The sequence below is a fragment of the Triticum aestivum genome, chromosome 1B, assembly GCF_018294505.1.
Source record: "Triticum aestivum cultivar Chinese Spring chromosome 1B, IWGSC CS RefSeq v2.1, whole genome shotgun sequence".
NCBI classification, from domain to species: domain Eukaryota; kingdom Viridiplantae; phylum Streptophyta; class Magnoliopsida; order Poales; family Poaceae; genus Triticum; species Triticum aestivum.
In genome coordinates, this window is record NC_057795.1 from 618,033,800 (window position 1) to 618,177,978 (window position 144,179).

General features: G+C 44.8%; 2 protein-coding genes and 2 pseudogenes across 2 annotated transcripts; 2 read left to right on the forward strand and 2 right to left on the reverse strand.

Annotated features, from left to right (window-relative positions):
- Positions 1-43,349: 43,349 nt before the first annotated feature.
- On the forward strand, positions 43,350-43,945 carry LOC123142780 (histone H3.2). Its single transcript, XM_044561538.1, has one exon. The coding sequence runs from the start codon at positions 43,413-43,415 to the stop codon at positions 43,821-43,823; it is 411 nt and encodes a 136-aa protein (XP_044417473.1). The 5' UTR covers positions 43,350-43,412; the 3' UTR covers positions 43,824-43,945.
- A 3,729-nt stretch (positions 43,946-47,674) lies between these two features.
- Positions 47,675-49,672, reverse strand: LOC123080646 (probable serine/threonine-protein kinase PBL7; annotated as a pseudogene).
- LOC123142790 (uncharacterized) lies at positions 49,497-52,716 on the forward strand. Its single transcript, XM_044561543.1, has 4 exons — positions 49,497-49,912; positions 51,788-51,796; positions 51,917-51,978; positions 52,114-52,716. The coding sequence occupies exons 1-4, from the start codon at positions 49,675-49,677 to the stop codon at positions 52,135-52,137; spliced, it is 333 nt and encodes a 110-aa protein (XP_044417478.1). The 5' UTR covers positions 49,497-49,674; the 3' UTR covers positions 52,138-52,716.
- A 9,346-nt stretch (positions 52,717-62,062) lies between these two features.
- Positions 62,063-88,027, reverse strand: LOC123080654 (probable serine/threonine-protein kinase PBL7; annotated as a pseudogene).
- Between the last annotated feature and the right edge of the window lie 56,152 nt (positions 88,028-144,179).

A 144,179-nucleotide genomic window follows, 5' to 3' on the forward strand; every position in this document is an offset into this window, starting at 1 on the left:
GAGATGCATAACTGTGTTCAGTTACAGCAAATTGGTGAGACCGGAAAGTTCAAATCGGTTGCACCGAGATTGAAAACTCATATCAACTTGATGATCTCGATAGGACCGAAATGGAAGAATCGGTCAGACCGAGAATCACAAAGAGGTTTTGGAAGTTTAAGTCTATGACGAATCGGGGACTTCGAGTGCTCCTCACACAGAGTGGTTCGAATCTGACTTGATCAAATTTTGTGATGTGGCATGAATAGAGTTTAAGACGAGAAAAGCATAGATAGCTAAAGAAGGTTCTTAGGCATTCTTGTCCATCCACTTGGCACTAAGAAAAGAATCCAAAGAAACAAAACAACAAGTGGATGTCCTTGAATGAGTAAAATATGCACCAACATGCTCACACAATAAAATGGCAAATGAAATATGTGGCAAAGCATGCACAACCAATTCTAGCATCTATCAAACAATTGGCGATGACTAGGTCATCTATATATGAGTATATTGACTTAGGAGTCAAATGAGAACATTTGATCATAGGTCATACTCATCGTTTAAGCTCAAGTGGGGTTACCACTTTTACATAATGCATTAATGTGTTCACACCATTAGAGTTGCTTTGACTCAATTCTTTGAGTTAAGCTCCCCCTAGATGTGAGATCCCCCCTTAGAGGGATGAACTAACCTTGGGTTTTGTCGATGATGACTTCATGTAGGTGTTGAAGATGTAGATGCTCAATGTTGATGTAGATCATTTGGAGCAATCCTTTGGAGTGAGTTGCACTTTCAACTTGCCTACATGGGTTAGTCCCACAAGGAACAAACAAGAATATCCATAGACATAGAGTGATGCACACACAAGATGATGTCCATGAAAACATTAGGTTACCTTGTCCCTTGCCTTACCAACAAGAGGGTTTGTGACTCCTTGAACTAGTGCAAGATGTGAAAGTTGATTGCACTTGTTCTTGCCAAAATGATATGAGTGAAGAATGTTGGCAGAGTCACCCTCAAGAACTCTCTAGTTCTTCTTCTTCGGGATCGACATCATCTTGATGGGAATCCTTGGAGTTGTAGTTGTACTTGACGAAGTAGAACTTGACGTAGTCTTGGGGACCCAACTGAACGAGGCTTTAGGTGCTTCTTCAAATGCATCAATCTCTTCTTGAAGCTTGTCCTTGCCATTGTTCTTGTGGTCTTGTGGTGGAAGATAATCTTGAGCTTGTGTCCCCTTGAAGGAAGTAGGATCATACTTCTCTTGTTGAGGAACAAACTTTGTCTTGGGGTATTGATCTTCTTCCCACTCAACTCCATTGGCGTTGAACTTTCGTTCAAAACCAACACCTTGATTCTTCTGGTGCCTTCCTTGCTTGCATACAATTTCCTCGAATTGCTTACTCCCGGCAAGGCTCTTGTAAACACCTTTCTCTATAATTCCCTTCAATAAACTATTTTCTTGCTCAAGTGTAACTTGGCTCAGAGAATCATTAGTGGAATCAAGAGAACTACTAGAAGCAACAACATTGGATTTAACATTATTATTGTTACTACTAGAGGAAGTATCTTCCTTGTACTTGTTACTAGACTTGACTTGAGGCATGTAAGTAGATAAGAGTAAACGCTTGGCAATGTAAGAAGAACTTTTCTTGCGGAGATCATCATTGATTGCCTTTAAGAACTCATGCTCTTGCTCAAGATTGAGCTTTTCAAAGCATAACTTCTCATGAGCCCTTATAAGTTCTCGATGATCTTCGAAGATAGTTTCATGAGCCAACTTAAGAGTGTTTAGTTCTTTAGTTAGAAGCTAAATTTTCTCCTTATCATTGTCATTCGTTTGATTAGCATGATTAATTGAAGTTTCATCATAGTATTCATCACTAGAGTTGTCAACAAGTAAATCATCATCCACAAGCAAGTCATCTTCATCACTATTAAAATCATCATACTCAGGATGTGTTACCTTTGGACCTTTGGCCATGAAGCATCTTCCAATTACTTCATTTGGTGAGTCAAATATGTCGTAGGAGTTGGTTGACACAAGTGCTAGACCGGCAACACCTTCATCTTGAGTATATTCGGAGTCGGAGTGATAGCTTCTCTCGGAGTGATGGTCGGAGTCGGAACCGGATACCCATTCACCAACATGAGCTTGATGTCTTCGTTTTGTGTAGCTCCTTGATGAATTGTCCTTCCTTTCCTAATCCTTGCTTCTCCGTGAGGGTCTTCGTTCATAACGATCATCTCTACTCCTCCTCTCTCTTCATGGTGATTCTTCTCTTTTGCTTCTTCTTTTTGGAGAATCTTCTCTTCTTTTGTAGGGTGCCGTACACTCATTGGAGTAGTGTCCGGGCTTCCCACAATTCTAGCAATTGCGCTCTCGACTAGAAGATCTCTTGTCATGATACGACCTTGACTTGGAGCTTCTTTCTTTGCTTCTACTCTTGTAGAATTTGTTGAAGTTCTTCACCATTAAGCTCAATTCTTCATTGAAGGTTTGTTTCTCACTTAATGATGTGCGGGCTTAACTTGAGGCTTTGTAAGCACCACTTGACTTGTTGTGAAGTTCCTCCTTATCCTTGAGTGACATCTCATGAGCAACAATCCTTCCAATGACTTCCGTTGGCTTGAGATTTTTGTAGTTTGGCATCATTTGGATCAATGTGCACACGGTATCATACTTTCCATCCAATGCTCTTAGGATCTTTTTGATGATGAATCTGTCGATCATCTCTTCACTCCCTAAGCCGGCAATCTCATTTGTGATAAGTGCAAGCCTAGAGTACATTTCAGCGACACCTTCACCATCCTTCATTTTGAACTTGTCAAGCTGACTTTGGAGCACATCCAACTTGGATTCCTTGACGGACTTGGTACCTTCGTGCATATCAATCAAAGTATCCCAAATTTCCTTTGCATTCTCAAGATGGCTGATTTTATTGAACTCTTCGGGGCACGATCCGTTGAAGATGATATCACAAGCTTGAGCGTTGTATTGCAGCATCTTCAATTCTTCCGCATTTGCTTCACGGTTTGGTTCTCTCCCATCAAAGAATTCACCTTGTAAGCCAATACAAATAATTGCCCAAACGTCGGGGTTATGTCCGAGAATATGCATTTTCATCTTATGCTTCCAACTAGCAAAATTAGTACCATCAAAGTAAGGACCTCTACGGTGATAATTTCCCTCGCTAGACGCCATACTCTCCTAGGTTGTGAAACCAAGGCTATGACCACCAAAAGCTATGGAAATCAAAGCAAATGGAGACCAAAGCTCTGATACCACTTGTAGGACCTTGAAGTAAGTCTAGAGGGGGGGTGATTAGACTACTTGACCAATTAAAAACTTAATCTTTTCCCAATTTTAGAGTTTGGCAGATTTTAGCTATCTTAGGACAAGTCAAGCAATCATCACACAATTCAAGCAAGCATGCAAAGAGTATATAGGCAGCGGAAATTAAAGCATGCAACTTGCAAGAAAGTAAAGGGAAGGGTTTGGAGGATTCAAACGCAATTGGAGACACGGATGTTTTTGGCGTGGTTTCGATAGGTGGTGCTATCGTACATCCACGCTGATGGAGACTTCAACCCACGAAGGGTAACGGCTGCGTGAGTCCATGGAGGGCTCCACCCACGAAGGGTCCACGAAGTAGCAACCTTGTCTATCCCACCATGGCCGTCGCCCACGAAGGACTTGCCTCACTAGTGGTAGATCTTCACGAAGTAGGCGATCTCCTTGCCCTTACAAACTCCTTGGTTCAACTCCACAATCTTGTCGGAGGCTCCCAAGTGTCACCTAGCCAATCTAGGAGACACCACTCTCCAAGAAGTAACAAATGGTGCATTGATGATGAACTCCTTGCTCTTGTGCTTCAAATGATAGTCTCCCCAACACTCAACTCTCTCTCATAGGATTTGGATCTGGTGGAAAGATGATTTGAGTGGAAAGCAACTTGGGGAAGGCTAGAGATCAAGATTCATATGGTAGGAATGGAATATCTTGGCCTCAACACATGAGTAGGTGGTTCTCTCTCAGAAATGGTAATTGGAAGTGTAGGTTTAGTCTGATGGCTCTCTCCACGAATGAAGAGGAGGTGGAGAGGTATATATAGCCTCCACACAAAATCTAACCATTACACACAATTTACCAAACTCGGTGGGACCGAATAGTTAAACTCGCTCGGACCGATTTAGTAAACCTAGTGACCGTTAGTGATTTTCGGTGGGACTGACATGCATCTCGGTGAGATCGATTCGGTTAGGGTTAGGGCATAACGTAATCTCGGTAAGACCGATTACACAAACTCGGTGAGACCGATTTTGGTAATTAGCTAACCAGAGAGTTGGTCAGGTAAACTCGGTGGGACCGATTTGCTCTTTTCGGTGAAACCAAAATGTTACAAAAAGGAAACAGAGAGTTTACATTGCAATCTCGGTGGGACCGATCGCTCACTTCGGTTAGACCAAAATGTTACGAAGCGAAACAAAGAGATTGCAACCCCATCTCGGTGAGACCGAGATCCCTATCGGTAAGACCGATTTGCTTAGGGTTTGTGGTAGTGGCTATGACTTTGGAATCGGTGGCGCCGGATAGAAAGAATCGGTGTGACAGATTTTGGCTTTAGGTTTATGTCATTTGTGGATGTGGGAAAGTAGTTGAGGGTTTTGGAGCATATCACTAAGCACATGAAGCAAGAGGCACATTAGGCAACACCTCATCCCTCCTTGATAGTATTGGCTTTTCCTATAGACTCAATGTGATCTTGGATCACTAAAATGTAAAATGAAGAGTCTTGAGCTTTTGAGCTTGAGCCAATCCTTTGTCCTTAGTATTTTGAGGGATCCACTTTCATCATCCATGCCATGCCATTCATTGAGCTTTCCTGAAACAATAGTCTTGGAATAGCATTAGCTCAATGAGCTATATGTTGTTATGAATTACCAAAACCACCTAGGGATAGTTGCACTTTCAAAGTGGAGCTCAGTCCGGCGGACCGCATGGTTCGCACTGATATGGTGGTGAACCCAGTGCCTCCTCTCCAGCATGATTTCTTGGCGTTCGCAGAGGCGAACAGATTCGTTCCACACCATTACAAGGCATAGCTGCTTCACATTATGGAAGGTTTGCTCCATGAGTCTCATTTCTTTCCTACTAAAGTTGATGACCATCCACTTGGAATAGGCATATTTGGCTTTGTGGATTCATTTGCTAGAGATACTGTTGTTGGCACCACCTTTGAGTTAGATGAGGACAAAGTTGAAGAGCACACCATAATCTCGTTTGTACCTCATGATGCTGCTCTCAACATGAGACAAACCTCTTTTGGGCCTGAGATCTGGATTTTGTATGTTGATTTCCCTATGACTATCAGACGCAACACTACATACATAAATATTTTGATAGTTTTGGCAATTTAGTTGATTGGAATAATCCCAAAGGTGGACGCAAGTTTGTTTTGATCAAAGTTAGAGTCATCAGCTTACTCCTGGTTCCTAAGAGCATTGTGATGAGGCATCTGGGTGGCCCTCGACACTGTTGGACTGTGGCTGTTATGATGCTTTGAAGTAGTGACTGGAACGCACATCTCACGTAAGTTTCACCAGCTGGGGAAGATCCACCACCTGCAGACGGCATTCCTCACCCGCTCCATGGCCCAGGTCTGAATGCAAAGCAGATTTATCAGCAGCAGCTGCATAACTGGATGGCTCAAAATGTTGCAGCTAATGCGACCAACCATGCCAATGACGATGTTGTAGTTGATCAGGAGGTGGGAATTCAGTTTCAACCTGTTTGGGGTGAGTGGCCTCCATCTCCACCCCATACCCCCATGCTATGTACAACTTTCAAGAATGGCTGGCTTCTAAGGGCTTACAGGTGCATCATGGTATTCTCCCCCCTAATAATCTGCTTGACAGCCCAGGAATGGCCTGGAACGACTCAATTTCTGCTCAAGATAGCTCACCTTTGAGCGATACTATCTCTGACACCTATGTTCTGGTCCCAGTGAACATCCTCAATCAATTGTGGCAGGCTGGTAACATTGTTTCTGCTGCACCGCCAGTTACTCCGGTCAATGCTGTGGACATCTCAATTGTGATTTCAAGCAGTGGGATGCACTTGGAAGTTTCCTCTCAAGGTAACATGATCCCCACTCTGCTTCTGAATCAGTGCATTCCAATGCTCAGGTTGAATACTTTCCTCAAGGCTGCTATCATGCCAATTGTAGCCTCCTATGGGCCCTGGAGCTCGGGTTATGGATCAGAAACCACTTGGTTCAGTTTCAGATCACACTTTCAGAAAGAGATGGAGTTTTCACAGTTGACTCTGCTACCCAAACTATCACTCAAAGCACTGATTCAGTCTCTTTGAGCATTATGTCTCATTTCCTACCGTTTAACATTACTGATATTGGCACTGCTCCGCTACCGATTGCTTGTCATAATAGTCAGTCTGGCGATCAACTTGTTCAGGGACCTCCTTTGCCTTCTAGTGCTCCTTTGAACACTTTGGACTAGATTTTATTGATGGACCCAGCCCCAGGCAATGTAAACAGGGATCTGGCTTCCAACTCTCGCCGTAAGGGTAAAGCTGTTGTCCATGGATCCTCTCTGCGGCTGCGCAGGAGCTCACGGAAATAAGTATGATGGCTTTCGTGTTCCACCAGTGTCTGACAGCAAGCCAAAACTGTCTAAAGTCAAGCCCAGAAAGGTGCCTTTTGCTCAATCTTCGATCTCGATTACTGAACTTGCTGATGATCATGCAGAGACACAAGATGAGATTCCTCCTCCAACTCCGATCCCGGTGATTCAGATGATTGGCACCAATATTGTGGGATCCCAGCTGCTGAGCTCTCTGAAGATGCACTGATGGCTGGCTCAACTGAGACTGCTTCTCTGGAGCAGTAATTACTTTCTCTACTTCTTTTGCAATGCCTCTTTTGGTTAATTGGAACGTTCTCTGTTGGAATGTCCGCGGCCTAAATTCGAATGATAAACAATTAGCGCTCTCTAATGCGATCACCTCTAGCGGGTGTGCGGTTATCTGTTTGCAAGAAACAAAAAAACCCTCCTTCGACCTATCGTTTATTAAATCTTGTTATCCTCGTAACTTTGATCAATTCGCATATATTCCGTCTAGAGGGGCTTAGGGAGGAATCATTACAATCTGGAACAGCTCCCTGTTCACGGCTAATGTTATTGCTACTGAGGAATTTGCACTAGTGACACGATTCAAATCAACTCAGTCCGTGCAATTTTGGGCGCTAGTTAACGTGTATGGGCCTTGCCAAGGTGAACAACGCACTAATTTTGTTAACTAGTTTTTTCCCTTGGTATCCCACCTAATGAAGATTGGTTATTTGTTGGGGACTTTAACTTCATCAGAGGACCGGAAAACAGAAATAAACCTGGTGGAAATTTTTCTGATATGAACATTTTCAATGATTTCATTCGGTCCCAAAGTTTGATTGAACTACCTATCAAAGGTTGCACATATACTTGGAGCAACATGTAGTTGGATCCACTTCTTGAACAAATTGATTGGTTTTTTACCACCAATAACTGGACCTCATCATACCCTAACACCACGATAAAACCTCTGGCAAAACCGGTTTCAAACCATACTCCGTGCATTGTGAATATTGAAACGGCAATCCCCAGGTCAAAACTGTTCAGATTTGAATCTGACCCATCACCCTGGTTTCTTTGATTTGGTGCAAAACTCTTGTGCAAAACCAGTCAATACTAGAAACTGTGCAACGACCCTAGCCAGGAAATTCAAAACCCTTCGCCATGAACTCAAACGTTGGAGCAAGAATATTTCCAAACTTGCGGTTGCCATTGAAAATTCAAACAGAGCCCTTAATGAGTTGGACGGCCTTGAGAACAAAAGATCTCTTTCAACACCTGAGAGGAACTTTCGAGCTATCCTCAAAACCCATTTAATACGGCTATTATATTACCAAAAACTATACTGGAAGAAGAGATGCACAATTCGATGGATTAAATTTGGGGATGAGAACTCTAAGTTTTTTTCAAGCCATGGCTTCTTAAAGATATAGAAGGAACAATATAGCTTCTCTTGCCACTACAGATGGAACTATTGTGGAGGATCACACTAGAAAAGAGTCCATTATATTTCAAGCATTTAGGGACAGGCTTGGTACCTCTACACATCATGATATGAAATTTGACTTGTCAAGGATTATTAAGAGATGTGCTGGGTCCCCTTCTCAAGAGAAGAAATTGATGGGGTGATCAACTCCATGCCTGCGGATAGAGCACCTGGTCCCGATGGATTTACTGGAGTTTTCCTTAAAACTTGTTGGCCCATCATTAAGGAGGATTTCTACAAACTTTGTGACCAATTCTTTGAAGGCAATCTTAACCTGGAAAGCATAAATGAAGGGTATATCACGTTGATCCCAAAAATAAACTCCCCAACCACAGTGAATGACTTCAGACCGATCACGTTGCTCAACTGTTGTCTCAAGGTAATCACCAAAATCCTTGCCAACCGTCTCCAAAAAATCATCTTGAAGGTAGTTCATCGAAATCAATACGGATTCATCAAGGGGAGATCGATTCAAGATTGTCTCGTGTGGGCATTTGAATATATTTACCAGTGCCAGGCATCCAAAAAAGAAATAATTCTTCTAAAATTAGACTTCGCTAAAGCCTTTGACACCATAGATCATGAAGCGATGTTGGCAATCATGGAAAGTATGGGATTCAATACCAAATGGCTAAACTGGGTAAAATGCATTTTTTTCCTCGAGCAAATCATCTGTCCTTCTCAATGGGACCCTAGGGAGACAATTTCATTGCAAGCAAGGGGTACGATAAGGGGACCTGCTCTCCCCTCTCATCTTCATTCTCGCAGCAGACTTACTTCAAGCAGCCATAAATGATGCTTTTAGGCAAGGACACATTCAACTCCCATTCCCATGTCTGACACAAAAGGACTACCCAGTCATTCAGTATGCTGACAACACAATCCTCGTACTCCCGGCATGCCCACTCCAAGCAACACGTGTCAAAAACATTCTAGCTGACTATGCTTCCTCCATTGGTCTAAAAATCAACTTTCATAAGTCCACGGTGGTTCCTATAAATTGTGAGATGACCAAATGCCAAGAACTGGCCAATATCTTTGGATGTACCATTGGAAAAATGTCCTTCACCTACTTGGACCTCCCCCTCGGAACCACCAGGCCAACTGTGCAAGATTTAATGCCCCTGGTTTGCGGGGTTGAAAGAAGATTATCGGCCACCCTCAACATGATATCTTATGGTGGCAAGTTGTCCCTCCTAAACTCGGTGATCACCTCTTTAATAATCTTTGCTCTATGCACCCTGAGACTCCCCGTGAAAATCATTGAGTTGCTCGACAAAATCAGACGTAAAGCCCTATGGACAAAGAAAACTGAACAAGGCGACAAGTGCAACTCTCTTGCTGCTTGGAGCATGGTTTGTAGACCCAAAGACAATGGTGGCCTAGGGGTTCTCAATCTCAAAATTCAAGGGGAAGTTCTTTTGTTGAAATATTTGCACAAATTCTACAACCATTAGGACCTGCCCTGGGTTGAACTCATTTGGAACATATACTACCAAGAGAAAATTCCACATGTGTCTGATCCGTGTGGATCCTTCTAGTGGAGAGATGTCACTAAGCTAATGCCGATCTATAGAGGGATTTCACAGGTCAATGTATCGCATGGGGGAAATGTGTTGTTCTGGAAAGATCTTTGGACGGATTCTATTCTGGCCGATTCCTTCCCAAGAGCTTTCTCTTTTGGGATAGATGAAGATATTTCTGCTCGGGATTTTTTTTGACTATATACTGCAAGGCAACAGCCTCACAGTCCTTTATTAAAGCAAAGGAACAAATATTTACAAAGTGACAAGATGAAAGCAAGGAAAGGGAGGGGAGACTACTTACAAAGAGAGTTTAAGGTAAGGCAACTATCCAAGAAGTTAGCCTATTCCTATATTTACATTTGATTCTATGAGCTAAAAGAGAAATGTCATGAAGAAAATTTCTCCTACAGGATCTGAAAGAAGGCAGCTCATTTCTGAAAATCTTCCCATTTCTTTGTGTCCAAATATTCCAAGTAGCAGTGAAGACCACCTCTGGAAAAAATGGGTAACCAAAGTCCTTCCTAGCAGCTGAAGCCATCTCATAAGTAGTCTGGTTAGGTTGAACAAACCATGAAATGCCCAGGTAACTCCAGACATGTTGACTAAATTTGCAAGCGAAGAAAAGATGAGCTCTTTCCTCATGAGAGGCAGAGAGACACAAAACACACATGTCATCCTGGATTATCCAATGCCGCCGCTGCATCATGTCCCTAGTGTTGAGACGATCCATCAAGAGGAGCCAACCAGACACCTTAAACTTGAGAGTGCAAGAACATCAGATCCACCTGGATATGGGATCAACCACAATGTCCGAAAAGCAAGGCAAGTAATAAATCCTTGAATGATAATCTCCAAATTTTGATGGCCATTTCCAGACATCCTTTTCCCCCTCCTGAAGATTAACCAATGGCAGCAAAGCCTGAAGCTGATTAAATTCCTCGAAGGCCTCAACATACAATGGCAGATGAAAATTGTCGGTTGGGTCTGGTAGTTCCATCATATCCTTGATGGTAAGCGTGTCATCAATGACAAAAGAGTGAAGCCTCGGAAATCATTGCTGCATGAGAACCACATTGCTACCAAGCTGCCATAGATCCAGCCAGAAAGTCACCGTATCCCCCGTCCGCACTTGTGGGACCGCCAACTTGCAAAACTTATCATACAACTTCAGCACATCTCTCCACCAGAAAGAACCGCAGCTTTGAGTGACTTGGGGTGGCGCTGTGGCATAATATGTGTCCCAAATGAGAGATACCCATGGCACATCCATATTATTGAAGAATTTGAAGAGATGCTTGATCAACAAGGCATCATTTTGTATACTCAGATCAAGAACGCTAAGGCTTCCCATATTCTTAGGCGACAGACCAAATCCCAAGCCGCCAATGATTGTTGTGGTGTATTAGTGTTCCCTCTCCACAAACATTGCCGCATGATACGTTCAATGTGCTTCAAAATGCCCTGTGGCAACGAGAGAGTGCACAAGAAGTATATTGGCATAGAACAAAGAATAGACTTTAAAAGTTGTAGCCAGCTCCCTTGATTCAACAGGCAAGAAGACACAGATAGTCATCGCTCAATACGATCCACCAAAGGCAACAAATCATAAATTGTTGGCCGAGAGGTACCCATGGGTAATCCAAGGTAAGTGAATGGCATGGAACCAACATCACACCCAAGCAGAGCAGCAACACGTTTTTCCTCATCATCGGTCATATTGATTGGTATCAAAGAGGACTTACTGAAGTTGACCCTCAGTGCAGTTGATTGAGCAAATACCTCAAGCATGTCCTTGAAAGCAATGAGTTGGTTGTCAATAGCAGGAAGAACAATCAGGGTATCGTCCGCGTACTGAACAATCAAATAATCCATCGAAGATGTTGGTATAGGTAATGTGAGAATATTCCTTGAGCACATTTCATTTACAACTGATTGAAGTAAATCAAAAACAATCACAAATAACAAAGGAGATAGTGGGTCTCCTTGACAAACACCCGAACGACAGACAAAATGATTACCAGGCACTCCATTTAATAGAACCGAAGAAGACCCCGTGGACAAAATGCTCTCAATCCAACTTGTCCAACGATTGTCAAAACCCTTACATTTCAAGATCCTGAGAATCAGTTCATGCTCGATGGTATCAAATGCCTTTGTAAAATCAAGTTTAAGAAGGATGATGGGCCTTTTGGAAGCTTTGCATTGGTGAATGTATTCAAAACACCACGCCAGGTAGTCTTGTATGGATCGACATTGAAGAAAGCCATATTGGTTGCGGTGAATACATTTCAAGATCACACCCTGTAGACGATTAGCCAAAAGTTTAGTTAAAAACTTTAAGCAAGTATTTGTCAATGATATGGGCCGGAAATCACCGACATATTCAGGGCTCAACTTCTTGGGAATGAGTGTGATAAGAGATGTATTCAGACATTCCAAATTGCATTTCCCATCATAAAATTCTTGGACAAGCTTCATAAAATCCTCCTTCAAAATAGACCAACATTTCTTTAAAAAAAGACCAGTAAACCCGTCCGGTCCCGGGGCACGATCAGTAGGCATGTTCTTAATTACCGCATCCACCTCAGAGTTTGTGAATGGTAAAGATAACTCCTCTAGACCATCAACCCGAGAAATTAATGTGTCTAGATCAAAACCCATTTGTATGACTTTTGATTGGCCCATTCTTTGATTGAAGTCAGTCCAAAACATCCCAGCCAACTGCTGGTGGTCGGTGATCACATCACCGCCCCCTTTCACCTACCCCTATCTGTTCAGGACCATGTAGAGGTTCGTCAGATGCAAGCCCAGCTTTCCCACATCACCCTTGATGCAATCGACACGATGACTGATAAATGGACCTATGTTTGGGGAACAACTGAATACAAATCTCACAACTTTCGGGATTCCAATGTGCACCAGAGCTTCAAATGGTTGTGGAAATCCAAGTCAACGATGAAGATTAAAGTCTCCGGTTAGCTGCTGCTTTCAGATAGATTAAACACAAGGAACATGCTGAAACGACGCCACTATAATATTGGAGACAACCATAACTGCATTCTTTGTGGTCTCCCCATTGAGGAAAAACTTGAGAACCTCTTCTTTGATTGCTCCTTCAGCTCATCATGTTAGCCGACCCTGCGTATCACCTAGAATCCAAATGAGTCTAGATTGCAAAAAATCTCCTCGGCCAGAACCAGTTGGAGCCAACCATTGTTCATGGAAATTTTCTTGTTGGCAGCTTGGAGCATCTGGAAGGAAAGAAACAATAAACACTTCAGAGGAATTGCTCCTTCAAGGCAAGCTTGGCTTGATAGGTTTAGGGAGGACTTTGGTCTCCTCACTCATAGAGTGAAGGACAAACATAAACCTTTTATTTCCTTCTTGTTAAGCTCTATCTAAAAGGCTCTCTTCCTACCCACCCACAAAATGTGAGGTGGTTGTAAAAACTCATGTACAGTATGTTTATTCTTTATTTATTCTAATGCAGTAGGAGGTACTCCTACTGTTGATAGTTCAAAAAAACATTGTCAGGACCCCGACTCGATGTCACATTGATCTAGCTTGTAACACCTCATATCACTTTGCGGCCTCACGCATGGTATACCCACGGGTGTCGCCTTACCTTTGCCCGGGACCGTTTGCGCCTTTTGGCTCACGTATATGATAGTGTCGCTAGCATCCATATGATAAGGAGCCCGGGCTGACATGACTAGTCGTAAACCCAAAGTGGCACAGACCTACAGGGACAGGCATCCATGACCCAGCTTCGAACGTGTCGGTCATCAGCAAGTGGGTCCGGGCTGTAGCACTGGGCTAGCAGGACTCCGGTAAACCGGGCTGTAGCGGGCTAACAGGACTCCGGTACTCAATGCGTGACATTTCCCCGAAGGGACAGACACAGGAACGAAGAAGGACACATGCCGGCCAGCCTAAGTGTTCCAGAGCAGTAGCAAGCTACCATGGCTCAGCGGTAACACTAGGAGGCATTTCCCGGTAAGAGAGGCTACTAAAGATAAACAACTAGATAGTCAGATCCCACACATACCAAGCATTTCAATAACATACACACAATATGCTCGATATGTGCAAATACAACATGGCATCACAACATGACTCTACGACACAAGTACTTTATTTAAGGCTCAGAGAGCCATACATAGCATACACATAGATACGGGTCACACGACCCAGCATTCAAGTCATACAGTCATACAAACCAGCAGCGGAAGTAGTTTGTCTGGGTACAGACAACTAGTAAAATAAAAGAGGCTTGGAAAGCCTAGCTATACTACATGGTCCTTCACAAGCTCAGGATCACCACCTGGGCCTTAGCCTACTCATTGATGTCAACGTCTACGAAGAACCCATCAGAAGGGGTTGCAGCGTCTTCTGTAAAAATGCAAATTATAGCAACATGAGTACAAAGGTACTCAGCAAGACTTACATCAGATCCTACATACATGCACATTATCAAGAAGGGTTGGTGGAGTTATGCAGCAAGCCAGCTTTGACTCTTGGCTAGACTATTCTACAAGACTCCAACTTGAAATGGTTTTGCGTAGACGAGTCCACTACTCACCACTTCAATACACTACCGAGGATCCACCTCCGTCTTCCTACGGAAGAGCCATCCTCGGCACTCACACTTATCTTGAGGCTTTTAGTAGTTTCCATTTACTTGTCTATGAACTGTATAGGCAACCAAGTAGTCCTTTACCGCGGACGCGGCTATTCGAATAGATCATGATAACCCTGCAGGGGTGTACTTCTTCATACACGCTCTAACCACTTACCGTCGTTTACACGACATGTACTCGACAACCTTCAAGCGGAAGCCCAACATGGGTGTCGGCCACGACCTACCTAATCACCTAAGTTTCCAATCCAGGTTTATCGCCTATCCAGGTTCCATCCGCAGGGAGTCCGGCCGAGGTTTCCCATACGGCCCCGAACGATGTGTACAGGGGTCCGTGACACCTAACGGGTGCTCGGTATCCCCGGCCACGTACCTACCGCATCACAGCCCACCCCTACGGTCAGCGCTGTCCACGGCCTCCAGTAGGCTACAAACACCAGAAACTACTTGCAACTCCTGGACGGAGAACTAGGGTGAATAAGAAGCCGAGAGGGTCCATTGGTTTCGGGCCCAATGCATGGTAGTAGCTGATTCTTAAATCACACATACAGATCTCAGTGCTTAAGGTCGGCTTCAATGAAACAACCCACCATGTACTCCTACATGGCCTCTCATCGATACCTTTACCAAATCGTGTTCACCACACCACTCTCATTACCGACATAATCATTTCACTCTAGCCCATCACCCAGATGAACCAGACCTGACACGACTCTAAGCATAGCAGGCATAGCAAGGTAGGAACAACACATACATATGGCTCAATCAATTCCTACACATGCTAGTGGGTTTCATCTAGTTACTGTGGCAATGACAGGTCATGCAGAGGAAGTGGGTTCAACTACCGTGGCACACAGCAGTTTGAAACGCGTTGTCTTAATGCAGTAAAAGAGAGTAGGAGCGAGAACATGGGATTGTATCGATATGATCAAATGGTTGGTTGCTTGCCTGATGGTTCGATGCACTGATACGGTTCTTCGTTAGGGTAATCACGGTACTCCTCGGAGACAGAACCTGCCGTAAAGAACACCGATACAACCATCACCAAACAATGTGCAACAATATGATGCATGCATGAAACATGGCAGTATGAGTATGTTGGGCTAATGCAACTAAGACCAGAAGGGTTTGAACCAATTTGAATCAAAGATTCAAATTTCAAACTCAAACATGGCCCTTTAAAGTGTTTTTCCTTGTTCTGCATTAAACATCAAGTTAACTTGTTTAATCATGCATGAAAACAGTACAGATGGATAGATTGAATTTTTCTGATCATTTTTCATATATAATTTGTCTGATTTGGAGTTACAGAATAAAAGTTATGAATTTTTTAAGTTTAAACTATATTCTGGAATTTCCTATATTAGATTAAATCCAGAAAATCAATTACTGCGTCAGCCTAACGTCAGTGTGACGTCAGCAGGTCAACGGGACACGTCCGGGTCAAACCTGACAGTGGGTCCCGCGTGTCAGTGTGATTAATTAAACTAAAATTGATTTAAACTAATCCTAATTAGTTAACAGGGCTGGGCCCCACCTGTCATTGACTCAGGAGAGTCAACCAGGGCCCACCCGTGGTCAAACCCGGGTCGACTGCACCGGCGTTTAGCCGCCGGCGAGCCCGACGTGGCGGCGGAAGTGGTTTTGGCCGTTTCGGCCACCAAATGGGTCGCGGAGACCACCGGAGTGGAGCTGAGGACGAGCCGCAGCTCTTGGTGGAGTCCGTTGGGGTCGGGGTGGCCGGAGTTGGCGCCGACGACGACTTTGGCGGCCATCGGAGTTCGGCCAAAGTCGAACTTGTCGCTAGGGGGGTCGGTGAGGTGCGGGGAGTAGCTAGTTAGGTGCTACGTGACGCGGGGAGCATGATGGACACCATGGAGTGGCCGGAGGGTGACCAGGAGCACGTCGGCGACGAGCTCCACGGTGGTGGGTGCGGTTGAGCTCCGGGAGGTCACTACACGGCTCGGGAGCAAGAAAAGGAGGGAGGGGAAGATGGCTAAGCTCACGGGGAGTTCGACGAAGCCCTTGGTGCAGCCGGGGACGGACCGGAGCGACGACGTCGTTGAAGGGGATCTCCCGCGACGGCGGTTCGGGCGAGGTCGTTGCGGTGGACTCGGGCGTTGCGAGCGCTCGGGGCTCGGCTTGCTCGATGAAGTGGACAGCGGCGGAGCTCCTGGACACGACGAGAGGACGCACGGGCGGCGGGGAGCGCGGCTACGACGTAGGCACGGCGGCGGTGGCGTCGGCCATGGCTCGGGGGCGCGAGGGGGAGGAGGTCGAGAGGAGAGGGGGTGTCTGGGGGGTTCGGGGGAGAGAGGGGGAGCGATCCACGACGTCACCGGGCGAGGGGAGCGGCGAGGCGGCGAGCAGGTGCGTGGCACGCGCTGCGGTCGCCGTCGGGCACCTGCCTGCCTGCCTGGCCGGCAAGCAGCTCGCTGGAGCGGCGCTGGGCTGGGCCGGCAGGTGGGCCGGGTGCTGGCGCCAGGTAAGTTTTTCCCATTTTTCTCTGTTTTCTGTATTTTTAATACTTCTGCAACTTTGTTGAATTATTAAAAATACTTAGGCAACTCCTAAAATCACCAAACTACTCATGGTCCATAGTTGGATTATTTCCAACATGAAACATTTTAGTTTGGAGATATTTGAGCATTTAAATATTTTATATAATTATAAATGCCCAAATTCAAATATTTATGATTTAATTCACAAACCCTAAGATGGCCTAGGAAAATGTGCATCACTTTTGGCAGAGGTTCTGAACCAAGACAAAAATGATGGGCATTTTAGAAGGGCATTTCAGGTTCATTGAAAAAGTTTTTAGTAAACCCTAGTTGGTTTCAGAGGGGGCTGGGGGTTCTGTCATCCCCATTTCAGGTTTCTAATGAAAGAGTAAATATGATGCAACACTCTAATGCATGAACTAGCTAGGGTGTGACAACTCACCCCCACTCAAAAGAATCTCGTCCCGGGATTTGGGTTCTTCCGGAAAGAGGGCGGGATACTCGAGTCGAAGACGATCCTCCCTTTCCCAAGTTGCTTCATCCTCAGAATGGTGCGACCATTGAACTTTGAGAAACTTGATATTATGATGTCGAGTGGTACGCTCGGCCTGATCGAGAATACGAATGGGGTACTCTTGATATGTGAGATTATCTTGGAGATCAAGCGTTTCGTGGTCCACTCCACGGATAAGATCCGAGAAGCAACGCCTGAGTTGAGAAACGTGGAAGACATCGTGGACTCTGGAGAGATGCGGAGGTAGTTCCGACTGGTAGGCAACTTCTCCTCGTTTAGCGAGAATGCGAAAAGGTCCAATGTAACGAGGAGCCAATTTGCCTTTGATACCGAAACGATGGGTTCCCTTCAGAGGAGTAACCCGAAGGTAAGCCTTCTCGTCAACCTCGAAAGTCATAGCCTTATGTTTTCGGTCATATTGACTCTTTTGACGAGATTGGGCTGTTTTCAACTTTTCGCGAACGATGCGAACTTGCTCTTCTGCTTCCTGAATCAGATCCGGGCCAAAGAATTGTCTTTCCCCGGTTTCTGACCAGTTAAGGGGTGTTCGACAACGTCGTCCATAGAGAACTTCGAAAGGGGCTTTACCCAAGCTAGATTGATAGCTGTTGTTATAAGAAAATTCGGCAAATGGAAGGCATTTCTCCCATTCCATTCCGAATGAGATAACAGAGGCTCGAAGCATGTCTTCTAGGATCTGGTTGACGCGTTCTACCTGACCACTCAATTGAGGGTGAAAAGCGGTGCTAAAAGAGAGACGGGTTCCCATAGCATTTTGGAAACTTTCCCAAAATCGAGAGGTGAACAGACTTCCTCGATCCGAGTTAATTTCCAAAGGAACACCATGGAGAGACACTATTCGGGAGATGTATAAGTCTGCTAACTGACTAGCAGTTATACTCTCACGAACAGGTAAGAAATGGGCCACTTTGGAAAGACGATCGACAACGACGAAGATAGCATTATTCCCTCTCTTGGTCCTGGGAAAACCGGTAATGAAATCCATACCAATTTTATCCCATTTCCATTCAGGAATAGCTAAGGGTTGAAGGGTGCCAGCAGGCCGTTGATGCTCTGCTTTTACACGACGGCAGACGTCGCAATTAGCAATGTACTGAGCAATTTCTCTTTTCATCCTAGTCCACCAGAACCTCTGGCGTAGGTCCTGATACATCTTAGTACTACCGGGATGAATAGTGAGAGGAGATTCATGAGCTTCCTTAAGGATCAATCGTCTCAGGTTTCGCACCTTGGGAACCACTAGTCGATTCCCGAAGTATACGACCCCTTGATCATCAATGGAGAAACAATTTGCAACTCCTTTCTTGATGTTTCTCTTGATGCGGGAAATTCCCGGATCTACCTTCTGTGCTTTGATGATCTGATCCGTAAGGGTAGGTTTTGCCACCAAGGTGGAAAGAAAACCTTGAGGAACAATGTGAAGGTTAAGCTTCCGAAATTCCTCATGGAGAAGCGGTTGACTTTGTTGTAACATCAGGTTGTTACAATAAGATTTACGACTTAGCGCATCAGCCATGACGTTGGCTTTCCCTGGGGTGTAAGTTATTCCTAAGTCGAAATATGTGATCAACTTGACCCAACGTCGTTGCCTGAGATTCAAATCCGGTTGGGTGAAGATGTATTTCAGACTTTGGTGATCAGTGAATATTTCGCGACGATTACCGAGGAGGTAATGTCGCCAGGTCTTAAGTGCATAGACTACGGCTGCAAGCTCTAGATCATGAGTAGGATAATTCTCCTCATGTGGGTGCAATTGCCGTGAGGCGTAAGCAATTACGTGTCGATCTTGCATGAGAATGCAACCTAGTCCTTGTCGCGAGGCGTCGCAGTAAATAACAAAGTCCTTAGAGAAATCTGGCGGTACCAGTACAGGAGCAGAAGTCAGGCGTCTTTTCAGTTCCTGAAAGCTGTGCTCACATTGTGGAGTCCATTCGAACTTCTTATCTTTCTTGAGGAGTTCGGTTAGAGGTTTAGCAACTTTAGAGAAATTTTCAACAAAGCGACGGCAATAGCTCGCTAAGCCCAGAAAACTCCGAACTTGCTTGACCGATTCAGGTGGAGTCCAATCAAGGACGGCTTGAACTCGCTCAGGGTTAACAGCAATACCTTTACCAGATATTACATGACCCGGATAGGTCACTTCTGACAACCAAAATTCACATTTAGAAAACTTGGCATAAAGGCAATGCTCTCGAAGTTTCTTCAACACTAGCCTTAGATGTTCGGCATGTTCTTCCTCGTTCTTGGAGTAGATGAGTATATCATCGAGGTAAACAACGATGAATTTATCCAAATACTCCATGAAGATTGAATTCATTAACCGAGAAAAGGTGGCTGGAGCGTTGGTTAAACCGAAGGACATGACGGTGTACTCGTATTGGCCATAACGAGTAACAAAGGCCGTTTTAGGGATGTCCCCATTTCTGATTTTGATTTGATGGTAGCCCAACCTCAAATCCATTTTGGAGAAGATTGAGGATCCAGCAAGCTGATCATACAGGTCGTTGATCCTGGGGAGCGGATATTTGTTCTTGATTGTGACCAAATTGACAGGTCGATAATCTACAACCATCCGGTCCGTACCATCCTTCTTCTTGACGAAGAGGACGGGGCAAGCCCACGAAGATGAACTAGGTCGGATGAAACCCTTTTTCAAGGACTCATCGAGTTGTTTCTTAAGCTCGGCTAGTTCTAGTGGTGCCATCTTATAGGGTCTTCTAGCAATCGGGACGGTTCCTGGAATGAGGTCTATTACGAACTCAACATCCCTGTCAGGTGGAACACCTGGCAATTCCTCTGGGAAGACATCCGGGAAGTCACGGACTACCGAAACGTCCTCAAGGTCTGGCAAAGGGCTGGCGTTAAGAGAATATAACTGTCGCTTGGCTATTCGGGTCAAGACATTGACTATCTTCCCCGAAGGATGGGTGAGTTGAACAGTCCTAGAGAAGCAATCAATTTTGGCATGATGAGCTGACATCCAGTCCATACCCAAAATGATATTAATATCTGAAAATTTGAGAGCTATAAAAGATGCAAGGAAAACAAGTCTGTCGACTTGGATTTCATTTCCATAACTTACCCTGGAGGTTTGCCATCTAGAACCGGGAGTAGAAATTTCCATAGTGGATGGCATGTCACAGAATGCGGTGTTATGCAAACGAGCATAGTTCTCGGATATAAATGAATGAGAGGCTCCTGTATCGAAAAGAACAGATGCCGGGTGGCAATTAACAAGGAGCGTACCGAGAACAACGTTGGGGTCCTCTTGAGCTTCTTCGGCAGAGATACAGTTGACGTGGCCACGTGTAGCGGTGGCCGGCTTGGCGTGGAACACTTTCCCTGTCGGCTTGCCACGGCCAACAGCTTTAGCAGGTTGGTTTGGGTTGGTCTGGGGACACTCACGCTTATAGTGGCCAGATTCCCCACACTTGAAACAAGTCACGGAACTGGTACGTGGAGGAGCACTGTTGGTTGGACCACCATAGGGCTTGGCTGGTGCAGACTGTTGAACGGGGCGAGGCGCCTGGAAGGATGGCCTCGGTGTGAACCTGGGTGGCAGGGCAGTGTTGGGCACCCACACGCGGCGCTTCTGAGGACCAGCATCGGATGAGGAACCCACGTCACGGCCATGCTTGCGTGTTACGTCATAATCGGTCTGACCAGTCTCAGCACTGATGGCCTTGTTAACAAGCTTCTGAAAAGATGTGCACTCATGCAGACGGAGGTCGCGGCGAAGCTCAGGACTAAGTCCCTTACGGAACCTTGCTTGCTTCTTAGCATCAGTAGAAACTTCCTCAGTTGCATATCGTGCGAGGTTACCAAACTCCCTGCTGTAAGCATCCACAGAGAGTCGGCCTTGGGTGAAATTGCAAAATTCCTCACGTTTACGGTCCATGGACCCTCCGGAATGTGATGTTCACGGAAAGCCTCACTGAATTCAGCCCAAGTAGTGACATGGCTCGCTGGGCGCATAGCTCCATAATTCTCCCACCATATACTGGCGGGGCCTTCAAGATGATATGCAGCAAAGGTGACCTTGTCAGCCTCAGCTACTAACGCGGAACGCAGTTTATGAGAGATACTGCGAAGCCAGTCATCAGCGTCGAGAGGCTCGACGGAGTGGTGGAACATGGGTGGATGTAACTTGATGAAATCACTGAGTGACACCACGTTAGTCCTCTGATGGTGTGCTGTGTTCTGTTCAATACGCTCCAACAAACGGTTGGTCTCCCGCTTGTTTCTCTCAGCTTCCATCATAACCTCGGCTAGGGAAGGAGGATGAGGCAGATTTGCATTCCTGACTTCACTGCCTTCGGCCTGCTCTTGGGGAGCAGGGTTAGTGCGCGTGTTGACCATCCTAGGTAAACAAGACAATGATTTAGTTAGAATGATAAAATTCCGACATAGGATACATAATGTAAGGAATAACTCGGAATGCAAGATGATCATCCGTATGACATGGTAGATACAGAAACTGCTTCTTTATTCCATCGTCATACACACCATACAGGGTTTAGTACAAGACCAAACAAAGTACTATTACGGTGATAAGAGGATTACATCTCATCGGAGGCATCCCAAGCTCCTATACATTATTTTTCTACACCTCCGGAAGTGGTACAAACTAGGTCATATCCCACGAGTCACGCAGGACGATAAACGACACAGCTAGTACGTTCTAGTGATACTACCACTAACTCAGACCGATCCGTAGTAGTCCTCGTAGAAGTCACCTCCATAGCCTGGAAGCTCAACATGATCATCCGGAAACAGACGATCTCGCGGAGCTTGTGGACCATAGGGGCTAGGATGAGGTCTTGGACCAACAGACGGTGGCCTGCGGGGACCGCGAGGTGGGGTGATGCCTCCTACATCACGCCTACCCATCACGTCTGGCAGAGCAGATCTCACAGGATAGAGATCGCGCATATCCGAATATCCAGCTTGCACCGTCGGTGCAAACCGAGTCAACGTGGCCCAATGGTCAGCACGGGTATTGAAAAGCTCTAGCCTCAAGGCCCGATTTTCACGGTCCTTATCCTCGAGCATCTCAGCAGTGGTGCGAGTCCGTGAATCCTCCTGAGTGGGGTCAGCATAGATAGCCTGGAGATACCCTTGTGCTCCCGGAAGTGATCCTAGCATATACCGGAAATCAGAGTCCCGAAATAGGCCAGACCTGACTCGCATGATGGTCATCATAGAGTAGGCGGCGTCTTGCATAGCCATCTCAATAGTAACCCCGAGTCCATAGGAGCAGTGAAGGGGCTCGGTGGATCCAGGATAAGATGGAAATATCCTGACAGTGCAGAGATACTGACTTTGATTAAAGTCTCGAAATTGCTCTTCGACCGTGTACTCAGGATACCAACGGTATCCAGCCTCAGTCATTACCCTGACCAACATGGCGGTATGACCGGGTACATCTAGGCATCGAGTCAGGCGAACCACTTGATTGAGTTCGCGAGTGGCCATCTGAAAGCACAATCATAATGCAAAGGCATTAGAATTCCTAGCAAAATTTCGGCAGCATAACAGCTGTAAATGCTCAAGAAGGATTTTGAGACATTTGACAAAGGATTTCATACACACTCAACATCATCATATCAAAGTTCTGAGTCCATCCTAACAACATAATGTGGTAGTAGAACTGAACTAGGCTTGTATCCATCAAACCTATAAGGTACTACTGATTAGTAACACGTGATCCTGATAGAGAGTATAGATCCTAATTCCTTAACCCCCGGTGGAAGAATAGACTGACTCAGATCAGAATGTCATAAGATAAAGAAGTAAAAAGAGCCTTACGTTCCAACCCACAAACAATTCCCCTACATATAACTAAAGAATTTCTAGACTCAACATCGACCAGTTTGGCTTGGAGAACCTACAGGCAGTCCGGCTCTGATGCCAACGCTGTCAGGACCCCGACTCGATGTCACATCGATCTAGCTTGTAACACCTCATATCACTTTGCGGCCTCACGCACGGTATACCCACGGGTGTCGCCTTACCTTTGCCCGGGACCGTTTGCGCCTTTTGGCTCACGTATATGATAGTGTCGCTAGCATCCATATGATAAGGAGCCCGGGCTGACATGACTAGTCGTAAACCCAAAGTGGCACAGACCTATAGGGACAGGCATCCATGACCCAGCTTCGAACGTGTCGGTCATCAGCAAGTGGGTCCGGGCTGTAGCACTGGGCTAGCAGGACTCCGGTAAACCGGGCTGTAGCGGGCTAACAGGACTCCGGTACTCAATGCGTGACATTTCCCCGAAGGGACAGACACAGGAACGAAGAAGGACACATGCCGGCCAGCCTAAGTGTTCCAGAGCAGTAGCAAGCTACCATGGCTCAGCGGTAACACTAGGAGGCATTTCCCGGTAAGAGAGGCTACTAAAGATAAACAACTAGATAGTCAGATCCCACACATACCAAGCATTTCAATAACATACACACAATATGCTCGATATGTGCAAATACAACATGGCATCACAACATGACTCTACGACACAAGTACTTTATTTAAGGCTCAGAGAGCCATACATAGCATACACATAGATACGGGTCACACGACCCAGCATTCAAGTCATACAGTCATACAAACCAGCAGCGGAAGTAGTTTGTCTGGGTACAGACAACTAGTAAAATAAAAGAGGCTTGGAAAGCCTAGCTATATTACGTGGTCCTTCACAAGCTCAGGATCACCACCTGGGCCTTAGCCTACTCACTGATGTCAACGTCTACGAAGAACCCATCAGAAGGGGTTGCAGCGTCTTCTGTCAAAATGCAAATTATAGCAACATGAGTACAAAGGTACTCAGCAAGACTTACATCAGATCCTACATACATGCACATTATCAAGAAGGGTTGGTGGAGTTATTGCAGCAAGCCAGCTTTGACTCTTGGCTAGACTATTCTACGAGACTCCAACTTGAAATGGTTTTGCATAGACGAGTCCACTACTCACCACTTCAATACACTACCGAGGATCCACCTCTGTCTTCCTACGGAAGAGCCATCCTCGGCACTCACACTTATCTTGAGGCTTTTAGTAGTTTCCATTTACTTGTCTATGAACTGTATAGGCAACCAAGTAGTCCTTTACCGCGGACGCGGCTATTCGAATAGATCATGATAACCCTGCAGGGGTGTACTTCTTCATACACGCTCTCACCACTTACCGTCGTTTACACGACATGTACTCGGCAACCTTCAAGCGGAAGCCCAACATGGGTGTCGGCCACGACCTACCTAATCACCTAAGTTTCCAATCCAGGTTTATCGCCTATCCAGGTTCCATCCGCAGGGAGTCCGGCCGAGGTTTCCCATACGGCCCCGAACGATGTGTACAGGGGTCCGTGACACCTAACGGGTGCTCGGTATCCCCGGCCATGTACCTACCGCATCACAGCCCACCCCTACGGTCAGCGCTGTCCACGGCCTCCAGTAGGCTACAAACACCAGAAACTACTTGCAACTCCTGGACGGAGAACTAGGGTGAATAAGAAGCCGAGAGGGTCCATTGGTTTCGGGCCCAATGCATGGTAGTAGCTGATTCTTAAATCACACATACAGATCTCAGTGCTTAAGGTCGGCTTCAATGAAACAACCCACCATGTACTCCTACATGGCCTCTCATCGATACCTTTACCAAATCGTGTTCACCACACCACTCTCATTACCGACATAATCATTTCACTCTAGCCCATCACCCAGATGAACCAGACCTGACACGACTCTAAGCATAGCAGGCATAGCAAGGTAGGAACAACACATACATATGGCTCAATCAATTCCTACACATGCTAGTGGGTTTCATCTAGTTACTGTGGCAATGACAGGTCATGCAGAGGAAGTGGGTTCAACTACCGTGGCACACAGCAGTTTGAAACGCGTTGTCTTAATGCAGTAAAAGAGAGCAGGAGCGAGAACATGGGATTGTATCGATATGATCAAATGGTTGGTTGCTTGCCTGATGGTTCGATGCACTGATACGGTTCTTCGTTAGGGTAATCACGGTACTCCTCGGAGATAGAACCTGCCGTAAAGAACACCGATACACAACCATCACCAAACAATGTGCAACAATATGATGCATGCAAGAAACATGGCAGTATGAGTGTGTTGGGCTAATGCAACTAAGACCAGAAGGGTTTGAACCAATTTGAATCAAAGATTCAAATTTCAAACTCAAACATGGCCCTTTAAAGTGTTTTTCTTGTTCTGCATTAAACATCAAGTTAACTTGTTTAATCATGCATGAAAACAGTACAGATGGATAGATTGAATTTTTCTGATCATTTTTCATATATAATTTGTCTGATTTGGAGTTACAGAATAAAAGTTATGAATTTTTTAAGTTTAAACTATATTCTGGAATTTCCTATGTTAGATTAAATCCAGAAAATCAATTACTGCGTCAGCCTGACGTCAGTGTGATGTCAGCAGGTCAACGGGACACGTCCGGGTCAAACCTGACAGTGGGTCCCGCGTGTCAGTGTGATTAATTAAACTAAAATTGATTTAAACTAATCCTAATTAGTTAACAGGGCTGGGCCCCACTTGTCATTGACTCAGGAGAGTCAACCAGGGCCCACCCGTGGTCAAACCCAGGTCGGCTGCACCGGCGTTTAGCCGCCGGCGAGCCCGACGCGGCGGCAGAAGTGGCTTTGGCCGTTTCGGCCACCAAATGGGTCGCGGAGACCACCGGAGTGGAGCTGAGGACGAGCCGCAGCTCTTGGTGGAGTCCGTTGGGGTCGGGGTGGCCGGAGTTGGCGCCGACGACGACTTTGGCGGCCACCGGAGTTCGGCCAAAGTCGAACTTGTCGCTAGGGGGGTCGGTGAGGTGCGGGGAGTAGATAGTTAGGTGCTACGTGACGCGGGGAGCATGATGGACACCGTGGAGTGGCCGGAGGGTGACCGGGAGCACGTCGGCGACGAGCTCCACGGTGGTGGGTGCGGTTGAGCTTCGGGAGGTCGCTACACGGCTCGGGAGCAAGAAAAGGAGGGAGGGGAAGATGGCTAAGCTCACGGGGAGTTCGACGAAGCCCTTGGTGCGGCCGGGGACGGACCGGAGCGACGACGGTGTTGAAGGGGATCTCCGGCGACGGCGGTTCGGGCGAGGTCGTTGCGGTGGACTCGGGTGTTGCGAGCGCTCGGGGCTCGGCTTGCTCGATGAAGTGGACAGCGGCGGAGCTCCTGGACACGACGAGAGGACGCACGGGCGGCGGGGAGCGCGGCTACGACGTAGGCACGGCGGCGGTGGCGGCGGCCATGGCTGGGGGGCGCGAGGGGGAGGAGCTGGAGAGGAGAGGGGGTGTCTGGGGGGTTCGGGGGAGAGAGGGGGAGCGATCCACGACGTCACCGGGCGAGGGGAGCGGCGAGGCGGCGAGCAGGTGTGTGGCGCGCGCTGCGGTCGCCGTCGGGCACCTGCCTGCCTGCCTGGCCGGCAAGCAGCTCGCTGGAGCGGCGCTGGGCTGGGCCGGCAGGTGGGCCGGGTGCTGGCGCCAGGTAAGTTTTTCCCATTTTTCTCTGTTTTCTGTATTTTTAATACTTCTGCAACTTTGTTGAATTATTAAAAATACTTAGGCAACTCCTAAAATCACCAAACTACTCCTGGTCCATAGTTGGATTATTTCCAACATGAAACATTTTAGTTTGGAGATATTTGAGCATTTAAATATTTTATATAATTTTAAATGCCCAAATTCAAATATTTATGATTTAATTCACAAACCCTAAGATGGCCTAGGAAAATGTGCATCACTTTTGGCAGAGGTTCTGAACCAAGACAAAAATGATGGGCATTTTAGAAGGGCATTTCAGGTTCATTGAAAAAGTTTTTAGTAAACCCTAGTTGGTTTCAGAGGGGGCTGGGGGTTCTGTCATCCCCATTTCAGGTTTCTGATGAAAGAGTAAATATGATGCAACACTCTAATGCATGAACTAGCTAGGGTGTGACAAACATGGGTAAGGAAGTGTTTTTAACAAACAACGTTTATTGACAAACTAAGTTTTTAACACAAATATAATGTTTGGTCGAATCGAACAAGATTTTTTTTAAACTGAGCATGGAAGCGACTTAGCTGGTTAATGTGTTCGGTGTCGATGCGCGACCTAAGCTTACGGCCGGACAAGGTCCCGGCCCCCAAGACGGTCATGAGGTGGCGGAGCGAAGAGCTCGACACTTCGAAGTGGCGAAATAGCACGGCCAATGTGTCGAGATGGAACCCCCAACCGACCGAAGCGATGGAGCAGGCCGACAGTATGACACCAAAGTCCTCGGCGTGGGTTAATGAAGTGATGACGAAGCCCCTAGTCCAGCCGAGGTGACGTGGTACGTCGGTACGCCAAGGTGACAGTGCTGCCCAACCTGGATAATTTACCTGTGCACAGAAAATAGTGCAAGCCGGAGATAATAGTAATAATAATAAATTTTAAAAAAGATCATAACATAATAAATAATTTATGCAAAGTGAGCAATAAAATAAATATTGCGCGTGTGCCGAACACTTGATGAGGTAGAGCTCTCTCAGTGATGCCGAAGTCCCCGAGGCAACCGAACATGTCGGTATGGCAATTCGACCAACAAGGTGATCACGCGAGCCGATTTACGCCGATTAGGATGATGATATCGGCTTGCCGAAGTGACCGCATGACGCAGTCGAAGTTGATTACCTACATATGTAAAATAGTGCAGTCCAAAAGATAATATATATATATATATACTCCTCGCATAATTTAATTTACGCAAAGTAATTTTTTAAAAGAGATGTGGCATGGCGTTGAAGCCAATGTCGGTGCGGGGCACCGACGTTACAAAGCCTGTATTCACAGGGCAGTCGGAGTCCCTGATGAGGCGTTCGTCAAACTGCGGCCGGGAAACTGACCGAACCATCACACAACCATCATTAATGCGGTCATTATTTGACAGACCTGTGTACAGATGATGGAACCAACCAGAGTAATAATTCCTCGGGAAAAATAAACCCAAGCAAGAAAAAAATACTAGGATTAATAGCACCTGGTTTATCTGTTGTAGTAATCTCAAGAAAGGTTACTCCCAAAATTGGGACTCGATCTGCACACCCGTTACCTGATGGATGATGAAGCAATGGCATGGCAATGCTGGCAAAGGTTGGTTTGTCGAGGCAAATCCCCCGGTCCAGTTAACGTGACGAAGCTGATCGGCTGGTGACGCCGAAGTCTCCGGAGTAGGTTGATGAAGAGATGGCGAAGCCCCCGGTCCAGACGAGGTGATGGAGCAGGTCAGTAAGGTGACATTGCAGCCGCCGTGCTAGCCTAGGTGTTGAAGCAGTTCGGCGTGGCAGGCATTAGTTTGAAGAAGCTACTGCTCAGCCATGGCGATGCTAGTCATAACTTATGACGTGGTCAATGCCGGATTGATGAAGTGACCGAGTGGCGATGTCGGTGCGCCTGACCCGTGCAATCCATAGGCGATGGTGCTGGAGATAATTTAGCCTTGGTGATGCTGAACTCTTGTTTGGCTTGCTGAGCTGATGATCCGATAAGGTTGGGCTCGATTCGATGAAGCGATGATCTATCTAGCGTAGGTCGGCAGACATGGAGCAAGGGCTGGTTTGACACCGACACGACGGTGAAGATTACCTCCGAAAAGGAGCAAAATTTGTGAGCATGTGTTCGGAAATAAAACACAATACCCTAGAAAGAGATTTTTTCCAAAAAGGTTATCCAATATCCCATTCACGAAGAATGATGAACTCAGGTCGGATTTCTATTCATGTAGAAAATAGATCTGAAAAGTGATGCACTAATCGGGAGACGACGTGGTGAGTACCCCTTAGTCCAGGACACCATCACTCTCCTTTGCTGCTTCTACAAAAAAGAGAAAATGATTATAAGAGGAAGAGATGGATAGAGAGGAGTAGGAGCAGCAACTTACCGGTGGCCGTCGGAGTTGGAGCCGACGCCTGAAACCCTAGACGACGCCTAGTGACCTGCTACTACTTTTCCTAGGACCTCATGTCCTCACGAGGCCCTGTCCCGATGAGGAAGTGCAAGTGGTCATGTCCAAGGTAGATCCGGCCATCGCCATGGACGACGCTCTGCTGGATCTCCTTCTCCTTCCAGCAGTGGAGAAGAAGGAGGAAGGAGGGGCGGGAGAGGGGGCTGAGGAGGTCACCAGATTTGGGGGAGACATCGAGATGCAAGGCCGACAATGGCGGTGGGTGAGGAAGGGCATCCCAGGTGGGAGGGAGAAGGGGAATTGAGAGAGTGTGGGTCTGGGTTTGGGCCTCCGCGTGCTATGTGTATACATGTGTTGGTGGGTCGATAGTAGTAGCGTTGGGTTTATACCCCACACTACTACCATGGGTTGTCCCGGGGGCACGGTGGAGACTGATACGTCTCCAACGTATCTATAATTTTTGATTGCTCCATGCTACTTTATCTATTGTTTTGGACTATAATGGGCTTTATTTTCCACTTTTATATTATTTTTGGGACTAACCTATTAACCGGAAGCCCAGCCCAGAATTGCTGTTTTTTTGCCTATTTCAGTGTTTCGAAGAAACGGAATATCAAACGGAGTCCAAACAGAATGAAACCTTCGGAAATGTGATCTTCTCACCGAACCTAATCCAGGAGACTTGGACCCTACTCCAAGAAGTGCCAGAGGCAGTCACGAGGGTGGGGGGCATGCCCTCCCCCTGGGCGCGCCCCCTGCCTCGTGGGCCCCCTGACGCTCCACCGATGTACTCCTTCCTCCTATATATACCTACGTACCCCCAACAGATCGGGGACGGAGCCAAAAACCTAATTCCACCGCCGCAACTTTCTGTATCCGCGAGATCCCATCTTGGGGCCTGTTCCAGAGCTCCGCCGGAGGGGGCATCTACCACGGAGGGCTTCTACATCATCACCATAGCCCCTCCGATGAAGTGTGAGTAGTTTACTTCAGACCTTCGGGTCCATAGTTAGTAGCTAGATGGCTTCTTCTCTCTTTTTGGATCTCAATACAATGTTCTCCCACTCTCTCGTGGAGATCTATTCGATGTAATCTTCTTTTTGCGGTGTGTTTGTTGAGACCGATGAATTGTGGGTTTATGATCCAGCTTATCTATGGAAAATATTTGATTCTTCTCTTAATTCTTTTATGTATGATTGAGTTATCTTTGCAAGTCTCTTCGAATTATCCGTTTGGTTTGGCCAACTAGATTGGTAGTTCTTGCAATGGGAGAAGTGCTTAGCTTTGGGTTCAATCTTGCTGTGACCTTACCCAGTGACAGAAAGGGTTGCAAGGCACGTATTGTATTGTTGCCATCGAGGATAACAAGATGGGGTATTTATCATATTGCATGAATTTATTCCTCTACATCATGTCATCTTACTTAAGGCGTTACTCTGTTTTTAACTTAATACTCTAGATGCATGCTGGATAGCGGTCGATGAGTGGAGTAATAGTAGTAGATGCAGAATCGTTTCGGTCTACTTGTCACGGACGTGATGCCTATATACATGATCATTGCCTGGATAACCTCATAACTATGCTCAATTCTGTCAATTGCTCAACAGTAATTTGTTCACCCACCCTAGAATACTTATGCTCTTGAGAGAAGCCACTAGTGAAACCTATGGCCCCCGGGTCTATTTCATCATATCAATCTCCATCACTTTATTTACTTGCTTTTGCTTTTACTTTTTACTTTGCATCTTTATACCAAAAATACCAAAAATATTATCTCTATCAGATCTCAACCTTGTAAGTGACCGTGAAGGGATTGACAACCCCTAAGCGTTGGTTGTGAGTAGCTATCGTTTTGTGCAGGTACGAGGGACTTGCGCGTGGTCTCCTACTGGATTGATACCTTGGTTCTCAAAAACTGAGGGAAATACTTACGCTACTGTGCTGCATCATCCTCTCCTCTTCGGGGAAATCCAACGCAAGCTCGAGACGTAGCAGAGACCACTTAGTAGTAGCGTGGGGTTTATACTCCCCGCTATTACTATCAACTTATTAGTAGCGTGGCTTTATAACCCGCGCTACTACTACAGCTTTTCCTGGGGGGCACGGTGGAGACCTCTTAGTAGTAGCGTGGGATTTATACCCCGTGCTACTACTATCAACTTAGTAGTAGCATGGGTTTATAACCCACGCTACTACTATTATTAGTAGTGCGGGGTTTATACCCCTCACTACTACTAAGCATCTATCTGAAGGAAATATGCCCTAGAGGCAATAATAAAGTTATTATTTATTTCCTTATTTCATGATAAATGTTTATTATTCATGCTAGAATTGTATTAACCAGAAACATAATACATGTGTGAATATATAGACAAACATAGTGTCACTAGTATGCCTCTACTTGACTAGCTCGTTGATCAAAGATGGTTGTGTTTCCCAACCATAGACATGAGTTGTCATTTGATTAACGGGATCACATCATTAGGAGAATGATGTGATTGACTTGACCCATTCCGTTAGCTTAGCACTTAATCGTTTGGTTTGTTGCTATTGCTTTCTTCATGACTTATACGTTTTCCTTCAACTATGAGATTATGCAACTCCCGTTTACCGGAGGAACACTTTGTGTGCTACCAAACTTCACAACGTAACTGGGTGATTATAAAGGAGCTCTACAGGTGTCTCCAAAGGTACATGTTGAGTTGGCGTATTTCGAGATTAGGTTTTGTCACTCCGATTGTCGGAGAGGTATCTCTGGGCCCTCTCGGTAATGCACATCACTATAAGCCTTGCAAGCAATGTATCTAAAGAGTTAGTTACGAAATGATGCATTACGTAATGAGTAAAGAGACTTGCCGGTAACGAGATTGAACTAGGTATTGAGATACCGACGATCGAATCTCGGGCAAGTAACATACCGATGACAAAGGGAACAACGTATGTTGTTATGCGGTTTGACCGATAAAGATCTTCGTAGAATATGTGGGAGCCAATATGGGCATCCAGGTCCCGCTATTGGTTATTGACCGGAAACGTGTCTCAGTCATGTCTACATAGTTCTCGAACCCGTAGGGTCCGCATGCTTAACGTTTCGTTGAAGATATAGTATTATATGAGTTATGTATGTTGGTAACCGAATGTTGTTCGGAGTCCCGGATGAGATCATGGACATGACGAGGAACTCCGGAATGGTCCGGAGATAAAGTTTGATATATGGGATAATAGTGTTTGATCTCCGGAAGGGTTCCGGAATTCACCAGAAGGGGTTCCGGATGTTTCCCGAAATGTTTGGGTACAAGAACACGTTATTTGAGCCAAAGGGGAAAGCCCACAAGGTTTTTGGAAAGCGCAAAAGGAAGTTTTGCAGAGTCCAGGGGCCAGACGCCAGGGTCCCTGGCGTCTGGGTCCAGACGCCGGGAACCCTGCGTCTGGCCCTGGAGTCCGAGAAGGACTCTTGCCTTTCGGGTGAAACCGACTTTGTGGAGGCTTTTACTCCAAGTTTCGACCCCAAGGCTCAACATATAAATAGAGGGGCAGGGCTAGCACCAAAGAGACATCAAGAAACACCAAGCCATGTGCCGGCAACCCCGTCCCCTCTAGTTTATCCTCCATCATAGTTTCCGTAGTGCTTAGGCGAAGCCCTACGGAGATTGTTCTTCACCAACACCGTCACCACGACGTCGTGCTGCCGGAACTCATCTACTACTTCGCCCGTCTTGCTGGATCGAGAAGGCAAGGACGTCATCGAGCTGAACGTGTGCAGAACTCGGAGGTGTCGTGCGTTCGGTACTTGTATCGGTCGGATCATGAAGACGTATGACTACATCAACCACGTTGATAAATGCTTCCGCTTAGCGATCTTCAAGGGTATGAAGATACACTCCCCCTCTCATTGCTATGCATCACCATGATCTTGCGTGTGCGTAGGATTTTTTTTTGAAATTACTACGTTCCCCAACAGTGGCATCCGAGCCAGGTTTTATGCGTAGATGTTATATGCACGAGTAGAACACAAGTGAGTTGTGGGCGATGCAAGTCATACTGCTTACCAGCATGTCATACTTTGGTTCGGCGGTATTGTTGGATGAAGCAGCCCGGACCGACATTACGCGTACGCTTACGCAAGACTGGTTCTACCGACGTGCTTGTCTGTTTCTCCAACTTTAGTTGAACCGAGTGTGGCTACGCCCGGTCCTTGCAAAGGTTAAAACAACACTAACTTGACGAACTATCGTTGTGGTTTTGATGCGTAGGTAAGAACGGTTCTTGCTCAGCCCGTAGCAGCCACGTAAAATTTGCAACAACAAAGTAGAGGACGTCTAACTTGTTTTTGCAGGGCATGTTGTGATGTGATATGGTCAAGATGTGATGCTATATTTTATTGTATGAGATGATCATGTTTTGTAACCGAGTTATGGACAACGGGAAGAAGCCATATAGTTGTCGCTTTATTGTATGAAATGCAAACGCCATGTAATTGCTTTACTTTATCACTAAGCGGTAGCGATAGTCGTAGAAGCAATAGATGGCGTAATGATAACGATGCTACGATGGAGATCAAGGTGTCGCGCCGGTGACGATGGTGATCACGATGATGCTTCGGAGATGGAGATCACAAGCACAAGATGATGATGGCCATATCATATCACTTATATTGATTGCATGTGATGTTTATCCTTTATGCATCTTATTTTGCTTTGATTGACGGTAGCATTATAAGATGATCTCTCACTAATTATCAAGAAGTGTTCTCCCTGAGTATGCACCGTTGCGAAAGTTCTTCCTGCTGAGACACCACGTGATGATCGGGTGTGATAGGCTCTACGTTCAAATACAACGGGTGCAAAACAGTTGCACACGCGGAATACTCAGGTTAAACTTGACGAGCCTAGCATATACAGATATGGCCTCGGAACACGGAGACCGAAAGGTCGAGCGTGAATCATATAGTAGATGTGATCAACATAGTGATGTTCACCATTGAAAACTACCCCATCTCACGTGACGATCGGACATGGTTTAGTTGATTTGGATCACGTGATCACTTAGATGACTAGAGAGATGTCTGTCTAAGTGGGAGTTCTTAAGTAATATGATTAATTGAACTTAAATTTATCATGAACTTAGTCCTGGTAGTATTTTGCAAATTATGTTGTAGATCAATAGCTTGCGTTGTTGCTTTCATATGTTTATATTGATATGTTCCTAGAGAAAATTGTGTTGAAAGATGTTAGTAGCAATGATGCGGATTGGATCCATGATCTGAGGTTTATCCTCATTGCTTCATAGAAGAATTATGTCCTTAATGCACCGCTAGGTGACAGACCTATTGCAGGAGCAGATGCAGACATTATGAACGTTTGGCTAGCTCAATATGATGGCTACTTGATAGTTTAGTGCACCATGCTTAACGGCTTAGAATCGGGACTTCAAAGACGTTTTGAATGTCATGGACCATATGAGATGTTCCAGGAGTTGAAGTTAATATTTCAAGCAAATACCCGAGTTGAGAGATATGAAGTCTCCAACTAGTTCTATGGATAAAAGATGGAGGAGAATCGCTCAACTAGTGAGCATGTGCTCAGATTGTCTGGGTACTACAATCGCTTAAACCAAGTGGGAGTTAATCTTCCAAATAAGATAGTGATTGACAGAGTTCTCTAAGTCACCATCACCAAGTTAGTAGAACTTTGTGATGAACTATAGTATGCAAGGGAAGACGAAAACGATTCCCGAGCTCTTCGTGATGTTGAAATCAACGAAGGTAGAAATCAAGAAAGAGCATCAAGTGTTGATGGTTGACAAGATCACTAGTTTTAAGAAAAGGGCAAAGGGAAAGAGGGAACTTCAAGTAGAATGACAAGCAAGTTGTCACTCCCACGAAGAAGCCCAAAGCTGAACCAAAGCCTGAAACTGAGTGCTTACACTGCAAAGGAAATGGTCACTGGAAACGGAAATACCCTGAATATTTGGTGGATAAGAAGGATGGCAGAGTGAACAAGGGTATATTTGATATACAGGTTATTGATGTGTACCTTACTAGTGTTTATAGTAGCCCCTGAGTATTTGATACTTGTTCGATTGCTAAAAAATTAGTGACTCGAAATAGGAGTTACAGAATAAACAGAGACTAGTTGAGGGTGAAGTGACGATGTGTATTGGAAGTGGTTCCAAGATTGATATGATCATCATCGCACACTCCCTATACTTTTGGGATTAGTGTAAAACCTAAATAAATGTTATTTGGCATTTGCGTTGAGCATGAATATGATTTGATCATGTTTATTACGATACGGTTATTCATTTAAAGTCAAAGAATAATTGTTGTTCTGTTTACATGAATAAAACCTTCGATGGTCATACACCCAATGAAAATAGTTTGTTGGATCTCGATCGTAGTAATACACATATTCATAATATTGATGCCAAAAGATAAAAAGTTGATAATGATAGTGCAACTTATTTGTGGCACTGCCGTTTGGGTCATATCAGTGTAAAGCGCATGAAGAAACTCCATAAAGATGGACTTTTGGAATCACTTGGTTATGAATCATTTGATGCTTGTGAACCGTGCCTTTTGGGCAAGATGACTAAAACTCCGTTCTCCGGAACAATGGAACGAGCTACTGACTTGTTGGAAATAATACATAGCAATGTATGCGATCCAATGAGTGTTGATGCTCGTGACAAGTATCATTATTTTTTGACCTTCACAGATGATTTGAGCAGATATGTGTATATCTACTTGATGAATGAAAGAGTTGAAAAGTTCAAAGAATTTCAAAGTGAAGTGGAAAAATCATCGTAACAAGAAAATAAAGTTTCTATGATCTGATCGTAGAGATAAATATTTGAGCTACGAGTTTGGCCTTCATTTTAAACAATGTGGAATAGTTTCACAGCTTACGCCACATGGAACACCACAGCGTAATGGTGTGTCCGAACGTCATAACCGCACTTTATTGGATATGGTGCGATCTATGATGTATCTTACCGATTTACCATTATCGTTTTGGGGTTATGCATTAGAGACAGCAGCATTCACTTTAAATAGGGCACCATCAAAATACGTTGAGACGACGCCTTATGAACTGTGGTTTAGCAAGAAATCAAAGTTGTCGTTTCTTAAAGTTTGGGGTTGCGATGCTTATGTGAAAAAGTTTCAACCTGATAAGCTCGAACCCAAATTGGACAAGTGTGTCGTCATAGAATACCCAAAGGAAACTGTTGGGTACACCTTCTATCACAGATCCGAAGACAAAATATTCGTTGCTAAGATGGATCCTTTCTAGAGAAGGAGTTTCTCTCGAAAGAAGTGAGTGGGAGAAAAGTAGAACTTGATAAGGTAATAGTACCTTCTCCTGAATTGGAAAATAGTTCATCACTGAAATCAGTTCCAGTGATTCCTACACCAATTAGTAGGAAGCTAATGATGATGATCATGAAACTTCAGATCAAGTTACTACAGAACCTCGTAGGTCTTCCACAGTACGGTCCGCACCAGAGTGGTACGGTAATCCTGTTCTGGAAGTCATGTTACTAAACCATGATGAACTTACGAACTATGAGGAAGCGATGATGAGCCCAGATTCCGCGAAATGGCTTGATGGCCATGAAATCTGAGATAGGATCCATGTATGAGAACAAAGTGTGGACTTTGGTGGACTTACCCGATGATCGGCAAGCCATAGAAAATAAATAGATCTTCAAGAGGAAGACAAACGCTGATAGTAGTGTTACTATCTACAAAGCTCAACTTGTCGCAAAAAGGTTTTTTGACAAGTTCAAGGTGTTGAATACGAATGAGATTTTCTCACTCATATCGATGCTTAAGTCTGTCCGAATCATGTTAGCAATTGCCACATTTTATGAAATCTGGCAAATGGATGTCAAAACTGAATTCCTTAATGGATTCATGAAAGAAGAGTTGTATATGATACAACCAGAAGGTTTTGTCAATCCTAAAGGTGCTAACAAAGTGTGCAAGCTCCAGCAATCCATCAATGGACTGGTGCAAGCATCTCGGAGTTGGAATATATGCTTTGATGAGTTGATCAAAGCATATGGTTTTATGCAGACTTTTGGGAAGGCCTGTATTTACAAGAAAGTGAGTGGGAGCACTACAGCCTTTCTGATAAGTATATGTGAATGACATATTTTTGATCGGAAATAATGTAGAATTTTCTAGAAAGCATAAAGGAGTGTTTGAAAGGAGTTTTTCAAAGAAAGACCTCAGTAAAGCTACTTACATATTGAGCATCAAGATCTATTGAGATAGATCAAGACGCTTGATAAGATTTTCAATGAGTACATACCTTGACAAGATTTTGAAGTAGTTCAAAATGGAACAGTCAAAGAAAGAGTTCTTGTCTGTGTTGCAAAGGTATGAAATTGAGTAAGACTCAAATCCCGACCACGGCAGAAAATAGAAAGAGAATGAAAGTCATTCCCTATGCATCAGTCATAGGTTCTATAAAAGTATGCCATGCTATGGACCAGACCTATTGTATACTCTGCCCTGGTTTGGCAAGGAAGTAACAATAGTGATCTAGGATTAGATCACTGGACATTGGTCAGAATTATCCTTAGTGGAATAAGGATATGTTTCTCGATTATGGAGGTGACAAAAGGTTCATCGTAAAGGGTTACGTCGATACAAGTTTTGGCACTGATCTAGATGACTCTAAGTCTTAATCTGCATACATATTGAAAGTGGGAGCAATTAGCTAGAGTAGATCTGTGCAGAGCATTATAGACATAGAATATTTGCAAAATGCATACAGCTCTGAATGTGACAGACCCGTTGACTAAACTTCTCTCACGAGCAAAACATGATCATACCTTAGTACTCTTTGGGTGTTAATCACATAGCAATGTGAACTAGATTATTGACTCTATTAAACCCTTTGGGTGTTGATCACATGACGATGTGAACTATGGGTATTAATCACATATAGATGTGAATATTGGTGTTGAATCACATGGCAATGTGAACTAGATTACTGACTCTAGTGCAAGTTGGAGACTGAAGGAAATATGCCCTAGAGGCAACAATAAAGTTATTATTTATTTCCTTATTTCATGATAAATGTTTATTATTCATGCTATAATTGTATTAACCGGAAACATAATACATGTGTGAATATATAGACAAACATAGTGTCACTAGTATGCCTCTACTTGACTAGCTCGTTGATCAAAGATGGTTGTGTTTCCCAACCATAGACATGAGTTGTCATTTGATTAATGGGATCACATCATTAGGAGAATGATGTGATTGACTTGACCCATTCCGTTAGCTTAGCACTTGATCGTTTGGTTTGTTGCTATTGCTTTCTTCATGACTTATACATGTTCCTTCAACTATGAGATTATGCAACTCCCGTTTACCGGAGGAACACTTTGTGTGCTACTAAACGTCACAACGTAACTGGGTGATTATAAAGGAGCTCTATAGGTGTCTCCAAAGGTACATGTTGAGTTGGCGTATTTCGAGATTAGGTTTTGTCACTGCTATTGTCGGAGAGGTATCTCTGGGCCCTCTCGGTAATGCACATCACTATAAGCCTTGCAAGCAATGTAGCTAAAGAGTTAGTTACGGAATGATGCATTGCGTAATGAGTAAAGAGACTTGCTGGTAACGAGATTGAACTAGGTATTGAGATACCGACGATCGAATCTCGGGCAAGTTACATACCGATGACAAAGGGAACAACGTATGTTGTTATGCGGTTTGACTGATAAAGATCTTCGTAGAATATGTGGGAGCCAATATGGGCATCCAGGTCCCGCTATTGGTTATTGACCGAAAATGTGTCTCGGTCATGTCTACATAGTTCTCGAACCTGTAGGGTCCGCACGCTTAACGTTTTGTTGACGATATAGTATTATATGAGTTATGTATGTTGGTAACCGAATGTTGTTCGGAGTCCCGAATGAGATCATGGACATGACGAGGAACTCCGGAATGGTCCGGAGATAAAGTTTGATATATGGGATAATAGTGTTTGATCTCCGGAAGGGTTCCGGAATTCACCTGAAGGGGTTCCGGATGTTTCCCGAAATGTTTGGGTACGAGAACACGTTATTTGGGCCAAAGGGGAAAGCCCACAAGGTTTTTGGAAAGCGCAAAGGAAGTTTTGCAGAGTCCAGGGGCCAGACACCAGGGTCCCTGGCGTCTGGGTCCAGACGCCGGGAACCCTGGTGTCTGGCCCTGGAGTCCGAGAAGGACTCTTGCCTTTCAGGTGAAACCGACTTTGTGGAGGCTTTTACTCCAAGTTTCGACCCCAAGGGTCAACATATAAATAGAGGGGCAGGGCTAGCACCAAAGAGACATCAAGAAACACCAAGCCATGTGCCGGCAACCCCGTCCCCTCTAGTTTATCCTCCGTCATAGTTTCCGTAGTGCTTAGGCGAAGCCCTGCGGAGATTGTTCTTCACCAACACCGTCACCACACCGTCGTACTGCCGGAACTCACCTACTACTTCGCCCGTCTTGCTGGATCGAGAAGGCAAGGACGTCATCGAGCTGAACATGTGCAGAACTCGGAGGTGTTGTGTGTTCGGTACTTGGATCGGTCGGATCCTGAAGACGTACGACTACATCAACCGCGTTGATAAACGCTTCTACTTAGCGATCTTCAAGGGTATGAAGATACACTCCCCCTCTTGTTGCTATGCATCACCATGATCTTGCGTGTGCGTAGGATTTTTTTTGAAATTACTATGTTCCCAACACTATCTATAAGGTATTTCCTAGTAGTGTCCAAGATCCATCAATTTTGATGAATCAAAGTCCCTATGATAAAACTCAGCTAGCTTCAACAAACTCTCCAAGTTAAAAATAGCAAAAGAGGTTTTTGGGTTGAAAGAAGCCATGTGAATAAGCATTGCAAAATTTACTTCATTGAATCTGTCATCAAAATCTCAAAGTTGCCAATCAATAATAGTGTTAAGACACTCTATTTGATAATGATGTAGGTTTGTTATATTGGTTCTTTTTCGTGTATTATGTCGATTGACATATTCATGATGCATGTTAGTTCTGGAATGTCATGTTCTGCACAAAATAAATATACCTTCTCCAAAAGTGATTCCCACCCATTATCTCTTAGTTGTTGTAGATCATTCCTTGTTGACTTCACACATGACATTGCATTCAAGATATCTTGATGCTTTTGTAGCAATGCATGTGACAGGGTGTTGGCACTCCCTAATATATGGACCATTGATGTCTACTATGCAACTTTATTCTTGTAAACTCGTGTTGGGCCTCCAAGCGCAAAGTTTTGTAGGACAGTAGCAAATTTCCGTCAAGTGGATGACCTAAGGTTTATCAATCCGTGGGATGCGTAGGATGAGGATGGTCTCTCTAAAACAACCCTGCAACCAAATAACAAAAATTCTTTTGTGTCCCCAACACACCAAATTCAATGGTAAATTATATAGGTGCACTAGTTCGGCGAAGTGATGGTGATACAAGTATAGTAATGATAGTACATATTGATATTTTTAATACGAACAATACAAAAATAACAAGGTAGCAAGTAACGAAAGTGAGCACAGACAGTATTGCAATGCTTGAAAATAAGACCTAGGGTTCATACTTCTGCTAGTGCAATCTCTCAACAATACTAACATAGTTCTGCTTTTTTATTGAGATGAACAACTTCTGCTTTTCTTGATGCATGGCTAATTAGTCAGTAGTTTGTTACTTGAGATGATCAAGTGGATTATTAGTCACAAACTCATCGATGAGCATGAGGACGATAGTCACAAACTCCATTGCTTGGGAGGATCGCGCACCAACGACAAGTTCATAAATGGACTTGATCTACGTCCGGCAGTGTCAAGCTCAACAAGAACACCTCGTTTCACATTGATGGAGGTAACGGTGCCTATGGGCTATTCATCATGACTCATTTGGGGGCTTAGTTGTTGCTTCATGCATGTACAAATAGTCAAGGTTGGACATTCCATCGATGGATACTGATGGGCCTGCAGTTAGCAAAAAATTGGGCATCTACTCCCTTGCGGTGGAGAGACTCATTGAAAATTATTTAAGCCGTGAAGATGGAGTACCACACTTCAAAGGCGGTTGTCACTTATGATTGCCGGAATTTGATGACAAGCTTTGGAAGGGCGAGGATTATGCAATGGGAGCGAGAAGCAAATGTAGATTCACATGAACTTGCTTGATTTTGTTTTATTGAGAGGGCCCGAGAGGTCTAGGGGAATCACCCCCTTATTTCCCGGTTCCAGTTCTTGTAAAGGATATGATAATTATTTAAACAAAGTTGTCAAACTTTTAAAAACAATAAGAATCTTCAACTGCTGAAAAACTGTGAGGATTTGCACATTTTTGCTTGATCATGAAGTGAAATGGACCACAAAGGGACATTTTAACTTGTTCTATTGAGAGGGGCTGAGATGTCTGGAGGGATCATCTTCCTTGGCCCATGATAATACAAAAGGTGTATTTATATATATGTTTGTTTTACAGAGTATGAGAGAGATGGAGATGAGTTATGTCGATGTCCAAAACAAATAGTTTAAAGGACCTTGTTTTTTTATGGCAGCGCACGGGCAACTTCAAAAGACAAGGTCCTTCACGCGATGTCTTATGGCAATGCACGTGCACCTAACATACTAAATTCAGCTTTGACCTTGCACACATCCTTAAATATTTGTTTGATTCATTTATATGCACGCATTGTAGCAAACGCACAGGCGTTCTACTAGTTTACATTGGATTTGACTCGAGGCGGACATGAGACGGACAAGTTATGGTCTTGCTCTCACACATTAGGCCGTAGCATGGGACGGAAATGAGGTAGTTGGTCTAAGGAGTACATTTTTGACTTCGGATGTTAGCGAGCAAATCCTATTTGGCGCTGATGCGCCGGTTCGCCAATTGGCGCCTGCAGGCGCTTCTAACTTGGCCGGCCCGTTTCGTTCTTTTTTCCTGGTTTTCAAACACAAAAGTGTGAGGCGATGGAGAGTCGAACCCGCGATCTCTTAGTCTAAAGCGCACGGCTGTAGCCACCAGGGCATCCGCCCGGAATGGACTAGTTAGTTCTTTCTTCTCTTTTTACTCGTTCTTCAGTTCGGTTTCTTTTTTATTCTTTTATTCTTTTTTTCTCATCTTTCTTTGTTCTCTTCAATGCGTGCTTTTTTAATTTGTGAACCTATTTTTCAAATTCGATGAACTTTTTTAAAAATTTGATGAATTTTTTTCAAATTTGATGAATTTTTTTCAAATTCGATGAACTTTGTCAAATCCGGTGAACTTTTTTTTCAAATTTGTGAACATTTTTTCAATTTTGTGAACCTTTTTTAAATGCGCAACTTTTTTTCAAAAACGGGATGAACACTTTTCAAAATTGATGAACTTTTTTTCAAGTTTGTGGACCTTTTTTCAAATGCCATGATTTAAAAAAAACAGGATGAACTCTTTTCAAATCAATGAACCTTTTCCAAATTCGATGAACTTTTTTTAAAATCTATGAACTTTTTTCAAATTTGATGAACTTATTTTCAAATTTAATGAACTTTTGTTCAAGATATAAACTAAAACGTACAATATTTAAAAAATTCGCAAATCCAAGTTATAAAGTAAACCGTATTTTTCTGTGCAATAAATAGCGCGGCTCTTATGGTTCTTATGGTTAGCTCAAAAATTCCGCTGTGTAGCGTCGTGTGTTCTAGTCCTCGTTCTACCAGATTTCCGCGAGACAGTTTACTGCTCGCTCCGTCTGTGGGCCGGCCCACTTGGCGTTGCGAATATCCATCTCGGGCCAACAGCCCAACACCACATGCAGATCAGCAGCACCAGTCCCCTAATAATTTTTTTTATCAGCAGCACCAGCACTCCAGCAGGAACGCACGCCTCCACGATCCGCGCCACTCGTAGCGAACCAATCACAGCACGCGAACCACCATCCCACGGATCGCTACCTCGATACCAGATCTGGACCGTCCACGCACCAAAAATCCAACGGTCCACTCCCACCTTCCCTTCCCTCCCAAAAAGCAAAGCTCACGAAAATACCCCGCCCACTCGGCGCGCGCCGCCTATTTAGCACAGCTCCCTCCCCTCCGTCCTCCTCACCCCAATCCCTCCTCCTCAAGCACCAGAACCTCCTCCCCCCGGCGCATCGCCATGGCCCGCACCAAGCAGACGGCGAGGAAGTCCACCGGCGGCAAGGCGCCGAGGAAGCAGCTGGCGACCAAGGCCGCCCGCAAGTCCGCCCCGGCCACCGGCGGCGTCAAGAAGCCCCACCGCTTCCGCCCCGGCACCGTCGCGCTCCGCGAGATCCGCAAGTACCAGAAGAGCACCGAGCTGCTCATCCGCAAGCTCCCCTTCCAGCGCCTCGTCCGCGAGATCGCCCAGGACTTCAAGACCGACCTCCGCTTCCAGTCCTCCGCCGTCTCCGCCCTGCAGGAGGCCGCCGAGGCGTACCTGGTGGGGCTCTTCGAGGACACCAACCTCTGCGCCATCCACGCCAAGCGCGTCACCATCATGCCCAAGGACATCCAGCTCGCACGCCGCATCCGTGGCGAGAGGGCCTAAGCTCTGTTCGTCGTCGTCTTAGCCAGATGTGTTCATCGGTGGAAATGTAGTGTGCCTGATCTGATGTCACCATCTTGCTGTCATCAGTAATTTAAATGAAAAATGTTGGCTATCTGTTCTAAGATCTGTGCCTTTTGATGCCTGTTTTTGCTTGTATGTGAGCCTGTCAGTGATCGTGAGTGACCAAATCGTGCATTCTATTATCCCAACTCGTGAAATTTTCTGCCGGTTTATGCTACTGTGTCATAAATTGCTTCAAGTTTTTAGCTTAAACGGTGCCTCTGGCTGCATTAAGTTTTGTAATCACCAGTAATTTTGTTGATTGCCTCTGAACCTGAATGAACAACCTTGGCTCATTCAGTTTTGTGTGTCCATCTGCTTTATGTTGTTTTAGCCTGGCTGTTTTATTCTGTATTTCCTTTTGATCCCCGTGACTGCTGCAATCAACTCACCTGTACCATGATGCTAACAACTGGTAAATTAGGATCTAGACAAGAGATGTTTCTATTTTGCACTGCTCATACTGTACATACTGTCTTCAATAAAACTATCAAATTTTGTGTCGCATGCCATGATCCATCTTGATGGATTTCTTGCACCTGCAAATCACAGCTTCATGGTGTTGTCAACAGCGTAGTTGAGGCAGAAGGTGTAACCAAAGATGATGCAGGCGAAGCTGCTGCATATCAGAAAGGTGAACACATGTTCGCCTGTGTTAAGATCTTAATGCTTCCCTGCAGAGCAAAAAGGTTCGACAACCATGAGATCCTAGCTGAGGAGGTGTGATACTGCATGTTTTTGTAACAGAAGGTCCTCTGAACTTTAGAACGTGTTTTTAGCTCTAACATGTCTTAAGATCCATTTGCACATATTTCTGTTGGCATCTAGTAGTTTACAATTTACATGCATCCAGATCCGATAGTGATGATGAAGCTCTAAAGAATGGATTGCTTACAAAAAAGTATCACATGATCGATGAAGATGAACCAGTACTAGAGAAAGCCATTAGGTAATTTATCATTTGAACTCACATGCTCTATTTGTATTATTTTTCCCACTATTTTTTCTGTTTTGGCGGTTTTCCAGTACTGAAATTATCCTTGGAAGCGCTTGGCACAGAAGGTGCTAAAATAGAAGCCAAAGAAGGGGTCAAAGAATGATATACCTATAACAAGTAAATAAACAGCTCAACTGCATTGTATCAGTGAGGAGTGAACGTACGGGAAGTAACAGTCTGATCTTAAAAATCAATGCCTGTCTCGGTGTCTCCTGATTTCAGCAAACGTTTTGGTTTATCCATATCCCACTGGAAGATTTCTTGCTGAAAATGTTTTCAAAATTTTTGGGTTTCAAAATATCCTGCGGATAAACACGTTCTTTTGAAGGGAAGGTTTAAACATATCCATCCATCAATGCATGTTTGGGTTAGACAGGTCCAAAGAGATCTTTAGGACCTGAATTTGATGCTTTATTGGCCATACAGTTTTTCCAACATTCAAATGTTCTTATTATCTTACACAATAACAAAAATACTTCGCAACACCTCTTCTTTATTTGCCCTCTGCTTGTTTTTTTCTTCTTCAGTAGACTGCTTCTCAACTAAAGAATTGCCTTCCACAGTCGAGAAGGGTCAGAGACTACATATATTGACTATTCCTGTTAGAACGGATTATTAACGCAGCAAGAAACTGTATAGTAACTTGAAACTATTGTCAATAGACATATTGCGGACCAGCATGAAAGTCTCAGCTAGTACCTTTTGCAGAATAAACACATTCCGTTCCTAAATATAAGCCTTTTTAGAGATTCCAGTATGGACTACCACGGAGCAAAACGAGTGAATCTACACTCTGAAATATGTCTATATACATCCGTATGTAGTCCGCATTGAAATCTCTAAGAAGTCTTATATTTAGAAACTGAGGGAGTATATGAGTTGGCTCTAAAAAACTTTGGTGCCTTTAAATACATGTATAGAAAAAGAAATCAAAAGTAGTTTGAAAATCATGCAGATATCTGAAGAGCACTTTAGATTCTCTCTTTGGCATCAAATTTACAAGGCAAATCCCTCAAAATTCAGAAACTATAACTTGCATTGCAATTATGCCCCTTTCTCTTTTGTTATCACTACTACAACATATCTGAAAAAGAGGTTAGAGTTCAGAGATGCAAATAGCACCCTATATGTTGTTAAAGAGAGACTGAGAGGCACTTATATAATCCTGCACCCTTATGATCATGAAAATGGAATTGAAGGAATGCTGCACGTTCACCATTTAGCTCCAATCAAGAAAAATATGTGTAACATACCAGCCACATTCAGAAATAAAAGGGGTCTACTGTAGGGTAAGTCAATTCCCAAGTTTGCTAAGATAGACGCCATTTCGTAACTTGCAGTACTCTCAAGAGTAAAAAAAAACTGCTTGGGATTGACGAACCTTATCTGATTTTTCACTACCCTTACTCAGCTCAGATGTCCAGGAATCAGGTAGCTGTTCCTTGGACCAACAAAAAATGCTTGTTAGCGAGGGCTTTGCACAAGAAATGTAAATGTAGGTAAGTTATATAGGAGCCAGTGCATTCTCCTTTCATGTTTGTACCCTTCCTTGTTTTCCTGATATATAACCGTACCTGTATGTTTGATGTCCAATGCGCAGATTCTTGGAAGGGCCTCCTGATGGTGACACGCTTGCCCTGTCTGATGGCTTCAGCCTACAGGCGATCCTAGCTGACACTGTGCCTCCAGTTTGTGTTTGGATGGCCGATGCAGTTTTGTTGACTGCTGTATGTTTGTTCATGGGTCATGGACTATTTTTGCTTCATGAATCATGATTAATAATGTCCTGATGGGCGCTGAACTAAGATGTTTTCAGTTATGTTTTTGTGCTGCAACAACTAGCATGATCTAGTCCATAGAGATCTTGTAGGATTAATTATGTTAGCATTGTATTTTCTTATTATTATTTTGTGAATCTACTCTTGAATGAAGAAGTAAAGTCACTGTAATGTTGTGTGGCTGTGAACAATGGTAACCTTTCGCTATGGTGTATAATAAGTCATTCCCAATTTTCTTTATGTCTCTGAACACTGCATTTCTTCGTCAATCTTTCTAAAGGAATTGCTGTAGTGATCTTTCTAATATTGTGATAACTCGTGTTCGTTTTTATCTTCTACTAGTAGACAATTGCTGCTGCAAGCACAAAGAAAAATGAATCCATGGCTTGAGGGAGCTCCAGAGCCAGCTGAAGTATAAGAATATGACAGTGGATGTGAAAGCAACTTCAGACTCGACTGCAAGAGCATCTCCAATAGCCGCCCAACACGCGGCGCGCTAAAAATCAGTTTGCAGCGTGCCGATCGCCTGGTTTGGCGCGGCGCGCAGCGCTGGCTCCAGCAGTCGCGGTAAAATGCAGCCATTACCTTGTAATTGTATAAAGTGCCTATCAGCCATTACCTTGTCTCCCACGTACTTTTACATGTCTCAAACTTGGAGTCCACAGCTTCTGTATCCGTGTCCGTGATACCCATAAGGTATTATCACATTTACTTTTGTAAATTCAATCTATGTGATCTCTATGGACTTCCTGATCGTGCTTACACCGTACGCACCTTAATTTCCACCTCTAGAACCAAGACAACTTCTAAATCCATTAATAAGGGCCAATTTAACATGTGCAGTGATGAACCATCTAAACAATGCAGGCACTTTTATTCCACAACAAGTGAGAATCACAAGTTCACAACTACATTAAGTAATTAATATAACTTGATGATGATCCATGCGTCTGGAGATGACGCCGACATACGTCGTTTCTCCCCTAGGTTAACGAGGCGCCGCACGGTGTGATGATTCAGGTGGATGACCGTCGTAGGCGGCAAGGCGAGATAGAGCTGCGACGACGGCGCCGATGGGCGATCTCATGTCCGGCTGTTGGTGGATGCACATGAAAGTAACTTTCAGTGCCTCCTGCAAATCCATGGACGGATACCGGCCCTGCAGTGCTGGATCTGCCATCCGGCGGAACTGGCTCCTGTCCATCAATCGTGTGGCCTGATCCAACAACAAGCTTCACACCATTCACGGCCAAATTAACAAGAAACAACAAATATGTGAACCACCAGCTTGGCTAATTAACCTATCCATGTGACAAGGTGCGAATCCTCGGCTGGCTGGGCGCGGTCGAAGGCCCTCCGCCCCGTGATCATCTCTAGAAGTAGGCCGCCGAAGCTGTACACGTTCGACTCCATGGTCGCCTTCCCTGTAAATGCTATCTCGGGGGCAATAGTACCGGTTCTGGTGACATCGATACACAATTCCTCGTCATCCTCTGCAACTATCCGACCAAGGTTTGTGAGTCCATACTGGGACAGCTTTGGGTGGTGGCCGTCTCCGAGCAAGATGTCCGAGCTGCTCATGAATCTGCGGTACACCACACCTTTGTGGTGGAGGTACTCTAAACCCTTGGCCACGCCGGCAGCTATGTTCATCCTTGTGTTCCAGGCTAGCAGTGCTTGGCCCGGAGACCGATCTGATGAGCACAAGATCTTAATTAATTAACACAAACTCAAGCGATCGAATCATGAGTGCTCTCAAAACTACGGTTTGGACTTTGGAGTGCCAATAAGTACCATGGAGGTGATTTTGGAGAGAGCCTAATTGCATGTACTCGTGAACCAAGATCCTGTGATGGCCATCCGCGCAGAAGCCAACAAGGTTGACCACATTCGGGTGGCGCAGCGCGCTCAGCGTCATGACACGGGCAAGAAACGCCCTGTTGAGTTGCTCTGATGATGGTTGACTGGGATCGAAACGGCTTGACTAGAGAACCCTTTCCTCCTCCACAAGAAACGTCTCCTTCCTCCTCCCGTCGGCGCCGCCGCAGATCCGCCCCGCCTCCGATGGCCTTTGGCCTATGGAGGTGCGGAGGATCTCGGCCCCCCGCCGGCGGGAGGGACCCCGTTCTTGTTTTTGCTAGGTTGAACGTCTTGGTTGGGGCTGTTTGGCGGCGGCGATATCCCTCCGTAGCAATAATGTCTCCCACGTCCTATCTCCGCCCCGATGGTGCGAATAGCGTTGTCGGAGGATGTGTGGAGGTGTGTCTTCGTCGGATTTCATGGGATTCGGTCGGTGCTGGTCTTCGGTGGATCTCTTTGGATCCAGTTTTTGTTTGTCTTCGTTCGTGTGGTTCCAGGTTTGATCTTTCCAATCTACAACTCTCTTCATCGGCGATGGTTGCTGCTCCGGTGTGTTGGTCCTTTGGGGCCTTAGCACGACGACTTCCCGACTGTCTACTACAACAAGGTTTGCCCGGCTCCGGTGATGGAGGGGTGATGACGGCGGCGCGCCTTCGCCTCGCTCCAGTGCTTGTAGTCGTCCCTAGGTGGTCCATAGACCTAGTTGTAATTTTTATTACCTCTTGTGTTCTCTGTACTGCCATGATTGATGAATAGATTGGAAATTTCTCTCGAAAAAAAGATGTTGACTGGGATCAACGGCATGCTGCAGCTTTATAGCAACGACCTACAAGACGAATGTGATGGATCCACTCACACATCAATTTCCCCCTCACATCAAACTGATGAGTAAAAAAGGATGAGCTAGCTAGCCAGGAAAGGATCGTCACCTGCTTGACGCTCTTGAGGTAGCCTTTGTAGAGACTCCCCTCCCGAACGACGCGGAAGTCGTCTCTGAAGTTCCTGGTCGCCGCCGCGAGCTCGTCGAAGGCCAAGGCTGGTGCCGTGGCGGCGACACTGCTGCGGCTGTGCGGATCGGCAGGGCGAGGCGGCAGGGCCTCCTTCTTGCTTGCCTCCAGGCCGCCGAGGAAGCAGCTCACTGGGCCAGGCCCGACGGATGCAAAATTGGGCTCCCAGCCAGGCTGAGCGGAAACGCAGGGATCGGTCGTTTCCGCGAGCCAGGCCCGCGCCTGCACCCGCGCGTGCAAAGTCGCGAGCTAGGTCTCGTCTTCCGGTCCTGTCGGCTCGCATTTTCCCCCGCTCCCCGCCGCTCTCTTCTCTGATGCGACGCATTTGGATCTCGTCGTCCTCGCTGCATCTACCGTTCGCCGTCGCATCTCCTCACCGGTGCCAAGGTAAAGCTCTCCTTCTCTCTCTCCCCTTCCTCCTGTCCCAAGTTCTAGTCCCTCCCTACCATCCCCAGCTTCTGGCCACCTGCTCGCCGTCGCTCGCGGCCGCCCGGCCGGTCGTGAGAGCAACCACGGGACTTCGGCGGCACGTAGACCACGGGCGCGCGTGCACCGGCCTGGCACTCGCGGCCGGCCGCCTGATTTGCCTGTGAGAGCTGCTGCCAACTAGATCCACGCATGTGAGCAAGCACGGGATGTGCCCTTGCCATTGAGCAGCTTGATCTCCTGTTTGATTCGGCCGCTGGCCTTGTAGAGGCCCGATCTGGTTGTGAGATCCTATGGATTAGAGATGATTCTGCATATTTTTTTGTTAACTTCATGAATAATTTCTGTATATGTTCCTTTTGATTTGACCAGGATAAAGAAGAACTAGAGATCAGCTAGCTAGAGGAAGAAGAAGAAGATAGACAAGCTAGTTTGTTTTGTATTTGTGCTGTTGGGATTAAGAGATCAGCTAGCTAGAGTAGATATTATAGACAGTAAAGGGTGCCTTCAGAGCTGTTCTGTGTATGTATGCAAAATATAGGACCTTGTGAATGTTGACAATGGAATACACAGAAGTACATCAATTTTCATTTGTTTTCTTTCCCTGTTTAGCTGCCTCTTTGATTCCAAGGATTTCATATGAAATTGCAGACATTATGATTTCTTATATGTATTTGATAATATTAGTTTACTTCAATCATCAAAGATATCTGAGTTGGAGTGCATGTCACCAAAACAGTCTTCTAATTATTTTGCATACATGTACAAGTACCTAGAATCAAATTCCACATTTATCATATATTTGGCCTCATGCAGCCTACCAAACAACATCTGAGGTGAGCCTGGCCCATATCATGCAAGTACACCAAACACACATCTCGACTCCATCTTGCATCAGATGAACCAGGCCAGCCCCAGCCAAGCTCCCTCATACGATGCAGGCTGGATGCACCCAGGAAACCAAACACGCCCTATGTGTATATATCTGTTTGGGGCGCCGTGAAGGAAACCAAACATGGCCACTCCGTTTAATTGATGGCTGCCCTACCACGTAGTACTCCATCCGTTTCGAATTACTTGTCGCAAGTATGGATGTATTTTAGTTCTAGGTACATCCATTTCTGCGACGAGTAATTTGGAACGGAGGGAGTACCTTTTTACTACAGCGGCTGGATGGAATTTAACCACATGAGCTAGTAAAAATATAGTATTGTACTACTTCAGAGGTTAGGTGGAGGTTGATAGTTGGGGGGAGGGACGTTGATGCCCGCAGTGCATTTAGTTGCTTGGTGGGGTAAAACTCGTAGCTAAGTGAAAACCGAATTCTTACGAGTTATACGTTGGCGGGGAAGGAGTGATGAAAACACAAATTAGCTTATTCTCGTCCGTGGCCGTTCATTAACGTAGAAAAACACACACAAAGACCCAAAAGATGGGTTTGAATGCCGATGATATACAAGGCAAATACAGCCAGTAAAAGAAAATCTTTTTTTGTGTGGGAGAAAGTAAAAATTACTGGTTGTGCGGATAGAGCAGCTAAACCTGCTGGATTTGGTGGTGTCATGTGGAGATTTCTTATATCCGGTAAAGTACCATTTACATTATGCAGTGCCTTGTGTCTCATGCCTGCAATGGGTCCTTGCTCTCATGTCTGTTCTAAGATCTGTGTCCATTGATGCCTGTTTTTCATTGTTTGTGAGCCTGTCGTTGAAGCATTTCATTACACCAACTCGTGAATTTTCTGTCAGTTATAGCTAATGTGTTGTAAATTCGCAATCACCAGTAATCTTTTTCGGTTGCATGTGTTGTAACCAAAGATGACTCATATTGCTGCAGATCAGAAAGGTGAACATATGTTGGCTTGTTAAGATCTGTTGAGCAATTTTTTATGCTGGAAAAAGATCATGTAATGAAAAGGAATGTAGGCCAGTCTTTGTCTCGTTCATAATCACTGCTTACCTGCAGAGGAAAAAAGCATGCCAGATTTCTGGTTTAGTGAATTGAAGAACCATGAAATCCTAGCTGAGGTGAGACACTGCTGTTTTTTGCAATAGAAATTCCTTCTCTTATGAACTGTTGAACATGTTTTTGCTCTACATATCTTAAGATCCATCTGCATATAACTTTCGTTTGGCACCTATTTTATCGTTTACATGTACCAGGTCCAAGAAAGACGGGCGAGCTAACTCTTAAGTATCCCAAGGTACAGAATTAGTGAGGCAAAGGGGTTACAAGCTTGAGAACGAAGTGCTTACAAAAATGCATCACATGACCGATGAAGACGAGCCAATCTTAGAGAGCGCCGTTGTTTAGTTACTTTTTGAAACTCACATGTTCTATTTCCTATTATCGATTGTTCCATTAATGTCTATGTTCTGGTAATTTTCAAGTACTGAAATTGAATGGTACCCTGGAAGTGCTTGACACAAAAAGCGCTAAAAAGAAGTCAAAGAGGGGGCCAATAAACGGCAAGCCTATCACGAAAATCGAAAACAGCGGAGGCTTCTTTAATTTCTTCAGTCCACCTCAAGTTCCTGACAATGATGACGAAATTGACTAGGATACAGGAAGCTGGACCTCCTTTTATGTATGCTCTTATGCTGAAACTTCTGCATGAGCATGATTTTATTTATCTCTCATTGCAGTACTGCAGTTGCCTGCGGGTGGATAGATGTGCTAGGTCGTCAGTTTGTGTCGAGTGGTGGAAATGCCGTGGTGCTGTAGTAAGTTACATTGTTCTGTTCATTTGCAATGGAAAAGCGTTCAGCCCGGTTAAAAAAAAGAGTTACATTGTTCTTGCCGTGGTGGCTGCGTTTAATGGCGTGGTCTGATGGTAACATCCTTTTGTCATCAGCAAGTGAAAAGTTGGATATCTGTGCTCATACATGTGCTTTTCAGATTTCAGTCCATGTTTTTTCCTTATACGCCTGCCCTCGAATGCAAAATTTCGTAATCCAGTAATTTAATCTGTTCCCTCTGAACCAGAACGAAGAGCGTGTTAATATGCCTGTCTTGTGTTCGGTGCACCGACGAGTTGCAGGACAGTAGATCTGTTTTTTCCTTGCATCTGACTTGGCATTTCCTCGAATGTGATTAACTAAATGATTCCCAGTTCCGTGTAATATATCTCTTGGCAGCGTCAAATTTTATATTCAATCATCTGTTTTGCAAGTACCTCTGAACCTGAATGAACAGATGTTAAAACGCTCCTTCAGTTATGTGTTACATAACAGTAGCAGTATGTTTGATGTTCAGTGTTCAGATTCTTTGAAGGGCCACATGTTTGTCCTGTCCGATGACTAGAGGTGATCCTAGCTGACCCTATGCCTGCCATGGGCGCATGCATGTCCATTGCAAGTGTTGTATGTTTGATCATGGCCATGGGGTCACTGACTATGTTGTTTCATGATTGTAATATCCTGATGGGCGCGGAACTAGAATGGTTTCAATTATGTTTCCGTGCTGCAACAACTAGCATGATCTAGTCCACATATATCTTGTAGGATTAATTATGTTACTATATTTTACTTTCTGGCTGCCAGCACAACGTTTCTTGGTCAATTGTTGTGCTGACCTGTCTAATGTTGCAATAAGCTGTTATTCGGTTTCATCCTCTAGACTTGCTGCTGCTGCGAGCACAAAGAAAAATAAAGCCATCTTTGAGGTAGCTCCACAGCCAGCTCAAGGACATGAATATGCAAGCAACTTCAGACTCGAGTTTAACTTGTTTCCTTCTCTCTTAATTAGTCTTTTTTTTTTTGATAAAAGAAGGTCTGTGCACCCTTCTGATTTCCATTAACGAAAACCATAGAGTTCTGGAGCTACAAGGATAAAAAAGAAAAAACCAACGACAAACTGCTCCTCAGCTTCAGCAGAACTGGGAAGCAGGACTAAGCGACCACGCGAACCAAACCTACTACATCATCAATCCTGAGTTATATATTAAGTTCATACATTCATCCAGGCTAAGGGCCTCAAATCCCAAAAGACGGGGGAAACAACTGAAAAAACAGGTAAACAAAAGCGAGCAGATCTTCATTCCAACCGCGCCACGTTGATTCTCCACCCTTGAGAAGCTGCATAAACCTCACTTGCTACCCGCTCTAACAGTCTTGCCCCCAGCTCCAACGCCTTTTTTGTTTGCTCCTTTATCTGCAAAATAGACCAATCCACCATCCAATGTGTCATCAGTTTGATTAAAGTCATAGGATCAGAGATTCTTTTTTTTTTCAAAGATGATCCCATTTCTAGATTTCCACAGAGCCCAGCATACTGCAACAATCCCCACCAACACCAGTTTCTTATCCTCTGCTCTAAATGTGTCTAACCATCCCCCAAAACAATCATGGACTGAAGATGGGGTTCTTCTTAGTCCAAATGAGCATTTGATTAAGCTCCACATTATAGAAGCAGCTGAACAGGTAAAAAAGATGGTCCACCGATTCATCTTTGCCACAGAACACACAATTCTTTTCTCCTTTCCACCACCATTTCAATAAAGAGTCTCTCATAAGTATACTTTTTTATTAACTAACCAGAGAAAAACTTTAATTTTTTTGGTATCTTAATCTTCCACAGAAAATTTTGTGGGAATTTAAGATTAGAGGCTACCAACTCTCTGTATAAAGATTTAACTGTGAATTTGCAATCAGCCCTAAGAGACCATATTATTTTGTCTTTTCACCTTCCATTTCTATTTCCTCACATCTGCTTTTCAAGCTATTCCATAGCCCCAAAGTGTCCCCATATAAAGTTCTTTTAAACCTAAACCCTTGACACCCTTTATGAATGGCTTCAGCCACTATTATGTTATGCTCAAAACACAAGTCATATAACTTGGGATAAGCTTCCTTCAGAGTTTTGTCATTAATCCAAACATCTTCCCAAAATCTGGTATTTTCCCCATCTCCCAGTTCTTTTTTAGCAAACCTATAGAAGATTTCTTTAATTTTCATCAGGCTGGACCAAAAATGGGAATCCCCAGGTTTTTTTTGGCCCTAGAAAGATAGTTATCTCCTCCATATTTCCTACTTATCACATCCTGCCATAACCCCTCCCGTGTTTCCTTTTTCCAGAACCATTTAGCCATAAGTGAGATGTTCATTAATTCTAAATCTATGATTCCTAAACCACCCACTTCTTTAGGTAAACAACAAGTTTTCCAATTCACTAAGTAATATTTCTTAATATCCTCATCTTCTTGCCACACTAATGTAGCCCTGTAGAAGTCAACTTTTTTAATCACCCCTTTAGGGATTGGATAAAAGGACATCATAAAGAGGGGTATATTAGTGAGGCAAGCCTGAACTAGAGTAATTCTGCTTGCAATCGATCCCAGCAATTATCCCTGCCAACACCCACATATTTTTTGAACCTTCTCAGTTACACAGTTCTAGTGGATATTTCTAAGTTTGGAATCTGAAATTGGCATTCCTAAATATTTTATGGGAATCACACCCATCTTACAAGTCAGTATCTCTTGATATATATGTTATTTCTCTTTAGCTTTTCCAAATAACACTAGTTCACTTTTGTGAAAATTAATTTTGAGTCCAGACATTTGTTCAAATGCTCACAGGATAAATTTCAAGTTCTTCACACACTCAATATCCTCTTTGATCAGGAAGATTGTGTCATCTGCATATTGTAACATATTGACCCCCTTATTATTTCCATCTCCCAAGACTCCCTTGACCAAATCATTCTCCAAAGCTTTATTCATCAGTATTGTCAAAGCATCAACAGCTAAATCAAATAATAGGGGAGACATAGAATCTCCCTGTCTAAGCCCTTTATGTGTTCTAAAATATGGTCCAATTTCATAATTTACCTTCACCCCCACATGTCCCCCTCTAATGGTTTCCATTACTTAGTCACACCATTTATCAGGGAAACCTTTAGCTCTTAACATCTGTATCACAAATGGCCATTTAATTTTGTCATATGCTTTTTCAAAATCCACTTTAAAGATTAATGCATATTGCTTTCCAGAGTGGAAAGTATTCAATGCTTCATGAAGGATCACCACTCCCTCCATAATATATCTCCTTTTGATAAAAGTTGTTTGAGTTCTAGATATGACAGGGGACACACATTGTGTCAATCTATTCATCAACACTTTTGTGATAATTTTGAAACTAACATTTAACAAACATATTGGGTCTGAATTTTTGAATTTTTTTAGCATCAACAGTTTTTGGTACTAAAGTGATTATGCAATAGTTCAGCCTGACAATATCTATTTTCCCTTTAGCAAACTCTTCTACCAGGGCTTTCAAATCCCATTTAACCAGATCCTAGAATTCCTGGTAGAAGTCAGCAGGGAATCCATCTGCTCCAGGACTTTTGTTCTTTTTCATCCCAAAAACCACCTCTTTAATTTCATCTAAAGAGAAGGGTTCCATTAACCTCTCTCTCCTCTCCTCATTGATTTTTCTTGATTCCAAATCACTCATGGAGATCTGTGTTTCTTCAGGATGTCCAAATAGCATTTTGTAGAAATTTGTTATATATTTCATAAGGTTTTCACCCCCTTCTATCACACCTTCTTCTTGTTCTAAAGAGATAATTCTATTTTTTCTTCTCCTCCCATTCACTTCGGCATGATAATATCTAGTGTTCCTATCTCCATCTATAATTTCCTTGTCTTTATATCTCTGAAGCATTTTAATCTCTTCTTGCATCATTACTTGTTTAAGCTGATCTCTTAGTTCCTTTTGTTCTGTTCTCAATAGCAATAATTCCCACATTCTCAATTTTTTATCCAACTCATCTAGCCTCTTAATAATCTCAATTTTAATTGTTTTGTACCAAGAATCCACATTTTTGTTCCAGCCCTTAGTTTTCTTTCTCAGTTTTCTTAGTCTAAGCTGCCATCTTTCTAAATTATTTCCATAGTATCTCTCATTCCATGTTTTATATACAAGTTCTTTAAATCCCTCCCTCATAGCCCAAGCATTCTCATATCTGAAGGTGTATTTATCACTCTGCCCCTCCACTATGTCTAGGAATAATGTGGATGTGATCTGACACTTCTCTAGCAAAGGCTTGTAATATGGTCAGGGGATATTGTTCCTCCGAAGTTGGACACATCAGCACCCTATCTAGTTTTTCGTAGGTGGGATCATCCAAATTGTTAGCCCATGTAAACTGTCTCCTATTCAGGGGTAGCTCTCTCAGCCCAGCTTGTTCAATGATAGCATTAAACATAAAGGTCCAATGCTCATTATGAACATATTTTTTTTCTTTTTCATTCCTGATAATATGGAAATCCCCCTACCAAGCAGGGCAAGGGGTTATCATCGTACAGTCTAGCCAATTCTGCTAGGAAACAAGCTTTCCTTCCACCTGAGCATCCCCATATACAGGTACCAGGTTCCAGTGCATCTTGATGATTTTATCATATATCAACATCCTAACAAAATGTATCCCTTTCTCTATGTGTTCTACATTGAACCTATCTCTGTTTACTCCCACTAAAATCCCTCCAGACATCCCCCTGGGCTCATTCCAGCACCAATCATAATTCTCCCCCACACAAGTTGTGTAATTCACTTTTAGAATTTTTTTCGGTTTAATAGTTTCTAAAATCCCAATAAAGTCTAGTTTATGATCATTGATCATTTCCCTCACATATCTTTTCTTATGGTCTTACCCCAGTCCTCTCACGTTCCAGAAAACTCCTCTCCATTTTACCCCCCAATTTCTATTTATAGTTTGTATGTCAATACCTAAACTATCTAATTTCCCAGAAGCAATTTACACTTCTTTCTTATTCTTTTTCCTTCTAAGGGCCCCAATCCCAACTGATTGCTTTCCACAACTTAATGTTGGTGAGCACTTATTATTATTATTATTATTCCTAAGAAAATAGCTCCCAGTTTCCTATATTGTTGCTCTTCCATTTCAGCATCAGAATGTTCTATATTTGAGCACAATTCCTCCAGATCAACATCTCCAGTGTCAATATGCACTGAATGTTGTTTTTCTCTTCACCACTCACTCCACTTTTTTCCCTTTTGTTTTTCTTCCTCTACAATGTTTTGAAAATAAATTTCTCTTCTTGCCATCTCCATTTTCCTAATATTTTCTAGGTTTTTGTCAACCATCTCAATAGAGCACCCTAAATCTATCCCAACCAAAGAACTAATATGCAGTAAAGAAGAATTAGCACAATTTAATACGGACTCCTTACCATAGTTATCTCTTTCTTCAGCCCTCATTTTGGCCATCTCCTCCACTTTTTGATCTTCCTTTTCCCTGTTTTTTAGGCTTCTTTTTAGCTCAGTTTCCTTATCCTCTTCACCTTTGTTTAGTACCCCCACACCATGTATTTCAGCCATTTTCTCTCCAAATGTCCCCACTGATTCCTGGCTTGCATTGTAGTCAGTAGGTTCATTATATTTACCAGACCCAGTCTCTTCTTTCTTTTCCTGATTTTCTTTATCAAATTCCTCAACCTCCTCTATGTTAGCCAGCTCCATATCATATTGCTCTCTATTAGCTGCCTCCTGTTACAATCTCAGGATCACTCATTGTTGTTGTTCAATCAAATTTTATAATCTCTTTTGTGTGGTCTCCAAGTCCTTTATTCTTTTATCAGTTTTGGTCCATAGAGCATTTTGTCTGGCTTTTTCTTCCTCTAACCCTCGGATTTTTCTGCACATAATGTCTACCTCTTTTTGCATTTTCCCTCTTTCTCCAGTCATTTCTCTACTCAAGTGTCCCATGTTTTCATCCAGGGAATTTTTCACCATTTCATTTTTCCTATCTATTTCTTCTATTTGTTTCAGAGATAAGCTGCCAGTGTCATTCCCCTCCTGTCTGATCCATCTACTTTTGTCCTTTTCCTTTTTTTCCTCCTCATCTTCTCCATCCTCTATCTTAGTGACAACATCAGATTTTCTTTTCTCTTCTTTGTACCACCCCATCTCAATTACCTTACCCAGCTCCGCCCCAATCCTGAACATCAACAAATATGGTGATGTGATCTCTACATGTGATGGGATCTTCCCGATATCTCTCACTCCACATTTCACTTTAACTGTTTCTTCATGTATAGTGTCCTTGTCTATTTCTAAAACTGACCCTATAGCAGTAGCAACCTCACACATTCCAAAAAAGTGTCTAAAGCAATCAGTCACTTTTTCAAATTTCACCCAAGCAGAATGCATTTTTCCTATTGCCAAGTGATCAAGGGACCAAGGTTGTACTTTGATTACTACTCCAGTTCCTAACAAGTTGAAGTCATTGAATTTTGCAAGCTCCACCAGTTTTGCTTTATTGAGAAACCCCATCATATAGCAGTTTTTTCTGTATTCTTTGACTCTTCATTGCCATCCCCAATCAAACATTTCACTAAAAGCTTGGATTAACCCAGTCTCATTGATCTGACCATCTCTTATGACCACCACTCCTAATGGATTCATGTGTTCAGCAATTAGCACATCTTTATAGCTTTGCACCAGTAACACTCCCAAGCCCTTGGCAGCATAACCAACATATTTAGGTACAAGTTTCATTTGTTTCAGCAAGTTGAATTCCCCAGTGATATGATTATCTCTTCCACATATCAAGCAGTGTCCAAGTTTACAGTCTCTAGTTGAGTATCTAGGGTCTTTGCATTTCCCACAAACCTGCCTGTTAAACCCGTCACTTATGTTTCTGTCATCCCCCATATTTTGTTGCCAAGAGCCTCTATTTATCTGATTTCTGAAACCATTGCCCATGCCACTTTCATATCCCTTATCCCTCCTATGCATATTATCTCCATTAGCAGACATCTCTTTTCCTGCTTCTTTTTCACTAACCATCACTCCCTTGCCCAGATCACTCTCTCCTGCAGACTGCCCACCTTTATTCATTCCCTAAACAAGTTGTGATAATAAGGAACTCTGCAATTGCTGTTGCTGACTTGAGTCCATGTTGACTCCCTCTTCCCTCTCTTTGCTATCATTTTTGGTCATTATTTCATCTGTCTCTTTTCCAGCTTCTTCACTTTTGCTTCCACTACCTTTCTTCCCTCCTTTAGCTTGCCAAATCTTTCCTCCTCCTGAAGTCTCACCAGTAGGAATAGCAGAATTTCCATTACCTCTTCCCACACCAAATCCAAATCCACCACGACCTCCTCCTCTACCATGGAAATTAAAGGATCTCTCAGAGTAGGTGGACATGTTCCTATCACCTCCCATGATCTGTCCTGTATTCTTGGGATCTCTGTTGGTTGGTGGCAGCATAGGGGTAAACCCTAAACTCAGGTTCTGCCCACCAGCCTCCCCTGTCCCTGTCTTTTTATACTCCCTTCATCCATATCCTGGGAGTGGGCCTGATCCGCTTCTGCGCTTTTAGCCCACTAGGCCAGGTCCACATCTATATCCACCTGAAAATCTCTCCCCACTGCCCCCCCAAAATAATTGGTGATCCCTTATTTTCTTTTCCTTTTTCATTTTTTCTGCATTCTCCATTTATCACCACATTGGGTTCAATTGGAGTTGTATTTATAATAATTTCTCCAAAATCTATCTCCTTCTCCTCATACCATATAGTAATGGGCTGGAAATTACTATGCCTCATGCGCTCTTGAATGATTTTAGCTCCAACACCTTTCACTCTGTTCCTATCACTATCCATATCAAACCTCATTTTCCTATACAAAGTCTCCTTTTCTCCTTTTTTTTCACCCCCAGCTTCATTATTTTGAAGCTTTATTTTCTTCCTGGATCGTTTCTCTATTTTTTGCTAATGGCGAGCCTCCTCTGTCTTTCACAATCATCCTCATCTACATCAATCGATGTAGTAGAGTAATTTTTTTGCCATTAACATACATGTAGAAGTTGAAGGAGTCCCCCTCCCCCTCCTCGTCGGAGCCCTCCCCTGCCAACAGCCAAAAATGGCCGCTGACCGGTGAGGCCCCTACTGCAGGTGGGAAAGGGTTTGGAGGCGCGGAGAGTGCCGGGGCAGCGTCTTGATCACCCACTTCTTCTTCCTCCTTGGCGCCACCGTCTCCTCATCTTCTTCCTCTATCATGATCGGCGCCATCCGCGAGCCCAGAGCAGGGAGCCCCATCACCACCTCCCTCGACAGCAGCGCCTGCGGCTGGATCTGGCGGTAGCGGAGGGATCTGAATACCCTCCACTTGTGCCTCTGCTCCTGGATCGGGGATTCTGCCTTGAGCATCGCCCAAAGAAGAACCCCCATTGCCGACTGCCTGTCGTAATTGGGGAAGCAGCGCATGGTCTCCTCCTCGTTTAGCCGCTCCTAAACCATATCCGTTGCATCGTTGAGCGCCTTCGCCTTAGGGAACCACCTGTCAATCTCCCTCAACCTCCCCAACATCATCTCGTCGTCCCTGGTGAGAGCCGCCATCTGCTGCTCCTGGGTCGTCATGGAACCCTAGCTCTCGATGCAGCGCCATGCGAGGGGTCAATGTGAGTGGAAGACGGAAGGGGGAAATGCGAGGGGTCGGAGCAACGCCGAGACTAAAATACTCCCTCCCCTCCCCCCGATCGCCATTACTCTCCTCGGGGCTCGAGACATGACCGGCCCACCCCACCATTGTCGCAACCCGTGCAAGGTGACAAGGGAATTGCACGAACTGGCCTGTGACGAACCCCTCGTCACCGCGCCACCCGCGCGCGTCCACTGTCACCTTGTTGGCATTGATGAGGGTCAGCCGGCTCCCTCGCCGGAGGAGGAATCTCGGCTGGACCCCGAGATCTGGGACGAAATCGCACCGGAGCCCTATCGCGGTCGTGGAATGCATGCCATCCCTTTCTCGGGCGACTGCTTTGGGTCCCGTGGCCACGCACGCCTCTGCTCGGCGGTTTAGGCTAGCGAAATGGCTGAAATGAATCTTGCTGTTCTCTCTTAATCAGTCTGCCTCTTGGAATGTATGAAAGATACCGGGATGGGTGGGTCAGCTGAAACTTGCCGATCTTGCTTATGCCGCCCACACACCTTTCGACCTCTAGAACCAAGACAACCTTTGAATGCATTAATACATGTCTATCACTTGTTATTCTTATTCCACAACAAGCAACAGTCACATATCACAACAAGCAAGGAACTAATATAACTTGACGATGACCGATGCATGATTGTCTCTCTACTAGGTTAACTAGGTGTCGCAGGGTGTGATGATTCGAGTGGATCGACATCATAGGCGAGGCGAGACAGAGATGTGACGAGGGTGCCGATGGGCGATCTCATGGTCGGCTGTTGGTGGACGCACATGGAAGCAACTGTCAGGGCCTCCTCCAAATCCATGGACGGGTACCAACCCTGCAGCGCCGGGTCTGCCATCCTTCGGAATTGGCTCCTGTCCTTCATTAGTCGCGTGGCCTGATCCAACAGCAAACATGACATCATTCACTCTATAGATTACAAATATGTGAATGGTAATGAACTTACCCATGCGACAAGGTTCTGATCCTCGGCAGTGGGTTGGGCGGGGTCAATGGGCCTCCACCCCGTGATCATCTCCAGCAGCAGTCCGCCGAAGTTGTACACATTCGACTCCATGGTCACCTTCCCGGTAATGCATGTCTCGGGGGCAATGGTAGTGCTTCCCCAGAAATTAGTACACCAGCCTTTGTTATCCTCTTCAAGCAACCGTCCAAGGTCTGCCAGTCCATGCTGGGACAACTTTGGGTGGTAGCCATCTCCGAGCTACCCATGGATTTACGGTACACCACACCTTTGTGGTGCAGATACTCTAAACCTTTGGCCACACGGGCAGCTATGTTCATCCTTGTGTTCCAGTCCAACGATGCTTTGCCTGCCGGAGACCGATCTGGTGAGGGGAGCACAAGATCGATCCGGTGGTTAATTAACACAAACTCAAGCGACCGAATCATGAGCGAAATTTATAGGGTTTGGCATGACCCGAACACAAATTTATCATGAAGATGGAGGTGATCTTCGAGAGAACCCAATGACATGTGCTCATGAACCAAGATTCTATATTGGCCGTCCGCGCAGAAGCCAATTATGACGACATTCGGGTGGCGCAGCGCTCAGCGTCAGGACATGGGCGAGGAACTCCCTGTTGAGTTGCTCCGATGGTCCACTAGTACGAACGGCATGCTGCAGCCTAATACTCCCTCCGTCCCGTAATTCATGTCGCAGGCGTAGTTCATTATCAATTTTATAAAAAAGCCCTCATAGTTTCAAAACAATCACAAACAAGTCTCTCCACCCCCGTCTTCTTCGTCTGCTGTCGCCCGTGTGTCTCCAGGGGCCGGCGCCGCCAAGCTACGCGATTTGCCACCCACCAGGAAGTGTTCCGCCTCCGTCGCCACGTACCTTCAATGCCGCCGTCGTCGCCAAGTACTTGCTCTACCACCGCTGCCCAGACCTGCGCCGGCGTGATCCCCTCCCGCGGCCGAAGATGACACGGGAGGGGTGGGGTGGGGCTGCGGCGGGAAGAGAGTGAGGACTCCGGATACTGGTCTACAAAAAATCGAACCTTCACGGCCGGCAAGCAGAGGGGAATGAGGCGGCGGGCGGAAAGGATGGGAACCACCGCGTGGGGCGGCGGGGGTGGGAGGAGAGCAGCGTAAGGCGACGGGAGGGGGAGCAAGGCGGCGGGGGTGAGGGCAAGGGAGGCGCGACCAAATCGGCCGACGTCAAAGAAGAGTGAGGAAGGAGATAGAGGACCGCCGGTTTGGTCAGGAAAACATCGAGGGCTAAATTGCAAAAACACCGCCGCAACATGAATTACCGGATGGAGGGAGTACTAACGATCTACAAACGAATACGTATGATGATCCACTCTCATCGATCATGACATGCCGGTACATATGGAACTGAGTAAAGAAAGGATTAGTGTGCCACCCAAGACTGTCACCACCTGGTTGTTGCTCTTGAGGTAGGCTTTGTAGAGATTCGCCTCCTGACCAACGATGCGGGAGTCGTCTTTGAAGTTCCTGGTCGCCCCCGCGAGCTCGTCGAAGGCGAAGGTTCGTGCCGCAACGGCTCGGCACGGTTCGGCCCGAGGAGGCGGTGGGAGACCCAGGCAGAGGAAGCAACTCGCTCGGCTGAAACCACCCATTATTCAGCCCTTCGCCAGAGGCAAGGATGGTACCGGCCGCACGCTTGTCGACTTCTGCTTGTACTGAGGAGTTTGAAGCGTGGGAGTGCCTCTCTCTCAGCTGACACACCGTGCACTCCGGATGCATTACTGGTTGGTTGCGGCCTTAAGAGCATCTCCAAGATGCCAGGCAACAGCGGAATCATCATGGTCCCCTGTGAAGAGAGAGATGCGGTGTGCTCCCTCGAGCGTGCCTTCCAAGCTGCAGCAACCGAGGACCCGAACAACAAGGGCGAGAACCCTCCTGAGGCCATCCCCAAGAAGAAGAAGCAACCGCTCCACACAAGACCTCAGGAGGTTGGCATCCCGGATGGTGTCGCGTCAGGATCAGTGCCCGTGCCTAGGATGCCTTCTTCCATTGCATAGGAAGGCGCGCCTGGCACCCTCCTCGGGCAGGGCTCAGGGGCTCTCTTCTGGAGGGCCTCAAACCTCGCCAACATCACGAGGGAGGCGCTCAGGCACCACTTGGAGGAGTGCTTCACGGCACGTTTCCCTCAGGAAGGCATGGGACAGGGAAAGCCCAACATTCAGGAGTTCATCACCAAGACCACCCAGGAGCTTCAGGAAGCGAGGCCCATGCGCGACTACCGTAGCTTGCCTAGTGTGGACCCCCATCCAGGCAAGGATGGTGGGCTGCACGTCTGCACTGATGTCCCAGGGCTCAACCGAGCCACATCTCAGGAGCACTTCTGGCCTTCGCGCATGGGACGCTGCGAGGGTCTGCCGCACAGTTACGTTTGCATGCCTTTCGGCATGCCGAACGCGGCTGCCACCTACCATCGTCACCTGCAGAGCATTCTGGCGGCTCAGGGGGCCAGGCATCACGCGGTCCTAGCGGAGATGGAGACGGTCCTCAAGGAACCACCTGGACCCCCAGAGCCTCCCGAGGCTCGGGGCCCTGGTGGCTCGTGAAGGTCGGCCCCTTCACCGCGCGTCTTCAGCCGCTCCAACCCCCCCTTCTACAACGGAACCAGGTGACATCTTCCAAGTTCGTTTCAGCTGGGAGCGCCCTCAGGCTGCATCATTCCCAGGCCGCATGGGTCCATCCCTGCGGCATGTATCTTTTTCTTATGCCTTTAACTTACATTGCTGGGGGCGCCCCTCGGGCTACATCATCCCCAAGCTGCTTGGGTCCGACCCAATGGCATGTATCCATCCTACATTTACCTAAGCTGATTTGCCTTTCATGCCTAACCTACCTATGATTATCACCTGCTCGATGGCCACCTACCACGATAGCCGCTCGCGCTGGCACGATGCTTGCACACGGGTCCGTCCCTACAACGCCGACAAATCTGAGTGGTCGAGCTCTGGCCCGCGGCAGCCCCGCGCGTGTCACCTCACCAGGCCCTCAGTCCCCTCACCTCTCTCTCGGAGCACCCTATGGCCGGCCGGCAATCATAATGGCAACCCGTGCTTTTCTCGTGCTAGTTTACAGGAACCTCCTGAGGATTTTAGCGGGCGGCACCGCGAGCTCCCTCTCTTTTCCATGCGATCCACTTGCGCATTAAAAGGGGGGCTCCTCAGCATCGCGACTCAGGACCTCTTACTGGCTCTCCAGCCCTCACCCCCTGGCCTTGACCACGGCATTACGACCTGGCATACTAGCGGCGGCTGAGCTCGCTTGAGGGCTGGGACCTGAGGACGTAGAGCACGAAGGAGAGTGTGGGGAAGAAAGGGGAAGCTTGCACGGGCCTGACCTAGCTGCGCCACAGCTGCCGACACACAAGTCTGGCGCAACGCAAGGGAACGACTCCAGATTGCCGAGATAAGTTTCACGCCTGGAACAACTAATCGTTACAGCGCAGAATCTCTCACTTGAGGCGGCCCTGTGGCGGCAACATTGCCTTCCTTTCTCACCTCTCGGCGGCTGCTTGTGTGCTAAAGGGGACCTCCTGAGCATTGCACCTCAGGGGCTCTTACTGGACCTCGAGCCTCTCACCTCCTGGCCTTGACCACGACATCGCGACCTGGCATACCAGAGACGGCTACAGCTTGCCTGGGGACCGGGACCTGTCAACGTAGAGCGCCAAGTCGTCACGAGTTTAGAAAGGGGGAACCAAGCCAGGACATGACAAGCACTAGCACGATTTCATAATGAGGATAACATCAACAGAAGACATCGCAGACCCTTTACATGCCCCCATGGGGTGTTTTCTCGATTCCACGCAGGGAACAAAAGATGAGAACTCTGAGGAGCCCTAACTACACGCGCCTCCATGGCCGACTCCATTGTCAACAGTGGGCCACGGGAGACCAGTGCCGACCCCATCCAGATCAGCGGCGGCGACGTCTCGATGTTGCCGCCTTGCGTTGGGCCCGGCGAGAGCTCGGGGGTGCGTAGCTGTCGTCGCTCGTCTCCGGAGTCTCGAAGAGTTCAGGAGAGTCGCTGGACTCCCCAGCGTCGTTGCTGCCGCTGGAGGAGCCATTAGGGGAGCGGACGACAGGCCCAACCCTTGCCGCGTCGATCTCCCGACTACCCCCTCCGGGGCAACACTCTAGGCGGCGGCCTTTTGCGTCGAAAACCTTGAAGAACAACACAGAGGCGCCATTGTACTCAAAATGGATCATGAGGGCACCCCCCGTTCGGCAGACCCGGGCGACTTCGCCCCAGCCTCGGGTCATGAAGATCTTGCCCGAGGAAACGACTTCAACTTCCGCTCCGGTCGCCGGGGCGCTATAGTCGGCGTGCTGCACCCAAAGCTCGAGAGGCCCCCTCGGCGGCATCTCGATGGAGAAGAACAAAGGAAGGCAGATCCAGGTGCTTGGAGGCATCGCCGCATGCAGCACGAGCTCGTGAGAGGAATCCGCGGCGTGGACTCCAGGGGCGACAGCGCGCGCCACCACAGCATGCCGACCTCGGTTGCGGTACGGGCGGCGTCGCTCGCCGCCCTTTTCTTTGGAGCCCTCAACTGGGGCGCATTGGAGTAGAGGGTACCCAGCAGGTGGCCGCTCGCACCAAGGCCTCGTCATCTCCAGCCTCACTACCTCGCCGCGGTGGCGGTGGACTGGCCTCTTCGTCGGCAGGAGTGGATTGAGTCCGTCCCGGGGAGCCTTCCCCTTCTCTGCGGCCGAGAATCTATGGATTGGCGCCATCGATGCCAAGACTGGAGGTGGAGCAGGGAAGAAGAAGCAAGCAGGGCAGGAAGAGATGGGCTACGGAGGCTCTCGCCCCTCCTCATTTATAGCCCAAGGGAGGCCAACCGTCGACCTCCACGATCGGAGGTAATGATAACCCTTTTTGCATGCAGTAGGGACTCATCAAGTGGGGTAGTTGTCGAGGCAGCATGGGAAAGCGGAGACGCCCACGTCCAATTAGTTGCCACGTGTCGACCAAGGCCGCAGGCTGTTGGGGGCCGTGGCGCTCCGCACTTGCCCTCTGGCTTTGCTGCTAAGCCAAGTCCAAGTGCTCCTTGGGCCCGGGGGCTACTGTCGACGTTCTGGGAATGGGGGTCCCCAGACTTGCCTGCATGCGGCCCATGGCGTGGCTCCACTAGTGGCCCAGCGCGGCCCATCTTCATCAACCAACGCTCAAGACCCTCGCGAGGGGCCAAGCCTCGCGGGGCGGACGACACAAGGCCTCCTCAGGAGCGGCCTCAACAGACAGGCTCGCGAGGGGGCGGGGAGATCAAGGCCAAGGGGTACCTCACGAGGTTCCCGTGACGCAAGCCATGACGATCAAGGCCAGGCGGGCGCTGATGTCTACTACACGACCTTCTTCTTGTAGACGTTGTTGGGCCTGCAAGTGCACAGGTTTGTAGGACAGTAGCAAATTTCCCTCAAGTGGATGACCTAAGGTTTATCAATCCATAGGAGGCGTAGGATGAAGATGGTCTCTCTCAAACAACCCTGCAACCAAATAGCATAGAGTCTCTTGTGTCCCCAACACACCCAATACAATAATAAATTGTATAGGTGCACTAGTTCGGCGAAGAGATGGTGATACAAGTGCAATATGGATAGTAGATAAAGGTATTTGTAATCTGAAATTATAAAAACAGCAAGGTAACAAGTGGTAAAAGTGAGCGTAAACGGTATTGCAATGATAGGAAACAAGGCCTAGGGTTCATACTTTCACTAGCGCAAGTTCTCTCAACAATAATAACATAGATAGATCATATAACAATCCCTCAACATGCAACAAAGAGTCACTCCAAATCCACTAATAGCAGAGAACAAACATAGAGATAATGGTAGGGTACGAAACCACCTCAAAGTTATTCTTTCGGATCGATCTATTAAAGAGTTCGTACTAGAATAACACCTTAAGACACAAATCAACTAAAACCCTAATGTAGCCTAGATACTCCATTGTCACCTCAAGTATCCGTGGGCATGATTATATGATATGCATCACACAATCTCAGATCCATCCAACCAACACAAAGTACTTCAAAGAGTGCCCCAAAGTTTCTACCGGAGAGTCAAGAAAACGTGTGCCAACCCCTATGCATAGGTTCATGGGCGGAACCCGCAAGTTGGTCACCAAAACATACATCAAGTGGCACGTGAAATCCCATTGTCACCACAGATAAACACGGCAAGACTGAAAGCACAAGTGCTCCCTAGGTGGTTTTGGTAATTAATGTCAACATATCTCTTGTTGGACTAACACTTTTATCTAGTATGTTTCAGATAAGTTCAACAATGGAGTGGCATGGACTAAAAGATGTGGTAATTCCTTCAAGATGCTAAGGACAAAGGATTGGCTCAAGCTTCAAGCTCAAGACTCTTCATTTTATATTTTAGTGATCCAAGATCACATTGAGTCTATAGGAAAAGCCAATACTATAAGAAGGGATGAGGTGTTGCTTAATGAGTTTCTTGCTCCACAATGCTTAGTGATATGCTCCAAAACCCTCAACTACTTTCCCACTTCCACACATATGTACTAAACCTAAAGTCAAACTCGGCCACACTGATTCTTTCTATCCGGCGCCACCGAGTTCATATGACATAGCCACTGCCACAAACCCTAGGCAAATCGGTCTCACCGATAGGGATCTCGGTCTCACCGAGATGAGATTGTAATCTCTCTGTGTATGTCCATTACCAAAATCGGTCTCACCGAGTTTGAGCAATCGGTACTACCGAGATTACAATGCAAACTCTCTGGTTAACTTATTACCAAAATCGGTCCCATCGAGTTTGTGTAATCGGTCTCATCGAGTTTGCCTGACCAACTCTCTGGTTAGCTTATTACCAAAATCGGTCTCACCGAGTTTGTGTAATCAGTCTCACCGAGATTACGTTATGCCCTAACCCTAACCATATCGGTCCCACCGAGTCGCAATTTAGTCCCACCGAAAATCCTAACGGTTACTAGATTTGCTGAATCGGTCCGACCGAGTTTATCAATTCGGTCCCACTAAGTTTGGCAAGTTGTGTGTAACGGTTAGATTTTGTGTGGAGGCTATATATACCCCTCCACCTCCTCTTCATTCGTGGATAGAGCCATCAGAAAGAACCTACACTTCCAGCATCCTATTTCTGAGAGAGAACTACCTACTCATGTGTTGAGGCCAAGATATTCCATTCCTACCATATGAATCTTGATCTCTAGCCTTCCCCAAGTTGCTTTCCACTCAAATCTTCTTTCCACCAGATCCAAATCCTATGAGAGAGAGTTGAGTGTTGGGGAGACTATCATTTGAAACACAAGAGCAAGGAGTTCATTATCAACGCACCATTTGTTACTTCTTGGAGAGTGGTGTCTCCTAGATTGACTAGGTGTCACTTGGGAGCCTCCGACAAGATTGTGGAGTTGAACCAAGGAGTTTGTAAGGGCAACGAGATCTCCTACTTCGTGAAGATCTACCGCTAGTGAGGCAAGTCCTTCATGGGCGACGGCCATGGTGGGATAGACAAGGTTGCTTCTTTGTGGACCCTTCGTGGGTGGAGCCCTCCGTGGACTCGCGCAACCATTACCCTTCGTGGGTTGAAGTCTCCATCAACATGGATGTATGATAGCACCACCTATCAGAACCACGACAAAAACATCCGTGTTCCAATTGCGTTTGAATCCTCCAAAACCCTTCCCTTTACATTCTTGCAAGTTGCATGCTTTACTTTCCGCTGCTCATATACTCTTTGCATGCTTGCTTGTTATGTATTGTGATTGTTAAACCTGTGCCTAAACTCCACTTAAACTTAAAGAAGTTAAAAACTGCAACTTTGGTACTTAGTGTCTAATCACCCCCGCTCTAGACACCTCTTCTCAAGGTCCTACGAGTGGTATCAGAGCATTGGTCTCCATTGCCTTGGTTTAATCACCATTGGAGGAAGATGGATGAGTCTATTTTGGGGAGTCTTAGACATAGAGTGCCTATTCTTGATGGAGAGTATTTTCATGAGTGGAAAAATGAGATGCTTGTAATTTTCAATCAATATCATTTGAACAAGTACATTGCTAGCCCTTGTGCACCTCATGTTGATCGTATGCATCCTACCCTTGATGAAGCAATTGACATGATTAGGAATCTTAGAACTGTTAATCTTATCACTAGAGGCTTTCCCAGAAATTTGATTAGAAACTTGCCTACTCTTGAGTGTGCCTACACTATATGGAAATTTCTTGAGGAACGCTTTCCAAATTATTCCTTGAAAAATCTAGATGAAATTCTCCATAAGTCTATTGCCTTGAGTAAGATGAATACTAGTGATCCTATGTTTGGTGATCGTCTATTTGAACTTACAAATCTTATGCGTGCCAAAGGAGATGTTGGAATTATTGGTGATATTATTTCCGAAGCTATAAGAATTCATAAGCAAGATCATTGTCAAGCTCACTCTAACGAATTACCCTCTCTAGGACTTGATCTACCACATGACGATGTTGAACATGGATACTATGATGAGGATGATGATAGTGACTTCGATCTTGACGATGCAATGAGACACTTTGGTCTTATGGCAAATCTTCAGGGATATATGTCAGGAGGAAAGGAATGGGTTCTTGATAGTGGATGTACCAATCACATGACCGGAGATAAAGACATGTTTCGTGAGCTTGTTGAAAATGATAGTCCTCGAAAGTATGTCACTTTCGGTGAAAACTCAAAGGGTAAGGTGGTTGGCCTCAGTAAGGTGGCCATATCACATGATAGCTCCATTCAGAATGTTATGCTCGTTGAATCTCTTGGCTACAACTTACTTTTAGTATCTAGACTTGCTGATTTCAGTTTCAATGTCCTATTTATTGAAGTAGATTGCCAAGTGTTTCGTTGAGACAATCATAAAATGGTCTTTACCGGTATACGTAGAGGTGATCTATACATTGTTGATTTCACTAAAAAGGCTCAACCTAAAACTTGCTTCATTGCTAAATCCTCAAAAGGTTGGTTATGGCATAGACGACTAGGTCACGTTGGCATGAGAAACCTTGACAAGCTTATTAAAGGGAATCATATCCTTGGTGTTAACGATGTCATATTTGATAAGGATAGACTTTGTAGTGCTTGTCAAGCAGGTAAAAAGGTTGGAGGAAGGCATCCCGTGAAGAACATCATGAACACAAGGAGGCCACTTGAGCTACTTCACATGGATCTTTTTGGTCCCAACTCTTACAAGAGTCTCGGTGGAAATTCTTTTGGTCTAGTTATAGTTGATGATTTTTCAAGATTTACGTGGGTGTTCTTTCTCGATGATAAATCGCAGGTCCAAAAGATCTTCAAAAACTTCGCTAGGAAGGCCCAAAATCAATTTGAAGTGAAGATCAAGAAGGTTCGCAGCGACAACGGAACGGAGTTCAAGAACGCAAATGTGGACACCTTTCTTGACGAAGAAGGGATTTCACACGAGTTCTCGGCTACGTACACACCTCAACAAAATGGAGTTGTTGAGAGGAAGAACCGTACGCTCATCGAAATGGCGAGAATGATGCTTGATGAGTACAAGACACCGAAGCACTTTTGGGCAGAAGCGGTTGAGACAGCTTGTCATGCAACAAATCGCTTGTATCTTCACAAGCTACTCGGCAAGACGGCATACGAGCTCCTCACTGGTAACAAACCCCAAGTTGGATACTTTCGAGTATTCGGCTCAAAGTGCTACATTCTTGATAAGCATCGTCGTTCTAAAGTTGCTCCTAAGTCTCATGAAGGTTTCCTACTAGGTTATGGCTCAAACTCTCACACTTACTGTGTCTACAACAATTTCACCCGAAAGGTTGAAGAGACGGTAGATGTGAAGTTTGATGAATCTAACGGCTCGCAAGTAGAGCAATTGCCAATTGATGTAGGAGACAAAGATCCTTCGGAAGCAACCCAAGACTTGTCTATTGGCAAGGTCCGTCCAACGGAGGTGAAGGAGAGTACCTCGTCCGTCCAAGTGGAAGCTTCTACCTCACGACAAGGCGAACCAAGAGTTGATACGGAAGCATCCACAAGTGGGACACACCAAGATGAAGAAAACGAGGAAGTGCATCAAGATGAATGTCAACAACCTCCTTCTCCACCACGACAAGAGAACGACAACGCCAACAATGAAGAAGGCCAAGAAGAAGAACAAGATGAAGAAGAAGTTCAACCAAGAACCAAGCAAAAGCGTTCACGAGTTCGAGCAAGAATTGCTAAAGATCATCCCGTCGAGCAAATCTACAATGATATTCAAACCGGGAGAATCACTCGCTCTAAAACTCGTTTAGCTAACTTTTGTGAAAACTATTATTTCATCTCTAGCATTGAACCTATGAAGGTCAAAGAAGCATTGGAAGATCCGAATTGGATAAATGCTATGCATGAAGAGCTACACAACTTTGAGAGAAACCAAGTTTGGACATTTGTTGAGAAGCCCGACAACAACCACAACATCATCAGTACCAAATGGGTGTTTCACAACAAGCAAGATGAAGATGGACAAGTAGTTCGCAACAAAGCACGTCTCGTCGCCCAAGGCTACACACAAGTCGAAGGTATGGACTATGGTGAGACTTACGCTCCTGTTGCTAGACTTGAATCCATTCGCATCTTACTTGCCTATGCTAATCACCATGATATCACCTTATACCAAATGGACATTAAAATTGCCTTTTTAAATGGTGAAATAGAGGAGGAAGTTTATGTTAAACAACCTCCTGGCTTTGTTAATCCTAAGAAACCCAATCATGTTTACAAACTTCACAAAGCCCTTTATGGTCTTAAACAAGCTCCTAGAGCGTGGTATAAATGCTTGACCAAGTTCCTTATTGAAAAAGGCTTTGAAATTGGGAAAATTGATTCCACACTTTTTACTAAAAGGGTTAATGGAGAATTATTTGTATGCCAAATTTATGTTGATGATATCATATTTGGATCAACTAACCCTCATTTTAGTGAAAAGTTTGGGAAGCTAATGTCAGAGAAGTTTGAGATGTCTATGATGAGTGAACTCAAATTCTTTCTTGGTTTGCAAATCAAGCAAACTAAGGAAGGTACCTTTGTCTCTCAAATGAAGTACACCAAGGACCTATTCAAGAAGTTCAATATGCAAGAATGCAAAGGTATGACTACACCCATACCTACTAGTGGACATCTTGACTTGACCAAAGATGGTGAACCCGTTGATCAAAAGGTTTATCGCTCTATGATTGGTTCATTGTTATATCTATGTGCTTCACGTCCCGATATCATGCTAAGTGTGTGCATGTGTGCACGATATCAAGCTGCTCCTAAAGAATGTCATCTTAAGGCCGTGAAAAGGATAGTGAGATACTTAATCCATACACCAAATTTTGGCATTTGGTATCCTAAGAGGGCCTCTTTCGATCTTGTTGGCTACTCCGACTCGGACTATGCCGGTGACAAGGTTGATAGAAAGTCCACTTCAGGTACTTGTCAATTTCTTGGTAGATCTCTTGTGTCTTGGTCCTCCAAGAAACAAAACTCGGTATCCTTATCCACCACCGAAGCGGAATACATTGCCGCTGGTTCATGTTGTGCTTAATTACTTTGGATGACCCAAACTCTTAAAGATTATTATGTGAAACATGTTCCATTGCTTTGTGACAATGAAAGTTCTATCAAAATTGGTCACAATCCCATACAACATTCTCGAACTAAGCATATTGAAGTTCGTCATCATTTCATTCGAGATCATGTTGCTAAGGGTGACATTAATCTTAAGCATGTTCGCACCGAAAAGCAATTAGCGGATATATTCACTAAACCTCTTGATGAGAAAGTTTTTTGCAGGTTGAGAGGAGAATTGAACATCATAGATGCTTCAAACTTGGAGTAGAAACTCCATTGGATACATGCTAGACATGAGCTTATGACTAATCCTTGATTTTTTCTCTTATGATGAAAATCTTATGTCTTGGATATATTTGCATCTTGCATGTTATATGACCCATGTAGGTACTTGATTGGATCAAATTCCATGAGATTGTAATCTACTCACATCTTGAGCAATCTCTACATCACCAAGTCTCTACACTATGGTGGTTGAAGACAAGGAAGCACGGAACCATTCAAACATATCCTTTGACAATTTCTATGTTGAGCTTCATGATTGTCATTTTTGGATACACAAGTGCTCTTCCTTGCAAGAACTAACCCATGTAGGTAGATGGACTCAAATTCCAAGTGGTGCTCCCAACTCTTGATGAGCTACATCAACCTTTGAGCAACCCACACAAGTTCAACTACATGTTCAACACCACCAACCAACGTATGTTATTCCATCTTAGAGGAGCTTTACTCCAAGTCATGAGCTAAAGCAACTCGACAAGATGTGAATACATCAAGATGTGAATACATCAAGATGCTTAAATGAAAAATGGCAACCCCATTTTGAGCTTAAACGATGAGTATGACCTATGATCAAGTGATCTCACTTGACTCCTAAGTCAATATACTCTAACATAGGTGACTTTGTCGCCGACCATCTCTAGATGAAGTTCTCTTGTGTTCTTTTCTGTGTTTTTGCATTAGTCTCATGCATATTCGTTTCCCCTTTCAAAAAAAACTTCATCTAGATTTCTTTCTGTTTGCTCTGCATTTTCTGCATCCAATTCATTGCATATCATTCAGTAAATTCCTTGCAAATCTTTGTGAGATCCTACTAGTCTAGTGAGGTGAGGTGACAAGTGTTTTCTCTGTGATGAACTCGGTTTCACCGCCGAATCCTTTTGGTACAACCGAAGCATACCACTCGGTGCCACCGATTTCACAACAGGAAAAACAGTTTGCCACTTATTCTGTGTTTCTTCTGATCCAGCTCCACTCAATGAATCTTGTCCTCTACAAGCATCACATTTATATAAATGCTTTGTGCTGTGACTCAAGGATCAAACCCTTCTTGGAAATTGATGTCAAAGGGGGAGAGAGAGATCACATCAAAGCTTATCACTTAGAGAGATCACATCAAAGAGGGATAGTATCACCTCCTCAGGGGGAGAAAGAGATCTCCAGGGGGAGAGAATACTCAAGTAGAAAGTATTTCTCAAGGATCCCAGATGCTTGGTGTTCAAGAGGAGAGATGCCACATGTCTTCTTGAGGGGAAAGACATGTTCATATGTGCTTATTTGCATTAGTTTGCATTAGCTCTGTTCATTTATATCTTTCAGCTCTGATTTTCTGTTCCCTATCTTCTCCCAGTATCCCCTGCTAGATTCAGGGGGAGCAAGACATCTAAGGGAAAGAAATCATTTAAATTCATTGCATATCTTTACTCTTCGGGACATGTCTAATCCAATGTGGTACTTAGTACTCACTCTTTACATGTCATCCCAGTCTTGGTATTCTTGTGGTTTATTCTGTTCGCTCTGGCTAGTAGATGTACCTGTGTTATCTAACCTTGTTTATGCAGGTTCATTCCATCCTAAGCCAACTCAAGACTACAAGGTAAGTATACGCATCACAATAATGTGTATGAGGGATTCTTGCTGATGTACATACTTTTTGCAAGAAGGACTCATGGGCATGAAGGTATTTCCTTTAATATTCTTTGCTCTGATGCATATGGCCAAGATACATGTAACACATTGCCTACTCTATCATGGTTATGCTCTCACATGCTTCTATATTCCATATTCACATGATTGCATACATGTAGGGGGAGACTATGCTTGTTACATGTCTTTCCAAAGCTTTACTTGCTATTCTTTATATCTTTATCTAAAGCTTTGATGTATGTTGTCATCATTTACCAAAAAGGGGGAGATTGAAAGCACAAGTGCTCCCTAGGTGGTTTTGGTAATTAATGTCAACATATCTCTTGTTGGACTAACACTTTTATCTAGTATGTTTCAGATAAGTTCAACAATGGAGTGGCATGGACTAAAAGATGTGGGAATTCCTTCAAGATGCTAAGGACAAAGGATTGGCTCAAGATTCAAGCTCAAGACTCTTAATTTTATATTTTAGTGATCCAAGATCACATTGAGTCTATAGGAAAAGCCAATACTATCAAGAAGGGATGAGGTGTTGCTTAATGAGTTTCTTGCTCCATAGTGCTTAGTGATATGCTCCAAAACCCTCAACTACTTTCCCACTTCCACACATATGTCCTAAACCTAAAGTCAAACTCGGCCACACCGATTCTTTCTATCCGGCGCCACCGAGTTCAGATGACATAGCCACTGCCACAAACCCTAGGCAAATCGGTCTCACCGATAGGGATCTCGGTCTCACCGAGATGGCATTGTAATCTCTCTGTGTATGTCCATTACCAAAATCGGTCTCACCGAGTTTGAGCAATCGGTACTACCGAGATTACAATGCAAACTCTCTGGTTAACTTATTACCAAAATCGGTCCGACCGAGTTTGTGTAATCGGTCTCACCGAGTTTGCCTGACCAACTCTCTGGTTAGCTTATTACCAAAATCGGTCTCACCGAGTTTGTGTAATCAGTCTCACCGAGATTACGTTATGCCCTAACCCTAACCATATCGGTCCCACCGAGTTGTAATTTAGTCCCACCGAAAATCCTAACGGTCACTAGATTTGCTGAATCGGTCCGACCGAGTTTATCAATTCGGTCCCACTGAGTTTGGCAAGTTTTGTGTAACGGTTAGATTTTGTGTGGAGGCTATATATACCCCTCCACCTCCTCTTCATTCATGGAGAGAGCCATCAGAAAGAACCTACACTTCCAGCATCCTATTTCTGAGAGAGAACTACCTACTCATGTGTTGAGGCCAAGATATTCCATTCCTACCATATGAATCTTGATCTCTAGCCTTCCCCAAGTTGCTTTCCACTCAAATCTTCTTTCCACCAGATCCAAATCCTATGAGAGAGAGTTGAGTGTTGGGGAGACTATCATTTGAAACACAAGAGCAAGGAGTTCATTATCAACGCACCATTTGTTACTTCTTGGAGAGTGGTGTCTCCTAGATTGGCTAGGTGTCACTTGGGAGCCTCCTACAAGATTGTGGAGTTGAACCAAGGAGTTTGTAAGGGAAAGGAGATCGCCTACTTCGTGAAGATCTACCGCTAGTGAGGCAAGTCCTTCATGGGCGACGGCCATGGTGGGATAGACAAGGTTGCTTCTTCGTGGACCCTTCGTGGGTGGAGCCCTCCGTGGACTCGCGCAACCGTTACCCTTCGTGGGTTGAAGTCTCCATCAACGTGGATGTACGATAGCACCACCTATCAGAACCACGACAAAAACATCCGTGTCTCCAATTGCGTTTGAATCCTCCAAAACCCTTCCCTTTACATTCTTGCAAGTTGCGTGCTTTACTTTCCGCTGCTCATATACTCTTTGCATGCTTGCTTGTTATGTATTGTGAATGTTAAACTTGTGCGTAAACTCCACTTAAACTTAAAGAAGTTAAAAACTGCAACTTTGGTACTTAGTGTCTAATCACCCCCCTCTAGACACCTCTTCTCAAGGTCCTACAAAGACATACATCAAGTGTTCTCATTATAAAGACTCAGTCTGATAAGATAACTTCAAGAGGGAAACTCAATTCATCACAAGAGAGTAGAGGGGGAGAAACATCATAAGATCCAACTATAATAGCAAAGCTCGCGATACATCAAGATCGTGTGAAGTCGAGAACACAAGAGAGAGAGAGAGATCAAACACATAGCTACTGGTACATACCCTCAACCCCGAGGGTGAACTACTCCCTCCTCATCATGGAGAGCACTGGGATGATGAAGATGGCCACCGGTGATGGGACCCCCCTCCGGCAGGGTGCCGGAACAGGCTCCCGAGAGGTTTTTGGTGGCTACAGAGGCTTGCGGCGGTGGAACTCCCAATCTATCTTGATTTTTGATGTTTTTAGGGTACATAGGTATATATAGGTGAAAGAAGTCGGTCGGGGGGTGCTCGAGGGGTCCACGAGACAGGGGGCCGCACCCTGTAGGGGGGGCGCGCCCCTATCTCCTGGGCTCCTCGAGGGTCTTCTGACTTGATCTCCAAGCCTCCAGGATGATATTCTTCCAAAAAATCACGATGCTGAAAGTTTCATTCCGTTTGGTCTCCGTTAGATATTCCTTTTCTTCGAAATACTGAAAGAGGCAATAAAACAGCAATATGGGCTGGGCCTCCGATTAGTAGGTTAGTCCCAAAAGTAATATAAAAGTGTATAATAAAGCCCATAATCATTCAAAACAAGTAATATAATAGCATGGAACAATCAAAAATTATAGATACGTTGGAGGCGTATCAAGCATCCCCAAGCTTAATTCCTGCTCGTCCTCGAGTAGGTAAATGATCAAAACATAATTTTTTGATGTGGAATGCTACCTAGCATGATTCTCAAAGTAATTTCTCTTTATTGTGGCATGAATGTTCAGATCCAAATGATTCAAATAAAAGTTCATATTGATAAAAGAAATAGTAACACTTCAAGCATACTAATCAAAGCAATCATGTCTTCTCAAAATAACATGGCAAAAGAAAGTTCATCCCTACAAATTCATATAGTTAGGCTATGCTTCATTTTCGTCACACAAAGATGTTCCCAACTTCTATACCCCCGATGACAAGCCAAGCAATTGTTTCGTACTCAAATAATCTCAAACTTTTTCAACCTTCACGCAATACATGAGCGTGAGCCATGGATATAGCACTATGGGTGGAATAGAATAATGATTGGGGATTGTGTGGAGAAGCCAAAAAAGGAGAAAGTCTCACATTGACGAGGATAATCAACGGGCTATGGAGATGCCCATCAGTTGATGTCAACATGAGGAGTAGGGATTGCCATGCAACGGATGCACTAGAGCTACAAATGAATGCTCAACAAAAGAAAACTAGTGAGTGTGCATCCAACTTGCTTGCTCACGAAGACCTAGGGTATTTGAGGAAGCCCATCGTAGGAATATACAAGCCAAGTTCTATAATGAAAAATTCCCACTAGTATATGAAAGTGACAACATATGAGACTCACTATATGAAAAACATGGTGCTACTTTGAAGCACAAGTGTGGAAAAAGAGATAGTAGCATTGCCCTTTTTATATATTTTCCTTTTTTTCTTTTTTTCTTTTTTTTCTTTGGGCCTTCTTTTTTTTCTTTTGGCCTTTCTTTTTTTGGGCAATGCTCTAATAATGATGATCATCACACTTTTATTGGTTACAACATATGAACTACAACTCGAAACTAGAACAAGGTATGACTCTATATGAATGCCTCCGGCGGTGTACCGGGATGGTGCAACAAATCAAGAGTGACATGTATGAAATTATGCATGGTAGCTTTGCCACAAATACGATGTCAACTACATGATCATGCAATGGCAATATGACAAAAGTAAAGTATGTCATGATGATGATGAACGGAACGGTGGAAAGTTGCATGGCAATATATCTCGGAATGGCTATGGAAATGCCATAATAGGTAGGTATGGTGGCTGTTTTGAGGAAGATATAAGGAGGTTTATGTGTGATAGAGCGTATCATATCACGGGGTTTGGATGCACCGGCGAAGTTTGCACCAACTCTCAAGGTGAGAAAGGGCAATGCACGGTACCGAAGAGGCTAGCAATGGTGGAAAGGTAAAAGTGCGTATAATCTATGGACTCAACATTAGTCAAAAAAACTCATATAATTATTGCAAAAATTTAGAAGTCATCAAAAATCAAGCACTAAGCGCATGCTCCTAGGGGGATAGATTGGTAGGAAAAGACCATCGCTCGTCCCCGACCGCCACTCATAAGGATGCACAAGCCAGGTACACTTCATGTTTCAAATTTGTTACACAACTTTAACCATACGTGCATGCTATGGGACTTGCTAACTTCAACACAAGCATTCTTTAAATTCATAATCACCCAACTAGCATGACTTTAATATCACTACCTCCATATCTCAAAACAATTATCAAGTATCAAATTGATCATAGCATCCAATTCACCTCCTATGGTAGTTTTCATTCAAATTACCATGCTGTTTAAGACTCTCAAAATAATATAAGTGAAGCATGAGAGTTCATTAATTTCTAGAAAATAAAACCACCGCCTTGCTCTATAAATGATGTACTAAAGAAAAAGACAAACTACTCCGAAAGATATAAGTAAAGATCAATGAGTAGCTAAATATTTATGTAACTATGCGAAGACTCTCTCTCATTAAAGAATTCAGATCTTGGTATCTTATTCAAACAGCAAGCAAAGCAAAATAAAATTACATTGCAAGGATAGCACAACTCATGTGAAGAAGCAAAAACTTAGGCTCAACCGATACTAACCGATAGTTGTTGAAGAAGAAAGGTGGGATGCCTACCGGGGCATCCCCAAGCTTAGATGCTTGAGACTTCTTGAAATATTATCTTGGGGTGCCTTGGTCATCCCCAAGCTTGAACTTTTGTGTCTCCTTAATTCCTTTCATATCATGGTTTCTCTTTTTATCAAAAGCTTTATTCACAACAAACTCAACAAGAACTCGTGAGATAGGTTAGTATAAACCAATGCAAAACCTTGTCATTTTCTACTATAAAAAATCACTAAAATTATTATTCAACATTGCATAATAAATGCCTCTGCATATTTAACACTTCTATCCTCAAATAGAATCATTAAACAAGCAAACATACGCAAACAATGCAAACAAAACAGCAATCTGCCAAAACAGTACAGTCTGTAAAGAAAGCAAGATTCATCAAACTTCCCTAACTCCAAAAATTATGAAATAAAATTCCCACTGTAATAAATTTATCAGATCTCACTATGCAAAAAGATTCAACATTATAACGTTCTCTGACTTTTCTAGGGAATTTTTGCAACAGCGGTAAACTTTCTGTTTTCAAACAGCAACATGTATACTAGCAAATAAGCATGGTAAAGTCTATCCTTGACATTTTTATTGAAACTAAAGACGCAAAACATTATTCTAACTAACAACAAGCTAATACTAACAAAAGAAAATGACGCTCCAAGCAAAACACATATCATGTGGTGAATAAAAATATAGCTCCAACTAAAGTTACTGATGAACGAAGACGAAAGAGGGGATGCCTTCCCGGGGCATCCCCAAGCTTAGGCTTTTGGCTATTCTTGAATATCTTGGGGTGCCTTGGGCATCCCCAAGCTTAGGCTCTTTCCACTCCTTATTCCATAGTCCATCGAATCCTTACCCAAAACTTGAAAACTCCACAACACAAAACTCAACAGAAAACTCGTAAGCTCCGTTAGTATAAGAAAATAAAACCACCACTTAGGTACTGTAATGAATTCATTCTAAATTCATATTTGTGTAATATCTACTGTACTTCAACTTATCTATGGTTCATACCCTCCGATACTACTCATAGATTCATCAAAATAAGCAAACAACACATAGAAAACAGAATCTGTCAAAAACAGAACAGTCTGTAGTAATCTGTATCAAACGTATACTTCTGGTACTACAAAAATCCTACCAAATTAGGAAGTCCTAAGAAATTTGTGTACCAATCTGTAGAATAAAGAATCATATCAGAAGCAAGTTTATGTGAATTAAAAAAACTAATTTACTGGGTGCAAAAGTTTCTGATTTTCAGCAGGATCAACACAACTATCACCGTAAGCTATCCTAAAGGTCTTACTTGGCACTTTATTGAAACAAAAGATATAAAATATGATTACTACAGTAGCATAATCATGTGAACACACAAAAACAGTAAGGATAAATATTGGGTTGTCTCCCAACAAGAGCTTTTCTTTAATGCCTTTTTAGCTAGGCATGATGATGACAATGATGCTCACATAAAAGATAAGAGTTGAAACATAACGGGAGCATCATGAAGCATATGACTATCACATTTAAGCCTAACCCACTTACTATGCATAGGGATTTTGTGAGCAAACAACTTATGGGAACAATAATCAACAAGCATAGGAAGGCAAAACAAGCATAACTTCAAAAATTTAAGCACATAGAGAGGAAACTTGACATTATTGCAATTCCTACAAGCATATATTGCTCCCTCATAATAATTTTCAGTAGCATCATGAATGAAATCAACAATATAACCAGCACCTAAATCATTATTTTCATAATCTACAAGCATAGAAAATTTACTACTCTCCACATAAGCAAAATTCTTCTCATTAATAGTAGTGGGAGCAAACTCAACAAAATAATTATCATGTGAGGCATAATCCAATTGAAAACTAAAATCATGATGACAAGTTTCATGGTTATCATTATTCTTAATAGCATACAAGTCATCACAATAATCATCATAGATAGCAACTTTGTTCTCATAATCAATTGGAACCTCTTCCGAAATAGTGGAATCATCACTAAATAAAGTTGACACTCTTCCAAATCCACTTTCATATTCATCACATTAAGATTCAACATCCTCCAAAATGGTGGGATCACTACTTCCAAAACTTGACACTCTTCCAAACCCACTTTCATCAATATAATCATCATAAATAGGAGGCATGCATTCATCATAATAAATATTCTCATCAAAACTTGGGGGACTAAAAATATCATATTCATCAAACATAGCTTCCCCAAGCTTGTGGCTTTGCATATCATTAGCATCATGGATATTCAAGGAATTCATAATAACAACATTGCAATCATGCTCATCATTCAAAGATTTAGTATCAAACATTCTATAGATTTCGTCTTCTATCACTTGAGCACAATTTTCCTTTCCATCAAACTCACGAAAGATATTAAAAAGACGAAGCGTATGAGACAAGCTTAACTCCATTTTTTGTAGTTTTCTTTTATAAACTAAACTAGTGATAAAACAAGAAACAAAAAGATTTGATTGCAGGATCTAAAGATATACCTTCAAGCACTCACCTCCCCGGCAACGGTGCCAGAAAAGAGCTTGATGTCTACTACACAACCTTCTTCTTGTAGACGTTGTTGGGCCTGCAAGTGCACAGGTTTGTAGGACAGTAGCAAATTTCCCTCAAGTGGATGACCTAAGGTTTATCAATCCATAGGAGGCGTAGGATGAAGATGGTCTCTCTCAAACAACCCTGCAACCAAATAGCAAAGAGTCTCTTGTGTCCCCAACACACCCAATACAATAATAAATTGTATAGGTGCACTAGTTCGGCGAAGAGATGGTGATACAAGTGCAATACGGATAGTAGATAAAGGTATTTGTAATCTGAAATTATAAAAACAGCAAGGTAACAAGTGGTAAAAGTGAGCGTAAACAGTATTGCAATGATAGGAAACAAGGCCTAGGGTTCATACTTTCACTAGCGCAAGTTCTCTCAACAATAATAACATAGATAGATCATATAACAATCCCTCAACATGCAACAAAGAGTCACTCCAAAGCCACTAATAGCGGATAACAAACATAGAGATTATGGTAGGGTACGAAACCACCTCAAAGTTATTCTTTCGGATCGATCTATTAAAGAGTTCGTACTAGAATAACACCTTAAGACACAAATCAACCAAAACCCTAATGTCACCTAGATACTCCATTGTCACCTCAAGTATCCGTGGGCATGATTATACGATATGCATCACACAATCTCAGATTCATCCAACCAACACAAAGTACTTCAAAGAGTGCCCCAAAGATTCTACCGGAGAGTCAAGAAAACGTGTGCCAACCCCTATGCATAGGTTCATGGGCGGAACCCGCAAGTTGGTCACCAAAGCATACATCAAGTGGCACGTGAAATCCCATTGTCACCACAGATAAACACGGCAAGACATACATCAAGTGTTCTCATCATAAAGACTCAATCCGATAAGATAACTTCAAGAGGGAAACTCAATTCATCATAAGAGAGTAGAGGGGGAGAAACATCATAACATCCAACTATAATAGCAAAGCTCGCGATACATCAAGATCGTGTGAAGTCGAGAACACGAGTGAGAGATCAAACACATTGCTACTGGTACATACCCTCAGCCCCGAGGGTGAACTACTCCCTCCTCATCATGGAGAGCGCCGGGATGATGAAGATGGCCACCAGTGATGGGACCCCCCTCCGGCAGGGTGCCGGAACGGGCTCCCGAGAGGTTTTTGGTGGCTATAGAGGCTTGCAGCGGCGGAACTCCCGATCTATCTTGATTTTTGATGTTTTTAGGGTACGTAGGTATATATAGGCGAAAGAAGTCGATCGGGGGGTGCTCGAGGGGTCCACAAGATAGGGGGCCGCGCCCTGTAGGGGGGCATGCCCTCCTATCTCCGGGGCTCCTCAAGGGTCTTCTGACTTGATCTCCAAGCCTCCAGGATGATATTCTTCCAAAAAATCATGATGCCGAAAGTTTCATTCCGTTTGGACTCCGTTTGATATTCCTTTTCTTCGAAATACTGAAACAGGCAATAAAACAACAATATGGGTTGGGCCTCCGGATAATAGGTTAGTCCCAAAAGTAATATAAAAGTGTATAATAAAGCCCATAATCATTCAAAACAAGTAATATAATAGCATGGAACAATCAAAAATTATAGATACGTTGGAGATGTATCAGGCGCCAGGTGGGCGCCTGCGCGCGCAGCGTCCTCGTTTCCCCTTTGGTGCTAAGGGGGCAAGCGCAGGCGCGGAGTACCAAGGCATTAGGCAAAGGTTTCCATATCGATGCAACAAGACCAAGACCAGCAGGACGTCAGGACGGAGGTCATCGTGGAGCCCAAGACGGCGTGACCACCAGCGCCTTTGATAGGCGAAGACCACCTTTAGTCAGGATAGCTTGTACTAGTTGTCCCCTTTCAAATTGGTCGTTGTGGAATCCCTTCCCGCTCAATTTTTGGGAAGAGGACCAGGGCCTCTATAAATAGGGCTAGCCACCACAGTAGAAAGGGAAACTGATCAGATCATCGATCCCCCCTCAAGCAGAACACCACACCAGCTCAAGAACACCTCTCCTCAGGAGGCTGTTCTTCCCTTGTACTGTTCATCATCAGCCCAAGAGGCAATCCACCATCACCACACAGGAGTAGGGTATTACACCACAACGGTGGCTCAAACCTGTATAAATCTTGTGTCTCTTGTGTTGTGAGTTCATCGAGCTAGCTTATAGATCGCGGCGAGGCTGAGAGCATGATTCAGTAGGGGGAAATCTTCGTGCACACCCCAGTGTTCGAACCTCAAGGGTTTTTCCGGAACCTAATATCCCACAGATATCCAAGCCCTTTTGGATGTGAATGAGAAGAGGGCCCAAATGGAAAGTAAGCCTGATGAGAGCAAGCTCCAGGAGAAGTATGACATGGTTAAGAACCTGACAGTAGCTCAAGCCATTGTCATTAGGAACATGAAGTTGAAGCTTGTTGAAGAGAAGAGTAAGTTGCGGGCCCATATTGATGAGCTTGAAAAGGTTGTGGAGCAGACCAAGGTCAAGCTAAATGGGATCAAGGCAATCTTAGATGAATGAGACACACTGGGCAGTAATGGTCATGGAGTTCATGGTCATGTATGGATCTCCTTATTAGTTATGTAATGGTTATGTATAGATCTCCCAATTATGCTACTTATTAGTTACGTAATGGTTATGTATGGATCTCCCAATTATGCTACTTATTAGTTATGTACTGGTTATGTATGGATCTCCCAGTTATGCTACTATTAGTTATGTAATGGTCATGTATGGATCTCCCAATTATGCTACTTATTAGTTATGTAATGGTTATGTCTGGATCTCCCAATATGCTAAATATGATCAATGTGGATGTGGATTTGTATATCTGAAATAGCCCTATACTCATTTTTGTGGTTTTTCCGACATGGGGGGAGCCTAGACTCATTTAGATGGTTTTTCCGACGTCGATGGAGCCTAGACTCATTTAGGTGTTTTTTTCGACGTCGAGGAAGCCTAGCCTCACTTTGGTGGGGTTTTCGACGTCGAGGGAGCCTAGTCTCATTTTAATAGTTTTTTCTATGTCAAGGGAGCCTAGCCTCACTTTGGTGGGTTTTTCAACGTCGAGGGAGCCTAGACTCATTTTGGTGGGTTTTTCGATGTTGGGGGAGCCTAGACTCATTTAGGTGGTTTTTCGACGTCGAGGGAGCCTAGACTCATTTTGGTGGTTTTTCCGACGTCGGGGGAGCCTAAACTCATTTAGGTGGGTTTTTCGACGTCGGGGGAGCCTAGACTCATTTAGGTGGTTTTTTCGACGCCAAGGGACCCTAGACTCATTTAGGTGTTTTTTTACGTCAAGGGACCATAGCCTCACTTTGGTGGGTTTTTTGACGTCGAGGGCCCCTAGCAGTAGGTTCAATAGCCATCAAAAGGCAACAAAAGGCATCAAGTAATACTCATTTTGGTGCAACTACCATCGACATCTAGCATCAAGTTCAACAGCCATCAAAAGACAACAAAAAGGCATCAGCTATTACTCATTTTGGTGCAACTACCATCAACATCCAACATCAAGTTCAACAACCATCAGAAGGTAACAAGTTCAACATCTGGTTCAAAGCAACCAACAAAGGCATCAAGTTCAACAACCATCAAAAGGCAAAAAGTTCAATATCTAGTTAAGCAGCAACATAGGGCATCTAGTTTAATAGCCAACAAAGGCATTTAGTTCAAGCAGCTAACAAAGGCATCTAGTTCAACAGCCAACAAAGGCATCAAATTCAAGCAGCCAAACAAAGGCAACACCATCTAGTTACCAGAAGCATATAGGTACTATTTCATCTTGTAGGAAATAGTCCTCTTCCTTCCAGTCTGTCTAGGAGCATGAAATATTCTCCTATGGCCTGCAACAGATGCAGATGATGTACCAGTTGTGGTAGCTTTCTTCCTGGGAGACCTCCTTGGAGGAGCAGTAGGCGCTGGGGTAGCATTCTTCCTGGGAGACCTCCTTGGAGGAGCAGTAGGTCCTCACACTGGTGTGCCACCCATTTTCCTGTGACCTCGGTGTTCTCTACTACCGCTGGGCATGTGTGCAGGAAATTAGCCTTTCTTATGCAAAAAGTACTTTCATTTGCAACAACAGAAGCTACAATGTAGAAAAGGGCATTTTCATTAGTGTGCACAACTATGATGTTGTCATTGCAGTTTTTGTGGAACTCATAGTTCCTATTCTGACTTATGTGAAATGTCTGAAGTGCTCTCCTAAATTGGTACACATTAAGGAAACAAAGCTTTCTACAAAACTGCTCCTCTGGGTTCTCTCTGTCATCACTGTACCACTTCCTTGGTTGTGATTTATATGCTCTGCTCTTCCTTCCATTGGGCAGAATATAAGGTGCTTTCTCAGCTCCATCATCATATTCCTGCTTCAAATCACCTACATCTATCTCCTCATCTGATGATGGTATCCACACATCCTCAAATCATTGCCCCAAGCCAGAATGTGACCTCTTGGTTGGCCCTTTTCTAGATTTCTTCTTCTTTGGTGGCTCCTCTTGTTGCTCCACCTGCTCCTCTTCCTCATGCTCCACATGCTCCTCTTCCTCATCTTCCCCATACACTTCATCCACATCAATGTCTCCTTCAAAATGAAGGAGTGGGACCTCTCTCTGCCTCCTCAACTGATTAAGCCTGTTAAGAAAGTCCTCATATGCATCCAGACCTGAATCATCTTCAGTTAAAAGAATTGGTAGTTTTTGCTTAACCATTTGAACATGCCTAGCTGCCTCCTTATGTTTCCTAAATTTCTCAATCTTGGTTCTCCTCTTTAGCTCCATTAGTGTCTCCAGCTCATCTTGATCCATAGCAAGATCTAAGTTTGTGCTCTGCTGTGTGGAAAAGAACAAAAGTGGCTCCGACTGCTTCTATTTATTGAATTTCTTAGATGATCTGAATAGAACTCCAGAAGGATTGACTTCATAGACATGTTTTTCTCTTAATTGACTCAGAGGAACCTGCTCCTCATACACATAGCTTGAATTCAAATCTCTAGGTCTTGGATCAGTGGCCCTAATCACTGTCAAATTCACTACATTCGATCTTTATTAGCAATATAGTCGAGCATTTCATCCACCTTGTCATCATCAGAATTTTCTTCCAATCAAGCAATACCCACACAGGGCTCCCTCACAAAGTAAATGTAATCATTCAGCCCATATCCCTCTGTCTCTATTAATGCTACCAAATTGTGATATGTGATGTCTGAAATGCAGATTGATCTCTCCAAGTTTTCTCCGTCATGGAAGTGCATTCTAACTTCCCGAACAACATCATCCAAACTAGACAACAAGATAATACAACAATTTTAATTAACAGTGCATAATTACTATAAAAAAGTTAACAGTAATCTGCTCTAATTAACACTACATATTAACAGAAAGTATCATATTTTGCTCTTATTGGCACTGCTCTAATTAACAATGCATAATTACTACAAAAGAAGCTACTCTATTTTGCTCTTTATTGACACTGCTCTAATTAACAGTTCACATTGCTACATTACAAATTAATATGAGTCTATGACAGTGGGCTATTCCCCTCCCCCTCCCTGAAAATCCAATTGAGTGTTTCAGTACCCAAGCTACGTTTAACAGTGCCAACAAATCAAAATAACCACACATACATACAATCCCAACTTGAAGAACCCTAACCCTAGAATATGTACAAATGATAAGAAACTAGGTTTTTGAAGAGGGAAACTTACTAGATGCCGCCGAATGACGAGCGCCAGTGGTGGCTTTTCGTCAGATGGGCCTTCATGGCCCTGGCCCAAGATCTAGTCGTCGCGAATTCAAGCGAGTGCTGGTGTTAGAACATTTCCCGTGTTTTGGGTGATGATGACAACCCTCCTTGTATTATAATCTTCTGGTTAGTTCTTCAGGTTCGCATCGACAAGGTATTCTCTCTGGAAGGAAAAGATCGAAGACGGAGTTGTCTGCGCGTTTTATTTCTTTGGTCGTAGGAAACCCGTACTATCAAGAGGGAATCCACATCAGAAGGCATTGGGTGAATCATTGCACGTACACTCTCTTTGTCACCCACCATCTCATTCCGTTCTGTGTAGAGAGAGGCCCCTATGTTTCTTGCTGGTGTAGTGGCTTCTCCTCAGCGGTTGTACCGCCTTCTAGGGCGGTTGTACCATTGGCCCTGTTGTACCGTTGCAAGCACCGCCCTAGGGGTGATACCCTGGGGTTGCCCCTCCCAGGTTCTTGCCAAGCGGTTGTACCGCTGCCCCAGGTCGGTGGTATCGCTTGTCCAATGGTAAACCTTGGGGTTGCACTTGGGCGGTTGTATCGGCCGGGTACCGCTCAACCACCGGATGAGGTTTTGTGATGGAGCGGTACTTGGGTGGTGGTAGCCCGGTTGTTTCGGTTGTGCTCCGCATACCAGTACTACCGGTTGTCCTGAGCGGTTCTACCACTTGGGACTTAGCCACCCCGTGCACCAGGTGCGAGCGGTTGTTCCGGACACTCTACCACTCAACCACTACCCATGGGGGTGACTCCCTTCGGTTTCAAGGCGGTTGTGGAGCGGTAATGAAGTGGTTGGTCCAGTTGTTCTTAATAACCGATATTACCGCTCTAGCGACTGGTTGTACCACCTGCTAGGGTTTCAGCAACTTCACATGATCCCAGTTGTACTGGGGAGAGGAGCGGTTGTATCGCTGCAGTGTAAAAACTGCTGTAACGGTTGGATCTTAGGGTTTCCTATATAAAGGAGGTTCTTCCACCTACCCCCCCTTACCTCTAGCCTCTCTCTCTCCACCATTGATGCCCTTCAAGCTTTTCTGCCCAATCTCTCTCTCTAGCCACTCAAACTTGATGATTTGCTAGGGATTGAAGGAGGAGACCTAGATCTACACTTCCACCAAAGGATATTTGATTCCCCCATACTTTCTTGTGTGGAGTTTGTTACTCTTGGGTGTTTGAGCACCCTAGACGGTTGAGGTCACCTCGGAGCCATATTCCATTGTGGTGAAGCTTCATGGTTTCGTTGGGAGCCTCCAATTCGGTTGTGGAAAGAGCCCCAACCTTGTTTGTGAAGGTTCGGTTGCCGCCTTCAAGGGCACCACTAGTGGAATCATGACATATCGCATTGTGTGATGGTGTGAGGAGAATACGGTGGCCCTAGTGTCTTCTTGGGGAGCATTGTGCCTCCACACCGCTCCAACGGAGACGTACTTCCCCCAAAGGGAAGGAACTTCGGTAACACATCCTCGTCTCCATCGGTTCCACTTGTGGTTATCTCTTCCCTTTACTTTGTGCAAGTCATTATTGTGTTGCATCCTTTGCTTGCATTTGTTGTTGTTGTTTTGTTACTAGCATCATATAGGTTGCTCACCTAGTTGCACATCTAGACAACCTATTTGTTGCTAAACCTAATTTGTTAAGCAAAGCTAAAAATTAGTAGTTTCCTATTCACTATTGGAGATATGCCCTAGAGGCAATCATGTATGATGATATTTCCTATTTGTTTATGAATAAATATTGTCCTTGGACATTATCAATGATGTGTATTAGCAAGTACGTGACTTGTTTGTGGGACTATGTATAATGACTGTCCTAAAAGGTCCCTAGTCGAAAGGGCTGTGTGGACGTGCAACCGACTAGACTAGCATATGACATGGTAGATGGCTTGGTCTCACTAGCCATGTAGCATTGGATGCTAACCGGATAATGTGGACTCAGAAGGATCTGGTCGGATTTGACATAGTCGGATCCGAGTCGAGATAAGGTTCGAGTCGGACAAACCCAACTATGAGACACAATGATATGTCATATGTGAGTCTCTAGTACAACATACGTTCTATGTCCTAAGACATGAGCTGGTGCATGTACTTAGGATGGTGATAGACCTGCTTTGGGCCGACCAAATGCTACTCCGTGACTGGGTAGTTACAAAGGTAGGTTTCGGGCTTGTCCAGACCCATGCTGTGAGACATGGTCGAGCAAGATGGGATTTGCTCCTCCAATCATGAGAGATATACTCTGGGCCCCTCGTGTGAACCGATCAGGATAAGCATGGCCATGCGACAAGGATTATGAGATAATCTGGTTTGTGGTCGGCATCACTGGAATGAGAAAGAGGTCGGGCTAGCACCAGGATGACAGACTCGCCTTGAGCCCGACTACATATATTGTGTGGCAAAAGGAATGAAAGTGTGATGTACAGGTTCGCCTAACCAGCTTCATTGTCTACTTGGTGGTTGGCACGCCTTGATAGAGGTCGGTAACAGCAGAGCAGGTCGGAGGTGATCCGACCTGCGACCAAGCCGACTTGAACCTAAGGGGTCGCGCGCTTAAGAGAAGGAACCTGTGAGGCCGGATCGGACTCCACGAGTCAGATGTGATCCTACTTGGACTCAGATCCCGGCCGAATAGATTTTGGGCTTTAGGGTCCGTGCGAAGCCTAAGTGTTGAGCCCGAGATGGATGCCTATATAAAGTGGGTGTGCTGCACTCATGTAGTTGATCGCGTCGGCACTGTCACTAGGGTTGGCATGTGTTGCGAATAGCCATCTCCACTCGCCGCTGACTATGTGATCGGACCTAGCAGTCCGCCGCACGGTGTTCCTTCTGCATGCTCGGATACCGTTAGAGGCAATGCACATGCGCCGCTCCAGCGAACCTGTACGTGGGATCCGACGATCGGCTGTTCGAGGGAGATCGGACAAGTAGGAGACGAACCACGCGGACGCGCTGCCCCAACTCTTCTTCCACTGCACGACACTGCGCGTCTAGTGGTAATGATCTGTGATCCATCTCCCGTAGCATGTTCCTGGTTGTTCTGCGCATAGGAAAATTTTAATTTGCAGTCAACGCACCCTATCATAGTAGAACTCTTCATTCACCCCCCCGGCGTCTAGTCAACCATATCGATCCTTTCAGTTGGTATCAGAGCCTCGTCTCTTTATTAAGGGTTTCACCACCCAAAGAGTATGGTTGACACCGTGGAGGAAGTGCCTGAGGCCGTGGAGTTGACTTTGATCACTCGAGATGACCTAAATGAAGCTATGGCTTCACTTAATACGTCTATGACGGCCGAAGTAAAGTCCATTCTTAAAGAATTGCTTGAGGGGATGAAATCCACTCCCGACCCTGTTCTTATGGTTAAACCCACAGCATCAGAGTCGGAGGCCAATTCCGCCAAGGAAACGACCAAAGATACTCATGTTCCTTACCCTCATGACAAGAATGGGACGGGAACCTTTGCCTTGGTTCCCCCTCCCCGGTCTATGGAGGACCGGTCCCTATCGCTTGCATTAATATTCATGGACCTCCTCCCAAGCTTGTTAAGGGTGATTTTGCTAATTGGATCTTTTGCATTAAGTCTCATTTGAATCATTGTTCAACTAACCTTTGGAGAATTATTGAGCAAGGTTTCTACCCTCACGATCCAAACAACTTCACCCCAAGAGAAGAAGTGGACAATCAATAAAATCACTCCACTTTGTTTATCCTTCAAGAAGCGGTCCCTCCTGAAGACCTAGCACACCTAAGCCCATTCACTCATGCAAAGTATTATTGGGAGCACATTGTTTCAATGTACAAGGGGACCTCAAGCATTCAACGGTCCAACTTTGAAGTAGTCCTTGATGAGGCCGATGAATTTGTGATGCTGGAAGATGAGGATCCGCGTGATCTTTACCCAAGGGTGACTACACTTGCGGTTGCCCTCCAAGACCATGGAAGCAAGGATACGGATGACACTTGGATCAAGCGCAAGTTCCTCAAGGCCATCATGCCCTTCAACAAGGCCATGTCTTCTATGATTCATCAAAGGCCGGACTTTCACTCCTTAACCTCAAGTGAAGTGTTGGATTAGTTTAATGCCATGAACATCATGAATAAGACCGCCGACAATGCTCTTGCTCGGGTCCGGTCAAAGAAAAGCACTCTGTCACTTGCTTTGAAGGCCAAGACAATCTCAGAAGAAGAAGAAGAGGAGGAAGAAGAAGAGGGTGGCCCCAAGGACACCAAGTATGCTTACCATGAGCATATAGCTCTTGTGTCAAGGCAATTTTAGAGCAATAGGAGTAACTCAAGACCCAACTTCACCAAAAACAACTCAAGTGGGTCAAAGAGCAAGCAACATGTAAGAACTTGTTACAATTGTGGCAATGTGAGTCACTTTGTGGTGGATTGCCCCTACGAGAAGAGGGAAGACAATGGTGGCAAACTCATTCGGAAATATAAAGCCAAGTCTTTTCCTAGCAAGAACAACTTCACTAAGAAGCCTCCTCCAAAGGGCTTGGTGGCACAAGAAGAGTATGCCTCCGATGATGATGAGGAAGATACAAGTGGAGAAGGAATGGCAACGACAAACATTGCTAATTTGCTATTGCTACATCTTCCCACTCCAAGGTGTCTCTCTTCGGCGCCCCCAATGAAAACACCATTGCCAAGTGTCTCATGGCCAAAGGTATCAACAAGGTAACTCCCAACATCAAAACCACCATCATTACTACTCCTTCATTGTTAGATTGTGTTGATGATAGTGAGGTGGAGAAAGTTGATGAGAATGAGTTCACCAAGTTTGTGAACAAGCTCAAGGGTGAGACCAAGAAGCACTTTGTTGCTATCTTGGAACAACTTGGTCAGGCCAATGATATCATTGAGTCTCATGAGGATACTATCTCTAAGTTGGAGGAGCATAGTCGTGACTATGCCGATGAAATTGTGAATCTTTCCATTACTCTAAAGGAAGAGCAAGATCTTCGTTTGACTCTTGAGGAGTCACACAACGTTGATCATGCTAAATTGCAAAAAGATCTTGATCATCCTATTGTTCTTACTCGTGTGCTTAAATCCGAGAAAGCCGAACTTGGGGTTGGCCATGCTAGACTCAAGGAAGAGTTTGATATACTTGACAAGGCTCACAAGGCCTTGAAGGGTGTTCATGCCTCTCTCAAAGAGTCTCATGATCAACTCCAAGTGAAGCTAACAAAAGAGATTTCCACGTGTCCTCCTTTCATTCTAATTGATAATGCCCATGCTACTAACCCGTGTTGTGAGCATGTGCATTGCCGGGGAAATTGATCCACGAACACCTATGGGACCGGCGGACCGAGCCCCTTTCGGTTCGGTGGGGGGCGGAGATCGCACGAAGAGCGGATCGAGGCGAAGCACACGAGCAGTTTACCCAGCTTCGGAGCTCTCCGGAGAGATAACACTCCTACTGCTGCATATCTGAGTGTATTGAGTTCTTGCTCGGGAGCGCCGAGTGCTACAATACACACTAGCTGCTAACGAGACCGAGCGTGAGTGTTTTTCTGCCTTCGAACCCCCTTCTATGTTGCGCATGGGCCTCCTTTTATATGCTAAAGGGGTCACCGACAGGTGGCAACGTAGACAAGGGTAAAAATGGAAAAGGAATTACGGTTGGTGCAACAACCTGTACAGTGTATCATACCTAACCCTAACGGCAGGGGACAAAGGCATTAAATGCCCGTCTGTGTCGCCCAAATAGTGCAAAAAAGGACCGTCAGGGACGCCAAGGCTCGCCATGATGGCAATCTTGTCAGCATCGCTTGCCACCGCGCACCGTTGGCTGCACAGCCTCTTGCCACGCGCGCCTGGAAAGGCCCCAGGGCGACACGTTGGTGGATGGCGGGTACAGAGTGGTAGCTTGCCGCGGTCGTTGTCTTGTCGCGTTCGGAAGCTTGTCACTCACCAGGCCTTGCCGGGACGCATGGCGCGTCGCGACAAGTTCCTTGAGATGCCTTGGTTGGCCTTCCCGGCAAGCTCCTCTTGCCGGGGCCTTGTCTCCTTGGCTTGAATACTTTGTTCTTGAATGGCTCCGAAGGAACCACGGCGGACCTTGGCGGTCACCCGGCAAGCCTTGCCGCAGGGTGCTGCAACTGCCCGTGCACAAGTTCGGGATACTAGGGTACCCCTACTCTTGTACACCGACAGGAGCCCCCGGGCCTGGGCCACACACGGTGCCGAGCGCTGTTGGGCCAGGCCCAAAACAGGGCACGGGCACGCGCGGCCTGGGTTACGCCGTATCTCACTCCGTATCCACCGCGCCCTCCTCGAACGGCACGCGTCGAATGCGGCGTCGTGGGAGAGATCATGGGTGGTTTCTTTATTCGGAAGGACGGAACGTCCGCCCCTCCCTCTTTATAAGCAGAGGAAATAGGGGCAGTTCGCCCATCTCACCGGTTGCTACTCCAATCTCAGAAATCTCCGCCGCTCCCCCTTCTTCCCAAAGCTGAAAGAGAGTAGCGCTCCGCCCCCTATCACCACCAGCATCACCTACGCCGTCGATCTCCCCCACCACCTCCGCCATGGCTCCGAAAGCCGACAAGGGGAAGGTCATGAAGTCGGCCGAGGCGCAGCGGCTCGCGGCGCTACGAAAGGAGCGGGCAATCTCCCCCCCCCAGCTCGCCGCGAAGGAGCTGAGGGAGTACTACTACCTCTTCTGGTCGACGGAGACGCGAGCGCATCCGCGTACGAAGGTACTCCCAGCTGCCGCTTCGGAACTGGTTCCGAATGGATACCCTTTCTTCGCGCTGTTCTTCTACTGTGGGCTCTGCCCGCCTTTCTCTGAATTTTTCTGCGACATCATGAACACCTACGGGTTCCGCCTCCTTGACTTCACCCCCAATGCTGTTCTGACCATGGCAGTTTTCGCACATCTCTGCGAAAACTTTGTCGGAGTCCATCCAAATGTAGCTCTTTTTCGCCACTTCTTTATGCCCCGAGTTGAGAGAGGGGAGCCTTTATCCGGCGGAATCACCTGGATCTCGAGAGCTGGCAAGAAGGAAGCTTATCTGGAGGGAGAGCTCCGCAGCAAGTGGGAGGAATGGAGAGCAGAGTGGTGCTGGATTGTCGAGGAGAACCCGCAGCCATTTACCGCCCAGCGCCAAGCCCCAATAGTGCGCGACAACGATTGGAGCAACGTGGCCCCGGAAGACGATAGGCTGAAGATTGCCGTCACCCGGATCCTACGCCTCAGGCTTGCCGGGCTCACCGTAGGCGCCGTTGGCGCAGATTTTCTTCGCCGCCGCATCGCCCCCCTGCAGGAGAGGAGGAGACCCGCCTGGGAGTTCCAGAACGCGACGGATATCATGAGGCTGCGCCCGGGCCTCAACTTCAACTTCACTGTCCTGGAGCTGGAGGCGATGATCCGGGAACTGTTCAAGCGCGATCATCAGCATCCCGAAGCGTTCATGTTGCCGAGGGGTGTCGTTCCGCTGTGCAACAACTCCTTGCTCGACCGCATCCGTGCAATGATGCCCCTGTGCGATTCGCATGGAATTGTCCCAACTTGGCAAGAGCCTGCAGATGACGTCGTGCGGGATTTCTTATACGGCTTGGTAGAAGTGCCGGTCCGCTCCGATGAACAGAAGAGCCTTACTCGCGACACCACCGATGCGGAGATGTAGCGCATCGCCACTAGGCTAGAAGATGCGGCGGCAGCAGCTGCTGCGGGCGAGTTTGGATTCACCCTGGAGGAGGCAGAGGCAGCAGAGGCGGCAAGCCTTGCCGAGCGAGAGGAGCTTGCCGGTGAGGGAGAGCTTGTCGGGCCTGAAGCCGAGTCGAGCGAGCCCGGCGAGGGAGAGCTTGTCGGGCCCGAACCTTCAGACAGCTCGCCGCAAGCGGAGCCCCCAGCTCCGCCAAGAAGGCGTCTCCGCAAGGCCGTGGACATAGCGGGGCGGCAGACGAGTCAACAGTCGCCGTGCCGCGCGACACGCTCTACCGTGGCAAGCACTGTTGCCGCGGGAGCGCCTCACGCCGCTGCGGCCACTGGAGCGGGGTCTTCCCGGTCAACCGCTACTGCTCCTGCCAAGCGGACAAGGGAACCTACTCCTCCGCCTCGTCGCACCGGAGGCGAGCCGGACTTCGATCTCTCCGCGCTCAGCTCCGACAAGGAAGAAGAAGAGTAAGATTCTTTGCTGTACTTGTAGTTCTTCAATTCTTGCTATTTTGTCTTGTATCTGATTTGCTTTACTCTGAACCCATTCCTTTTCAGGACTCTGGCCCAGAGAGCGGCAAAGAGAGCCAAGGTCCCAGTGATTGTCATCAAGGACGAACCCACCCGACAGCAGGGGGCGCGTCCGAGACCACCTTGCCGGACCCGGCAGCTTTTCCCCAAAGCAGCCCCCAGCGCAGCCCCCAGCATAAGTATATGGTTTACTTCCTGCTGCCAGGCGCGCATGGGTGCTCTTTCTTTGCTGATATTTGTCTGTTGGTTTGTGTAGGAGCAGAGCAGCCTCACCAGGAGTGCCCGGAAGGCGCTCCCGAAATGCCATCTGCTTCGACTACACCGCCAAGGGAGGATTCCCCGGCAAGGGAGCATTCTCCGGCAAGGGAGAATTCTCCGGCAAGGGGCAGTTCTCCGGCAAGGGACAGTTCTCCGGCAAGGGACAGCACTGGCGACCCTCCGGTGGTTGAGACCATGACTGCAGATCCTAGTATAGGTAATCCTCTTGCCTGAAAACTTCCCTTGGGTTTTTCTTCTTCTGATTTTCTTTTTGGATATTTGCTTGACTTTTCTCCTCTTTCCGTTCGTCAGATCCATCTGCCATGGAGCCGATGGAAACCGAGGTCGCCGGCGAGGAGAACGCGCGCAGCAATACCGACGACGCTGTTGCCACCGAAGGAGAAGCCGGCGCTGATGATCCCGCCGGCGAAGAGGCCGCCAAAGCTGCCGCCGCAGAAGCTGGCAAGGGATCCGGCGATCGCAATGACGGCCCTGAGGTCGCAGGAGCGTCAGGCGCCACGCCGACCGCCGATCCCTCCGCCGCTGCTGCAGCGCCAGGCTCCAAAGAGCCCCAGCCCGGCGCCTATTTGAAGGCCGGCGACGGCATATTCATCAAGCTCCCCTGGGCGTCAAGCTCCAGGGAGCCGGTCGAAGGAGAGATCTTGGATGGAGAGGTGCTTGCCTCCGCTGGGCTGATGCTGGTTGACGCGCCAAGCAGCAGCAGCGACGAGCCTGAGGAGGAGCGGCTGCTGCGGAAGCTGTTGTCGCTTTACCGCGCCCGACAAGCCAAGCTGGAATCCCGAGAAGCGCTTGTCACAAAGGCGGGAGTGGACATCGAGAAGCACGCGGAGGAGCTCCGGGGTCTCAGGCAGGAAGCTCTCCGATCCCTGGCAGAGGAGCGGGAGCAAGTCGCTGAGGAGCGGAAAGCCTTCCTCCTCGACAAGGCTGAAGTTGAAGAGCAACAGTGGCTTGTTGCCGAAAAGCTATCTGCGCAGGAAGGCGAGTTGGCGCAGCGCAAGGTCAACCTTGACAGCCATGAGGAGGAGCTTGCCACGCGCGAGCAAGCAATTGGCGGGGCTCTCAAGGAAGCAGAGGATGCTGCCGCAGCTGCCGAGGCCGCCAAGAAGGAGCTGGAGATGAAGATGGCGCAGCTGGAGGCCGATCTCAAGGCGAGCGGTGAGGAGCTTGCTGCGCTCAAGCGTGAGCGCGAGAAGGACGCCGCCGCTCATGGTGAGCTACAGGGTCGTCTCGCTGAGAGGAGCAAAGAGCTTAGCGCTGCCAAGGACTCCAACGCAGATCTTGAGTTGAAGCTGGTTACTTTAACTCAGACGCTGGACAGCGCCAGGGAGCGGGAGGTGGCCTTGACGGAGAAGATCAAGGCTGACGAGGCGCTGCTGGCGAGTGCCACTGCCGCCCATGACGCTTTTAGGGAGAATGTGGAGCACTGGACCGAGGGTCTCGTGGATGCTGCCGCAGCCATCGACGGGGAGCTGGCGCAGCTGGGGATGGAGGATCTCGGGTACTCCTCCGATGAGCACCTCCAACCCAGCACCAAGCTCAGCTTGTTCTTCAAAGGCGTGGCGACGGCCCTCCAGCGACTCCGGGAGAAGATCCCAAACCAGCTGGCCGACGAGTCACGCAAGATCTGCGCGGGAGCTCTTCAAAAGGTGCTGGTGAAAGTGGCCTTCCGCAACCCAGGCCTTAACCTCACCAACATCCTCAGGACCTTGCCGCCGGATGCTGATCTGGAAGCGCTCAAGACCCTTGTCGCACCCATTGTGGACAAGGTGAGCGGGATCAAGAGGGTTGAGGGCGATCACGTAGATTAGGCCGCCCGTTTTCTCTTTTTCTTGTCGCAGTTGGTCATGTTATGAGAACAATCTGTTAGAGCTGCGACAAGCTATCTTGTAATATGACTCTATTTTGGGTAGCGATTGCTATGTTATTTCCTCTACTTGATTCCTTCCTTTGTATGTTTTTCCCTACGCTTTTAGGGAACTTGTCGGCGCAGGCACCTTAGCCGCGAGCGCTGAGTGCGGGACGTCAGCAGCCTACTGGCGGTGCCGCTACCGACAAGAAACCTTGTCGCAACTAGTTGTAGCTAACTTAAGTTGTTGAGCGGACTCGAAACAAAGTAAGGGCGCAACTAGCTACGAGTTGGTTCCTCCGCGCACAGGTTTTCCATACAAAGCACGGTCGTTCGAGGAAGATAACTTAAAATTTTTAAAACTGATTGCTCAAACTTTAGCAACTTAGCTTTTCTGTCGTTTGCTTCCCGGTAAGGCGAAATTTCCTCGAACGACGCTTGGCCCACACCATTATCTTATCCTTTCCCCCCGGCAAACTAGGCGAGGGAACCTTCCTTTCTTTGAGAAAGAGAAAGAAGAGAAAATAAAGATATGGAGCCTTACGGCTCGTTATTGCTTACCGGGGGTAGGTGCTGCACAAAGTGTCAGATAATGCATGCAAAGGAAAAGTAGAAAGCATGAAATTGACAAGATGTGCGGAGCACATGAGCTTTACTTATGCACGGGGTCTGCGCCCGGCTTCGTACAAAGGATTACATGCAACATCGGCAAGACTTGTACAAAAGGTGGTTGCCGGAACAGGTTCTGGCAACCGCGCCTTACGGGTAAAACTTACGAAGATGCTCAATGTTCCAGGAGTTGCTCACCGGAATGCCATCTTCGGTCTCAAGGCGGACAGCGCCAGGCCTAGTGACTCGTTTCACCCGGTAAGGGCCTTCCCACTTTGGCGTCAACTTGTTGGAATTCTTGGCGGACTGAACGCGCCGAAGAACAAGGTCGCCTTCCTCGAGACTTGTGGCATTAACTTTGCGGCTATGGTAGCGGCGCAAAGCTTGCTGGTATCGAGCAGCTCATACAGCGGCCTGAAGACGGTCCTCCTCAAGGAGCAGCGCGTCATCTTGTCGCAGCTGCTCTTGCTCAAGCTCATCATAAGCGAGCACTCGAGGTGACCCGTATACGAGTTCTGTGGGGAGAACTGCCTCTGCTCCATAGACTAGAGCGAAAGGTGTCTGGCCAGTGGCTCGATTTGGCGTCGTCCCGATCGACCAAAGAACCATCGGCAGCTCCTCAATCCAGTTCTTTCCGCACTTGCGCAGCCTGTCGAAAGTCCTGGTCTTGAGCCCGCGCAGCACTTCAGCATTCGCCCTCTCTGCTTGACCGTTGCTTCTCGGATGAGCAACAGAAGCGAAGCAGACCTTGGCGCCAAGATCTTGGACGTACTGCATGAAGGTGCGGCTCGTGAATTGTGTGCCGTTGTCGGTGATGATCCTGTTAGGGATCCCGAAGCGGCAAACAATCGACTTAAAGAACTTGACTGCTGACTATGCTGTCACCTTCCTCACTGCTTCCACTTCCGGCCACTTTGTGAACTTGTCGATTGCAACGTACAAGTACTCAAAGCCCCCGACAGCTCGGGGAAAGGGGCCGAGGATGTCGAGCCCCCAGACCAAAAATGGCCAGGATAAAGGGATCGTCTGGAGAGCTTGAGTTGGCTGGTGTATCTGCTTGGAATGGAACTGGCACGCTTCACACTTGGTTACTTGTGCAGTTGCATCCTGGAGGGCTGTCGGCCAAAAGAAACCTTGCCGAAACGCTTTGCCGGCAAGTGCTCTTGCACCAATGTGGTGACCACATATGCCTCCATGTATCTCTGCCAACACCTTTTGTCTGTCCTCCCGGTGAATACACTTTAATTTCACGCCGTTGAGTCTTCTTCTGTACAGTGTGTTGTCGACAAACTGGTACATACTTGACTACCGGGCTACTCTTTCCGCTTCTTCTTGCTCTTCGGGAAGTTCTCCTGTCTGAAGGAAACGGATAATCTGCTGTGCCCACGCTGGAGCTTGCGGCTCGACAACAAGGACTAAAGGCACATCTGCTGCTGCGGGAACATCCGCTTCTACGGCGAGAACCTGCGGCTCAGCCGGAGCTTGACATTCCCCGGCAAGCTTGCCGGAGCAAAACTTGTCGGGAGCGTCTGCTTCAACGGAACAAACCCTAGGGCTTGCCGGAGCAGACTGCTCCTCAGCACCCTTGGTGTTGATTTTGAGGACCTTCTTGGCGGCGGCTTCGGGGAGCTCTGCCGGAAAGTAGTCACCAGAAATCAACTTCCTCTTCTTGCTTTGTCCAGTTGATGGCGCCACAGACGGTTGAGTCAGTTTGAGCACAAAGATCCCTGGTTCCACAGGTAACTTAAGTGCGGCGCACTTCGACAGGCCATTGGCAATGTCGTTCTGAGCTCTTGGAACATGTTCCATCTGTAGGCCATCAAAGTGCTCTTCTGGCTTTCTCAATTCATCAACGTAAGCTTCCATCAACGGACTCTGATAATTCTTGTTCACTTGGCGGACGACAAGCTGTGAGTCACCCCTGACAATGAGCTTCTTGATCCCAAGGTCTGCTGCGATCCTGAGACCGGCAAGCAAACCTTCATACTCTGCGGTATTGTTCGTTGCTTGCTCCTTGGGAAAGTGCATCTGGACTACGTACTTGAGGTGCTCTCCGGTGGGTGCGACAAGTAGCACGCCCGCACCGGCGCCTTGCAGCGAGAAGGCACCATCAAAGTACATCAACCACTCTTTGCTTGCTTCCTTGACGGGGATGCTCGTTTCTGGAATTTCTTCATCTTGTGTTGGCGTCCACTCTGCTATGAACTCTGCCAATGCTCTGCTTTGGATAGTTGAAGTGCTCTCAAACTTGAGGCCAAAGCTTGACAGTTCCAGTGCCCACTCGACAATCCTGCCTGTTGCTTCTGGATTTTGCAGTATCCTCTTCAGCGGAAAACGAGTGACGACTGTGATCTCATGTGCTTGGAAGTAATGGCGCAGCTTTCTTGAGGCCATGAGAAGTCCGAAAAGCAATTTTTGCACACCAGAGTACCTTGACCTAGCCCCCTGCAGAAGGGAACTGACAAAGTAAACTGGGCGCTGCACCATTCTTTTCTGCATCTTCTCACGCGCCTGCGCAGATCCATCTTTGTCGGGACCAGAGCTTGCCGGTGAAGTCGCCTGCTTGCCGCTGGATGCATCTGCCGTGGTTGATAGTTCATCATCTGCCTCCCTCTCCGCTACTAACGCAACACTAACCACTTGATTGGTTGCCGCTATATATAGCAGCAACTTCTCTTGTGGCTTAGGTGCGACAAGTGTTGGAGTGGAGGACAGGTATCTCTTTAAGTCCTGTAGCGCAGCCTCCGCTTCCGGAGTCCATTTCATTGGACCTGCCTTTTTCAATATTTTGAAAAATGGCAGGGCACGCTCAGCAGACCTAGAGATAAACCTGCTGAGAGCAGCTACACAACCGACTAGTCTTCGTACATCCTTGACGCGCTTTGGTGCTTCAATCTGCTCAATGGCCTTGATCTTGTCGGGATTGGCCTCAATTCCTCGCTGAGACACGAAGAACCCGAGAAGCTTGCCGGAAGGGACTCCAAACACACACTTCTCGGGGTTAAGCTTGAGGTTGATCTTGCGCAGATTTGCAAAGGTTTCGTCTAAATCTTGAATCAGAGTTGCCTTGTCCTTGCTTTTGACCACTATATCATCCATGTAGGCTTCCACATTTCTGTGTATCTGCGGCTCAAAAGCATCATGGACTACTCTTGCAAATGTTGAACCAGCATTCTTTAAACCGAAAGGCATCCGTACGAAACAGTATGTGCCACATGGGGTGATGAATGCGGTCTTCTCTTCATCCTCTTCTGCCATGAAGATCTGATGGTATCCTGAGTATGCATCAAGAAATGAAAGCAAGTCACATCCGGCCGTGGAGTCAACAATCTGGTCGATGCGCGGCAAGGGAAATGGGTCTTTGGGACAAGCTTTATTGACATCGGTAAAGTCGATACAAAGCCTCCATTTCCCGTTTGCCTTGTGTACGACTACAGGGTTGGCCAACCACGTAGGATGGAGCACTCCTCTAACAAGGCCTGCTGCTTCCAATTTCTTGATTTCTTCTGCAATGAATTCTTGGCGCTCCACTACCTGTTTCCTGACTTTCTGCTTGACGGGCCGCGCATGAGGACAGACGGCAAGATGGTGCTCGATTACTTTCCTGGGAACACCGGGGATGTCAGACGGTTGCCACGCAAATACGTCGACGTTCGCCCGTAGGAAAGCAACGAGCGCACTTTCCTATTTAGGGTCGAGAGTTGCACTGATGGTGAAGGTTCCACCAGTGCCATCCGCCTTGGCGGACACCTTCTTGGTCTCTGGTGGAGCTGCCATTGTCTTCTTACACTTGCCGGTGGAGCTCGATGGTGCGTCCTCGACGGTAGCGCAGCACTCCGAAGAGGTGCGCTTGCCGGAGTGGGCATCAGAACTCTTGCCGGACTTGGTCTTCTTCTTTGCCCTGGGAGCTTCAACGGCAAGTGACTTGCGATCTGTTGCGGCTGCTGCCTCCCGGTAGATCTTGTCGGCACAGATAAGAGCATCCTTCTTGTCGCCAGGGACAGAGATGACACTTATCGGGCCTGGCATCTTCAGCATGTTGTATGCATAGTGAGAGGCCGCCATGAATTTGGCGAGTGCTGGACGGTCGAGTATCCCATTGTAAGGCAATGGAAAGTCAGCAACGTCAAAAGTGACCCTCTCAGTCCTGAAGTTCAACTCGCTGCCAAATGTCACCGGCAACGTGATCTTTCCCTTCGGCTTGCTCCTTCCTGGATTGATTCCTTGGAACGTGCCGGTCTCTTCGAGCTCGCCATCAGGGATCTGGAGTTTCTGGAGTACCGCGGAGGAGATCAGGTTCAAGCCGGCCCCGCCGTCAACTAGCATCTTAGTGACCTTGAGGTTGCGGATAGTTGGTGAAACCAACATCGGCAAGCACCCGACTGCAGTTATGCGATCAGGGTGGTCCTCAATATCAAAGATGATAGGCGTGCTGGACCATTTCAGAGGCCTGCGTGACTCGACGGGTGGTTCTGCCGCATTGACTTCCCGCACCCACTGCTTGAGCTGGCGGCGTGAAGTATGCAGAGAAGCACCGCCGTCAACGCACAGGACCTCTGTGGCTTTCTGGAACTCCTGCTCATCGGTCTCGTCATCATCCATATCTTCATCGTCGTCGTCATCTTCATCCTTGTCGCGGCCGCGGGGAGGTCTGTCTCCTTGCCGCTGCTTGGCCTTGCCGCGGCGTCCTCCTCGGCCGGGACGTTTCTTGCCGGATCCTCCAGCACCTTCCTGGGCTTTCTCCTTGTCGCGTTGCTCGTATTCAGCCTTTTGCTGCTCGACAAGCTGCTCGACCTTCTTGCAGCTCTGGAGGTCATGGCCCTTGGTGCGGTGGATCTTGCAGTACTGCTTGTTGGTGCCGTCCTGCTTGTCGGCGACCGCCACAGCCTGGTAGTTGGTGTCCGCGACAATCTCCTTGCCGGAGCTACCAGCTTTGGCTTTCTTGGCGCCACCTCCGTTGCCGGACTGCTCAACGACTAGCACATCTTTGCCTTTCTTCTTCTTGTTGCTCCGCCGTCGGTTTTTCTTTGTCGGGGCAGCCTCCTCACTATCAGATCCTCCTGCTTCTGTATTCTCTCTGGGGAGTTTCCTCCCTTCCTCAGCACGTGCACACTTGTCGGCCAGGGCATATAGCTCACTTACGTCTCTGATCTTGCACATCACCATCTCCTCCCGCATCCTGCGGTTCCGCACGTTCTGATGGAACGCGCTGATTACCGCGGCAGGGTGGACATCTGGGATGTTGTGCTGTACACGGCTGAATCTCTGAATGTACTTGCGCAGGGGCTCTCCTTCCTTCTGGGCGAGCAGATGAAGGTCGCTCTCTTGGCCATGAGGCTTGTGGCCGCCTGTAAAGGTGTCGACAAACTGATGGCATAGGTCTGCCCAGGAGGATATGGAATTGTCCGGCAAGTGCATGAGCCAGGATCTGACATTGGGCTTGAGCACCAGCGGGAAGTAGTTGGCCAAGATCTTGTCGTCCCGCTCCCCGGCAGCTTGCACCGCAATGGTGTAGATGCTGAGGAACTCCGACGGATGTGACTTGCCATCGTACTTCTCTGGTACATCTGGCTTGAAATTCTTCGTGCTGGGCCACTGGACTTGCCGTAGCTCACGAGTAAACTCAGGGCATCCTACCGCGTACGGCAAGTCGCCTGGTTCCCCTGGTGCATGCATGTCGACAGAGGGCCCAGCGCGCTGGTCTGATTGATGCCACGCTTCTCTTCGGTGCTCGATGCGAGTACGAGCGTCTTCTTGCTATCGTTCGTGAAGAACTTGGCGCTGATCGCGACGAGCTCGTGGATCTGATGACGCGGTGGAGTCGCTGTCGAGGTGGATCCGGCGAGTCGGCGATCTTGGCCTTCGGGGTGGAGAGTGCATGGTGGTTGCACCCCCATCGGTTTCGTCGCCATCGGCTCGTGCCTGGCAGCCCTGCCGCAGCAGCGATGTACTCGGCTGCCGCAGAGTGTCGCCATTGGCGAAGCCGATGAGACTCTGAATGGTGGCCCTCCATCCATCGATCTTGTCTGCCGTTGGAGGGTAATCCAGGAGCAGTTGAGCTCGCGCCAAATCTTCTGCTGGAGTGGTGGGTGGCAGTGGCGAACGGTGCGAGGAGAGGGATAAGCTCAGACTTCTAACTATGTTAGAAGGAGCAGTATCCCGTCCAGGCGACCGCGTCTCGCTCGTGCCAGCATGTTGGCGTGCATGCTGGTCTTGAGCACCCCGAGATCCACCAGCTCGATCTTGGTCCAGCAAACGTATGGCACTGCGAATACCTTGACGCTGTCGGTCCTGCGCCTCCTGAGATGGGCGCGGTGCATGTACGGATGCCGAGGTCTGCGCAGCCTTGTCCTTGGACCTGGCAGCACCGTGAGCTCCCTCGTCGATACCCGTTCTTCCGCCGGCGTCTACCCCACCACCCGTTTTCTCCGGTGGTGGTGAGATCGGGAACAGCTGCCGCCGAAGCCTTCTTCTTCAGTGGCATGTCGATGAAGAAGATGAAGATCTAGCTCATGTGAATGCCTGATCAGGTTCACACAACCTCGACGCCCCCTACCTGGCGCGCCAAAGATGTCGGGGAAACTGATCCACAAACACCTATGGGACCGGTGGACCGAGCCCCTTTCGGTTCGGCGGGGGGCGGAGATCGCACGAAGAGCAGATCGAGGCGAAGCACACGAGCAGTTTACCCAGCTTCGAAGCTCTTCGGAGAGATAACACTCCTACTGCTACATGTCTGAGTGTATTGAGTTCTTGCTCGGGAGCGCCGAGTGCTACAGTACACACTAGCTGCTAACGAGACCCAGCGTGAGTGTTTTTCTGCCTTCGAACCCCCTTCTACGTTGCGCATGGGCCTCCTTTTATATGCTAAAGGGGCCACCGACAGGTGGCAACGTAGACAAGGGTAAAAATGGAAAAGGAATTGCGGTTGGTGCAACAACCTGTACAGTGTATCATACTTAACCCTGACGACAGGGGACAAAGGCATTAAATGCCCGTCTGTGTCGCCCAAATAGTGCAAAAAAGGACCGTCAGGGACGCCAACGCTCGCCACGATGGCAATCTTGTCAGTGTCGCTTGCCACCGCGCATCGCTGGCTGCACAGCCTCTTGCCACGCGCGCCTGGAAAGGCCCCAGGGCGACACGTTGGTGGATGTGCTGGAGCGCGGGTACAGAGTGGTAGCTTGCCGCGGCAAGCGCCTTGCCGCGGTCGTTGTCTTGTCGCGTCCGGAAGCTTGTCGCTCACCAGGCCTTGCCGGGACGCATGGCGCGTCGCGGCAAGTTCCTTGAGATGCCTTGGTTGGCCTTCCCAGCAAGCTCCTCTTGCCGGGGCCTTGTCTCCTTGGCTTGAATACTTTGTTCTTGAATGGCTCCGACGGAACCACGGAGGACCTTGGCGGTCACCCGGCAAGCCTTGCCGCGGGGTGCTGCAACTGCCCGTGCACAAGTTCGGGATACTAGGGTACCCCTACTCTTGTACACCGACATGCATCTTGTGGAGGAAAATGCTAAGTTGAAAGAGCAACTTGAGAAGGGTCTTGTGACTTGCATACAAGGAGAGAAGAACCTCAATGACCTTTTGAGCAATCGAAAGGAAGTTGTAGCAAAGGAAGGACTTGGATTTACATCCAAGTCAAAGAAGAAGAACAAGAACAAGACAAAGCAATCTCTCCCTCTTAAGGAAACTTTTGTCAAGGCGGGTGAGGGTACCCATGAGAAGAAGAAGAACAAAGAAGTGGGTGGTAATGCGAGGAGGGGCAAAACTGCCCCTAACAACAAAGTCGGGGACTTTAACCCTTCTTATGTTTTGTGTCATGCTAGTGATGGGCATGTTTATGCTAAATTTGTTGGTTCTTACTATGAGTACATTTAATGGTCTATTTGGATTGCTAAGACCCTTGTTGCTTACATCAAAGGACTCATTCAAGAATGGGTACCTAAATCCAAGCATTGATCTCTTGTAGGAGTTTGCTTCCTGTGGGGTGTCATGGTTGTTCGATAGTGGATCAACAAATCATATGACCGAGAGCAAGGACTTGGTGGTGTATGTGCATCCAATTCCATCTATGTCCACCCATGTCCAATTTGGTGATGCCTCAACTTCTAAGGTATTGGGACTTGGCAAGGTGGTCATCTCTCAAGATTTAACAATTGAGAAAGTCATGCTTGTTGAGTCCCTTGCATACAATTTAACTTGCACTTATGGTCTTTGCAACATTCTCTGATCTTGATATTGTAGCCCTTTTGTGGGGCAAGACTCTTAAAGTAGCATTTGTTGGGCATGTCGAGAACAGTCTCTATGTGGTGAACTTTTCGGAGTGTCCCACTAAGATCGCGACTTGCCTAATGGCTAAAGTTGATGTGGGTTGGCTTTGGCATCGCCGACTAGCCCATGTCAATATGAGATCTTTGCAAAGTCTCCTCAAAGGGGATCACGTCCGTGGACTAACGAATGTGAGTTTTGCCAAAGACTGTGCTTGCAGTGCTTGTATCGAAGGAAAGCTTCATGAAACGGCTCACCGTCCCTCAACTATCATATATTCAAAGAAGCCCTTGGAGCTCCTTCACATGGATCTCTTTGGACCTCCATCCTTTGATAGTCTTGGTGGAAGAAAGTATCGCTTGGTGATTGTGGATGACTATTCAAGATATAGTTGGGTATAGTTCTTCCAGAGGAAGAGTGAGACTCAACAAACCATCATCAACTTTGCAAATGAAGCTCAATGTCAACATAATGCAAAGATCTTGATGGTTAGAAGTGACAACGGCACCGAGGTCAAGAACTACACCTTGGATGAGTTTCTTAGTGATGAGGGGATCAAGCACCAATATGCCGCACCTTATACCCCTGAACAAAATGGTGTAGCGGAAAGGAAGAACCAGACGTTGATGGATGCGGCAAGGACCGTGATGGCGGCTTCGTACAACTTTTGGGCCGAAGCCATCAACACAGCATGTCATGCATCCAATAGGATCTACCTCCACAAAGGCTTGAACAAGACTCCATACGAGATACTTACCGGCAACAATCCCAACCTCAAGTACTTCCGGTTGTTTGGTTGTAAGTGTTTCATTCTCAAGAAAGGTGTCTGTTTGTCTAAATTTGAACCTAGAGCTCAAGTGGGCATATTTGTTGGTTATGCTACAAACTCTCATGCTTACCGTGTTCTCAACAAGTCCACAAGACTCATTGAGGAGACGTGTAACATGGAGTTTGATGAAAATAATGGCTCCCAAGTGGAGCAAAGTGGTCTTTGTGATATAGGTGATGAAATTCCTCCCCAAGCCATAAGAATAATGGGGATCGGTCAAATACTCAGGGAGAGCCATCACCTACACCGGACCCACACGCTTATGAAGAACAAAATGAAGGCCCTCAACCCCATGAACAAGATCAAGGGCAATATCAACCTCATGGAGATGGATATGCACCAAATGATGCCCAAGATCAGGTTCATGCCTTCGAGCTCACTCAAGATCAAGAGTAAACTCAAGATCAAGAGCAATCTCAAGACGGTGCTCAATATCAAGAGCAAGATCAAGACGGTGCTCAAGATGTACAAGATGATCCTCAAATGACCATCGAGGAACTTTTGGAGCGTCGTGCCACTAAGGTGGCTTCCAAACTGGAGCGTCAAAAACATGTCATGGAGAATGTGCTTGGAAGCTTGAGAAAAGGGGTAACTACTTGTAAAAAATTGTCAAACTTTTGTGAGCATCACGCGTTTGTTTCGTGCGTTGAACCCTAAAAAGGTACATGAGGCGCTTGATGACGAGGATTGGCTTGAAACTATGCGTGATGAACTCAACAACTTCGAGCGCAATCAAGTTTGGGAATTGGTGCCAAGGCCAATGGAGGAACATAATGTCATCGGAACCAAAAGGATCTTCAAGAACAAGAAAGATGTGAACGGTGTGGTAGTTCGAAACAAGGCAAGATTGCTGGCACAAGGCTACTCCCATGTCGAGGGTATCGACTATAGTGAAACTTTTGCCCCCATTGCTCGTCTTGAATCTATTTGCATGTTGCTTGCATATGCTGCTCATCATGATTTGAAATTGCAACAAATGGATGTGAAGAGTGCATTTCTTAATGGTCTTTTGAATGAGTTGGTGTATGTCAAACAACCTCCGAGATTCGAGGATCCCAAGTTCCCCACTCATGTATAAAAACTCAAAAAGGCGCTCTATGGCCTTAAACAAGCCCCACGTGAGTGGTATGAGCACCTTACCGAGTTGTTGCAAGATCGTGGGTTTGAAATTGGGAAAATTGATCCCACTCTTTTTACTAAGAGGGTCAAAGGGGTTTTGTTCATATTCCAACTATATGTTGATGATATTATTTTTGGTTCTCCTAACAAATCTTTCAATGATGAGTTTGCCGCACTAATGACCAAGAAGTTTGAGATGTCTATGATGGGGGAGTTGAAGTTCTTTCTTTGGTTTGAAGTCAAGAAAAAAATAGAAGGAACGTTCATCAACCAAGCCAAGTATACCCAAGACATGCTTAAGAGATTCAAGTTAGAAGATGTCAAGCCGGTCAAGTTTCTGATGCCCACCAAATGCAAGCTTGATAGTGATCCCAATGGTAAAGCGGTGGATCAAAAGGTATATCATTCCATGATTGGATCCTTGCTTTACCTTTATGCATCTAGACAGGATATCATGTTAAGTGTAGGAATTTGTGCACGGTTTCAATCCGCACCTAAGGAAATCCACTATGCGGCAGTCAAGCGAATCTTTCAATATTTGGCTCATACCCCAAACTTTGGCTTATGGTGCCCCAAAGGAGCAAGCTTCAATCTCATGGGTTACTCGGATTCTTATTGGACGGCAGATTGTGTGGGGAGGAAGTCAACGTCCGGAGGGTGTAAATTCCTTAGTCTCTCTTTGGTGAGTTGGTTCAAAGAAATAGAATTGTGTCTCTCTCTTGTCCACCGAAGCAGAATATGTAGCCACCGCAAATTGTTGTGCACAATTGCTATGGATGAGGCAAACTTTAAAGGATTACGGGTCACTTGTGACAAAGTGCCTCTTCTATGTGACAATGAAAGTGCAATCATGATTTCTCGCAATCCGGTGCAACATAGCAAAACGAAGCATATTGAGATTCGCCATCATTTGATTCGAGATCACATCAAGCGGGGAGATATTGGTATCATCTACATCAACACTCAAGTGCAACTAGAGGATATTTTCACCAACCCTCTAGATGAAGCAAGATTTCACGAGTTAAGGCATGAGCTAAATATCATTGATTCAAGCAATGTGGCTTGAATCTAGGCACACCCCACTGCACTCATCATTATATCCTGTTTTAGATGTAGGCATGGACATAGGGGGAGTGTTGTTCTCTCAATGAACTCTCCCTCCCCCCATTATGCATAAATCAATCACGTCTTTCACATTAGCCATTTTTGATGGTACGTGTGCTTCAAAGATAAGTTCTAGTCATGAGCCTGATACGTCTCCAACGTATCTATAATTTTTTATTGTTCCATGCTATTATATTATCTGTTTTGGATGTTTAATAGGAATTTATATGCTATTTTATATTATTTTTAGGACTAACCTATTAGCCGAGGGGCCAGTGTCAGTTCTTGTTTTTTTTGCCTATTTTAGAGTTTCGCAGAAAAGGAATACCAAACGGAGTCCAAATGGAATGAAACCTTCACGATGATCTTTCTTGGACCGAAAGTAAACCAGAAGACTTGGAGATGAAGTCGGAGATGCAACAAGGCGGCCACAAGGCAGGAGGGCGCGCCCCCTACCTTGTGGGGTGCCCCTCGTAGCTCCCCTGACCTTGTTCCTTCGCCTATATATACTCTTATACCCTAAAAACATCTAGGAGAGCCACGAAACCACTTTTCCACCGCCACAACCTTCTATACCCGTGAGATCCCATCTAGGGGCCTTTTCCGGCGTCCTGCCGGAGGGGGATTCGATCATGGAGGGCTTCTATATCAACACCATTACCTCTTCGATGAAGCGTGAATAGTTTACCACAGACCTTCGGGTCCATAGTTATTAGCTAGATGGCTTCTTGTCTCTCTTTGATTTCTCAATAGCATGTTCTCCTCGATGTTCTTGGAGATCTATTCGATGTAATATTCTTTTGCGGTGTGTTTTCCGAGATCTGAAGAATTATGGATTTATCATCAGATTATCTATGAATATTATTTGGTTCTTCTCTGAATTCTTATATGCATGATTTGATATCTTTGCAAGTCTCTTTGAATTATCGGTTTAGTTTGGCCTACTAGATTGATCTTTCTTGTAATGAAAGAAGTGCTTAGCTTTGGGTTCAATCTTATGGTGTCCTTTCCCGGTGACAGTAGGGGTAGCAAGGCATGTATTGTATTGTTGCCATCGAGGATAAAAAGATGGGGGTTTCATCATATTGCTTGAGTTAATTCCTCTACATCATGTCATCTTACTTAACGCGGTACTCCGTTCTTTATGAACATAATACTCTAGATGCATGCTGGATAGCAGTCGATGTGTGGAGTAATAGTAGTAGATGCAGAATCGTTTCGGTCTACTTGACACATACGTGATGCCTATGTTCATGATCATTGCCTTAGATATCATCATAACTTTGCCCTTTTCTATCAATTGCTCGACATAATTTGTTCACCCACCGTAATATTTGCTGTCTTGAGAGAAGTCGCTAGTGAAACCTATGGCCCTGGGTCTCTTTTCCATAATATTGAATCTCTTTTGCATCTTACTAGTTTCCGATCTACTATTTTGCAATCTTTTACTTTCCGATCTATAAACCAAAAGTACCAAAAATATTTACTTTATCGTTTATCTATCTCTATCAGATCTCACTTTTGCAAGTGACCGTGAAGGGATTGACAACCGCTTTATCGTGTTGGGTGCAAGTTATTGATTGTTTCTGCAGGTATTCGGTGACTTTTGTGTTGTCTCCTACTGGATTGATACCTTGGTTCTCAAAACTGAGGAAAATACTTACGCTACTTTGCTGCATCACCCTTTCCTCTTCAAGGGAAAACCAAAGTAAGCTCAAGAGGTAGCAAGAAGGATTTATGGCGCCGTTTCTAGGGGATCTATGTCAAGTCAAGCCATACCAAGTACCCATCATAAACTCTTCTCTCTTGCATTACATTATTCGCCATTCGCCTCTCGTTTTCCTCTTCCCCACCTCTAAAATAGTTTTTGAAAATATTTGACATTCTTATTCGCTTTCTTTCCATATGTCTTTGTGTTTCCATGTGCCTTCTATTTGCTTGCATATTTGCTTGCTAAAAATCTATTGATATGGATTCACTTAAAGTGTTCTACTTGGATCATCTTCGACCTATTTGTACTCGTGCTGAAACCCCATCTAGTTTTGTTGAGGGAAAATCTTTAGACGAGCATGCTCATTTTGTGCATCACTGTTTGTCTGAAAAAGGGAGACTCTTATGGAATCAAATAAATAGTTTGTTGTGTTATGCTTGGAATCTTTGTGAAATTTATGATTTTACTTGTTGCTCTAAGAACTCTAAAAAACACCTTCCCTACCTATGTGAGTTTAATGATAATGAAATCTTACCTTCTTATGCAAAGGGTGTTTATAGTTACTATGATATCGAACAAATTGAATAATCTTTTGATTTTTAGGGTGCTTATGAAGTTGCTTCTTTGATTGAAAAGTATGATATTACTCTCTACAAATCTGAAAATTTTGACATACTCAAATATTGCTATGAAAACTATGCTCATAATGTCTATGTCAAAGAATTTATTGAGAGAATGACCGTTGCTTTGGAAGAAAATAATGATATGCATGAATCTATAGATAATTTTGATTTTGATGATTTGATTGAAATATCCCTTGATGAACATGATGCTTGCTATTCTTATGGCCATGATGCCAATATTTATGGAGATGAATTTGCTATAGTCCCTTACGTTAAACATGAGATTGTTGCTATTGCACCCATACTTGATAGTTCGATGAAAATCATGATTGCAATGATGTTAATATAAATTCTATTAATGTCAATTGTGCTAGTAATATGCAAAACCCTAAGCTTGGGGATGCTAGTTTTGCTATGTCTACTATTTGTTGCAATGATCATGATTGGGGTGATTCTTTTTATGATCTTGAAAATTTATTTAATCCCCACGATGAATATGAGATTGATAATAATGTTTGAAATAATATTGAAAGTGGGTATGTAAGAGTGTCAACTTAACATCCCACATATTTGGAGAGTGTTCAATCTTATGAAATTTTGGATAAAAGTGGGTTTGGAGAGGTCATGACTTTAGTTAATGTTAATCCCACTATTTTGGAAGAGTGTCAACTTCGCATGCATGTGGATCATGTTGAGAATATGTTATGTGATAGCTATATTGTTCAATTTTCTTATGATCCTACATGAAATTATTATGAGAGGAGAAAATATGGTTGTAGAAATTTTCATGTTATTAAATTACCTATCTTCATGTTGAGATTGCTATCATCTCTTTCGTCTTCCTTGCATATGCTAGTTTTTGCTTGCCTTGACAATTTATTTTCTTATAAAATGCCTATGCATAGGAAGTATGTTGGAATTAGATGTGTTTTTCACATGATACATGATGCTCTCCTTGTGTTTCTCTTTCATGTGAGCATCACTAAAATTATCAATGCCTTGCTAAGGGCGTTAAATGATAGCGCTTGTTGGAGGCAACCCAATTTTATTTTTGTTCTTTGCTATTTGCTCCTGCTTAGTAATAAATAATTCATCTAGCCTCTGGTTAGATGTGGTTTTATGTTTTAATTAGTGTTTGTTCCAAGTAGAACCTTTAGGATAGCTTACAGTGATAGTTGTGTTGATCCTGCTGAAAATCAGAATTTGGCGCTTAGTAAATTAGTTTTGAAAATTCACAGAAACATGATTTTGATCTGATTATTTTTTCTCTGGATTGGTACACACATTTCTCAGGTTTTCCTAATTTTTATGGATTTTTGGAGTTACATAAGTATTCGAGAGTTACAGATTACTACAGACTGTTCTGTTTTTGACAGATTCTGTTTTTCGCGTGTTGTTTGCTTATTTTGATGAATCTATGGGCAGTATCGGGGGGTATGAACCATGGAGAAGTTGGAATACGGTAGATATTACCCAATATAAATAAATAACGAGTTTGCAACAGTACCTTAAAGTGGTGATTTATTTTCTTATACTAACGGAGCTCATGAGATTTTGTGTTGAGTTTTGTGTTGTGAAGTTTTCAAGTTTTGGGTGAGGATTTGATGGACTATGGAATAAGGAGTGGCAAGAGCCTAAGCTTGCAGATGCCCAAGGCACCCCAAGGTAATATTCAAGGACAACCAAAAACCTAAGCTTGGGGATGCCCCGGAGGGCATCCCCTCTTTCGTCTTCGTCTATCGGTAACTTTACTTGAGGCTATATTTTTATTCACCACATGATATGTGTTTTGCTTGGAGCGTCTTGTATGATTTGAATCTTCTGTACACACCTTTTGGGAGAGACACACATGAATCGTGATTTATTGGAATACACTATGTGCTTCACTTATATTTTTTGAGCAAGGCAATATTGCTCTAGTACTTCACTTATATCTTTTTAGAGAACGGCGGTGGCTTTATTTTATAGAAATTGTTGAACTCTCATGCTTCACTTATATCATTTTGAGAGTCTTTTAGAATAGCATGGTAATTTGCTTGGGTTATAAAACTAGTCCTAATATGATGGGCATCCAAGATCGATATAATAAAAACTTTCATATGAAGTGCATTGAATACTATGAGAAGTTTGATTCTTTATGATTGTTTTGAGATATGAAGATGGTGATATTAGAGTCATGCTAGTGGAGTAATTTTGAATTTGAGAGATACTTGTGTTAAAGTTTGTGATTCATGTAGCATGCACGTATGGTGAACCATTATGTGATGAAGTTGGAGCATGATTTATTTATTTATTGTCTTCCTTATGAGTGGAGGTCGGGATCGCGCGATGGTTAACTCCTAACAACCCTTCCCCTAGGAGCATGCACGTAGTGCTTGGTTTTGATGACTTATAGATTTTTTGCAATAAGTATGTGAGTTCTTTATGACTAATGTTGAGTCCATGGATTATACGCACTCTCACCCTTCCACCATTGCTAGCCTCTCTTGTGTCGCGCAACTTTCGCCGGTACCATACACCCACCATTACCTTCCTCAAAATAGCCACCATACCTACCTATTATGGCATTTCCATAGCCATTCCGAGATATATTGCCATGCAACTTTCCACCGTTCTGTTTATTATGAAACACTCCATCATTGTCATATTGCTTTGCATGATCATGTAGTTGACATCGTATTTGTGGCAAAGCCGCCGTTCATACTTTTTCATACATGTCACTCTTGAATCATTGCACATCCCGGTACACCGCCAGAGGCATTCACATAGAGTCATATTTTGTTCTAAGCATTGAGTTGTAATTCTTGAGTTGTAAGTAAATAAAAGTGTGACGATCTTCATTATTAGAGCATTGTCCCATGTGAGAAAGGATGATGGAGACTATGATTCCCCCACAAGTCGAGATGAGACTCTGGACGAAAAAAAGGCCATAAAAAAGAGAGAAGGCCCAAATAAAAAAATGAGAGAAAAAGAGAGAAGGGACAATGTTACTATCCTTTTTCCACACTTGTGTTTCAAAGTAGCACCATGATCTCCATGATAGAGAGTCTCCTATGTTGTCACTTTCATATGCTAGTGGGAATTTTTCATTATAGAACTTGGCTTGTATATTCCAATGATGGGCTTCCTCAAAGTGCCCTAGGTCTTTGTGAGCAAGCAAGTTGGATGCACAACCACTTAGTTTCTTTTTGAGCTTTCATACACTTATAGCTCTAGTGCATCCGTTGCATGGCAATCCCTACTCACTCACATTGATATCTATTGATTGGCATCTCCATAGCCTGTTGATACGCCTAGTTGATGTGAGATTATCTTCTCCTTTTTGTCTTCTCCACAACCACTATTCTATTCCACCTATAGTGCTATGTCCATGGATCACGCTCATGTATTGCGTGAAAGTTGAAAAAGTTTGAAAATACTAAAGTATGAAACAATTGCTTGGCTGAAACCGGGGTTGTGCATGATTTAATATTTTGTGTGATGAAGATAGAGGATAGCCAGACTATATGATTTTGTAGGGATAGCTTTCTTTGTCCATGTTATTTTGAGAAGACATGATTGCTTTGCTAGTATACTTGAAGTATTATTGTCTTTATGTCAATATTAAACTTTTGTTTTGAATCTTTTGGATTTGAATATTCATGCCACAATAAAGAAAATTACATGGATAAATATGTCAGGTAGCATTCCACATCCAAAATTTTGTTTTTATCATTTACCTACTCGAGGACGAGCAGGAATTAAGCTTGGGGATGCTTGATACGTCTCCAACGTATCTATAATTTTTGATTGTTCCATGCTATTATATTATCTGTTTTGGATTTTTTAATAGGCATTTATATGCTATTTTATTATTTTTTGGACTAACCTATTAACCGAGGGCCCAGTGCCAGTTTCTGTTTTTTTGTGTGCCTATTTTAGAGTTTTGCAGAAAAGGAATACCAAACGGGGTCCAAACGGAATGAAACTTCGCAATGATCTTTCTTAGACCGAAAGGAAACCAGAAGACTTGGAGATGACGTCGGAGACGCAACAAGGCGGCCATGAGGCAGGAGGGTGTGCCCGGGGGGTAGGGTGTGTCCCCTACCTCGTGCCCCCCTCGTAGCTCCCCTAACCTAGTTCCTTCGCCTATATATACTCTTATACCCTGAAAACATCCAGGAGAGCCACGAAACCACTTTTCCACCACCGCAACCTTCTGTATCCATGAGATCCCATCTAGGGGCCTTTTCCGGCGTCTTGCCAGAGGGGGGTTCGATCATGGAAGGCTTCTACATCAACACCATTACCTGTCCGTTGAAGCGTGAGTAGTTTACCACAGACCTTCGAGTCCATAGTTATTAGCTAGATAGCTTCTTCTCTCTCTTTGATTCTCAATACCATGTTCTCCTCGATGTTCTTGGAGATCTATTCAATGTAATATTCTTTTGCGGTGTGTTTGCCAAGATTCAATGAATTGTGGATTTATGATCAGATTATCTATGAATATTATTTGGTTCTTCTCTGAATTCTTATATGCATGATTTGATATCTTTGCAAGTCTCTTCGAATTATCGGTTTAGTTTGGCCTACTAGATTGATCTTTCTTGCAATGGGAGAAGTGCTTAGCTTTGGGTTCAATCTTGCGGTGTCCTTTCCCAGTGATAGTAGGGGCAACAAGGCACGTATTGTATTGTTGCCATCGAGGATAAAAAGATGGGGTTTTCATCATATTGCTTGAGTTAATTCCTCTACATCATGTCATCTTACTTAATGCGTTACTCCGTACTTTATGAACTTAATACTCTAGATGCATGCTGGATAGCGGTCGATGTGTGGAGTAATAGTAGTAGATGCAGAATCGTTTCGGTCTACTTGACACGGATGTGATGCCTATGTTCATGATCATTTCCTTAGATATCATCATAACTTTGCGCTTTTCTATCAATTGCTCGACAGTAATTTGTTCACCCACCGTAATATTTGCTATCTTGAGAGAAATCACTAGTGAAACCTATGGCCCCAGGGTCTCTTTTCCATAATGTTGAATCTCTTTTACATCCTACTAGTTCCTGAGCTACTATTTTGCAATCTTTTACTTTCAGATCTATAAACCAAAAATACCAAAAATATTCACTTTACTATTTATCTATCTCTATCATATCTCACTTTTGTAAGTGACCGTGAAGGGATTGACAACCCCTTTATCGTGTTGGGTGCAAGTTATTGATTGTTTGTGCAGGTATTCGGTGACTTGTGCATTGTCTCCTACTGGATTGATACCTTGGTTCTCAAAACTACGGGAAATACTTACGCTACTTTGCTGCATCACCCTTTACTCTTCAAGGGAAAACCAACGCAAGCTCAAGAGGTAGCAGGGCCCAAGGTTAAAACTTCACGGTGCCATACTCTTACACTCAAACATAGGTGGCCACGGCCACTGCCCCTTTTTATCCTTAAAAGGGTTGGTTTATTTGGTTCTTATTCGCTCTTGTTAGATCTTTTAGGACCTAGGTGTTGTGATCTCCAAGTAGTGGCTTTCTTGGTTGCTTCTTGCACTTGTGGAGATCACCACACCTTGTTCCAGTGTCGTTTTTTCATCCCAATCCTTTCTCTGTCTATTAACCATCTATTACAATTGTACACAAACTTGTTCTTTGTGTGGGTGATGGTGTCTAGGTAGTACAACCGGTGTACCCGGCGGTTCAACCGCTGGAGCACTCGTTTGTGCCGTCCCAGGGGTTTCACCTGGCCTGTTTGCACGGTTCCACCACTGGGCCTCCAATTGAACCCCTGGCCGATACTACCACTCGATTTCTGGCGGTACTACCGCTGCCTCCCAGGCGATGCAAGTACCGCCCGCAACTGTTGGTATGTCCTAGGGAGCGGTACAACCGTTCTTAGGAGCGGTACAACTGCTCTGCGGTCTACGGGTATATATAGGGGTCGAGGCCGAAAGGGTATCTTCTCCCTTCGCCCCCGTTCCCCTCGCCTGCCCTAGACACCAGACGCCATTGTCCGTGTCCCGGAGTGCTTGTCGGCGCTACGGATCCGTCGGCCCTCCTTGGATCTGATCCGTGGAGGCCCTCCTCCCTCTCGATCTCTTCCCATGGATGTCGGTAATGCCCCATTCCCTCTTTCTAGGGTCTCAATTCTTGATCCCCTTTCTTAGGGATTGCTTGATATCCCGCGTTTTTGTTTAAGCTATTGGGAGGAAGAGATCTATATGCCTCCTACTATTGTTTGGGTGTCTTAGAACTTAGAATATTGCTAGGTTGATTTGAATCCCGTAGGTAGTTGTTCTCGATTTGGTAACACTACTCACTTCCAGCGGTTCTATCGCCCCTGCTGGTGGTACAACCACTCGAGCGGTTCTACCGGTTGTAGAACTGGTACAGCCGGGGTTTCTGAACCACATAGCACTGTTTTACTTTCTTTGATTCACACACAATATATTTCCCTGCTCTTGTGTGCAATCCTCTAATCTTTGTTGGGCATCTTATGTTTCTCTCGTGTGTGTTTGCAGGTGGCTCTAGTTCTCGTTCTACCCCTCGCACCAAGACCAAGAAACGAGTTCAAAGATGCAAGCGCCCTTCTTAGTCAGATGGGGAAGAGGTTGTGATTCCCACCAAGCCAACCCTTCATGAGAAGTCTGCCACTGCCAAGCAACGTGTGATCATGCCTTTGCATAAATGGAAAGCCAAGGAGTGGGATGCCTTCCGGAAAAATAATCCGTACACCGTTCCTATTGCTCCTCATTGTACTAATGTTCACTTCCGGAATGAGATGCAAGAGAGGATTGTTTATGAACTCTTCGAGCATAACAAGAATTGGATTACCAAGCAATGAACCATTGACCTTGACCATTGGAGGAATAACATGGAGTACTTTGAGGAGGCCTTGGCTCTATGTGAGGAGTTTGATTTGGTCAAAATCATGACTCTCAACTATGACTTTGATGGTCAGCTTATTCATCAGTTTTATGCAACCGTTCACTTTGGTGAAGATGATGCTCGCACTCTCTCCTTCATGTGCCGTGATGAGTTCTTCCATGTACCCTGGAGGGCCTTCTGCAATGCTATTGGCTATGAGGATACCGGTCTTCAAGGAAATGGAGGCATTTGTCCTCACGACCATCCCCATTCCATGCCTAAGGAGAAGCTTGCACCTTTGTACATTCGTGGTCGAGGTACTATTGGAGAGTCTAAGGATGTTCATAAGGTTTATGACATTATGCATCGTGTGTTTTGCAATGTGCTTCTACCCAAGGTTGGGAATAAGGATGAGATCTATGGGTATCTTGTTGACCTACTTGTTGCTATGAAGACCAAAATGGGATCGGGTGCTACCTTTGATGTGTCCAACTGGCTTTGGCAGGAGATGTACAACATGGTCATCTACAGAAAGGTTCCCATCTATGCACCATTTTTCATGTGCTTTCTGAACTCTGTTTGGGCTATTCGTCGTCCTGGAGAGCTCCTCACCTCGCTAGATAACCTCACTGTGCATGAGGTCAAGCAGCTCAAGAAGAAGACAGTTTTCCTGTGGATCATCCCGAGGATGTGTATGCCACCTCTGATGATGAGGACTTTGAGATGGAGCCGGGTGCCAAGCCCTCCTGGGTGGCCAAGCTCACTGCTAAAGTGAAGAAGACCTTCTGCCTTCAGACAGATATCCATCAGAATATGTATGAGGCACATTTCAATGAGAAGCTTGCTCGGCGCCATCAGATTTACATGATGAAGCATCTCAATATGGTTGTGAAGAGTGGGTCGGATAAGAGCATCACTCCAGAGGACCGGTGGATCTCTAGGCAGAACACCTGGATTGATGATGAGGCTGAGGCATCTGGCCCTCCTGCCACCTCCATGTCTGCTGCTGTTGCTGATGATGATGATATGGAAGAAGATGATGAGCCCGAAGAGAGTGATTCAAATGCGATCAAGGGGTCGGACGAGATCTACTGAGCTCTAGGGCGTTAGCATCACTCTTTTCCTTTTTGGTGTCTTGATGCCAAAGGGGAGAGAGTTCTATTAGGTCTTGGGATTTGCATGGGAGTTGCTTGGGTTGTGTTTTGTGTTTCGTCGAGTTATGTGTTGAACTTGAGTTCTTTTTAAGTTTGTGGATCTTATGGTGTGAGACATGCTTACTCTATCTATCTACTGTTTATCCTTAGCTTGTCTTTCCTTCTTGTATGCTTATTGCTTATCTATCTCAGTTAGTAGTTGTGGTGGGTCTATAAAATCTAGGGGGAGCTTTGATCCTAATGTGTGACTTTGCATTCCAAAAGCAAATTCAAAATAGCACACACATCCAGGGGAGCCTGTCTATATTTTACAGACCTTTTTGTGCAAATCTCATTGTTTTCATCATCCACCAAAAAGGGGGAGATTGTTAAAACATTTCCCGTGTTTTGGGTGATGATGACAACCCTCCTTGTATTCTAATCTTGTGATTAGTTCTTCAGGTTCGCATCGACTAGGTATTCTCTCTGGAAGGAAAAGATCGAAGACGGAGTTGCCTGTGCGTTTTATTTCTTTGGTCATAGGAAACCCGTACTATCAAGAGAGAATCCACATCGGAAGGCATTGGGTGAATCATTGCACGTACACTCTCTTTGTCACCCACCTTCTCATTCCGTTCTGTGTAGAGAGAGGTCCCCTATGTTTCTTGCTGGTGCAGTGGCTTCTCCTCATCAGTTGTAGCGCATTCTAGGGCAGTTGTACCGCTGGCCCTGTTGTACCATTGCAACCACCTCCCCAGGGGTCATACCCTGGGGTTGCACCTCCCAGGTTCTTGCCAATCGGTTGTAATGCTGCCCCAGGGCGGTGGTACTGCCCGTCCAATGGTAGAATCCTGGGGTTGTACTTGGGCGGTTGTACCGGCCGGGTACCGCTCAACCACCAGACAAGGTTCTGTGATGGGGCGGTACTTGGGTGGTGGTGGCCCAGTCGTTCTGGTTGTGCTCCGCATACCGATACTACCGGTTGTCCTGAGCGGTTCTACCGCTTGGGACTTAGCCACCCCGTGCACCAGGTGCGAGCAGTTGTTCCGAATGCTCTACCACTCGACCACCACCCATGGAGGTGACTCCCTTCGGTTTCAAGGCGGTTGTGGAACGGTAATGAAGCGGTTGGTCCGGTTGTTCTTAATAACCGATACTACCACTCTGGCGACCGGTTGTAGCGCCTGCTAGGGTTTCAACAGCTTCGCATGGGGAGAGGAGCGGTTGTACCGCTGCAATGTAAAAACTGCTGTAACGGCTCGATCTTAGGGTTTCCTATATAAAGGGGGGTCTTCCACGTACACCCCTTACCTCTAGCCTCTCTCTCTCTCTCTCCACCATTGATGCCCTTCAAGCTTTGTTGCCTGATCTCTCTCTCTAGCCACTCAAACTTGCTGATTTGCTAGGGATTGAAGGAGGAGACCTAGATCTACACTTCCACCCAAGGATATTTGATTCCCCCATACTTTCTTCTATGGATTTTGTTACTCTTGGGTGTTTGAGCACCCTAGATGCGTGAGGTCACCTTGGATCCATATTCCATTGTGGTGAAGCTCCGCAATTTCGTTGCGAGCCTCCAATTCGGTTGTGGAGAGAGCCCCAACCTTATTTGTAAAGGTTCGGTTGCCGCCTTCAAGGGCACCACTAGTGGAATCACGACATCTCGCATTGTGTGAGGACGTGAGGAGAATACGGTGGCCCTAGTGGCTTCTTGGGGAGCATTGCGCCTCCACACCGCTCCAATGGAGACGTACTTCCCCCAAAGGGAAGGAACTTTCGTAACACCTCCTCGTCTCCATCGATTCCACTCATGGTTATCTCTTCCCTTTACTTTGTGGAAGTCCTTATTGTGTTGCATCCTTTGCTTGCACTTGTTGTTGTTTTGGTGCTAGCATCATATAGGTTGCTCACCTAGTTGCACATCTAGACAACCTATTTATTGTTAAACCTAATTTGTTAAGAAAAGCTAAAAATTGCTAGTTGCCTATTCACCCCCCTCTAGTCAACCATATCGATCCTTTCATCTAGGGGCTCGGGTTGGGGCTGCTATTCGAACAGGCACCGGGGTTTGAGCTCCCATAGAGATCCACCTCCGGTGGCCCGTCGTCTCCACCGCCAGCAGGCCTGCCGCAGTCGCCGCCGCCACTCGACGTCGCTGTCTGAGAGGAGAGGGTGCGGGGGAGGGAAAGAGATGGAGAGGACTGAGCGGGGAGGAACTGGTAGAAGAGGGTTCCAGCTCAAACCGGCCCGCACACGGCGTCTGACGCCGTCTAACGGCTTAGACAAATGAACAGTGCCTCCACATTAACAAAAGCGGGTCCCACCTGTCATAATCCCACTTAATATGACCAAACCGAGCACCTAGTGTTTTCTGCAAAAAAATAGCCTGGGAATTAGTGTTTTGGGGCACAAAACTATAGACTTGTGGTTTCTACAAACCTAGCCTTCAATGTCGATGTTTTCTGCAATTCACTCGCTTTGTTGTCTTCTCTTTTTCTTTCACCTCTATCGCTCGTTTTGTGGGTGCATTTGTAGTCGATCTTTTTTTGCCTTGTGGTCGTAGACGAAGCTCAATTCAGATCGATCATATTCTGCTCCTCTCTCCTTTTTCTCCAAATAAAGCAAGTACAAAAGCTTGGTCATATTGAAAAAACTACCTGTGTGGGTGGGCGAGATTTTCAGATCGGCGATTGAGGCGATCGTGATGAGTTAGTCGTTCTGGCAGTCAGCGGCGGCGGGGCCATCGTGTCGGACCCTCTCTCCCTGGTAAGTCTCTCCTCTTTCGGCGCCTTGCAGCGTCTAGGTTTCCCTAATTTCCCTATGCTTTGCGGCGCCATGTCCAAGGCCGATCGTGCCGCGACGCGTTGATACGTCTCCAACGTATCTATAATTTTCGATTGTTCCATGCTATTATATTATCATTCTTGGATGTTTTACAATCATTTTATAGTCATTTTATATCATTTTTTGGTACTAACCTGACATAGTGCCCAGTGCCAGTTGCTGTTTTCTGCATGTTTTTTACATCGCAGGAATCAATACCAACGGAGTCCAAACGCAGCGAAACTTTTTGAGAATTTTTTTGGGCCAGAAGACATCCAGTGGGCCAAGCCTGCACCTCGGGGGGTGCCTCGAGGAGCACAACACCCACCAGGACATGCCAGGAGTCCCAGGCGCGCCCTGGTGGGTTCTGCCCACCTCGGGTGCCCCCTGAACCGCCTCTTTGCTCTATAAATACCCCAATATTCCAGAAACCCTAGGGGAGTCGACGAAAATCGATTCCAGCCGGCGCAGAGTCCAGAACCACCAGATCCAATCTAGACACCATCACAGAGGGGTTCATGATACGTCTCCAATGTATCTATAATTTTTTATTGTTCCAGGCTGTTATATTATCATTCTTAGATGTTTTACAATCATTTCATAATCATTTTATATCATTTTGGTACTAACCTATTGACATAGTGCCAAATGCCACTTGTTATTTTCTGCATGTTTTTTACATCGCAGGAAATCAATATCAGACGAGTCCAAATGCCACGTGATACGTCTCCAACGTATCTATAATTTTTGATTGTTCCATGCTATTATATTACCCATTTTGGATGTTTATGGGCTTTATTTTACACATTTATATCATTTTTGGGACTAACCTACTAGCCGGAGGCCCAGCCCGTATTGCTGTTTTTTTGCCTATTTCAGTGTTTCGAAGAAAAGGAATATCAAACGGAGTCCAAACGGAATGAAACCTTCGGGAGCGTGATTTTTGGAACGAACAAGATCCAGAGGACTTGGAGTGCAAGTCAAGAAGCAGTCGAGGCGGCCACGAGGGTGGAGGGCGCGCCCACCCCTACTAGGCACGTTTCCCTATCTTGTGGGCCCCTCGGGCATCCACCGACCTACTTCTTCCTCCTATATATACCCATGTACCCCGAAAACATCAGGGGAGCCCATGAAAAACTATTTCCACCACCGTAACCTTCTGTATCCGCGAGATCCCATCTTGGATCCTTTGCCGGTGCTCCGTCGGAGGGGGAATCAACCACGTAGGGCTTCTACATCAACACCATAGCCCCTCCGATGAGTTGTGAGTAGTTTACCACAGACCTTCGGGTCCATAGTTATTAGCTAGTTGGCTTCCTCTCTCTTTTTGGATCTCTGCTACGTCTCGAGCTTGCGTTGGTTTTCCCCGAAGAGGAGAGGATGATGCAGCACAGTAGCGTAAGTATTTCCTCAGTTTTTGAGAACCAAGGTATCAATCCAGTAGGAGGTCACGCGCAAGTCCCTCGTACCTGCACAACACGATAGCAACTCGCAACCAACGCTTAGGGGTTGTCAATCCCTTCACGGTCACTTACGAGAGTGAGATCTGATAGAGATAATATTTTTGGTATTTTTGATAGATAGATGCAAAGTAAAAAGTAAAGGTAAAGTAAAAACAAAGCAAGTAAATAAAGTGATATAGATTGATATGATGAGAATAGACCCGGGGGGCATAGGTTTCACTAGTGGCTTCTCTCGAGAGCATAAGTATTCTACGGTGGGTGAACAAATTACTGTTGAGCAATTGACAGAATTGAGCATAGTTATGAGTATATCTAGGCAATGATCATGTATATAGGCATCACGTCCGAGACAAGTAGATCGAAATGATTCTGCATCTACTACTATTACTCCACTCATCGACCGCTATCAAGCATGCATCTAGAGTATTAAGTAAAAACAGAGTAACGCCTTAAGCAAGATGACATGATGTAGAGGGATAAATTCATGCAATATGATAAAAAAACCATCTTGTTATCCTCGATGGCAACAATACAATACGTGCCTTGCAACTCTTTCTGTCACTGAGTAAGGACACCGCAAGATTGAACCCAAAGCCATGCACTTCTCCCATTGCAAGAACTACCAATCTAGTTGGCCAAACCAAACGGATAATTCGAAGAGACTTGCAAAGATAACTCAATCATACATAAAAGAATTCAGAGAAAAATCAAATATTTTCCATAGATAATACTGGATCATAAACCCACAATTCATCGATCTCAACAAACACACCGCAAAAAGAAGATTACATCGAATAGATCTCCACAAGAGAGGGGGAGAACATTGTATTGAGATCCAAAAAGAGAGAAGAAGCCATCTAGCTACTAGCTATGGACCCGAAGGTCTGAAGTAAACTACTCACACTTCATCGGAGGGGCCATGGTGATGATGTAGAAGCCCTCCGTGGTGGATGCCCCCTCCGGCGGAGCTCCGGAACAGGCCCCAAGATGGGATCTCGTGGATACAGAAGGTTGCGGCAGTGGAATTAGGTTTTTAGCTCCCCCTCTGATCATACGGGGATGCGTAGGTATATATAGGAGGAAGGGGTACGTTGGTGGAGCTCCGAGGGGCCCACGAGGTAGGGGGCGTGCCCAGGGGGGAGGGGCGCGCCCTCCACCCTCGTGACCGCCTCGTGGCTTTCTTGACGGAGGGTCCAAGTCTCCTGGATCTTATCTGATGAGAAAATCACGTTCCCGAAGGTTTCATTCCGTTTGGACTTCGTTTGATATTCTGTTTCTTCGAAACACTCGAAAAGGCAAAAAAACAGCAATTCTGGGCTGGGCCTCCGGTTAATAGGTTAGCCCCAAGAATAATATATAAGTGGAAAATAAAGCCCAATATAGTCCAAAACAGTAGATAAAGTAGCATGGAGCAATCAAAAATTATAGATACGTTGGCGACGTATCAAGCATCCCCAAGCTTAATTCCTACTCGTCCTCAAGTAGGTAAATGATAAAAAAGAATTTTTGATGCGGAGTGATACTTTGGCATAATTTCAATGTAAATCTTCTTAATTGTGATATGAATATTCAGATCCGAAAGATTCAAGACAAAAGTTCATATTGACAAAGAAATAATAATACTTTAAGCATACTAATCAAAGCAATCATGTCTTCTCAAAATAATATGGCAAAAGAAAGTTCATCCCTACAAAATCATATAGTTAGGCTATGCTTCATTTTCGTCACACAAAGATGTTCCCAACTTCTATACCCCCGATGACAAGCCAAGCAATTGTTTCATACTTAAATAATCTCAAACTTTTTCAACCTTCACGCAATACATGAGCGTGAGCCATGGATATAGCACTATGGGTGGAATAGAATATGATGATGGGGATTGTGTGGAGAAGACAAAAAGGAGAAAGTCTCACGTTGACGAGGCTAATCAACGGGCTATGGAGATGCCCATCAATTGATGTCAACATGAGGAGTAGGGATTGCCATGCAACGGATGCACTAGAGCTATGAATGCTCAACAAGAGAAAACTAGTGGGTGTGCATCCAACTTGCTTGCTCACGAAGACCTAGGGCATTTGAGGAAGCCCATCGTAGGAATATACAAGCCAAGTTCTATAATGAAAAATTCCCACTAGGATGAAAAGACAACTTATGAGACTCACTACATGAGGAACAAGGTGCTACTTTGAAGCACAATATATGAGACTCACTACATGAAGAACAAGGTGCTAAGTGTGGAAAAAGAGATAGTAGCATTGCCCTTTTTTATTTTCTTTTTTTTGGGCCTTTCCTTTTTTTGGCCTTTCTCTTTTTTTGGGCAATGCTCTAATAATGATGATCATCACACTTCTATTGATTACAACTCGAAACTTAGAACAAGATATGACTCTATATGAATGCCTCTGGCGGTGTACCGGGATGGTGCAATGAATCAAGAGTGACATGTATGGAAAATAATGCATGGTGGCTTTGCCACAAATACGATGTCAACTACAAGATCATGCAATGGCAATATGACAAAAGTAATGCATGTCACGATGATGATGATGGAAGTTGCATGGCAATATATCTCGGAATGGCTATGGAAATGCCATAATAGGTAGGTATGGTGGCTGTTTTGAGGAAGATATAAGGAGGTTTATGTGTGATAGAGCGTATCGTATCCCGGGGTTTGGATGCACCGGCGAAGTTTGCGTCAACTCTCAATGTGAGAAAGGGCAACGCACGGTACCGAAGAGGCTAGCAATGGCGGAAAGGTGAGAGTGCGTATAATCCATGGACTCAACATTAGTCAAAAGAACTCATATACTTGTTGCAAAAATTTAGAAGTCATCAAAAATTCAAATACTATGCGCATGCTCCTAGGGGGATAGATTGGTAGGAAAAGACCATCGCTCGTCCCCGACCGCCACTCATAAGGATGCACAAGCCAGGTACACTTCATGTTTCAAATTTGTTACATAACTTTAACCATACGTGCATGCTACGGGATTTGCAAACTTCAACACAAGTATTTCTCAAATTCATAATCACCCAACTAGCACAACTATGATATTATCACCTCCATATCTCAAAACAATTATCAAGCATCAAACTTATCTTAGTATTCAACGCACTCAAAAGAAAGTTTCACATATCTTGAATACCAAGTATATTAACATTAAGCAAATTACCATGCTATTGACGACTCTCAAAATAATCTAAGTGAAGCATGACAGATCAAGTTTTTTTAAAACAAATCCACCACCGTGCTCAAAAATATCTAAGTGAAGCACTAGAGCAAAAATTATCACGCTCAAAAGATATAAGTGAAGCACTATGAGCAAAACTATCAAGCTCAAAAGATATAAGTGAAGCACATAGAGTATTCTAGCAAATTTCAATTCATGTATGGCTCTCTCAAAAGGTGTGTACATCAAGGATGATTGTGGTAAACTAATAAGCAAAGACGCAAATAATACAAGACGCTCCAAGCAAAACACATATCATGTTGGTGAATAAAAATATAGCTCCAAGTAAATTACCGATGGAAGTGGACGAAAGAGGGGATGCCTTCTGGGGCATCCCCAAGCTTTGAATTTTTGGTGTCCTTGGATTATCTTGGGGGTGCCATGGGCATCACCAAGCTTAGGCTCTTTCCACTCCTTGTTCCATAATCCATCAAAAGAATTCACCCAAAACTTGAAAACTTCACAACACAAAACTCAACAGAAATCTCGTGAGCTCTGTTAGAGAAAGAAAACAAAAGACTACTTCAAGGTACTGTAATTAACTCATTCTTTATTTATTTTGGTGTTAAACCTACTGTATTCCAACTTCTCTATGGTTTATAAACTAATTTATTAGCCATAGATTCATCAAAATAAGCAAACAACACACGAAAAACAGAATCTGTCAAAAACAGAACAGTTTGTAGTAATCTGTAACTAACGCAACCTTATGGAACTATAAAAATTGTACCAAAATAGGAAGTCCTGGAAAATTTGTTTATTGATCAGCAGAAAAAAGAATCAACGCAAAAGCACTCTCCAGTAAACAATGGCATCTAATCTCGTGAGCGCTAAAGTTTCTGTTTTTCAGCAGAATCAAATCAACTATCATCGTAGGTTATCCTATAGGTCCTACTTGGCACAAACACTAATTGAAACATAAAACCACATCCAAACAGAAGGTAGATGTATTATTTATTCCTAAACAGAAGAAAAAACAAAAAACACAAAATAAAATTGGGTTGCCTCCCAACAAGCGCTATCGTTTAACGCCCTAGCTAGGCATAAAAGCAAGGATAGATCTAGGTATTGCCATCTTTGGTAGGCAATCCATAAGTGGCTCTCATGTTAGATTCATATGGTAATTTTATTTTCTTTATAGTGAAGTGTTCCATACCCTTCTTTAAGGGAAATAGGAATCTAATATTCCCTTCCTTCATATCAATAATTGCACCAATCGTTCTAAGGAAAGGTCTACCAAGAATAATAGGACATGAAGGATTGCAATCTATATCAAGAACGATAAAATCTACGGGCACATAATTCCTATTTGAAACAATAAGAACATCATTAATTCTTACCATAGGCTTTTTAATAGTGGAATCCGCAAGATGCAAGTTTAGAGAGCAATCATCAAAATCACGGAAATCTAGCAAATCACATAAAGTTTTGGGAATAGTAGAGACACTAGCACCCAAATCACATAAAGCATGAAACTCAAAGTCTTTAATTTTAATTTTAATCATAGGTTCCCACTCATCATAGAGTTTTCTAGGGATAGAAACTTTCAACTCTTTTTCTTCGTAAGATTGCATCAAGGCATCAACAATGTGTTCGGTAAAGGCCTTATTTTGACTATAAGTACGAGGAGATTCTAGCACGGATTGCAACAAGGAAATACAACCAATCAAAGAGCAATTTTCATAATTAAATTCCTTGAGATCCAGAATAGTGGGTTTAGCAACATCACGGTTTTTATTTATTTCAATCCCACTTTCATCAATTTCATCATCAAGATCTAGAAACTCCGAATTCTTAGAACGCCTTCTAGGTAAAGGAAGATCATATTCAGTTTCATCAAGATTCATATTGCAAAAAAAAGATTTAATGGGGGACACATCAATAACTTTTAGATCTTCATCTTGATTTTCTAGGGATTAGAAGAACACGCTTTAATAAAGGCATCTTTGGAAGCACGCATCCTAGCGGTTCTTTCTTTGCACTCATCAATGGAAATTCTCATGGCTTTGAGAGACTCATTGATATCATGCTTAGGAGGAATAGATCTAAGCTTTAAAGAATCAATTTCAAGAGAAATTCTATCAACGTTCCTAGCCAAATCATCAACTTTAAGCAATTTCTCTTCAAGCAAAGCATTAAAATTCTTTTGTGAATTCATAAACTCTTTAACACTACTCTCAAATTCAGAGGGCATGTTACTAAAATTTCCATAAGAGTTTTTGTAGGAATTTCCATAATTATTAGAAGGATTACTAGGATAAGGCCTAGGATTAAAATTCCCTCTATAAGCGTTGTTTCAAAAACTATTCCTACCAACAAAATTCACGTCCATAGATTCATTGTTATTCTCAAGCAAAGTATATAAAGGCATATCATTGGGATCAAGAGGAGTATTTTTAGGAGCAAACATCTTCATAAGTTCATCCATCTTTTCACTCAAAACGTTGATTTCTTCTATAGCATGCACTTTTTTACTAGAAGATCTTTCGGTGTGCCATTGAGAATAATTAGCCATAATATTATCAAGCAATTTGGTAGCATCTCCTAATGTAATTTCCATAAACGTGCCTCCCGCGGCCGAATCTAAAAGATTTCTAGAAGCAAAATTCAATCCGGCATAAAAAATTTGTATGATCATCCATAAATTCAAACCATGAGTAGGGCAATTGCGAAGCATTAATTTCATTCTTTCCCAAGATTGGGCAACATGCTCATGATCAAGTTGTCTAAAATTCATGATATCGTTCCTAAGAGTGATAATCTTAGCGGGAGGAAAATACTTAGAGATAAAAGCATCTTTGCACTTGTTCCAAGAATCAATACTATTTTTAGGCAAAGACGAAAACCAAACTTTAGCACGATCTCTAAGTGAAAACGGAAATAACTTCAATTTGACAATATTGTTATCCGTATCTTTTTTCTTTTGCATATCACACAAATCAACAAAATTGTTTAGATGAGTAGCGGCATCTTCACTAGGAAGGCCGGCGAATTGATCTTTCATAACAAGATTCAACAAAGCGGTATTGATTTCACAAGACTCATCATTATTAAGAGGAGCAATCGGAGTACTAAGGAAATCATTATTATTGGTATTCGAGAAATCACACAATTTGGTATTATCTTGCGCCATGGCAACAAGTAATCCAACACACAAGCAAACAGAAAGGCAACGAGAAAAGGCAAACGGGAAAGAGAGGAGGAGATTGGGAAAGAGAGGGCGAATAAAACGGCAAGGGTGAAGTGGGGGAGAGGAAAACGAGAGGCAAATGGCAAATAATGTAATGCGAGAGATAGGGATTGTGATGGGTACTTGGTATGTTGACTTTTGCGTAAGCCTCCCCGGCAACGGCGCCAGAAATTCTTCTTGCTACGTCTCGAGCTTGCGTTGGTTTTCCCCGAAGAGGAGAGGATGATGCAGCACAGTAGCGTAAGTATTTCCCTCAGTTTTTGAGAACCAAGGTATCAATCCAGTAGGAGGTCACGCGCAAGTCCCTCGTACCTGCACAACACGATAGCAACTCGCAACCAACGCTTAGGGGTTGTCAATCCCTTCACGGTCACTTACAAGAGTGAGATCTGATAGAGATAATATTTTTGGTATTTTTGATAGATAGATGCAAAGTAAAAAGTAAAGGTAAAGTAAAAACAAAGCAAGTAAATAAAGTGATATAGATTGATATGATGAGAATAGACCCGGGGGCCATAGGTTTCACTAGTGGCTTCTCTCGAGAGCATAAGTATTCTACGGTGGGTGAACAAATTACTGTTGAGCAATTGACAGAATTGAGCATAGTTATGAGTATATCTAGGCAACGATCATGTATATAGGCATCACGTCCGAGACAAGTAGAGCGAAACGATTCTGCATCTACTACTATTACTCCACTCATCGACCGCTATCCAGCATGCATCTAGAGTATTAAGTAAAAACAGAGTAACGCCTTAAGCAAGATGACATGATGTAGAGGGATAAATTCATGCAATATGATAAAAAACCCATCTTGTTATCCTCGATGGCAACAATACAATACGTGCCTTGCAACTCTTTCTGTCACTAAGTAAGGACACCGCAAGATTGAACCAAAAGCCATGCACTTCTCCCATTGCAAGAACTACCAATCTAGTTGGCCAAACCAAACAGATAATTCGAAGAGACTTGCAAAGATAACTCAATCATACATAAAAGAATTCAGAGAAAAATCAAATATTTTCCATAGATAATACTGGATCATAAACCCACAATTCATCGGTCTCAACAAACACACCGCAAAAAGAAGATTACATCAAATAGATCTCCACAAGAGACGGGGAGAACATTGCATTGAGATCCAAAAAGAGAGAAGAAGCCATCTAGCTACTAGCTATGGACCCAAAGGTCTGAAGTAAACTACTCACACTTCATCGGAGGGGCCATGGTGATGATGTAGAAGCCCTCCATGGTGGATGCCCCCTCCGGCGGAGCTCCGGAACAGGCCCCAAGATGGGATCTCGTGGATACAGAAGGTTGCGGCAATGGAATTAGGTTTTTAGCTCCCCCTCTGATCATACGGGGATACGTAGGTATATATAGGAGGAAGGAGTATGTCGGTGGAGCTCCGAGGGGCCCACGAGGTAGGGGGCGTGCCCAGGGGGAGGGGCGCGCCCTCCACCCTCGTGACCGCCTCGTGGCTTTCTTGACGGAGGGTCCAAGTCTCCTGGATCTTATCTGATGAGAAAATCACGTTCCCGAAGGTTTCATTCCGTTTGGACTTCGTTTGATATTCTGTTTCTTCGAAACACTGGAAAAGGCAAAAAAACAGCAATTCTGGGCTGGGCCTCCGGTTAATAGGTTAGTCCCAAAAATAATATAAAAGTGGAAAATAAAGCCCAATATAGTCCAAAACAGTAGATAAAGTAGCATGGAGCAATCAAAAATTATAGATATGTTGGAGACGTATCAATCTCAATACCATGTTCTCCTCGATCATCTTGGAGATCTATTCGATGTAACTCTTTTTGCGGTGTGTTTGTCGAGATCCGATGAATTGTGGGTTTATGATCAAGTTTATCTATGAGAAATATTTGAATCTCCTCTGAATTCTTTTATGTGTGATTAAGTTATCTTTGCAAGTCTCTTCGAATTATCAGTTTGGTTTGGCCTACTAGATTGAGCTTTGGGTTCAATCTTGCGGTGTCCTTTCCCAGTGACAGCAGGGGCAGCAAGGCACGTATTGTATTATTGCCATCGAGGATAAAAATATGGGGTTTATATCATATTGCATGAGTTTATCCCTCTACATCATGTCATCTTTCTTAATGCGTTACTCTGTTCTTTATGAATTTAATACTCTAGATGCAAGCTGGATAGCGGTTGATGTGTGGAGTAATAGTAGTAGATGCAGGCAGGAGTCGGTCTACTTGTCACGGACGTGATGCCTATATACATGATCATGCCTAGATAATCTCATAATTATTCGCTTTTGTATCAATTGCTCGATAGTAATTTGTTCACCCACCGTAATACTTATGCTATCTCGAGAGAAGCCACTAGTGAAACCTATGGCCCCGGGTCTATATTTTATCATATAAGCTTTCAATCTACTTTTATTTGCATCTTTACTTTTCCAATCTATATCATAAAATACCAAAAAAATATTTATCTTATCATACTATCTCTATCAGATCTCACTTTCGCAAGTGGCCGTGAAGGGATTGACAACCCCTTTATTGCGTTGGTTGTGAGTTCTTTGTTTGTTTGTGTAGGTGCGTGGGACTTTTGAGGAGCCTCCTACTAGATTGATACCTTGGTTCTCAAAAACCGAGGGAAATACTTATGCTACTATTGCTGCATCACCCTTTCCTCTTCAAGGAAAACCAACGCAAGCTCAAGACGTAGCAAGAAGGATTTCTGGCGCCGTTGCCAGGGAGGTCTTCGCTCAAGTCAAGACATACCAAGTACCCATCACAAACTCATCTCCCTCGCATTTACATTATTTGCCATTTGCCTCTCGTTTTCCTCTCCCCCACTTCACCCTTGCCGTTTTATTCGCTCTCTCTCTCTCTCACTTGCCCTCTTCTTCTTCCTCGCTTTTTTTTGCCGTTATGTCTGAAATTGGGGAGATTATTGTCAATATGGACAATAATGATAACATGGAAAATTCTAATGCTCCGGCTAAAGAACCCCCTATCTTGCATACTAAAAAGTTTCAAATCGGTAGTGGTAACATTATTGGAAATGGGTTATTCAAGATTTCTTTACTTGTGCTGATGCTTTACCTTCTATGGGTGGTTATATTATTCATAGAACTAGTAGTCTTGCGTATGCTATCGCTATGCTTGTAGTTGAGCTTGAAAGACAATTTATGCACATGCATCCTTGCATACAAAGAATTTTCCTGGAATTTTCTAATATTGAGCATTCTTCTATTAAGCGCGTCGTTACTATCTTTTTGGCTAATGAGTTCAGATTTATAATAAGAGAGGCCAAAGAAATCTTTGTGCACTATAGGGTGGACGTTGGTCGTCCTCCCATAGAGGCGATCCTCTTTGATCAAGAGGAAATTAGGCGTTTTCAATCTTTGGACTATGTTGCTTTTAATGAAAACCTTAGGAAAAGGGTTCCTACCAATGTCCTAATTGATAGAATTTACGAACTTAATAATGATTTTGCTCTTCGAAACAATGATCTAGGATACTCCCTTGAGTATAGGCTCATGAAATTCTGCCAAAAGAATGCCTATAATGATGAATTAGTTGTGCAATATGAAGGGCCAAAGGAGGAACCCATTCCCCCTGTGATTGATCTTGGGGACTTTTGTCCCATTAAATTTAGCCCTTTTGATTACTTTTGCTTGCCTCAAAGAAAACTTTCTATTGAACGTAGATAATATGAGATGAGTTTTCAAGATCTATCTTATTAGTTTGGCACTACTTAGATCTATCCTCGCTTTTATGCCTAGCTAGGGCGTTAAACGATAGCGCTAGTTGGGAGGCAACCCAATTTTATTTGTGTTTTTTGTTTTTGTTTCTGTTTAGTAATAACATTTGCATCTACTTTCTGTTTAGATGTGCTTTTATGTTTTAATTAGTGTTTGTGCAAAGTAGAACCTATAGGATAACCTATGGTGATAGTTAATTTGATTCAGCTAAAAACAGAAACTTTGCATGCACGAAATTAGTTTTGTTAATTCACATAAACGTGCTTTTGCGTTGATTCCTTTTGATGTAGATCAATAGACAAATTTACAAGGACTTTCTATTTTAGTAGGATTTTTAGAGTTCCAGAAGTATTAGTGGGTTACAGATTGCTACAGACTGTTCTGTTTTTGACAGATTCTGTTTTTCGTGTGTTCTTTGCTTATTTTGATGCATCTATGGCTAGTATTAAGTGGTATGAACCATAGAGAACTTGAAATACAGTAGGTTTAACACCAATTTAAATAAAGAATGAGTTCATTACAGTACCTTATGTGGTCGTTTCGCTTTCTTTCACTAACAGAGCTGATGAGATTTCCTGTTGAGTTTTGTGTTGTGAAGTTTTCAAGTTTTGGGTAAAGATTTGATGGACTATGGAATAAGGAGTGGCAAAAGCCTAAGCTTGGGGATGCACATGGCACCCCAAGATATTCAAGAATATCCAAAATCCTAAGCTTGGGGATGCCCCCGGAAGGCATCCCCTCTTTCTTCTTCGTTCATTGGTAACTTTACTTGGAGCTATATTTTTATTTGCCACATGATATGTGTTTTGATTGGAGCGTCTTGTATGATACTCCCTCCGTTCCTTGATATAAGGTGTATAGATTTTTGAGCAAAAGTCCAAAATATAAGGTGCATTGCGTTGCACCACTCGTTTGGATAATTTTTTTAGGAATTTTATTACATTTCCTTATATCAGGCAAGCTCCTCTATTTACTCATGTGAATTAGTCATGTGTAATCTCGCCCAAAACTTGTGAAATTTTCCCTCCATGTGTGTTCTTTATTTTTCTGCCAAAAACTATACACCCTATATTTAGGAATGGAGGGAGTGTTAGTTTTTGCTTTTTAGTTTCCCACAATCATCCTTGTTGTACACACCTTTTGGGAGAAGCCCACTTGATTGGAATTTATTAGAATACTCTATGTGCTTCACTTATATCTTTTGAGTTAGATAGTTTTTGCCCTAGTGCTTCACTTATTTCTCTTAGAGCACGGTGGTGGCTTAATTTTGTAGAAATTGTTAGTCCCTCATGCTTCACTTATATTATTTTGATAGTCTCTTAGAACAGCATGGTATTTGCTATGGTTATAAAATTGGTCCTAGAATGGTAGGCATCCAAGTTGGGTATAATAAAAACTGTGATAGGAAGTGAATTGGATGCTATGATCAATTTGATACTTGATAATTGTTTTGAGATATGGAGGTAGTGATATTAAAGTCATGCTAGTTGGGTGATTATGAATTTAAAGAATGCTTGTGTTGAAGTTAGCAAGTCCCATAGCATGCACGTATGGTTAAAGTTGTGTAACAAATTTGAAACATGAAGTGTCCTTGGATTGTGCATCCTTATGATTGGCGGTCGGGGACAAGCGATGGTCTTTTCTTACCAATCTATCCCCCTAGGAGCATGCGCGTAGTGCTTGGTTTTTGATGACTTGTAGATTTTTGCAATAAGTATATGACTTCTTCTTTGACTAATGTTGAGTCCATGGATTATACGCACTTTCACCTTTCCATCATTGCTAGCCTCTTTGGTATCGTGCATTGCCCTTTCTCACCTTGAGAGTTGGTGCAAACTTCGCTGGTGCATCCAAACCCCGTGATATGATACGCTCTATCACACATAAACCTCCTTATATCTTCCTCAAAACAGCCACCATACCAACCTATTATGGCATTTCCATAGCCATTCCGAGATATATTGCCATGCAACTTTCCACCGTTCCGTTTATCATGATGACATGCATCATTATTGTCATATTGCCTTGCGTGATCATGTAGTTGACATCGTATTTATGGCAAAGCCACCATGCATAATTTTTATACATGTCACTCTTGATTCATTGCCCATCCCAGTACACCACCGGAGGCATTCATATAGAGTCATATCTTGTTCTAGTTTTGGGTTGTAATTCATAAGTTGTAAATCAATATAAGTGTGATGATCATCATTATTAGAGCATTGTCCCCAAATAAAAAAAGGAAAGGCCAAAGAAAAAAAAGAAAGGCAAAAAAGAAAAAAAAAGAAAGGCCCAAAAAAAGAGAAAAAGGAAATAAATAAAAAGGGGCAATGTTACTATCTCTTTTTCCACACTTGTGCTTCAAAGTAGCACCATGTTCTTCATATAGCAAGTCTCATATGTTGTCACTTTCATATACTAGTGGTAATTTTTCATTATAGAACTTGGCTTGTATATTCCTACGATGGGCTTCCTCAAAATGCCCTAGGTCTTCGTGAGCAAGCAAGTTGGATGCACACCCACTAGTTTCTTTTGTTGAGATTTCATGCATTTATAGCTCTAGTGCATCTGTTGCATGGCAATCCCTACTCCTCATGTTGACATCAATTGATGGGCATATCCATAGCTCGTTGATTATCCTCGTCAATGTGAGACTTTCTCCTTTTTTGTCTTCTCCACACTATCCCCATTATCATATTCTATTCCACCCATAGTGCTATATCCATGGCTCACGCTCATGTATTGCATGAAAGTTGAAAAAGTTTGAGATTATTTAAGTACGAAACAATTGCTTGGCTTGTCATCGGGGGTGTATAATTTGGGAGCATTTTTGTGTGACGAAAATGAAGCATAGCCTAACTATATGATTTTGTAGGGATGAACTTTCTTTAGCCATGTTATTTTGAGAAGACATGGTTGCTTTGATTAGTATGCTTGAATTATTACTATTTTTATGTCAATATGAACTTTTATTTTGAATCATTTGGATCTGAACATTCATGTCACAATAAAGAAAATTACATTGAGAATTATGCTAGGTAGCATTCCACATCAAAAATTCTGTTTTTATCATTTACCTACTCGAGGACGAGCAGGAATTAAGCTTGGGATGCTTGATACGTCTCCAATGTATCTATAATTTTTTATTGTTCCATGCTATTATATTACCCGTTTTGGATGTTTATGGTCTTTATTTTACACATTTATATCATTTTGGGGACTAACCTACTAACCGGAGGCCCAGCCCGTATTGTTGTTTTTTGCTTATTTCAGTGTTTCGAAGAAAAGGAATATCAAACGGAGTCCAAATGGAATGAAACCTTCGGGAGCGTGATTTTTGGAATGAACGTGATCCAGAGGACTTGGAGTGCAAGTCAAGAAGCAGTCGAGGCGGCCACGACGGTGGAGGGCGCGCCCACCCCTACTAGGCACGCCTCCTATCTCGTGGGCCCCTCGGGCGCCCACCGATCTACTTCTTCCTCCTATATATACCCATGTATCCCGAAAACATCACGGGAGCCCATGAAAAACTATTTCCACCATCGTAACCTTCTGTATCCGCGAGATCCCATCTTGGAGCCTTTGTCGGTGCTCCGCCGGAGGGGGAATCGACCATGGAGGGCTTCTACATCAACACCATAGCCCCTCCGATGAGTTGTGAGTAGTTTACCATAGACCTTCGGGTCCATGGTTATTAGCTAGATGGCTTCTTCTCTCTTTTTGGATCTCAATACCATGTTCTCCTCGATCTTCTTGGAGATCTATTCGATGTAACTCTTTTTGCGGTGTGTTTGTCGAGATTCGATGAATTGTGGGTTTATGATCAAGTTTATCTATGAGAACTATTTGAATCTCCTCTGAATTCTTTTATGTGTGATTAAGTTATCTTTGCAAGTCTCTTCGAATTATCAATTTGGTTTGTCCTACTAGATTGATCTTTCTTGCAATAAAAGAAGTGCTTAGCTTTGGGTTCAATCTTGCGGTGTCCTTTCCGAGTGACAGCAGGGGCAGCAAGGCACGTATTGTATTGTTGCCATCGAGGATAAAAAGATGGGGTTTATATCATATTGCATGAGTTTATCCCTCTACATCATGTCATCTTTCTTAATGCGTTACTCTGTTCTTTATGAACTTAATAATCTAGATGCATGTGATACGTCCATTTTGCATCATGCTTTTATGACAATATTAATTGCATTATGGGCTGTTATTTCACGTTATGTCACAATACTTATGGCTATTCTCTCTTATTTTACAAGTATTACATGAAGAGGGAGAATGTCGGGAGCTGGAATTCTGGGCTGGAAAAGGAGAAAATATTGGAGGACTATTCTGCGCAACTCCAAAAGTCCTGAAACTCCACGGAATATCTTTAAATAAATAAAGAAAAATCATCGCCAAAGTTGAAGGCCAGGGGACCCACACCCTGCTCACGAGGGTGGGGGGCGCGCCCTCCCCCCTGGGCCCCCTGGTGGCTCTCCGACACCCGTCTTCTCCTATATGAAGTCTTTTGATGAGAAAAAAATAGAAGGCAACCTTTCGGGACGAGACTCCGCCACCACGAGGCGGAACCTTGGTGGAACCAATCTAGGGCTCCGGCAGAGCTGTTCTGCCGGGGACACTTCCCTCCGGGAGGGGGAAATCATCACCATCGTCATCACCAACGCTCCTCTCATTGGGAGAGGGCAATCTCCATCAACATCTTCACCAGCACCATCTCATCTCCAAACCCTAGTGCATCTCTTGTATCCAATTCTTCTCTCCAAGTCCGGGATTGGTGCTAGTAGGTTGCTAGTAGTGTTGATTACTCCTTGTAGTTGATGCTAGTTGGTTTATTTGGTGGAAGATCATATGTTCGGATCCTTTATGCACATTATTACCCCTCTGATTATGAACATGAATATGCTTTGTGAGTAATTATGTTTGTTCCTGAGGACAAGGGAGAAGTCTTGCTATTAGTAGTCATGTGAATTTGGTATTCGTTCGTTATTTTGATAAGATGTATGTTGTCTAACCTCTAGTGGTGTTATGTGAACGTCGACTACATAACACTTCACCATTATTTGGGCCTAGAGGAAGGCATTGGGAAGTAATAAGTAGATGATGGGTTGCTAGAGTGACAGAAGCTTAAACCCTAGTTTATGCGTTGCTTCGTAAGGGGCTGATTTGGATCCATATGTTTCATGCTATGGTTAGGTTTACCTTAATACTTTTGTTGTAGTTGCGGATGCTTGCAATAGAGGTTAATCATAAGTGGGATGCTTGTTCAAGTAAGAACAGCACCCAAGCACCGGTCCACCCACATATCAAATTATCAAAGTACCGAACGCGAATCATATGAGCGTGATGAAAACTAGCTTGACGATATTCCCATGTGTCCTCGGGAGCGCTTTTCCTATTATAAGAGTTTGTCCAGGCTTGTCCTTTGCTACAAAAAGGATTGGGCCACCTTGCTGCACTTTATTTACTTTTGTTACTTGTTGCTCGTTACAATTTATCTTATCACAAAACTATCTGTTACCACTTATTTCAGTACTTGCAGAGAATACCTTGCTGAAAACCGCTTATCATTTCCTTCTGCTCCTCGTTGGGTTCGACACTCTTACTTATCGAAAGGACTACGATAGATCCCCTATACTTGTGGGTCATCAAGACTCTTTTCTGGCGCCGTTGCCGGGGAGTGAAGCGCCTTTGGTAGGTGGAATTTGGTAAGGAAAAATTTATTTAGTGTGCTGAAATTTTCTGTCACTTGTTACTATGGAAAGTAATTGTCTGAGGGGCTTGTTCGGGGTATCTTCACCCCGTCCAGTAGAGCAAAGAGTTGCTCCTCAACCTACTCAACCTACTGAACCTATTGAAAATGAAACTCCTTTTGAGATTCCTTCGGGTTTGATGGAAAAACTGCTAGCTAACACTTTTACAGGAGATGGAACAAAGCATCCTGATGAACATCTACGCTATGTGGATGATGTTTGTGGACTATTTAAGCTTGCAGGTATACCCGATGATGTTGTTAAGAAGAAGGCTTTCCCTTTATCTTTGAAGGGAGACGCATTGACATGGTATAGGCTATGTGATGATATGAGATCATGGAACTATAAAAGATTGAAATTGGAATTTCATCAAAAGTATTACCCTATGCATCTTGTTCATCGTGATCGCAATTATATATATAATTTTTGGCCTCGCGAAGGAGAAAGCATCGCTCAAGCTTGGGGGAGGCTTAAATCAATGTTATATTCATGCCCCAATCATGAGCTCGCAAGAGAAGTGATTATGCAAAGTTTTTATGCTCGGCTTTCTGATAACAATCGCACCATGCTCGATACTTCTTGTGCTGGCTCTTTTATGATGAAGACTATTGAATTTAGATGGAATTTATTGGATAGAATTAAATGCAACTCTGAAGATTGGGACCTCGACGAAGGTAAGGAGTCAGGTATGACACCTAAGTTTGATTGTGTTAAATCTTTTATGGATACCGATATTTTCCGTAAGTTTAGCACTAAATATGGACTTGACTCTGAGATAGTAGCTTCTTTCTGTGAATCTTTTGCTACTTATGTTGATCTCTCCAAGGAGAAGTGGTTTAAATATCATCCTCCCATAGAAGTAAAAGTAGCTGCACCTATTAAAGTTGAAGAAAAGGTTGTCACTTATAATGATCCTATTGTTCCCACTTCTTATGTTGAGAAACCACCTTTCCCTGTTAGAATGAAGGATCATGCTAAAGCTTCAACTGTTGTTCGTAAAAGCAATACTAGAACTTATACACCTCCTGAGCAAGTCAAAGTAGAACCCAATATTGCTATTGTTAAAGATCTCTTGTCTGATAATATTAATGGGCATGTTATTCAATTCTGTGGTGAAACTGCTAGAATTGCTAAACCTTGTGATAGAGATAAACATAGACTTGTGGTAGGCATGCCTGTTATTTCTGTTAAAATAGGAGATCATTGTTATCATGGCTTGTGTGATATGGGTGCTAGTGCTAGTGTAATACCCATTGACTTATACAAAGAAATTATGCATGATATTGCACCTGCTGAGTTAGAAGAAATTGATGTCACAATTAAACTTGCTAATAGAGATACTATATCTCCAATAGGAATTGTTAGAGATGTTGGAGTCTTGTGTGGAAAAACCAAATATCCCGCTGATTTTCTTGTTCTTGGTTCTCCACAAGCTAGTTTTTGTCCCATTATATTTGGTAGACCCTTCTTGAATACTGTTAATGCTAAGATAGACTGCAAAAAGAATGTTGTTACTATTGGCTTGGATGATATGGTTCATGAGTTTAATTTCTCTAAATTTACTAAACAACATCGTGAGGAAGAATTGCCTAGTAAGGATGAAATTATTGGTCTTGCTTCTATTGCCGTACCTCCTAGTGATCCTTTAGAACACTATTTGCTAGACCATGAAAATGATATGTTCATGAATGAAAGAAGGGAAATAGATGAAGTATTCTTTAAACAGGAACCTATTCTGCAACACAATTTGCCTGTTGAAATCCTAGGGGATCCTCCTCCACCCAAGGGTGATCCCGTGTTTGAGCTTAAACCGTTGCCTGATAATCTTAAATATGCTTATCTTGATGAAAAGAAAATATATCCTGTCATTATTAGCGCTAACCTTTCAGAGCATGAAGAAGAAAGATTATTGAAAACTCTGAAGAAGCACCGTGCCGCTATTGGATATACTCTGGATGATCTTAAGGGCATCAGTCCCACTCTATGTCAACATAAAATAAATTTGGAAGCTGATGCCAAACCAGTTTGTGATCCTCAACGACGTTTGAATCCTAAAATGAAAGAAGTGGTAAGAAAGGAAATACTCAAGCTTCTGGAGGCAGGTATAATTTATCCCGTTGCTGATAGTCAGTGGGTAAGTCCTGTCCATTGTGTCCCTAAGAAGGGAGGTATTACTGTTGTCCCTAATGATAAAGATGAATTGATTCCGCAAAGAATTATCACAGGTTATAGGATGGTAATTGATTTCCGCAAATTAAATAAGGCTACTAAGAAAGATCATTACCCCTTACCTTTTATTGATCAAATGCTAGAAAGATTATGCAAACATACACATTATTGCTTTCTAGATGGTTATTCCGGTTTTTCTCAAATACCTGTGTCGGCTAAAGATCAATCAAAGACTACTTTTACATGCCCTTTTGGT

Excerpts from the sequence above, each read along its gene's own strand:
- LOC123142780 (XM_044561538.1), top strand. The coding sequence starts at position 43,413 with ATGGCCCGCACCAAGCAGACGGCGAGGAAGTCCACCGGCGGCAAGGCG.
- LOC123142790 (XM_044561543.1), top strand. The coding sequence starts at position 49,675 with ATGCAAAATTGGGCTCCCAGCCAGGCTGAGCGGAAACGCAGGGATCGG. Across the intron at positions 51,979-52,113 it reads ACCATGAAATCCTAGCTGAG|GTCCAAGAAAGACGGGCGAG; the intron begins GTGAGACACTGC and ends TACATGTACCAG.